The sequence below is a fragment of the Cetorhinus maximus genome, chromosome 8, assembly GCF_964194155.1.
Source record: "Cetorhinus maximus chromosome 8, sCetMax3.hap1.1, whole genome shotgun sequence".
NCBI lineage: Eukaryota > Metazoa > Chordata > Chondrichthyes > Lamniformes > Cetorhinidae > Cetorhinus > Cetorhinus maximus.
This window is the reverse complement of record NC_135886.1, coordinates 103,987,917-104,132,095: the sequence shown is the minus strand read 5'-3', so window position 1 is coordinate 104,132,095 and position 144,179 is coordinate 103,987,917. Positions and strand designations below refer to the sequence as shown.

General features: G+C 43.3%; 2 protein-coding genes across 10 annotated transcripts; both read right to left on the bottom strand.

Annotated features, from left to right (window-relative positions):
• Positions 1-32,330: 32,330 nt before the first annotated feature.
• Positions 32,331-36,195, bottom strand: LOC144683853 (type-2 angiotensin II receptor-like). The gene is made up of 2 exons (XM_078547359.1): positions 36,100-36,195; positions 32,331-34,105 (listed from the first exon to the last, which is right to left on the bottom strand). The coding sequence occupies exon 2, from the start codon at positions 34,091-34,093 to the stop codon at positions 32,933-32,935; it is 1,161 nt and encodes a 386-aa protein (XP_078403485.1). The 5' UTR covers positions 34,094-34,105; positions 36,100-36,195; the 3' UTR covers positions 32,331-32,932.
• Positions 36,196-59,284: 23,089 nt separating this feature from the next.
• On the bottom strand, positions 59,285-127,251 carry LOC144683848 (U2 snRNP-associated SURP motif-containing protein-like). 9 transcript variants are annotated; one of them, XM_078547346.1, is made up of 27 exons: positions 127,124-127,241; positions 111,286-111,385; positions 107,022-107,108; positions 103,859-103,939; positions 102,906-103,020; positions 101,784-101,908; positions 99,156-99,223; positions 98,901-99,022; positions 98,515-98,594; positions 98,237-98,402; positions 96,884-97,092; positions 91,525-91,568; positions 89,202-89,306; positions 89,043-89,109; positions 88,526-88,695; positions 81,486-81,648; positions 81,084-81,163; positions 80,902-80,989; positions 78,969-79,097; positions 76,379-76,544; positions 71,910-72,005; positions 70,479-70,542; positions 66,630-66,780; positions 63,390-63,500; positions 62,809-63,065; positions 60,060-60,224; positions 59,285-59,846 (listed from the first exon to the last, which is right to left on the bottom strand). In XM_078547346.1, the coding sequence occupies exons 4-27, from the start codon at positions 103,934-103,936 to the stop codon at positions 59,699-59,701; spliced, it is 2,967 nt and encodes a 988-aa protein (XP_078403472.1). In that variant the 5' UTR covers positions 103,937-103,939; positions 107,022-107,108; positions 111,286-111,385; positions 127,124-127,241; the 3' UTR covers positions 59,285-59,698. The 9 variants fall into 9 exon arrangements, with proteins under 9 accessions (XP_078403472.1, XP_078403473.1, XP_078403474.1 ...); XM_078547347.1 differs by having other exon boundaries at positions 127,098-127,239; XM_078547348.1 differs by lacking the exon at positions 127,124-127,241 and adding an exon at positions 109,840-110,052 and having other exon boundaries at positions 111,286-111,455.
• Positions 127,252-144,179: the final 16,928 nt, after the last annotated feature.

Sequence of the window (144,179 nt, the reverse complement as noted above, 5' to 3'; positions counted from 1 at the left end):
TGGAGGAGAGGTACAATAGAGGAGATGCATCCATGATGGCCATAATTGAGAGGACAATAGGGTGCAATCAATGGCTCTTTGAATCATTGGGAAGTCTTCAATCACTGCAAATCCTCTGGAACACTGTGCCTAGCTGTTCTCATCTGTCTTGTAATATATAAAGGTGTTGACCCTTCTGAACAGTGCGTCTGTCACAAGCTTTATGCAGCTTTGTGACACTCTATGCAGATCTCCAACAGACCCCTGGAACGAACCCAAGGCATAAAATTGAGGGCAAGTTACTTTTAGCACCGCTGGCATCAGGTGCCCACCTACACAGCTGGAAGTTATCTCGGGGCTATCATGTCACATATCGAGGTTACTGCCTCCCTTGAGAGGCGGATCCTTGTTCAGCACTGCACCTTGGTCATCTCAAGATAGCTGAATCCCACCCTGTAAGCCCTCCCAGCAGGGTATTGGCACCTTCTCCTGCCCCTTTTCCCCTGCGACACTTGCTGGCCTTCAACTTTTTCTGGTTGTGCTTCTTAGTCTTGAAGGAAGATTCCATGACACTCTCTGTGGCCACCTGACCTCCTCTCCCTTCTTGCCCTTTCTGAGGATGTTCCTCCAGCTGAAATGACAAAGCCCACTTTTAACTTCTGCTTTGCAGAGGTTTAACTTTTATTATGATGCGGCCTGCCTGTAAATGCCTCCTAACCTACATAGGAAATGAGCAGGAGGCAGTACTGCCCAGACTTTCAAATGACTTTTGAACTCCTACCTTCTTACTTCTCCATTACTTCTGAGCCTTATATCACTCGCTGGATGTAGAAAGTGAAAAATGTGCGATCTCTGCCTGCCCATTTTTCCTGTATGTTGACTGTAAAAATGAATGGGTCTCAAAATTGCTGTCAATTGACCATTTAATTGTTTCAATAGGAGACGCACTGTTCAGAAGGGTCAACACCTTTCCACATTACAAGACAGACGAGAACAGCCTGGCACAACATTCCAGAGGATTTGAAGCTATTGCAGGCTTCCCAACGATTCAAGGAGGCATTGATTGCACCCATGAGCCCAACAAGGCACCTGCTGGAGAGCAGGGGGCCTTTGTGAATCATAAGGGCTTCCATTCTCTGAATGTGGAGCTGAAGTGCGAACGCCAGCAGCAGACCTTGCAGGTTTGTGTAAGTTATCCTGGGAGTTGCCATGATTCATATTCTCCGTCACCCCCAAGTTTCAATTGATGCCGGGTGGGCTTCCGACATTTGGGCACGCCGCCTAGCACAATCTTACGATGCGGTGCAATGATGTCAGGAGCCCTCTTGACGTTATCGCACGCAATTTAAAGTGACGTCAGGAGACCTGGTCACCTGCATGCGTGATATAAAATGCTGGCCCTTGATTCACTTTTATTTCAATGCTTAATTTTTATTGTGGTGTTACTCCTTTATTCTCAAATATAGAAAGCTAAATTCTGTTTCAAATAAAATTTCCCAATTTTAATTTGTTTTACTTTCTTAGCGTTACAATTTGTGTTACTTTCTTGTAAGTGCTTGTTAAAAAGTAAGAGCCTTACAGCACATTCACTTCTTGTCATAAACCTGAGCCACACAATATCAGTAATTGATGAATTAAAATTGCTAACATTTGAAATACATGGAGGCCGGTTGAGTATGAAGAGCTCAAAGAAAATTGATTGCTGAATCTTGAAAGGGGGAAAACTAACATGAATGATTGAGTGAAGTGTGGTTGCAGAGGAATAAGGAGCCTGGAAACAGGAGAAACACCAGGTCCCATGATTTCACTCCCCGCTGGCCCCGACTAGACTTGGCTCAGTTTGGAGACATGCCACAAGTGGTGCCCCCTAGGGATCAGTCCTAGGCCCCCTGCTCTGAGCAGTGTTTATTAATCTTCGAGAGCTGCATTGAGAGAATGGCAAAATAATTTTGGGGATGACACCAAAATCTATGCAAGGGTTAAAACAAAGGAGTGCAGTCAAATGCAACAAGGTCCAGATGTGCCAGGCAAGTGGGCCAAACACTGTCAAATTACTTTAATTTAGATATATGTAGTGTCATGCATGTTGGTATGGCCACAGAGTGTATGCATTATTTGCACGGAACAATTCTGAAAGAGTTCAAGACAGACAAAAATCTAGGTATTAGTATACAAATGTAGGGAAACCATAGCTGAAGAGAAGAGGATATTAGATTGCATTAATAGAACCTTTCAATATAAATCAAAGGACACTATTTTGACACTGGTCTGACTGCATTTGGAATACTATTCCCAATTTTGGTGAATGATACTATCACCTTGTAACAGATCCAGAGGCAAAGAATGATTCCTAGTTTAAATAACTTCAGATATTCATATAAGCTCAAAGACCTCAGTCTATTTACATTTGAGCAGTGTAAACTTAAAGATGACCTAATAGAGGTCTAGAAAATAATTAAGGGCTGGACAGGATTCCTAGTGATAAATTATTCCAGTTTAAGAGATTGGGCAGGACCAGAATCACGGGTTTAAACTATGCAAGTTTAGGAACGATTTGTTCTGATGAAATGTCATCTCGACCTGAAATACAATCTCGGTCTTCTCTACCACAGATGCTGCCTGACCTGCTGACTATTTCCCGCATTTTTTGTTTTCATTTCAGTAGTTAGCTTTTGTTTTAAATTTAGGAATAAAGTGGATGTTAGGCAGTTCTTTTTCCAGAATGTAATAAGGCCTTGGAATACATTGCCAGCAGGTGTGGTGGTTACTGACTCTCCGCAGCCCTTTGAGGGGAAGCTGGAGCAGTTCTTGACTGGGGCAGAGACTGCATTATATGGAAGCATATCTCTTCAAAAATAACACACAATCCACATCATCTCCCAGGCTGGCCTGATCACCTGAGGGAGTCAGAATAAATCTCCAGAATAGTTTTTCCCGAATTGTTTTTTTTTCTGTTGTTTTGCCTCTCCCAGGAGATCACTAGGCTCAGTTTTTGAGGAAGGGAATATGTTTGGTGGTGATGCTCCAGCCATTATGGAGTGGGTCAGGCTCGATGGACCAGCTGGTCTTTAGTTGCCCATCAATTTTGTAAGCTTGTATTGTTACAAAAATGACCAGAGTAAAATAACGTGGGTCCCTTTTGATCAGGGTTAAACCAATTAGCCTCAATTTGATTGGCAGGCCATTGAGCTAATGCTATTGATGTGAGTCATAGAATTAGCAGCTTTTCTGATTTTGTTACAATCATTTGCATTTAGATAGCATTGTTGCTGTAGAAAAACATCCTAAAGTGCTTCACAACACCCTAAGGAGGAGATATTAGGCAGCATGGCCAGAATTTGTTGCCATCCCTAATTGCCCTCAAGCTGAGTGGCTTGTTAGGCTATTTGAGAGGCCAGTAATCAACCACATTGCTGTGGATCTGGAGTCACACGTTGGCCAGATAAGGACAGCAGATTTCCTTCCCTAATGGACATTAGTGAACCAGATGGGTTTTTACGACAATCGATGTTAGTTTCATGGTTACCATTAGAGACTAGTTTTCAATTCCAGAATTATTATTTGAATCCAAATTTCACCAGCTGCCCTGATGGGATTTGAACCCATGTCCCCAGAGGATTAACCTGGGCCTTTGGATTACTAATCCAGTGACCCTTTAAGAAGGGTCTTGAAAGAGATGAGAAAGTTGGAGGGATTTAGGAATTGAATTTCAGAGCATAGGGCCTAAACAGCAGAAGGCACAGCACCCCCAGTGATGCAGTAAAGACTGGGAGAATACACATTAAAGTAATGTAACCATTTCTACAGTAACTGTTGCTTCCTTTTTTGGGGGGAGGGGCGGGAGAGGGAAACTGCAAGGATAATGAATGACAAGGAAACATCTTAATGGTCATTGGTTCACTGGTAGCTATGTAACCACAACATCATAATGATAAAGTGACATCAGAGCAATTGCAATTGAGTTTTGTTATAAATATATAAAATAAAAAACTTCCAACTTATGTTAGTAAAGTGAGAAGTAGACTATAAATTGTTTGAGGAGAGTTCAATAACTGATATTAAACATAAGTAATACATACATACTATCTGGCCAACAATCAAACAATGGCACTTTGTTTCCACAGCCCACTGATGACACTTCAAAAATGTTATATACAGTTAGTATGAAAACAATGTACCTTAATATTGCTCTATAGTTGTTAAAAAAAAACTTTAAAAGTTGTTTCCCATTAATTTGGGAGGGAAAATGTCACATTCCATTATAAAATTAACAGGATTGGTGCAGAAAAGGATAGTAAGCAGCAAACAGTAAAACTCGATTTAAATTTTCTTCTGACTACATAAAGATGGATAGAAAATCAAGCGCACATTAGTCTGCTCTGAGATTTTAAAAATAAGACTCAAAAGTATTAATTCAGACCTAAATTATCCTCCCCCCAAAAAAAACAATTGGAAGATTGGTTTATTCCAATTCAGCTTATTGAAAATACAATTCAAACTACACACACTACTATTAACAATTATCAGCCTGAAAAATGGCTTTAACCAAAATGGCCATCAGTCTTAATTTGAGACTTGAGATTCCAGCAGGAACATTATAAACAAAATGATAAAAGCAAAATACTGCAGATGCTGGAAACTTGAAACAAATCTGAAGAAGAGTCATACTCTGTTTTTTTTCTCTCCACAGATACTGTTAGACCTGCTGAGTTTTTCCAGCATTTTCTGTTGTTATTATAAACACCAAATCGGTTGATTGGCAGTGTTGGATTTCGTATAGATCAGATGGTATGTTTGCTCCTGACTCTAGGACCCTGACTTCAGCAAATGAGCACAGTTCATTCTCCATTTTGAGTACGTATTCTCATGTTCCTTTTGCTTTCTATTAACTCATACTTCTGCTCTGGCTGGATTCACATCATTGCAGTCAACTCCTGCCATTGTACTACAATTCACAAAGAAAGCTAGCATCCCCACAGCACTGAGATTTCAACGCACAGGGCAATGTCCTCACTGACTCAGGAAGGAAGAGATCAGGAACACAAAGGAAGCAAACACCTTTAGAGGCAAATCAGCAAACCAGAAAACTAAACTGCTGTGGCAAGACTTAACTTCTCCCAAACAAAGAGATACCTTTGTGGCAAGAAGCTTATTTTGTCAGGAGTTTCTGTTGTCATAAGCACAGTAGGTAAACTGTTCTGTCACCCCAACATCACAGCTTACAAAAATCATGAGTTAATTAAGCAGCTATCCAACACTTGACCTTACTCTCCACCCCACCCACCCCCAAAAAAAACATCGAATCACAATTCCCTTCAGAGGAAGGCGCTTCTCAGCCTGTTCTAAAATACCTTGGGTTTAACACCGACAAGCCCGAGTTTAAGCTCAAGCTTAAAGAGAAGGGGAAAAAAACTGCAGGCCCTATAAATCTAAAATGAAAACAGAAAATGTTGGAAGTATATAGCAAGCCAGTGTCTGGCCCCGAAAAGAAAAGTATAGTGAGTGTAGTGTCACAGGGGTTGTATCCTTCATCTCCACGTAGTGGAAGTATTTGGAGGAGCTGAATGGTATAATGTGGGGACCTAACTGGATTACCACAAACTGCCTTTTTTTCCCCCTCTCGCCAGACACTGACTTGAGACCTTACTGCCTGAGTATGTCTGGCCCTGTTCGGGTTCTAGTAGTTTGATTTCTTGTGCTACAACAGAACGTGTGAGGAGTTCCACCCCCTTTCCCTCCTGTGGAAACACACTTACCTCCACCGTCTTCACCTGCCTTCGAATCAGGAAGAGGAAAAAAACTAACAAGCCCATGCCAGTTAACAGCATAACTCGGCCAGGCAAGAATTCGGGAGAACGATGGTTTTCGCCCGTTGAGTTTTGCTCGAAGACATTTGGCGAGCAGTATGGAGATTTAACCAACTCATTACTTATATTGTAAGTGAGATCCATCGCCACACTGAGCAAAGTGTACCGGTCAAGCCTGTATCGCTGGGGCAAGTAGTTAAAACACGCGGCTAGTGTTAAACGGGGTTTCAGGCACATGCAACGTCACAAGTGTTGAAACTGCACAATAATAATGTCATTAAAATAATGTAATTTGAGGTCAGGTCATTTTCATGTGCTGGCTATAAGCCTTGGTTGAAGACTCTGGCTTATACGTGTTTGTTTCATACGGTTATTGTCAATTGCTGCGATCTAATTCTAAACCACCACCTTCCCTTCTAAATGAAACTGTATTTCTCTCCAATGAGTAAGATATTTGCAAGTAATGGAAGCATTTACAATACAGAAACGCCTCCCTTTTTTAAAAAAAAATGTCAACCTTGGTCTGTTGCACCCAGACGGAATGCAGAAGGTGTGATTAACATCATCCAGAGTTTTGTGAAACCAGCAGAGAGACTGACATAGTTTAATTGTCTCTTTACTTAAGCTGGAGCGAGAGTGGCAGGTGTCTGGGTTCCCTCACCTGTCAGCAGGTGTCTGAACAAGTTAGCAAGGGACCAGTCAAAGAAAGCAACAAATGTCGCCTGCCTTTATATATCCTTTGATATCCTCGGGACATCCTAAGGTGCTTCACACCCCAATGAAATACTTTCGAAACTGTTGTAATGATATTAATCAGGTCAGCCAGCTTGTACACAGCGCGATCCCACAAACAACTCAGATTTTTTTTTAATAATGCTGGTTCAGGGATAAATATTGGTCAGGATCCTGGGGAGAACTTGCTGCTTTTCAGGGAAAAAAAACGCTGCCATTGGATAATTTCTCTCCACCTGAGAAAGAAGACAAGGTCTCAGTTTACAGTCTCGTTCAAAAATGGCATCCCTGTGTTATGGTACGGCAGGTGGTATTTGTCAGGCTGACCAAACCCCAAAGGGAAACTTGGCCAAGCTATCACAATGATTTGCAGTTTGTATTTTATTACAAGAAGGTATGAGTACTGAAGTCAGAAGTAAAGATATTCACTACCACTTTTGGAGATTTTAAATATTAAATTAAAACATTTTATTAAGAAAAGAAAACTTAAACACTCAAGATTACAGTTACACAGTTAAAGTTGGTCTTATAACATTTCCCAAAAGATTTCTACTTAGCTAGACTCACAAATAAACACCTTTTTAGACAACAGTCTCAATAAATTCTTAATCTATAAAACATCCAGTAATATTACCATAAGGCACCCACTGTTGCTATAGCGGAGGTATGTCACAAGCTTCTTTCTCCCTCTCCCCCAACAATAGGATCCTAAGGCTTGTAACAAACCCTTGCTTTCTGGAACAAGCAAGCATTTCTCTGTGGTGACTAGAAACTGCTTCTTCACAATACACTCTTCAAGATCTCACATGACCACTCATCTCATATAGCTTTCAATCTTTCCTTAAATGCATTTCTTCTCTTTCATCTTTACCCATTGTTCTTGATTGCCTTTTGAAAGTTACCTTTCCCAGAATCTAAAACCCTTCATGTTGTCTTTATGGTCACTATCTTCAAGAAAAACAAACTTAATAACTTTGCTTTATTTATTTATGATCTTTGCCAGTTGTAAAACTTCCTGTTATGTCTCTTTGAAATTCAACAGCAAAAAATTCAACTCTATCTATCTCCTAATGCAAATTCCTATTCATGCTGTATCTACGGGGATCCCACCTTAGCTCATCCATCTCCACTTCAAAATGCCTGCTTTTACACCTAACACCTTTGATGATTTAAACTTTGCAGTTTGACTGTCTTCAGTCTAATTAAATTAGTGTCCCTCCCACACACACACACAACATGCACACAGCCCCCACAAGCCAGCTTCACAGTAATATTAGAAAAAAAATAATATTCTCTTTACAACTGATGGTGCAGAAATCCCTCAGTACTGCATTGAGAATGTTATCACTCAAATCTCTGGAGTGAGACTTGAACCCACAACCTTCTGTCTCTGACTGTGCCACAGCTGACACCAGGCAGTGTATATCTGAAAATTACAAATGGGGAAAGACTATATGGGTTCCCACATCAGTGCTGAGTTAGTTGTTCCAGGAAGATATGGAAATGCTACATTTGGATTAGGGAGTGCTGTAATGAATAATAGAATGAAAGAGCACTGAATTAGATCATTTAGCCCATCATGCCTTTTTGATAGAACTATCAAGTTAGTCTCCTGCTTTACTCCTTCTCCATAGTCATGTGAATTTACCTTTTCAGGAAGTTGACTAATTCCATTTGGAAGCTTATTTTTAAATGTGCTTCCACTGCCATCCAACTGCATTCCCCTCCCCAACTTTTCAGGCAGCGCTTTGCAGATGATAATAGCTCGCTGCATTAAAAAAAAAACTTTTCTCATCTTGCCTCTGGTCCTTTTGCCAGTCACCTTAAATTTGCATCCTCTGGTTACCAACCTGGCCAAATAGTCTCTCCTTATTTACTCTATCAAAACCATTCATGATTTAGAACACCTCTATCAGTTTTCCTCAAATCTTCCCTGCTCTAAAGAAAACAACTTCAGTCCCTCCACATAGCAGAACTCTTTCACTCTTGTTTATCATTCTAGTAAATCTCTTTTGCATCTTCCCTGAGCTTTTGACAACCTTTTGTAAAGTGTGGTGCCCAGAATACTCCAAGTGGAGCCTAATCAATGTTTTCTAAAGGTTCAGCATAACTTCCTCGCTTTTGTACTCTATGCCTTTATTAATAAAACTGAGGATTCTATATGCCTTTTTAACAGACTTCAAAACCTTCAAAACTTCAGGTATAACCAGCCCCAGGTCACTCTGCTCCTGCACATATTTCGTTCAATTTGCCACTCCTCATTCTTCTTCCCAAAATGTATCATCTGCCATGTGTCTGCCTTTTTACCTGTCCAGGTATGTTATTCTGAAATCTGGTACTATTCTCCTCACTGTTAGATTCTTTCTTGAGTTTTGTGTCAGATGCAAACTTTGAAATTATACACTGTCTGCCCCAGTCCAGGTCATTAATATAGATCAAATGCAGCAGTGGTCCAAATACTGACCCCTAGGGAACATTACAGTATATTTCACTGAATTGTTACACCACATTTGGCCCATTGTGTCTGCATTGGATGTCTGAATGAGCAATTCACCTAGTGCCATTTCCCCGCCTACTCCCTGTAACCCTGCACATTCTCCCTTTTCAGATAACAGTCCCCTCTACTTTGAGAAACAACACTTCATCATTGTACTTTATTTTATGTTCCTTAGCCAATTTTGATCCCTCACTGTGCAGCTTTTTTTTAAATTCATTCTTGGGATGTGGGCATCACTGGCTAGGCCAGCATTTATTTCCCATCCCTAGTTGCCTTTGAGAAGGTGGTGATGAGCTGCCTTCTTAAACTGCTGCAGTCCATGTGGTGTGCATACACCCACAGTACTGTTAGGAAGGGAGTTCCAGGATTTTGACTCAGCAACAGTGAAGGAATGGCGATATATTTCCAAGTCAGGATGGTGAGTGGCTTGAAGGGGAACTTGCAGATGGTAGTGTTCCCATGTGACTGCTGCCCTTGTTCTTCATGGTGGTGGAGGTCACAGGTTTGGAAGGTGCTGCCACGGAATCTTGGTCAGTTATTGCAGTGCATCGTGGGGATGGAACACCCTGCTGCCACTGTGCATTAGTGGCAGAGGAATTGAGTGTTTAAGGTGGTTTATGGGGTGCTGATAAAGTGGACGGCTTTGTTCTAGATGATGTTGAGCTTCCTGAGCCTTGTTGGAGAAGTGGCAGTACTCCATCACATTCTTAACTTTTGCCTTGTAGATGGCAGACAGGCTTTGGGGAGTCAAGAGGTGGGTTACTCTCCACAGAATTCCCAGCCTCTGACCTGCTCTTGTAGCCACAATATTTAAATGGCTGGTCCAGTTCAGTATGTGGCCAATGGTAACCCCCAGGATGTTGATAGTGGGGGATTCAGCAATGTTAATTCCATTGAATGTCAAGGGGAGATCTCTTGTTGGAGATGGTCATTGCTGGCACCTGTGTGGCGTGAATGTTACTTGCCACTTATCAACCAAAGCCTGGATATTGCCCAGGTCTTGCTGCATATCAATATAGACTGCTTCAGTATCTGAGAAGTCGCAAATGGTGCTGAACATTATGCAATCTTCAGCGAACATCCCCACTTCTGACCTTATGATGGAGGAAAGGTCATTCATGAAGTATCTGAAGATGGTCTGACATCACCCTGAGGAATTCCTGTAGCAATGTCCTGGGACTGAAATGATTGGCCTCCAACAACTGCAGCCAGTTTCCTTTGTGCTAGTATGACTTCAACCAGTGGAGAGGTTTCCCCCGATTCACATTGACTTCAATTTTGTTAAGGTTCCTTGATTGCACATTCAGTCAAATGCTGTCTTGATGTCAAGTGCAGTGACTCTCACCTCACCTCTGGAATTCAGTTTGGTCCAAGGCTGTAATCAGGTCAGGAGCTGCGTGGCCCTGGCAGAAGACAAACTGAGCATCAATGAGCAGGGTTATTACTGTTGTTCGGAAATAAAGATAGTTTTAAGTAAGTTGTATTTGTGTTTGGAGGTGTTAGGAATAAGGTATATCTTTAATTTTAATTTTAATTTGTATTTCTGTATTTTATGGGTTAAAAGGGTGAAATCTGAGCTGTAGTTTCACTTTAAAAGATGCCTGCATTTTAATGAGATTTTATGACTCTTGAAGGGAAGTTAAAACAAAATAGAAAAAACCCGTGGTGTTGCCTAACAAGAGGGGTCCAGAGAGAGAGGCCCCACACACAACACAGAGAAACCGAAAGCAGTTTGAGTTCAGTTAATCTGTGTGCTCTCAGATTGAAAGACGTTGCCAGCAGAAGCAGCATAGGAGAGGGACAGATAGCAAGTCCCAAACTAAAGTTGGAAACAGAGCTAGATGAAGGAGGACAAGAGGGAGCTGCAGAAAGCAGGTTTCCCCAAAGAACAGAAGAAGCGCGATCCTTGAGAAGACCCTCTCATCAAAGGAAAAGAACAGGAATGTGGAAAGGCCCTGTTAAGTGAAGTTAAAGTAAGGAGCCAAAAAAGGCTCCAAGCTTAAAGGGGGAAAGGTGCAGGACACAGACTTGAAGCGAAATAGTCTTATGAGAAGCCAGAAGATTTAATGAGACAGCCGAAGGTCTGAAATTCTTTATTATGGGCAAGTGAAGCAATGGTATTACGTTGGCACGACTAAGCATTTAAGAGAAAGTGCGTAAAAGGCAAAGTTGGAATGCACATGGAGATCCATGGGGGAGGAACATCAGAAGCAGAATTTGAAATCCTGGAGGTGGACCCTTGCGGAAGGCATCTGAGAGAAAGCGTCATTTAGCAGAAGATTCCAAAGCGGGTTCTTCGAGAGTGGAGATTGTAAACCCTCATGTGAAAGATGGAATTCTGTGAGACCGGTTGGTCCATGGTGTGACAAGTGTCTGGGAGGAGTTGATGAGAGATCTACAGCATCTGTTTGGGGTGGCATCTGTCATTTGGTCTCAGAGTGTCATGTGCCTGACCACAGGTCACCTATTAGTTTACATGAATGGTGTACTTAATGGGAGTATTAAAGTATAAGATAAAATTTGGTAACTTGTATTATCCAAACAAATCTGTATATATGTGTAAAGGTATTGTTGTGGGTGAAGAAGTATTGTAATATAGTTCATCTTTTCTTGTTTAATAAATGTTTTGTTAAAAGTTCATCAGCTGACTCTGTTCAGTAGCCACTCTCCACGTAGCTAAACAGTAAATAAAAATTAGGATCTTTCAAGCTGAGTTCTACCCTGGGATCTGGCTTGTCCAGTAGTAACATCAGCTGGGACCATAACAAAGTGGGGGCTCGTCCAGGATTATCATTGTATGGTGAGATCTCTTGTGGGATTGGAAATCCTTGACTTTTGGTCGGAATCCTTAAAAAAATGTGTAGTTGGAGGTACTGAGGCACTGGACATAGGAATTGGAGTTGCTGTGAGGTATATAATACAGGTTGGAATTCAAATTGGCCTTGGAGGTTGCTAAAACCTTTTTACAGATGGAAGATGTAATCTTGACTGGTTTACAGAAATTAAGCAAGAGTAAGCTAACAGAATTAGACTGATAAGTTGGAGTTAGAATTACTCATAGGGGTGAGGAAAGTGGACATAGCCAAAATAATAATTTAGCATTTGAAACTGGAAGGTATACCAGAGAGACCACGTTCTCCACACGGTGAGTAAATTGAGTTAGCTAAGATCCAGTTGCGAATGAAGCAACTTGAACATAAAAAGGAACTGAAAAATCTTGAATTAGAGGAAAAAGAAAAGGAAAGAGAAGAAAAGGAAAGAGAAAGAGCATTTAAGAATCTGGAACTGGAATTTCAGGCAAGGGAGAAGGATAAAGAAAGAGAGCCAAAGGAGAGAGAGAAGGAACGAGAAAGAGAATACCAGCTTAAAAGGCTGGACTTTAAAAGAGAGGCCGCAAATGCTAAGGAAGGTTCTAATGATGAACAAACCTTCAACCCAAGGCCAAGTGGGGAGATGTGCAAGCCCTCCCAAAAGTTTGAGGAAAGGGATGTAGAGGCATTCTCTATTTCATTTGGAAAGGTAGCTAAGCAAATGAAGTGGCCAAAAGAAACCTGGACATTGCTTTTACAGTGTAGATTGGTGGGTAGAGCTCATGAGGTATAATGCATCACTGTCAAAAGAGGTTTCTGTGGATTATGATGCAGTAGATAAGGCTATTTTGAATGCATATGAGTTAGTCCCTGGGGCATATAGGCAGAAATTTTGGAATGTAAGGAAACAGCCTGGGTAGACCTAAATTGAGTTTTTGAGAGTAAAGCAAAGTAATTTTGACTGTTGTACAGGCATTAAAGGTAGAGATAATGTATGAATCCCTTAGAGAAATAATTTTGGAACAATTTAAAAATTCACTTCCTCCCATAGTTAGAACCCATGTTGAAGACCAGAGGGTCAAAATGGCTAGACAGGTAGCAGAGATGGCTGACAATTATGAACTAGTCCATAAATCCAAACTCCTTTTCCATCATTCCCATAAACCCGAGAAGGATAGAAGGTGGGAGGGTGAAAGGAAGGCAAGTAGGCAGGGAAGAGAAGGGACTATTGGGAATTTCCCCGGAAATTTCTCCTCAGATGAGAAAGGAAGGTGATGAGGGTGGAAGTGAGATTCAAAAGCCTAAGTATTCCCATTGCAACAAGGTGGGACACGTTTGGGCAGATTGTTAAAGACTAAATGGTTGATCTATTGCAGTAGTAGGAAGGCTTAAGAAATCCACAGAAAAGGTTGCGTCAGAAAAGGAAATGGTTGTTAAAACTGTAGCAATGGTACAGGGGAACCGTGTCCCCTCAGAACCAACAGGAAAGGGACATATGGTTCAGGATCATCCAGAGAATTCTTCTTTGATTACTAGTGAAGGAAGTCAGGCTATTAGAGCATCTGAATGTTTCATCTGAAAGGGAGAAGTGTTCACATATTCCTCCAACAAAATAAGTAAACATTAAAATTTTGAGGGATACAGGGGCAGATCAATCATTGATGGTGGCTGCTGATACAATTTATCTTCTGGATAGTTTTATGAAAGAAAACGAATTAATAAGAGGTATTATTGGAATTTATGAACATGTTTCTTTGTGTAAAGTCAACTTACAAAGTCACTTTGTAAATGGAATTGTTATGGTAGGCAAGTGGACAATTTTCAAAAAACCATTCAAAACCTATAGCGAAGAGTCCTTGGCCTGCTGCAATGTTCCAGTGAAACTCAACGCAAACTGGAGGAACAGCACTTCATCTTCCAACTAGGCACTTTACAGCCTTCCGGACTTAACATTGAGTTCAACAACTTCAGATCGTGAACTCTCTCCTCCATCCCCACCCCCTTTCCGATCCCCCTTTTTCCAATAATTTATAATTTTTAAAATATATTTTTCTTTTCGCACCTTCACATGGAATGAATCAAATTGGCTGAAGACTTGGCACCTGTGATACTGGGGACCTCGTGTGGAGGCCGAGATGAACCATCCATTCAGCACTTCTTGCTGATATGATTGCAAATGCTTCAGCCTGGTTTTTTTGCACTGTTATTTGTTTAATTGCCCACACTACTCACAACTGGATATGGCAGGACTGCAGAGCTTTGATCTGACCCATTGCTTGTGGGATTGCTTAGCTCTGTCAACTGCATGCTGTTTCCACTGTTAGCATGAATATAGTCCTGTGCTGTAGCTTCACCAGGTTGACACCTTGTTTTTAGGTATGCCTGGTGCTGCTCCTGGCATCTCTCCTACACTCCTTATTCAACCGAGGTTGGTCTCCTAGCTTGCTGGTAATAGAGTGAGGGATATGCTGAGCCATGAGGTTAAAGATAATGGTTGAATACAATTCTTCTGTACTAATGGCACACAGTGAGTCATAGATGCACAGTTTGAGTTACTAGATTGAGCTATGAAGTATATTTTAGCCAATTTATTGCCAGCAGGCATCATAACATGAAGCCAGGGATCTCTGTGTACTTTTGACATCCGGATTAGATGATGGCTAATTTTGCACGTTTAATGAGCAATAATTGTAATTGATTATTGTGAAACTTTTGAGAAGAAACATAGATTCAATAAGCACAAGAACTGCTGCACATGCTGTTAAAACATGGATTATTTTATTCCCTCTACTGGTATGTGTGTGTGATAGCCTTAAATGGACAAAATGCTCAATGCAATTTTCAGTACACTGTAATTCCCAGGAGACAACTGTCATAATATCTCATCCGCTCTCCATTAAGCATTAACTCTCTCAAAACTCTGCCACCTGTATCCTGTCCTCCATTAAATCCCAATTGCCAATCAGCCTATCCTCAATGGCTTACATTGGCTCCATTATATTGGCCCCAAGTGTGTTGAATATAAAAGTCTTGCCTTCCTCTATAAACTCCTCCATAATCTCACCCCACCCTATCAATCTTCTCCAACACTAAATCCCATCCTGAACTCTTCATTCTTCTGCTGCTGGCCTTATATTTATTCCTCCTCTACCCCACTTTGGTAGCAGAGCCTCCAGTTGCCTTGGGTCCATCTCTCTGGAACTCTCTCCCTGAATCTCCGTCTTTGCAAAACCTGTCAAGATTTCTGTTACTCCTCCAAATCTTCCTTTTCCAACTCAACATCCAATTGCCCCTATATCTGAAGTGCTTTGGATTTTAAAAAAATCTTTGTTAAGATGGTGTATAAATAGAAATACTTAGTTGTTACCATTTAGTAGTAGTTATCCAGGTATGGAGCCTGAAGCCTCTATAGTTGAATGAAGCAGCGGACACAGTTGGATACAAACAAAAACAGTTTATTCAGATGGAAAAAGGCAGGTTATTATACTGCAGGGCAGAGTCACAAGACAAATTGAAAAGCTGACCAATATAAACAGGTAGGAGCAATCTCACTATAAAGCTGCATGTCATAGATTACCATAGCCATACTTGTGACAATTGAATAAATTGTATTGGACAACATCGCTCTAAAGAGACCATGAATAGATTCTTGGGAGTCCCACAGAACAGCTGATTTTTGAATCTTTCTGTATTTGTTGGCTTACTAGAATGTTATTTCTGTTTCTGTACAGGATAGCAATAAAATCACATTTTGCTACAAATGCAATGTTTCCCTTTGATAATTGATACAATCTGTCCATTTACATGTAGTGGTAGAGTGGTTATGTTACTGGACTAGTAATCCAGAAGTCGGGACTAATTCTCAGGTGACTGTGAGTTCACATCCCCATCACAGCTGCTGGAAATTTTAAATTCAGATCATTGGCTATAACCTGGAATAATAAAGTATACAGAAGCGATTGTCAAATATATCTGTTTCATTAATGCCCTTTGTGGAAGGGAACTTGCTATCCTTATCCGGTCTGGCCCACATGTGACTCCAGACCCACCAGCCACTCGGTTGTCTTAAGGGCAATTAGGGATGGACAATAAATGCTGGCCCTGTCACTGACACTCATGCCATGTGAATGAATGAAAAGGTAACAACCCTGCATCTGTTGCTATTTGCCAGAATTCCCCAAACAAAGATTTGAAAATCACTGTCCTGTATAATCAGGGGGTATGATTGAATAACCTCCAAAAATAAACACCTTCCACATGAGATGTGTGCACCTGCTTCAAGAATCTTTGCAATTGTTTCAACTGGTTCTGGTCCATTGATGATACCCTGCAATAAACAGCAATCTTGACTGGTTTCTCCTTGTTTGTGAACTCCAGGATTGTGTTAACAAATCCCCATCAAGAATAGTTCATGATATTTATATTAGGAGCGCTGCACAGTGCAGCTGGCTACTTTTATAGCACAAGTGAGCTGATCTTGCTGGTATTGCTCCCGGCTATTCTTGTACCTGGACTGGACGTGCGCCTGGAATTTCCGCCTGGGATTCTCCTGATCTCACAACATAAATGTGATGGAACCCTCGGAGAAAGGGCACAAACTGCAAAAAGTGAAAGTTTCTTAATGGTGGGGTACCCCATGCAAATTCTCCCTCATAATGCTTCACTGTTAAAATTGAGCTATGTCAAACCCAGCCTGTCCCTTTAATGACATGGCTCCCAGTGGGGAAGAGATTATTCAAAGGCTAAGTGCTGACAAAAGCTTCTATCGACAGAAATCTGCTCAGAAATCCACAGTTACTGTTGTTGGGCAGGCTGTCACTACAGTCAACATCAAAATGACTAGCCTTCTTCCTATTTCTTTGAAGCGTGGCAAAAGAAGTGTGACACAAGACTTTAGATAGATACAGAGGGCGGAATTTTCCATGCCTGCTGGTGTCAGGTGTCATGGTGGGTGTGAGCGGACAATATGGTGGGAAGGCCAAAAATCGGGGTTTGATGCCTTCATGAAACACGTTTGCAATCATCCACTCTACCCATCAATGGTGGGCCATGTTTCCCACCACCGGATGTCAGGAATTTCATTGTAATACATCTGCATATCATTATAAGCCCAGCTCACCAGAATCAACCAACCCCCCCACCCACCCCCCGCAGTGGATCATCCAAGCACCATGCCAACGTGTTTCCACAGCAGCATTTATAAGGCGAGCTTCACTTCGAGGGGAACTCGGAGACGAGTGCCCAGTGCTCACGAGGGTAGCCTGTTGGACCTCAAGGTTGAGGTGCCTCACATTCAGGGCACAGGCAAGTCGTATTTTCCTAGCTGACTGACAGAGCAGTGCCGGGGCGAGGGCTGCCCTGTGGTTGATGGTAGTGCACAAGCAGATGCAGGGTGGGGGCGGGTTGGGGGGAGGGAAGTGGCCACGCATTAGGGAAACCTTGTATAAAGTGACCATTCCTCAGCAGCTGAGACAGTTCGGGTGCAGCCACATTGACAAGCTTGGACTCGGGCCTCTAGCTTATCTGCCCACTCAAATGACGCAGAAGCATGAAAGTGCCACCAAGTGCTCCAGAGCTTTTCACCCCTCAGACACAGACTGCAAACTAATGAGCGTTTTAGTGGACTGCAGAACAGTTGGATGACTGGGCACATTGTACAATCTCCTTGCTAAAGCTGGCCGTGGAGCAGTCACTGGTGGAGGTGCTCACAGCCCCTTGGCAATGTCAGCATCCCGGTTTGGACCAGTCTCCCCCATGGTTCAAGCTAACAGTGCAGCCTTGCAGTGCGGGTTAGGAGAATGTCTGCACCTGAGCTGAGAGCACAGCATGCAGTCCAATGAGCAAAGCTGCCACCAATTGGTTGGGTGGAGTGGGGCGGAGGTGGGTGGGGTTTCGGACAGCCATGCAGCGCACTAATCTCTGGCCATCCAAGTGGTGGCCAGCACTCTCTGGGCTGCATTAAGGGGCCTTCAGACTTAACCAAGACAGGTTCTTAGAAGCGAACCCATGCATCTGTCTCTTTCATCCTGCAGGGAAGTACAACAGGAGCATGGAGACTGGTGATCTAGCTGTATGCCTCATGGCTTACAGAGCACAGAGACAAAGAAGAAGAGAGCAACAGAGGCACCTAGCTGTGCAGAAAGAGGAGCAGCAATGTCAGAAAGAAGGGGCAGATGGGGCTCCCGCTCTTGCTGCTGAAGAACCCCGGTGATCTGTCGCTGGTCGGCGCCTAGCTAGACCCAGGGTCTATAGACACTGCCTTTCATTCCTGCAGATGACCAAGAACCAGTATCATCGAAGACTGTGCATGTCTAGAGAACTGGTCGGTTACATCTGCCAACTACTGCAGGATTTAGTGCCACAGGGACATGGAGGTCATCCACTGCCAGTGGCCATGAAAGTGACCACGGTGCTCAATTTTTACACCAGTGGGTCCTCTCAGGGCTCCACTGAGAATGTAGGAGTCATGGACACTCCCTTGGGACCATACACAGACCTGCAGGATGTATTTGTGGTGGTCACACACCAGCTGAACATTCAGCGAGTGGAAGCCCTTGTGGTTGATGTAATTGACTGCTCGTGTTATACAGTAATAGAGTTATACAGCACAGAAACAGGCCCTTCAGCCCATCATGTCCATGCCGACCATCAAGCACCAATCTATTCTAATCCCATTTTCCAGCATTTGGCCCGTAGCCCTGTATGTTGTGGCATTTCAAGTGTTCATTTAAATACTTCTTAAATGTTGTGAGGGTTCCTGCCTCTACCACCCCCCTCAGGCACTGTGTTCCAGATTCCAACCACCCTCTGGGTGAAAACATTTTCCTCAAATTCCCTCTAAACCTCCTGCCCCTTAACTTAAATCTATGTCCCCTGGTTATTGACACCTCCGCTAAGGGGAAAAGTTTCTTCTTATCTACCCTATCTATGCCCCTCATAATTTTGTATACCTCTATCAGGTCCCCCCTCAGCCTTCTTTGCTCTAAGGAAAACAACCCTAGCCTATCCAGTCTCTCTTCATAGCTCCAGCCCAGGGAACATCCTGGTGAATCTCCTCTGCACCCTTTCCAGTGCAATCACATCCTTCCTATAGTGTGGCGGCCAGAACTGTACACAGTACTCCAGCTGTGGCCGAACTAGCGTTTTATACAGCTCCAACATAACCTCCCTGTTCTTATATTCTATGCCTCAGCTATTGAAGGCCCATATGCCTTCTTAACCACCTTATCTACCTGTGCTGCTGCCTTCTGGGATCTATGGACATGTACACCAAGGCCCCTCTGATCCTCTGTACTTCCTAGGGTCCTACCATTCATTCTGTATTCCCTTGCCATGTTAGTCCTCCAAAAATGCATCACCTCACATGTTTCAGGATTAAATTCCATTTGCCACTGCTCTGCCCATCTGACCAGCCTATCTATATTGTCCTGTAATCTAAGGCTTTCCTCCTCACTATTTATGACAGCACCAACTTTCGTGTCATCTGCGAACTTACTATTCATACCTCCTATATTCACATCTAAACCATTAATGTACAATACAAATAGCAAGGGTCCCAATCCCTGTGGTACACCACTCGTCACAGGCTTCCAATCGCAAAAACAGCCTTTGACCATCACCCTCTGCCTCCTGCCACTAAGCCAATTTTGGATCCCATTTGCCAAATTGCCCTGGGCTCTTACATTTTTTATCATTCTCCCATACGGTACCTTATCAAAAGCCTTACTGAAGTCCATGTAGACTACATCAACTGCACTACCCTCATCTACACAACTAGTCACCTCCTCGAAAAATTCAATCAAATTTGTTAGACTTGATCTCCCCCTGATAAAGCCATGCTGACTATCCCTGATTAATCCTGTCCCAAACTTTTTCCAATAGTTTCCCTACCACAGATGTTAGACTCACTGGCCTGTAATTACCTGGTTTATCCACAGAGATCTGAGCGCCCTGTCAGATATCACAAGCTTCCACACACAAATGCATCCATGAGGTCACAGGCGCCATCTTTGCGAAGGCACACAGCTTTGTGCATTTGGCCCAGGATCAGGAAAGCCAGGAAGTAAGAGCACTAGGAATCGCCCAGATCTCCGGTTTCCCACAGGCACAGGATGCCATAGACTGCACTCACATGGCAGTCAGATCTCCGTGGCAATAAGTAGTCAACTACATCAACCGCAAGGGCTTTTTAAAAAATTCATTCATGGGATGTGGGTGTCGCTGGCTAGGCCAGCATTTATTGCCCATCCCTAATTGCCCTCATTCAGAGGGTATTTTTAAAAGTCAACCACATTGCTGGGGGTCTGGAGTCACATATAAGCCAGACCAGTTAAGGGCAGCAGATTTCATTCCCTAAAGGGCATTAGTGAAGCAGATGGCTTTTTATGACAATCAACAATAGTTTCAAGGTCAACGTCAGACTTTTAATTCCAGATTTTTATCAAATTCAAATTTCACCATCTGCCATGGTGGGATTTGAACCTGCGATCCCCAGAGTATTACCCTGGATCTCTGTCTAGTCCAGTGACAATACCACTATGCCACCACTTCCACTCACTAAATGTTCAGCTGGTGTGTGACCACCACAAACGCATCTTGCAGGTCTGCGCACAGTTCCTAGGAAGTGTCCACAACTCCTACATTCTCAGTCGGTCTCAGATCCCTGATGTCTTCCAGGATCCACAGACGCTGCAGGGTTGGCTCCTCGGGGACAAAGGCTACCCACAGAGGACGCGGCTGATAACACACATGCGACGGCCTCAGACTGCAGCAGGGAGGAGGTACAACGAAGCTCATGCTGCAATTCTCACCCTGGTGGAACAAACCATCGGGATGTTGTAAATGAAGTTCTGGTGCCTGGACCAGTCAGTCCATAGAGGGTATCATGCATCATTGTCACCTTTTTGTAAATTCATTTATGGGATGTGGGTGTCGCTGGCTGGGCCAGCACTTATTGCCCATCCCTAACTGCCCTCAAGAAGGTGGTGGTGAGCCGCCACCTTGAATCGCTGCAGTCCATGTGGTGTAGGTACACCCACAGTGCTGTTAGGGAGGGAGTTCCAGGATTTTGACCCAGCAACAGTGAAGGAACAGTGATATATTTCCAAGTCAGGATGGTGAGTGACTTGGAGGGGATCTTCCAGGTGGTGGCGTTCCCATGTATCTGCTGCCCTTGTCCTTCTAGATGGTAGTGGTCGTGGGTTAGGAAGGTGCTGCCTAAGGAGCCTTGGTGAGTTCCTGCAGTGCATCTTGTAGATGGTACACACTGCTGCCACTGTTTGTCAGTGGTGGAGGGAGTGAATGTTTGTGGAAGGGGTGCCAATCAAGTGGGCTGTTTTGTCCTGGGTGGTGTGAAGCTTCTTGAGTGTTGTGGGAGCTGCGCTCATCTAGGCAAGTGGGGAGTATTCCATCACACTCCTGACTTGTGCCTTGTAGACGGTGGACAGGCTTTGAGGAGTCAGGAGGTGAGTTACTTGTCGCAGGATTCCTAGCCTCTGACCTGCCCTTGTAGCCACAGTATTTATATGGCTAGTCCAGTTCAGTTTCTGGTGAATGGTAATCCCCAGGATATTGATAGTGGGGGATTCAGCGATGGTAATGACATTGAATGTAAGGGGACGATGGTTAGATTCTCTCCTACAACCTGGCGCTGCAATGGGGAGCTGGCTGAGGAGGAGATGGAGGAGCCGCAAGTCTTCTCCGATGAGGAGGACATTGAAGGGGATGAGGGTGGGAGGTCCTCAAAGGCGAGGACGCTAGTGATGAAACCATCACACTAGCTAGATGAGGCAGGTGCGCTCGGGAGGCCCTCACAGCTACTAGATTTGTGGAGAATGATGACAACATGCAGTGAGGTAACCCCATAGATCCTCACGTTGCATCTGTGAACATTTGACTCCAGACTGGCTTTTGGCAGCACAAATACCCTCTGTGATATGGCTCCTGTCATGGGGATGTAGCGGAGGCCCTAATAGTCACTCGGTTGCAGGAGGATATGACGACATGCAGTGAGGACACACCAGAGATCTTCACACAGCCTTTGTGAATGTCTGACTCCTGTCTGGCTGAGGGCAGCTCACTTGCACTCTGTGATCAGGATCATATCATGGAGACACAGACGTGAAACTTAAAATGCACCTGATCCTTTGTCAGCCTTCAGCACCTGTCCCCTTCAGGAGCACAGCGTCACCAGTTACAGATGCTGAAGAGATGGGGGACCAACCCCACCTCAAAGGTGCTGAGAACACAGAGAGAATGATGGAAATCTGTGACGCCTGCCCACGACATTCTGGCAGCAATGACAAGCACCATTGAGGTGCAGACATCACTAATATGTCCAGTGACTGTGAAGCCGGACCATCACTTTGGTCTGAAGGTTACACAGAGCATAGGGAAGAGGCCCTGGACTGAGACACCTGCCTTTATCTTGTGCAGGAACCAAGGTTTCACATCTCAGTGAACATTGCTCATCAGAACAAGGAGCCATAGGCAGGGAGACATTCTTGGGAGTTTATTTATAGTCGTGAATATTATGTACAAGTGATTAACACCCGTGCCCAAGCTGTGCAACTCCATCTTCTTGACATTACAAAGCTTTATCTCCGGGTGTGATGTCCAGTAGAGGCAAAGGTGGGAAAGGTCTCGGTAAAGGGGGTGCGAAACGGCACCGGAAAGTCCTCCGAGATAATATCCAGGGAATCACTAAACCTGCCATTCGCTGCCTTGCTCGTCGTGGGGGCGTTAAGCGCATCTCCGGCCTCATTTACGAGGAAACTCGCGGGGTTCTCAAGGTTTTCTTGGAAAATATAATCTGAGACTCGGTCACCAACACGGAACACGATAAACGCAAGACTGTTACCGCCATGGATGTGGTCTATGCCCTGAAACGCCAAGGCCGAACTCTGTATGGGTTCGGTGGTTGAGAACTTAACAAAAACATTTCCATCTTCTTAACAAGCTCGTTGGAATCGTTGTTGCTTCAGTTGGTTCCAGACACTGAGGAGAGGAGGTTGTTGCTACTGCTGCTGCTCCTGCTGTTGCTGCTCCTGTGTCCTTTGGACTCTACTTTCATTGCCTGGGGGAGTTGGAGTTTGGATGGCCTCTTTTGGTGAGGCCAAAGGAGGGAAGGAGAGAGAAGGAGAGGAAGAACTGCTGCTGCTGTTGGTGGTGTTGCTGCTGCTACAGGACAGGAAGGCCAGGAGGCCAGGACTGAGAACTATAACATCCTAGGTGGGTGTCTGGACTTTCTATTTGTTCAGGTGGGGGCTGCTAAGGACTGTGTTTTGTTGGGGGCGAGCAGAAGATTGCCCTCAGGACTTGGGGAAGAAAAGGGGTGTGTGTGGGTTAAAACCATTTTGCTGCCACCCCTCCCCCGCTCAGCCTTTTACCAGTGGCCATCGTTGGCTGGTGAAGACATCGCCCTCCCCCTACCGGAAGATCATCAAGGCCCCCAAACACCGTCCATTTTCCACCCAGAGACACCCACCTAGACTTTCCCCTTCCCCTCCTGTGCCTCCCTGTCCTCTACCCCCTCTCCCTCCTCCCCTCTCCTCTACATATATCTAAAAGGGGGAGGTTATTTCCACCTTTCTCCCCCTCTCCCCTCTCCAGGGAAATCTTTATTTTAAAAAAAAATAATAATAATAATAATATATATATATATTTTTTAAAAATCATGGCCAATCCGCCTCGGGGTGGGTGTGGCTCGGGCCCAAAGGCCAGCTCACCATTGCCTGTGGCCGGGCCCTCGAGGGCAAATATGGAGGTGGTTTTGTCACCGGTGGCAGGGCCTCCTAAAAAAACCTATGCGGGGGTGGCTGCTTCTGCGGCTCCTGCTGCTCCCGCAGCCATGTCACCATTCCGCCTCCTCACGAGGGCCCTAGGGGTAAAGAGCTACACTCACCCCGACATGACAATCGAGGCCTGCGTAAAGGCTATGGCTGGGGTCGTCGGCCCCTCGGCTATAGTCGCGGGCTCGAGAATGTACGGAAAGGCCATATTCTTCCTGAGGTCCGAGCGGGCGGTGCACCTCACCCTGTGGGCGGGACCTTTCTGGCAGTGGACCCTCTTGAGGCCACTGCCCAGAGGATTATTATTTCCAACGTCCCGCCCTTTCTACTGAGTGAGCTCCTCCTCCCCCACCTCTGTAAACTGGGGGAGGTCAGGTCGGGGGTAGCACTGATCCCGCTCGGCCTCAAGGACGCGGCCCTCCGCCACATGTACTCCTTCCGGCGCCAGGTATTCATCCGCTTGGCCTGGGAGGAGTGCCTGGAGGGGGCCTTTTCCATAAATCATGAGGGGACCGCCTACCGGGTGTTTTGGACCGCGGAGGGCGTGCGGTGCCAGGGCTTGTAAGGAGGCGGGGCATGTGAGGAAGAACTGCCCCGTCCTCCAAGGCCGCCAGCACCACTCAAGCGGCCGCGGCTGGCACCGCCCCTCCCCCCCCCCGCCACTACTCCATCTCCCTCCCCGCAAGGGGAGGCGTCGCTGGCAGCCACTGCCATCTCGGCTGTCGGTGAGGTGGGGGAGAGCCCCCGCGCCGTAAGAAGGCGCGGAGGAAGACCCGCAACCTGGGGGCGACCCCTGAGACTCCCCAGACCCCCTGAACTCCCCAAACCACCCAGGATCCCCAAACCCCTGCAGACACCGGCTCGGGGGAAATATTAACATCCGGCCCCGGCGTCGTCCCTGCGCGGGCTCCCGGGGCCGGCGGGGGCGAGACTCGTGACCCTGAGCCGGTAGAACAACCCAAACCCCAGAGGGTGGGACATCCAGGAAGGCTGGATGAGGTGGAGGAGGCCTCACACATGGAGGTCTCCCTAGCCCCCAGCCTCCCTTCGAAAGAGACGTCACCCCTCGGAGGGGGAAGAGGAGGGGGAGGGTGACGCCCAAGCTGAAGAGGTTGGGTGTGTCCCCTCCCCCGATGAAGAGGTGGTGGCGTCTCCGCCTAATAAAACATTGATCTGCCCTCTGGGGGAGACCCAAGTACCTACCCCCACACCCATTGTTCCACCCATCAACCTGCTGCGGTCCCCTGAGCAGGGCCCCTCGGGGGTCGCTGAAGGCACCTCCCTTGAGGGGGTGCCCATCTTAGACACACTAAATACCCCCGAGGTATCCTCTGGCTCGTCGGGGGACTGCGGCACCCCCAAATTTAAAAAATTAACTGGGTCATTGGGTGGCGGTGGTGAAGAAGGCCTTCCCGCTCCCTCCTTTCCGTTTTCAGGCCCTACAGCAATACCTTTACGTTTAGCCCCCTCCGAGATGGTGTGCCCTGGCCACGTATTTCTTCCGCCAGGTGCACGGCCTGAATTATGACACGCAGCTCCTGTTTATAGACCTGAGGGGCCTCGGTGGCTCCTTGCAGGCGTTGCCCGTCTTTTACCAAGACCTGATCAAAGTCTGGAATGTGCTCGCCTCGCGTCGCAGCTCTCCCTGTCAGGAGTAGCGGCTATCGTCAGAGAGCTGCTGCTCAGGAATCCACCCCTCCGTCCTTTTCAGTGGCTGGCGGAGAGGAGGGCTGTGGCTGCTGGGGTGACCAGGATCGGGGACGTGCTGGGTGGCGGAGGACTGGGCTGGATGCTCCCGCAGGAGTTGTCGCGTCGCGCGTCTGTGAGTGTCCGGCTCGCAGCCGATGCCATCGAGACCTAAGGACGGTCGTGCTCAGACCCAACGTAATTTTAGGTCTTGAGGTGGCCCAGGTGCGCGGTGGTCTTCCGGCTGAACGTTCCCCTGTTCAGATGGAATTCCACATTGGCCCCAAGCCCTCCCTCGGGTGCCGGTGCCCCGCAATATGAGCCGCCTCGGGGACATGCCCTCCGTGTCAATTGGCACGGCGCGGAGGAGTTTCCTGTACGGACTGCTGCTGCACACCTTCCATTTTCTCGCCCTCGTCCGCCGCCCGGACACACCCTGGCGTGCCTTGTTGCCGTCCGGCGGCGGAGGTACCCATTGGGAGGCCCTCTACGGAGGTATCCTCCCGCTTTCTATCGGGGACCTGGGGTGGAGGGTGTTGCATGCAGCAGTCCCCTACAACCAGAGAACGTGTAGGTTCACAGACTCCCAGGACACTTGCCCTTTTTGTGGTCTTGTGGAGTCCGTGGACCACGCTTATATAGGGTGTGGTAGGCTGCACTCCCTTTTCAGTTATTTGAAAAACCTTTTATTACTGTTTTGTTTGCACTTCAGTCCCACGCTCTTGATCTATGGACACCCAGTGTGGAGGGGGGCCAGGAAGGAGGAGGACCTCCTCGTGAACATGCTCCTGGGCCTGGCCAAGTTGGCCATTAACAGGTCCAGGCAGCGGGCGATTGAGGGGGTCATCCCGCCGACTGTTTGGCCCTCTTCCGTGGCTACGTTCGTGGCCGGGTATCCCTGGAGAGGGAGCACGCGGTGTCTGCCGGCACCCTCGAGGCCTTCCGTGCCCAGTGGGCACCGCGGGAACTGGGGTGTTTTATCGACCCCCTTATATCACATTTTGGTTTGATGTTTGTAAGTTTCCTTTAAACTTTGTCCTTGTTTTTACAGCTGACCTGACTTAGGGGCTGTGTTTGTTTTATCCCTTACTTTGTTCATTTAGTTTAATTGGTTGACTCCCAAAAGAGTTACATCTTCTTAACCTTCCTAACCCTGCTGCCACATCTTGGTACTGCCCCGACATCCACAGTGGAGATGGAGGCAGCCTGCTGACTGCTGTGTCCTGTCTGTGATGACCTTTATGGGCATCCTCTGGAAGGCCAAGACCTGGTGGGTCCCAGCCTCCTTTCGGGGTCCTGCTGTATGGCAGTGACACCCTCCTCGGCCTGTGGGGATGGAGCTGCTGGGGTCACAGGAAGAGGGGAGTTGGATGGGCCGGACACACTCGGAGTGGATTGGACCGGGAATGTGCACCTGCTGATCCTCCTCCCTATGGGTGCCCGAGGGGCCCCAGGCTGAATCCTTGAGGAGAGGGGGTAGCTGGAGAGAGTTCGAGCTGTCCAGCACCCTTCTCGCTTACACACTTGGAGGCCAACTATGGCGTCAGCGATGGAGTTGAGACAGTGCAGCAGTGGAGGAGCGACGTCCTGGACCAAGGTCTCCATGGCGGCCTCTATCTTTCCAGTGTTGCCCTCGGTGTCTTGGCGTGCCAACGCGCAGGAGCCTGAAGGCAGACAGACTCCTCCATCATGTCTTGCAATCTGAGGAGTGCAGCGGACATCCCTTCCTGATGTTCCCGAGATTGCCTTTGCAGCTCCAGCAACTGTGACATGACCGAGTCCAGAGGCTCATCATCTGACTCAGACTCAGCAAATTTCTGGCCTCCAGCAGTGCTCCGAGTGCCGGACACCTGGGAAGTCCCTGCGTCTGCCTGCTGTGGATCAGACAGTGCGATGTGCTCACCAGATTGTGACCCTGAGGCTACTTTAGAATTAGGTCCCACCAATGTGGGTGTCTGTGCTGGTGGAGGGTGTGGTTGAGCACTGTGACAGGTCTTGAATTGGAGTTTCAGCAGATTTGTCTTCCGAGGTGTCTTCAGGGCTTGAGTCGAGGACTCCCTTGGCAGTTCACTGGGACACATTGCACTGGGGCATGTTTGACTGGGACACATTGCACTGGGACATGTTACACTGGGAAACAGACAGGTGTCCAGCACCCAGAGGACTGCTGGAGGCCAGAAATTTGCTGAGTGCAGGTCAAATGAGGAGCCCCTGGACTCGGTCATGCCTCAGTTGCTGGAGCCTCAAAGGCAAGCTCGGGAACATCAGGAATGGATGTCTGCTGCACGCCTGGGACCACAGCCTAGGTGTGCCTATGAAAGCAAGGGGAGATAATTAGTGCATGGCAGTGGCCTGTGAAACAGGACACATCACTCACAGCATTGCCATCTGATGGATGTTGCACTGCTGGATCCTCACTTGGTAGGTCACCGCTGACCTCACCATCAGCACAGCAACGGCTGGTTGTATGAGAGTCCGTGAGGACCTTGATTTCAGTCATTCCTCCATTGGTCTGTGATCTCTCCCTGTTGTGTGTCAGCTTGTCCTGTATGAATAGAGATGGAGAGAGTATAAGCAGAATGCCTGCCGGGCCAGATGATAAGTATGCCTGGCATGTGAGGGTGATGAGTGGTACCATGGATGGGATGACGACAATGAAATAAAAACAGAAAATGCTGGAAAAACTAAGCAGGCCTGAAAGCATCTGTTGAGAGAGAAACAGAGTTAACTTTTCGAGTCCATAAGACTGTCCTTTAGATGTACCTGGCATTTTATTTCAGATTTCCAGCATCCGCAGTGTTTTGCATTTATGAGGACAATGAAGGTGTGTGTGAGAGAATGAATGGCGATGTCCCTTGAACCGGCAGTGAGTGAGGGCCCTGTGGATGTGTGATGGGTTTGAGAGTGTGTGAGTTGAGAGTGATTTACCCTGACGGAACGGAGGGGATCATTCATCCTCTTTCGGCACTGGGAGGCTGTCCTCTTTTGCAGGGCATTGGCACTGACCACCACTGCCACCGCCTCCCAAGCTAGACTGGTGATGTTGTTGTCCATCCTGCACCAGAGTGGGGGTAGAGGCGTGAGGAAGCAGCAAGGTGATGGCATGGCGGGCGAATGACAGCCCGCCCGCCCTCAAAACGGCGTGTTTCCCGAGAATGCATGATTAATGAAGCAGGATTGAGATGATATGGAGTGAAAAGCTGCCTCTGCAGACGGTGGGTAAAACGTTCTTTTTCCTGCCCACTACCGTACTTAGTACAAATCTGGGATGATTCCGCCCAGAGATTGACACAGAAAGACAGACAGACATATTTAAAAAGAGATAGAGATAAACTGAGTGAGAGATTGTAGTAGAGATGGAGAGAGAAATGAAGAGATAAAGAGATAGAGATGGAGAGAGTAACACAGATGGAGAGAGGGAGAGAGAGTACAGCGTAACCCACTTTCAAACAATGAGCGGAAGTTTTAACTTTGGCAGGGATGTAAAATAGACAAAATTGGATGGTCACCCACTGTACACCAGGTCTGGATGTTCCTTTGCATTAAAGGGAAATGGAATGAGGTATCTCACAGGCAGCTGATCGGGTATCACCCATTCTATAGTTCCACTGAAGTTGAAAGTAGCAGATATTATTTCTACAAATCATTGGTTGCAAACTAAGGTGCAACGGTCAAAATAAACTGTATGTTAAATATTTTAAACCAACATGTTGCAAACTATGATTTCCAGTCACAATTATTTACGATCAGACTTTTGGATCTCGTTCCTGTATCACATTCACTTGCCAAGTCATTGTGATCGTGGTATTTATAGGGAAACCAAGCCGAAGCTATCATTTCTTTACTTGAGGTTTAGGCAGCGTTTCCCAAACTGTGGGTGGGGTCACAAGCCGAGATTTTGGGGTCAGGGGCTCTGAAGCAGTGCTACTGCAGAAATAGGCCTGTAAAAAGTAAGTGTTTTTTTTTTGTCGATACCCTGCCTTTTCATCAACTAGCCCAGCTCATTTGCCAACACCAACACTAAGCCATATCCTAGGGATTAAGATAACAAGCTTGCTACCTCTTCTGTCATTGTAAAGGCCAAAGCTTGTGCAAATACACATATGGAATTTTTTAAAAAGTATATATTCATGCTTTCTATAAGTTTTAGGAACCATAATATTTTTGCAGGGGAAGACTATATATCACACCGATATTTTATGTTGTGTATAACTAAAACCTATCATGGTATCAACCATAAAATCTTGTTGTGTGTGTAATTTGCAGTCATGTGTATCAAATTTCCTTTACATGCAGAAATGGAACTTCAAGGTTTCATGTAGCTAAGCATTGTAGCGAGTTATAAAAAGAATTATAAAGAGTTTCTTATGCATGAGTCTAAGTTACGGTGAAGATTTTACACTATCAAATTTTAGTTGAGGTTATTGGAAATATTTAGCTGCTTCAAGTGCTCTGCATAATAATTGTCTGCATAATGATTGTGTAAGCTGCCTGTCTGAAGCCTCCCATCACCTGTGCACCCCATCCCACGCCCCACCCCCCAAATTTTCACTCTGGGGTCACAGGTCACATGAATTCTGAGGCTTTAAATGGGGCCACACCAGGAAAAAGTTTGCAAATACTGGTTTAGGGTGAAGGGGGCTGGCTATGCTCGCAAGAAATAGTTTCATTGATAAGTTGCTGCCGAAACAACTGCTGCCCTTCTTCTGAACAGTGATACTCTCTGAGTGTATTAATAGCTCCATCTAGTGGAAACTTCTATTCTTACGCTTTATTTCTCTATGAATATTAAATCTGGTTTAAAGTGAGATTTTGGCACATAAAACAAGAGCAGGTGTGAGAGGTTTCTAATCATTATCCCTGGCCATAACACTTTAACCCCAATTAGAGCTGCTAAATACAAAATTAATGAAGAAAGACTTGCATTTATGGGGTGCCTTTTATGACCTCAGGAAGTCCCACAGCACTCTACAGCCAAGGAAGTACTTCTTGCCATGTCAGAATCGAACAGAGGTGTCTTCTTGTACCTCTATGACATAGACCCTTGCCAAAGCTGCCCCTTGTAACTTAATCGATTGCTCACAGGTTATTTTCACCTACACTGCTGGACAGTGATCTGACAGAGTGGATTGATCAGCTGTTGTAACACTCATCCGATTTTCATCCCATGAGACCGATCAGGTGAAAATGGGATGGGTTCTATAATGAGCGGCTGATCCAGGGTTGCTGGCTAGGTGTCAAAATTTTCCCCCATATATCTTAACAGTTTGTCCCAGAGGGCAGTGAGCCTGTGAAAATAAATGATGCCTGGCATCCAAGCTAACTCTCTACCAATAGATTTAAAACTCTGGCCTCTAGTCCTACAATTCTGATTTATTTCAAATACCCATCGAACTTAAGTCTAACCATCATTTTAAAATCTCAGTCATATTCCCTGTAATCCTGTTTCTGCAAAGTAATCGTCCCTAATTCTTGGGGCTTAGCTTTAAAACTAAGAGCTCTAAGGTGTGGTGTCTTCCGGGTTGCCTTCCTCCCCAGAACCCAAATGTCCTCAACTGCTTGGATTAAAATTCAAAGCAATACTCCAAGTGTGAACATAAGTGATATATGGCCCAAACACAGTTTCCTTCTATCTATATTCAACTTAATTTTGCGCAAGGCAACCTAAAATACTTTGGCACGACAACTGCAACAAGCGATTGGCTATTAGCCCAAGTCTCTTTCCTGACCTATGTGTTTGACACTTCATGACCGAGAGCTTCCAGTCAGTGGCAACGCTGGGTGCATTTCTGCTGCTTGCAAAGGTTTTACTGACCCACTCTGCTGCACACTTCTTCCGAGATCTTCAAATCTCCACTGGCAGAGAAATGGGCAGCGCTGTGCCTCTCATCCAAGTCCAACAAATCATAATAGAATCAGAGGAAGGAGGAGGCACCAGCTGCCATATTCAGATAGGTTTTTAAAGGTCCAGTCTTTTAGTGAATGAGTGCGGGTTAGTGAATGGGTGAGTAGATGAATGAGTGAATGGGTGAGGTGGGTAGGTGGGTGAGGTAGGTAGGCAGGGAGATGAGTTGACTGAATGGGTAGTTGGGTGAGGTGGGTGAGTGGGTAGCTCGTCAGGGAACACCTGACTGGACCAGGGGGATAATCAGGTCGGGGGCGTATCCGGGTCAGATTGGCAGGTAGTCGGGCGGTTGGGGTGTTGTTGGGTCAAGTCAGGGAGTAGTCAGGTGTTCGGGGTGGGGGGTAGTCAGGTCAGGTCGAGGGGGTTGGTTAATTCGGGTCAGAAGGTAGTCGGGGGTAGTTGGGTGGTTGGGGGATAGTCAGGTCAGGGAGGGTAGTCGAGTCAAGTTGGTGGGTATTCCGGTGATCTGGGGTAATCAGGTCAGGGGGTAGTTGGGGGACCAGTTGGGTGGTCGGGAAGTAGTCGGGTGGTCGGGATGTAGTCATGTGGAGTTACCCAGCTGACAGATCAGGTATTAAACTATCTAACATTTCCAGGAAAAGTATGTGGGTTAAGTCCCACCTATCTGGGCCAAGTCTATACCCTGAGCTCAGGGTTGGAAACATTCATGGAGGGTCCCAGGCAGCAGGGAGTCAACCCGTCAGAAGATTAAATCTCCCGGGAAATTCCCACGTATGTCTGTGCATCAGGACTTCCACAAGACCCTGACGAGCATCTCCCGATGTGCATCCCATCTCTGACGAGCCACAGATAGGAAGATTTGGACCAATGTGTTCACATTAAAATGACATTTATCACTAACTTGTCTAAATTGGCCTGCAGCCAATGAAATACTAAACCCAATTTTTGTAGCATCCATAAGTTTAAGAATGGCTCTATTTGAGATCTTTTCTAGATCATTAACAAAATTGTTGAACAGCAATGGTCCCAATATGGAACTTTAAGGAACTCCACTTGTTAGTTACTATGTTCCAAGCAACAACCTTCTGCTCACGTGATTTCAAAGGTTAAATAATTTGCAGCATTAAGAGGTGAATCCAGGCAAAAAATCAGTGAAACTTAACCTGAGGAAGTGAAAGCTTTTATATAAACCTGTCTTCCTTCCTTGTGCAGTTATTAAACTCTAATTGCCCTCATCTTCTTCCTCTGTTTACTTAACACTGATTAAACTTTAATACTGCAAGGAAACATGTTTCTCCTCAGTAACAGAATAATATTCCATGTATTACATAATGCACCAGAACATACATTGTTAGCAAATTGATACTGTCCGTTACAGAGAAAAAGGAAACTTCAAACAGAGGAACATCTTACAGAAATACATAAAATCAGTGAAAACAAAAGGCTCAACGCGTATGGGCCATGATGCTGGGAATTCAGCTGCAACACAAACTTGGTGGTTGAACATTTCCTGAAAATTCCCAGTTATCATCTAAATCATCTATTATTCCATAGAAAAGTTTATAATTTTAAGCAACCTTTAAAGACAAGTTTATAATTATCATGATGCTGTATTTCCAATATAGGTAGAGGCCTTAGATTTTAACATCAGCTGCACACTTTCTTGGCACCTTTACACCTATAGAAATTAAAGATTAAAATGCCATGGTTATCAATAGAAACTTAGCTGGGAGGCAATACTGGCTTCTCTGAATCTATTTAATGCCTCATAAATTATTAAGATCAATACACCCTGTATCACAGTTCTTGTGAGAAGGGTTGCTGATTCTGGTTGATGAGCTTCTCCGGCTGTAGAGTCTGGATGGCCCTCTATGAGCCTTGTCGCATAGCTGTACTTGAAAGTGATCTCCCAAAAAGCAATAAATAAAAGGGTTGATGCAGCTATTTGCAAAACCGAGGCAACTGGCGATCGGCATTGCAGTTTTGATCACAGTGATAGTTTGACAATCAGTGATGAAATTCAGCCTTGACAATGCATCCATAAACGTTAATACATGAAATGGCAACCAGCAGATGAAAAAAGCCAGCACGACTGCAATCACCATCCACAATGCCTTGTCTCGTTTACATTTATTTTTTTCTGGTACTTCTATTCTCATCAGATGATAGGCAACAAAACCATAGCACGTGCCTATTACTGTGAAGGGAATGATGAAGCCCAGAGTATTTTCCATCAAAGACATGGCCGCAGACCAATGATTGGCATTACTTGGGGGGTAAACCATTTCACACAACGTGTTTCCCATCTTCTCAATATAATGGGCACTTTGAAAGTAGATGGCTGGAAAGGTTGCAACCAAAGCCAAACTCCATACAAGGATTATGACGCAGTGAACGTGGCATAGAGCTCTCTTCGACTGAGATCCAAAAGGGTGCAGAATTACCATGTAAAAATCAATACTCATGCACATAATGAAATATATACTGGCATACAGATTGAGAGACACAAGAGAGCTGCATATTTTACACATCACTGACCCAAAATGCCAACTGTACCCAGTAGCACTATAGACTGCCCAAATTGGGAGAGTGGATAAGAAAACCAGGTCAGCAATTGCTAAGTTGATGATGTATATGTTAGCAACAGTTTTCAAATGACTGCGATGACAAAGGAAGGCGATTACCACACTGTTCCCAATGTATCCCAAGATAAAGATGACACTGTAGACAGCTGGGATGAAATTGGAAATATATTGGGATGGTGCAAAAAAGTTGCATGGTTGGTCAGACCTGTTATGTAGGGAAGGTGTAATAAACTGTGAATAAGATGTATCATCAACAATTTCTGTACTATAGTCAGTAGAGGGGGTAGAAACTATTTGGTCCATCTCTGTTGAGGCAAGGTCTTGGCTGATAGTGTTTTCCATTGGTCGTTGAACCTGTGAAACATTTAAACCCACACTCTTAATACAAGGAGCAAAGATTTAAAACATCTCAGCTCTGTACTCATGTTCTCATTTACAAAAACACATCTAGATGATATCTGGATTTGCAGTGAGCTATGCTCATTAAACAATGCTTAAAATATTATGTGGCTCCAGTAACCTGTTTGTGAAAAGCACTTGATCCAACTAAGAATGAAACTCTAGCGAGGAGGTAGACACAAGTACAAATGTGCTGTTCCAGTTTATGTTTGCATCTTTTTCACTGAAATATTTGAGGACAGGAACTTTACTCCTGAGCTGCTACAAGAAGCAGCAACATGACTTGTTGATGGATCATGGGTTGATTTTCTGATTCATGAAAATATTATTTTGGGGTTTCCTGCATGTTTAATTAAGTTGAGTGAGATGCTCAACTTAAACATAATCAGTTTATCAGAAACAAACCCCAGGGCTTTGAGCGGAGATGGGAGGGCACTTCATCTGCAGTTCTCAATGCAGTGTGTGAGAAGCGGGCACGTTAGAATTACATTGTTGGCTGCATATCTTACTGAGATCAGCAATGGACGAGCTCTCCTCCCTGTACAGACAATATTTAATGCCATGAGCATGTTGACACTATGAAGTTTGAAAAACCTGCTTTATCCAAATCAGTGTTGGCTGTCCTTGATTGTCCCAGGCTCTTCTAAATTCCCACTCATTTTATCTTGAATTATGAATTTTAAGAGTTTTCCCACAACTAACATTAGACTGACTGATCTGTAATGGCCCAGTTTATTCTTCACTCCTTTCTTTAACGGAGGCTTTACATTGATCACTCTATAGCACAGTGTGTATCTTTAAGGAGGTTTAGAGTAGTGGTCCTGAACCTTTATCCCCTCTCTGACTCCTCTCAACAGCTGACAGGGCAGCCAACATGATTTATCCTCTTTGATTTCTTTCCTTTCAGTTGTTCCATGAGCTGCTCCAGTATATGTATGTTCTCACTCCCACCAGTACCTTGTAAGAACCAATGCCAAGTTTTTATTAAATATCTGCACTTTACCATAATCTCCCTCCATCATCCCTACACGGTCATGTTCTTTCACTTTTTATTTGATGATAAAAGCCTTTATTATTTCCTTTTATATTATCTGCTGGCCCTTGTTCACATTCTGTTTTGGCTCTATGAATTTCTGTTTCTTCACCCCGCAACACCGCTTTATATTTCTCAACATTGGTATTACGCATTCTACTTAATGTTCATGTATTCTGTCTTTGAATTGCAGCTCCAGTAAACTTGCACCACTTTGATCTACAATCACATTTAAAAAGCAATGCCAAATTGCAAGGGTTGTCATCGAGGCTACTCATCTGCTTTTCCAGGGGAAAAGGAAAGGACAGGTAAAAAAAAGATCCCGCAAACTCCAAATATAAAACACAAATGATTCTGAAATCCCATGTAATAGAAACACCATTTATCACAATCTAATATACTTAATTATAAATGAACAGACTTGCGGAATGACACTTCCAGAGAATCAGTTAAAATCGTGCAATCCCATGTAACAGAAAGGGAATTAGAGTCACCATAAAACATGAGCTCAGCTCAATATCCAATTACTTTAAAGACCCAACTAAGATTCATTCAGGATACCTTCATTACTCTGTTTCTCTCTGCAGATGCTGCCTGGCCTGTTGAGTGCTTCCAGCAAACTCTGTTTTTATTACCTCCGTATAATTGTTCAAATGAAGCCAGACCATCGTCAGATTCGCTCTCAAAATATTGACCCTCATTTTTGTTTGTACGTTATATATTTTGGTAAAGGCATTCAACATGACCGATAATATTAGGTTAATGGCCGATTTGAAATATGAAATTCCAGATATTTATTTTCATTATTCTATTTGTCTCAAATCTGTTGCCTAACAACTTTATGTTAAATGCCCCAACAAGATCACTTCCAAAATCAGAACTGTTTTAAAAATCTAAACATGTTACTTAAGCTTACCAGTAACCGGGAGCTCGGGTGAGAGTCGAAGTTTTGTTCTGGATTTGGTCGCAGAATCTGAGTCCAGCGTCTTTGTGTTGTCCTTTATATTCTCACAGCAGAAATCACATGGTGTCCAGATGGAATTTTACAAAGCATGAGACAGAAACTTTGGCAGCACTTATTTTGACAGTAAAAATAACTTAGTCATTCTGTTCCTCCTGGCGCCTTCCCTAGTGACAAGAGAAGAGTTTAGAACTTCCAAAAAAAACAATGCAGCATGTAAACACATTTAAGATAAATCCCAGCACATTGGCACAGTCATCCTATTCCATTTCAAAGCTTCTCATATGTAACTCATAGTAATTGTTCATGTTTCAATATCCCACGATATATTTCACTATCCAAAGTAAAGATATAACAGCTTTTGGTCGCTAGTGAACAACTCAGGCAGGTTACATTTGTTTATTACTACATTGAAAGAAATTACAGTTAGTGTTGCACTGTTTCCTGATATACCCATCCCACACATACTCCAGTCTGTAGTTAGGTAGTTAGCTAAGCTTAACAGTATTAAATAGTAATTCTACTGAATAGAAAAAAAAAACTTGCATTTATATGGGAAACACAGCAGTAATGTTCAGCTCATTATGCAAATGACCGGATCATCCTGTCTATAATACTACAGCAAAGATACAAGGTCATTCAGCCCATCAGGCTTCTCCTGGATTTTTTCTCCATGGGCCACCTAGTCTAAATTTTACTCTGTTGCCTACTCCTCTCACACAATATTCTTCTTTAAGAAACTATCTATTAAACCACTTCAACAATGTTTTGTGACATAGGGCAGAATTGTCCCAGATTTCCACTAAGTGCGGTAACAGGTGGGGGAAAAAGTCATTTTAGCTGCCATTGCACATCCACAGGGCTCTCACTCACTGCCAGTTCAAGGGACATCACCATTCACTCTCTCACACACACACACCTTCATCTGCCCTGCAGATTGTGTCCTCATCCCGTCCATGGCACCACTCACCACCCACACATGCCAGACATCCTTCTCATTGGAAAAACTCAGCAGATCTGGCAGCATCTGTGGAAAGGAGCACAGTTAACGTTTCGAGTCCGCATGACTCTTCAACAGTCCTGTTCTGTTGAAGAGTCATGTGGACTGGAAACGTTAACTGTGCTCCTTTCCACAGATGCTGCCAGACCTGCTGAGTTTTTCCCGGTATTTTTGTTTTTGTTTTCGATTTCCAGCATCCGCAGTTTTTTGCTTTTATCCTTCTCATTGGGCCTGACAGACGTCCTGATTACACTTTTCATCTGTATTCATGCAGGACAAGCTGGCACACAACAAGAGGGAGAGGTCACTGACCGGTGGTGGAATGCCCGACATCAAGGTCCTCACAGACTTTGAAAACAGAGCCATCTAACTGGCCAGCAATGATCTGGACTGTTCCTGTGCTGATGGTGAAATCGGCGGTGATCATCTGTCAGACAACCATGCTGTGTGAGTTCCCCTGTTCCGCATTCCCTGCCATGCACTAATTTTCTCTCTTTGCTTTCACAGGCACATCTGGGAAGCAGCCGAGAGGGTCCATAAGCCAAGTCCTCGGCCCAAGCCTTGAAGGCACCTCGGAAGAAGAATCTGATGACAATTGAAGTCCTGTCACGATGCTCACCTGCACCCTCCACCAGTGCAGAGCAACACACCTTGGTGGGAGCTAGTTCTAGAGTAGCCTTGGGGTCACAATCTGGTGAGCACATCGCACTGTCTGATGCACAGCAGGCAGCGGCAGGGTCTTCCCAGGTTTCCAGCATTCAGAGAACTGCTGGAAGCCAGAAATTTGCTGAGTCTGAGTCAGATGACGAACCTCTGGACTCGGTCATACCTCAGTTGCAAAGACAAAGCTCGGGAACATCAGAAAGGGATGTCCACTGCACATTGCAGATTGCAAGGCATAATGGAGGAGTCTGTCCACCTTCAGTCCGAGGTGATAGCACCGGCATGCCAATGCACCAACACTGGTAGGATGGCAGCCGCCAAGGTCCCCTGGTCCAGGACATCGGTCCAGCACTGCTGTGTGGGCTGAACTCCATTGCTGGCCTCCAACAATGTCAATGCAAGAGGGTGAGGGCCGGTTTGATCTCACTCCAACTTCCCCCTCTCCAAAAGAAGTCAGCCAGAGGCTATCGGGCACCCATAGGGAGGAGGACTAGCAGGTGGGGCCATCCACCCAGGTGACTGCGGGAGTGACCGGCCCATCTGAATCCCCTCCTGTGACCCCAGCAGCTCCAGCTCCACAGGCCAACAAGGGTGCGACTGCCACACAGCAGGACCCCAAAAGCAAGTCAGGGCCCTCCAGGTCTCAGCCCTCCAGAGATTGACCACCAAAATCATCACAGACAGAGCATAGCAGTCAGCAGGCTGCCTCCACCTCCGCTGTGGAGGTTGGGCAGACTTAGGAAGGTTCAGAAGATGTGGAATTCATTACAGCCTGTGGAATTCGTTACCAGAGAAAGTAGTTGAGACCAAAACATTGTATGTTTTCAAGAAAGAGTTAGATATAGCCCTTGGGGCGAAAGGGATCAATGGGTATAGGGAAAAGTGAGAGCAGGCTATTGAGTTGGATGATCAGCCATGATCATAATAAATGGCGGAGCAGGCTCGAAGGGCCAAATGGCTTACTCCTGTTCCTAGTTTCTATGTAGTTGCACAGCCTGGGCATGGGTGTTCATCGCTTGTACATAATGTTCATTATTGTAAATAAACTCCCAAGAATGTCTCCCTGCCTATGGCTCCTTGTTATGATGAGCAGTGTTTGTGTCACTCAGATGTGAAACCTTGGTTTCTGCTCAAGATAAAGGCAGGTGTCTCAGTCCAGTGCCTCTTCTGTGCTCTGTGCAACCTTCAGACCAAAGGGATGGTTCAGCTTCACACTCACTGGACAGTGAGTTAGTGATGCCTGCACCTCAGTGGTGCTTGTCATTGCTGCCGGAATGTCATGGGCAGATGTCACAGAGTTCTGTCATTCTCTCTGTGTGCTCTCAGCACCTTTGTGGTGGGGCTGGTCCCGTCTCTTCAACCTATGTGACCAGTGATGCTGTGCTCCTGAAGAGGTCAGGTGCTGAAGGGTGACAAAGGGTCAGGTGCATTTGAAGTTTCACGGCTGCATCTCTATGATATGACCCTGATCACAGAGTGCAGGCGAACTGCCCTCAGCCAGACATTCACAGAGCCAATTTGAAGATCGATGGAGAGTCATCACTGCATGTCACCATCATCCTCCTTGAATCGAGCAACTATTAGGGCCTCTGCTGCAGTCTCCATGACATGAGCTTGAGTACTGAGGGTATGTGTGCTGCAATCAGCCACATAGGAGCCAAATGTTCACAGATACAAAGTGAGGATGTCAGGACTGTCCTCACTGCATCTTGCCATCATCCTCCACAAATCTTGCAGTTATGAGGGCCCCCCGAGCCTGCCTCCTCATCTGGCCAGTGCGATGGCCACATTGCTGGCACCTTCACCTTGGAGAACCTCATCATCGTCATCCCCTTTGACATCCTCCTCATTGGAGGAGACATGCAGCTCATCCATCTCCTCCTCAGCCAGGTCCTCCCCGCATTGCAGCACCAGGTTGTGTAGCGCGCAGCAAGCTACAATAATGTGCGACACCCTCGGTGGGCTGTATTTCAGTGTGCCACCAGACCTATTGAGGCACCGGAACCTCATTTTCAATATGCCTATCATTTGCTCCACCAAAGTCCAGGTCGCAGCATGAGCCTCATTCTTTCATCGCTCTGCTGCAGTCTGAGGCCGCCGCACGGGCATCATCATCCACGTCCTCTGTGGGTAGCCCTTGTCCCTGAGGAGCCAACCCTGCAATCTCTCTGGACCCTGGAAGATGTCAGGGATCTGAGACCTGCTAAGGATGTAGGAGTCGTGGACGCTTCCTGGGATTCGTGCACAGACCTATAGGATGCAATTGTGGTGATTGTGCGTGTGGAAGCCGTTGCGGTTGATGTAGTTGACTGCATGTTGCCACAGAGATCTAAACACCATGTGAGTGCAATCAATGGCACCCTGCACCTGTGGAAAACCAAAGATCTGCGCAAATCCCAGTGCTCTTGTGTCCCGGCTTTCCGGATCCCAGGCGAAATGCACAAAATTCTGTGCCTTTGCAAAGATGGTGTCCATGACCTCCTGGATGAACTTGAGGATGAAGGCTTGTGAGATCCTGCACAGGTCACCTGTGGAGCCCTGGAAGGAACCACTGGCATAAAAATTGAGCATCACAGTCACTTTCACGGCCACTGGCAGTGGAAGACCTCGTGGTGCCAAATCCTGCAGCCGTTGGCATATGTGACTGATCAGTTCCCTAGACATGCAGAGTCTTTGGCGAAACTGGTTCTCAGTCATCTGCAGGAATGACAAGTGCCGTCAATAGACCCTGGGTCTGGCAAAGTGCCTACGAGCAACAACTGTCTGTGGATCCTCAGCTGCATGCGCAACAGGCCCTGCCCACCCTTCATCTTGAGGCAGGTGTTTCTCCCTTTGCCGAGCCAGGCACCTCCGCTGCGCTCTTCTTCTTCCGCTCTGCTCTTCTTCTTCCGCTCTGCTCTTTGTGAGCCATGAGGCCTAATGCTCTGGGGACCTGGGTTCGAATCCCGCCAAAGCAGATGGTGGAATTTGATTTCAATAAAAATCTGGAATTAAAAGTCTAATAATGATCATGAAACCATTGTGGATTGTTGTAAAAATCCATCTGGTTCACTGATGTCCTTTAGGGAAGGAAATCTGTCATCCTTACCTGGTCTGGTCAACATGTGACTCCAGACCTACAGCAATGTGGTTGACCCTTAAATGCCCTCTGAAATGGCCTAGCTAGCCCTTCAATTGCATCAACCACTACAAAGTCACCAAAAAGGAATGAAACTGGACGGACCACCCAACATCGACCTAGGCATTGGAAACAACAACGGCAAACTCAGCCCTGTCGACCCTGCAAAGTCCTCCTTACTAACATCTGGGGGCTAGTGTCAAAATTGGGAGAACTGTCTCACAGGCTGGTCAAACAACAGCTTGACATAGTCATCCTGCAGAATCATAACTTACAGATAATGTCCCAGACACCACCATCACTATCTTTGGATATGTATTGTCCCACCGGCAGGACAGACGCAGCAGAAGTGGTTGCACAGTGGTATTCAGTTGGAAGGGAGTTGCCTTGGGAGTCCTCAACATCGACTCCTGACTCCATGAAGTCTCATTACATTAGGTGAAACATGGGCAAGGGAACCTCCTGCTGATTACCACGTACCACCCTCCCTCAGCTGATGAATCAGTGCTCCTCCACTTGGAGGAAGCACTGAGGGTGGCAAGGGCACAGAATGTACTCTTGGTGGGGGACTTCAATGTCCATCACCAAGAGTGGCTCAGTAGCACCACTACTGACTGAGCTGGCCGAGTCCTAAAGGACATGACTGCTAGACTGGATCTGCGGCAGGTGGTGAGAGAATCAACAAGAGGGAAAAACATACTCGACCACATCCTCACCAACCTGCCTGCCACAAGTGCATCTGTCCATGACAGTATCGGTAGGAGTGACCACCGCACAGTCGTTGTGGAGGTGAACTCCCGCCTTAACATTGAGGATACCCTCCATCACGTTATGTGACACGACCACCGTGCTAAATGGGATAGATTTCGAACAGATCTAGCAACTCAAGACTGGGCATCCATGAGGCGCTGTGGGCCATCAGCAGCAGCAGCAGAATTGTACTCGAACACAATCTGTTACCTCACGGCCTGGCATATCCCCCACTCTACCATTACCATCAAGCCAAAGGATCAACCCTGGTTCATTGAAGGGTGCAGGAAGGCATGCCAGGAGCAGCACCGGGCATACCTAAAAATGAGGTGGCAACCTGGTGAAGCTATAACATAGGACTACTTGCATGTCCAACAGCATAAACAGCAAGTGATACACAGAGCTAAGCAATCCCACAACTAATGGATCAGATCTAAGCTCTGCAGTCCCGCCACATCCAGTTGTGAATGGTGGTGGACAATTAAACAACTCACTGGTGGAGGAGGCTCCACAAATATCCCCATCCCAATGATGGGGGACCCCTGCATGTCAGTGCAAAAGATAAGGCTGAAGCATTTGAAACAATCTTCAGTCAGAAGTGCCAATTGGATGATCCATCTCGGCCTCCTCCAGAAGTCACCAGCATCATAGATGCCAGGTCTTCAGCCAGTCTCAAGAAGGGTCATGCTTCTCAAAATGTTAACTCTGTTTCTCTCTCCACAGATGCTGCAAGACCTGCTGAGTTTTTCCAGAATCTTCTGTTTTGCCAGGAGCAGCACCAGGCACACCTAAAAATGAGGTGTCAACATGGTAAAGCTATAACACTGGACTACTTGCATGCCAAACAGCATAACAGATGCCAGTCTTCAGCCAATTCGATTCACTCCACGTGATGTCAAGAAACGGCTGAAGGCACTGGATACTGCAAAGGCAATGGGCCCTGACAATATTCTGGCAATAGTACTGAAGACTTGTGCTCCAGAACGTGCCACGCCCTTAGCCAAGCTGTTCTAGTACACCTACAGCACAGGCATCTACCCATCTATGTGGAAAATTTCCCAGGTATGTCCTGTACACAAAAAGCAGGACGAGTCTAACCCGGCCAATTAACCGCCCCATCAGTCTACCCTCCATCATCAGTAAAGTATGGAAGGGGACGTCAACAGTGCTATCAAGCAGCACCTTCTTAGCAATAAACTGCTCACTGATGCTCAGTTTGGGTTGCGCCAGAGCCACTCAGCTTCTAATCTCATTACAGCCTTGGTTCAAACGTGGACAAAAAGACTGAACTCCAGAGGTGAGGTGAGAGTGACTGCCCTTGACATCAAGGCAGCATTTGATCAAGTGTGGCATCAAGGAGCCTTAGCAAAACTGGAGTCAATGGGAATCAGGGGAAAACTCTCCACTGGTTGGAGTCATACCTAGCACAAAGGAAGATGGTTGTGGTTGTTGGAAGTCAATCATCTGAGTTCCAGGACTTCACTGCAGGAGTTCCTCAGGGTAGTGTCCTTGGCCCAAGCATCTTCAGCTGCTTCATCAATGACCTTCCTTCCGTCATAAGGTCAGAAGTGGAGATGTTCGCTGATAATTGCACAATGTTCAGCACCATTTACGACTCGCCAGATACTGAAGCAGTCCATGTCCAAATGCAGCAAGACCTGGACAATATCCAGGCTTGGGCTGACAAGTGGCAAGTAACATGTGCACCACACAAGTGCCAGGCAATGACCATCTCAAGCAACAGAGAATCTAACCATCGCCCCTTGATGTTCAATGATGTTACCATCACTGCATACCCCACTATCAACATCCTTGGGGTTACCATTGACCAGAAACTGAACTGGACTAGCAATATAAATACTGTGGCTAGAAGAGCACGCCAGAGGCTGGGACTCCTGCGATGAATGACTCACCTCCTGACCCCCTAAAGCCTGACTAACATCTACAAAGCACAAGTCAGGAGTGTGATGGAATACTCTCCACTTGCCTGGATTAGTGCAGCTCCAACAACACCCCAGACACTTGACACCACCCAGGAGAAAGCAGCCCACTTGATTGGCACCACATCCTCAAACATTCACTCCCTCTACCACCGCTGCACAGTGGCAGCAGTGTGTACCATCTACAAGATAAACTGCAGGACCTCACCAAGCCTCCTTAGACTTCACCTTGAAAATCCATGACAGCTACCACCTAGAAGGAAAGGGCAGCAGACACATGGGAACACCACCAACTGGCCACATCCCATGAATGAAAAAAAAGGTTGATCTGCTGATTCCTTTACCCAAGTTTTAAAACACGTCTGTCACACTTCAGGTGTCACACTCAGTTGCACATGTCATACAAGTAAGAGTACATAAAATTACAGGAAATAAGATTATTTCACAATGGTTATCTCTGACTTTGGGGATGTTCCAGAAAATTACAAGTTCTACAGAGCAACTTTTCCAACAACAGAAAATACCCTTCATTTATCCTCACGATTTGCCTAAGGCGCTATTTGACATCAGGCTGTGCCTATCTAAAGCACTTTGATTTGGCAGCTTTGGAGGGAAAGTCTAATTTATTCTCATATCCACCTTAGCAGCATACATTGCGCACTACATGGGTAAACACCATTAGAGATCAATTCATTCATTACAGAAAGATTGAGCTGGTCTACAGCTGAGTGTTTACACTTCAAAACAAAAACAAAATTACCTGGGAAAAACTCAGCAGGTCTGGCAACATCGGCAGAGAAGAAAAGAGTTGACGTTTCGAGTCCTCACGACCCTTTTGTTTTTATCTATATGTTTACATTTCAAGTCTAGTTTGAAGATATGGGAACCAGTTCCAATTTAGAAAGAGAAAAGCAGCCAAAAAAACTGTGTGGGGTTCATGCAAAGTTGATACAATGCATGGGAAAAGCTTAATTCAGGCAAAATTCCAGAAAGTACAGTATGCTGCCTTCATATGTAATAGCTGGTTATTTTTATATTGAATAAAAATATAATAATTCTGCTTGAGAAAGGCCACATTTTACCTCAGTCAAAACCTGCCTTGGCATAATCCAAGCCAACAAACTCAATCAAATGCGGGAAAGAGGGGTTCCATAGCGGGAAAGAGGGGTTCCATTTCGTGGGGCACTGGCATCAGTATTGGAACAGGAGGGGTCTGTACTGTTGGGACGGTCTCCACCTGAACTGATCTGGGACCAATGTTCTCGCGAAAAGGGTAAATAGGGTGGTCAACAGGACTTTAACCTAGAAAGTGAGGGGGGAAGGGAAGGGTAAAGCTCCAAGAAGTATAACTAATGGGAAACAAAGCAGTAGGTTAGCGTGTGGGGGCTGGATTCAACTTCATGGAAAATTATGAAAAAACTGAAAAGAAAGGAGAGCCCAGGAGAGGCTATTAAAGTCTCCAGAACACAAAATAGGACAGAGTGTTTGGAAAGGGCTAGGAATCTAACTTCAAGCACATCAGATAAAGGGACGACAATGAGAAAGGGGACGGGAAATACAGGATTGAAGGTGTTGTATCTAAATGCACGCAGTATACGAAATAAGGTAAATGAGCTTGTGGCGCAGTTTGAAATTGACAGGTATGATGTGGTGGGCATTACGGAGACATGGCTGCAAGGGGATCAGAACTGGGAGATAAATATCCAAGGATATACATCCTATCGAAAAGATAGGCAGGTTGGCAGAGGGGGTGGGGTTGCTTTGTTAGTAAGAAATGAAATTAAATCGATAGCAAGAAATGATGTCGGGTCAGATGATGTAGAATCTGTGTGGGTAGAGTTGAGGAACCGCAAAGGTAAAGAAAACCATAATGGGAGTTATGTACAGGCCTCCGAACAGTAGTCAGGATGTGGGGCACAAGATACACCAGGAGATAGAAAAGGTGCGTAAGAAAGGCAAGGTTACAGTGATCATGGGAGATTTCAATATGCAGGTAGACTGGGAAAATCAAGTTGGTAGTGGATCCCAAGAAAAGGAATTTGTGGAATGTCTACGAGATGGCTTTTTGGAGCAGCTTGTGGTGGAGCCCACTAGGGAACGGGCAATTCTAGATTTAGTGATGTGTAATGAGGCAGATTTGATAAGGGAGCTTAAGGTGAAGGTACCCTTAGGAGGAAGTGACCATAATATGAGAGAATTTACCCTGCAATTTAAGAGGAAAAAGCTGGAATCAGATGTAACGGTATTACAGTTGAATAAAGGCAACTACAGAGGCATGAGGGAGGAGCTGGCCAGAATTGACTGGGAGATGAACCTAGCAGGAAAGACAGTGGAACAGCAATGGCAGGAGTTTCTGGGAGTAATTTGAGAGACACAGCAAAAATTCACCCCTAGGAAGAAGAAGCATACTAAAGGGAGAACGAGGCAACCATGGCTGACAAGGGAAGTCAGGGACAGCATAAAAGCTAAAGAGAAAGTATACAATGCGGCGAAGAGCAGTGGGAAACCAAGGGATTGGGAAGCCTACAAAGACCAACAGAGGACAACTAAAAAAGAAATGAGGGAGAAGATTAAATATGAGGGTAAACTAGCCAGTAATATAAAAGAAGATTGCAAGAGATTTTTTAGATATATAAAGGGTAAGAGAGAGGCAAAAGTGGACATTGGGCCGCTGGAAAATGACGCTGGAGAAGTAGTAGTGGGGAACAAAGAAATGGCGGAGGAACTGAATAGGAACGTTGCGTCTGTCTTCACAGTGGAAGACACGAGTGACATCCCCAAAGTTCTAGAGAGTCGGGGGGCAGAGGTGAGTATGATATCCATTACCAAGGAGAAGGTGCTAGGAAAACAGAAAGGTCTGAAGGTGGATAAATCACCTGGACCAGATGGATTACACCCCAGAGTCCTGAAGGAAATAGCTAAAGAGATAGTGGAGGCGTTAGTGGCGATCTTTCAGGAATCACTGGAGTCAGGGAGGGTCCCAGAGGACTGGAAAATTGCTAATGTAACCCCCCTGTTTAATTAGGGAATGAGGCAAAAGACGGGAAATTACAGGCCGTTTAGCCTGACCTCCGTCGTTGGTAAGATTTTAGAGTCCATTATTAAGGATGAGATTTCAGAATACTTGGAAGTGCATGGTAAAATCGAGCAAAGTCAGCATGATTTCATCAAGGGGAGGTCATGCCTGACAAATCTGTTAGAATTCTTTGAGGAGGTAACGAGTAGGTTAGACAAAGGAGAGCCAATGGATGTTATCTACTTGGACTTCCAGAAGGCCTTTGACAAGGTGCCGCACAGGAGGCTGCTCAGTAAGATAAGAGCCCATGGTGTTAGAGGCAAGGTACTAGCATGGATAGAAGATTGGCTGTCTGGCAGGAGGCAGAGAGTGGGGATGAGGGGGTCCTTCTCAGGATGGCGGCCGGTGACTAGTGGAGTTCCGCAGGGGTCAGTGTTGGGACTACAACTTTTCACTGTATACATTAATGATCTAGATGAAGGAACTGAGGGCATCCTGGCTAAGTTTGCAGATGATACAAAGATAGGTGGAGGGACAGGTAGTATTGAGGAGGCGGGGAGGCTGCAGAAGGATTTGGACAGGTTAGGAGAATGGGCAAAGTAGTGGCAGATGGAATACAACGTGGGGAAGTGTGAGGTCATGCACTTTGGTAGGAAGAATAGAGGCATAGACTATTTTCTAAACGGGGAGAGAATTCAGAAATCTGGAGTGCAAAGGGACTTGGGAGTGCTCGTCCAGGATTCTCTTAAGGTTAACTTGCAGGTTGAGTCGGTAGTTAGGAAGGCAAATGCAATGTTGGTATTTATTTCAAGAGGACTAGAATATAAAAGCAGGGATGTGCTGCTGAGGCTTTATAAGGCTCTGGTCAGACCACATTTAGAATATTGTGAGCAATTGTGGGCCGTGTATCTCAGGAAGGATGTGCTGGGCCTGGACAGGGTCCAGAGGAGGTTCACGAGAATGATCCCCGGAATGAAAGGCTTAACATATGAGGAACGTTTGAGGACTCTGGGTTTATACTCGATGGAGTTTAGAAGGATGAGGGGGGATCTGATTGAAACTTACAGAATACTGAAAGGCCTGGATAGAGCGGACTTGGGGAAGATGTTTCCATTAGTAGGAGAGACTAGGACCCGAGGGCACAGCCTCAGAGTAAAGGAAAGACCTTTTAGAACAGAGATGAGAAGAAACTTCTTTAGCCAGAGAGTGGTGAATCTATGGAATTCATTGCCACAGAAGGCTGTGGAGACCAGGTCATTGAGTGTATTTAAGACCGAGATAGATAGGTTCTTGATTGGTAAGGGGATCAAAGGTTACAGGGAGAAGGCGGGAGAATGGGGTTGAGAAACTTATCAGCCATGATTGAATGGTGGAGCAGACTCGATGGGCCGAATGGCCTAATTTCTGTTCCTATGTCTTATGGTCTTATGGTCTTAAATGCCCGCTGAAATAATGAAGAGTTTACTTTAAGAGGGCAACACACTTACAGTCCTCACTTGTTTTAATTTGGTGCAATGATGTAAGCATTTTTTGGATCAACAAGTTTCCCATTTTCCCACAGTCTTCACTAGTAGTCGATTGGCATTTGCACTCTCTCTCATGGAAGTTTCGATTAACCACTTATGTAACATATACACAAAACTGTGTCCCTCACAGCCCCAGGCTAAAGCTTCAGAGGAACTCAAGAGGTTTGTTCCCCAGGGATGCAGTGTGCATGCCCACCAGCATGTGGACACACCCTAGCACTCATGAACTAAACTCCCAGCTATGGGCGAATCGCTCTACTGCCTTGTGGATGCCGTGGCAGAGTTGAAGGTTAAGGAAGTAAACCCTGACAAAAATATCTAGAGTGGAGGCCAAAGGCTAAATTGTCATCTTTCTGGCAACAACTGCAACCAAGCTGGTGCCAAACGTAGTGCTGTGCATTCCTTTGGACTCAACCAGGGAGGTCGAGAGGGGGACCCCGACACTAGGGCAGCCCAAGGTCTCCATTAGTTTTGCCCAGGTTTGTGCCCTGAAGAGGACACTCCAGTTTTGCTGCAGGACATTAATACAACACAGGAGACAGCAGTTACGGGTGATTAGCCCAAATTGATTGCCATAGAGAACAGGTGCTACAGGCTGTCTCCAACTGTGGGAGGGGATATCATGTCTCACTAGTCAGCCAGCCCCTACCTCAAGTCAGGAAGCCCCTGACTAGTAAAATGCTGACTGCCATGGGTCCATCTGCTTCAGTGAGTTCTTGGAACTTAGAGTCTCTGCTCAATAAGTGGATCCAATCCATCGCACAAGGCAACTAAATGAAAAGAAAATTTCTGCTTCTCAGCCCACTGCCTTCCTCTGCAGCAAATGCAGCAGAGACTGCCATGCCAGAGTGGGGCTCCTGCGCCACATCAGGTGATGCTGAACAGAGTTGACCACCACCACGCTAGCCATCATCTTATGAGACGGAAGGTTGCCATCACATGAATATTACAGCCTTAAAGTTATATATTAAATTTTTGAATGTTCAGTGAACATTCCGCTGGTGTTCAGTGTCAAGAAGCAATTCAAAGTGAATCTTCACTCCCTATGTGACCTTCGACCCACAATATTTAGTGATGTAGCATTGCTCTTGTTACAGCCATTACTTCACTGGAAACAGCACGAGCTCCCTCATGCTCTCCTTCAGGTAATAGGATAGCCACCATTATACCTCTTCTGGTGTTGTCCCTCTCTTGGTAAAATCTGCTCTCATCACCCTTCTCCTCAAAAACCAACTTTTGACCTCATCGTCTTTGCAAACTATAGTCTCATCTCCAATGTCCCTTTCCTCTCCAAAGACCTTGAATGTGCTGTTGCCCAAATCTGGTCCATCGATCCTAGAGCTCCAAGTTTGAATCCCTCCAATCAGATTTCTGCCCCTACCACAGTACCGGAAGAGCTCATATCAAAGTCACAAATCACATCATATGTGACTGTGACAAAAGGCAAACTTTCCCTCCTCATCCTTCTCGATCTGTCTGCAACTTTTGACAAGATTGACCACACCATCCTCCTCCAACATCTCTCCACTGTCAAACAACTAGGTGGATCTGCTCTCACCTGGTTCCATTCTTATCCATCTAATCATAGCCACAGTATTATTTGCTCCCACACCCCTGGTATCCCCAGGGATATATCTGGCCCCTTCCTATTTCTCATCTACATGCTGCCCCTTGGTAATATCTTACAGAAGCAGTGTGAGTTTTCATGTGTATGCTGACAACACCCAGCTCTGGCTCATCACTACCTCTCATAACTCCTCCATTGTTGCTAAACTACAAGACTGCTTATCCGACATCCAGTACTGGAAGAGCAGAAATTTCCTCCAATTAAATATTAGGAAGACTGAAGCCGTTCTTTCAGTCTCCGCTCCAAACTCTGTGGCCTAGTTATCGACTCCATCCATCTCCCTGGTAACTGTCTGAGATTAGGCCTGTCTGTTCACAACAAGCTTCTAACCTCATATTCATGGCAATACTTAGACTGCCTATTTCCACCTCCATAATATCATCCAGCTCATCTGCTGCTGAAACCTCATCCACGCCTTTATCTCTAGACTCAACTATTCCAATGCACTCCTGGCTGGTCTCCCATATTTTACCTTCTGTAAATCTGAGGTCATTCAAAACTCTGTTGTTCATGTCTTAACTCGCACCAGGTCCCGTTCACCTATCACCCTTGTGTGCACTGAATTCTATTGGCTCCTGATCGACCAAAGTCTTAATTTTAAAGTTATCTTCCTTGTTTTCAAATCGCTCCATGGCCTCCCCCCTCCCTATCTCCATAATCTCCTCCAAGCCCACAACCCTCCAAGGTATCTACGCTCCTATAATTCTGGCCTCTTGAGCATCCCCAGTTTTAATCACTTGACCACTGGTGGCCATGCCTTCTGTTGCCTAGGCCCTAAGCTGTGGAACTCCATCCCTTCACCTCTCAGTCTCTACCAACTTTCTTCCTTTAATACATTCCTTAAAACCTACTTTTGTGACCAAGCTTTTAGTCATCTGTTCTATTATCGCCTTCTGTGGCTCAAGTTTTATAATGATCCTTTGAAGTGCTTTGGGACATTTTATTCTGTAAAGGTGCAATATAAATAGACGTTGATGTTGTATTAACAGGCTGAGATATTCAGTCAGATTTATTGAAAGTAGAAATTAAGCAGTAGCAGAAAGTCAGTATGGTGGATTTTACATTAATGAGGTTCTTGTGTACAGCAATAGTTTAGAAGAAATTAAACTTCACTGATTTTCCCAAATAACATTAAGTATAGATCAGCACCTGTAATATGATTTATACGCTCAGAAAAAAGGAGAACATGGCTACTCTTGCAGCTTCTGGCTACATTTCAGCCAGCCTCCCCCTCAGAAATAAGTCTCAAGTCCTTTTTTTAACCTTGACGTTTGGCATAATTGAATGGAAGTCGACGAGATGTCTTACATAAATGCTAACTGTCAGATTTGGTCTTGGCTATGGTTGAATGCGTAGCACTCTTGCCCCAGAGTCAGAAGGTTGAGAGTTCAAATTCTACTCCAGCAATGCAAGCACAAAATCTAAGTTGACACTTAAGTATAGCACTAAGGGAGTGCTGAGATGTTAGATGAGGCACTAAACTGAGGCCCCAGAGGTGATGGTCAATATTTCATTCAGGCAGGTCCTTGGCTCGACTGTCTGCTGATGCTTCATCTGCTGCCTTTTCTTGGCTGTTTTTTTTGTCAGTGGTGGTTTGCCATTGCCTTCCACTCTCAGGGGCAAGGCAAGGAGGCAGGTCCCGAGTGCACCTCAGCAGGAACAGAAATCGAATCTGCGCTGTTGGCATTATTCTGAACCACATTAGTCATCTAGCCAACTGAGCTAACCAGCCCCACTCGGATCAATATTTATCCCTCAATTATGATCAAAGCGGATTACCATGTTATTGTTACATTGCAGTTTGTCGGGGCTTGCTGTGTGCTAAATAGCTGCTGTGTTACCTACACTGCAACAACAAATACATTGTAAAAGTATTTAATTGCTGTAAAGCACTTCGGCACATTGTGAAAGGTGCTTATATATGTAAACTTTTCTTTATAATGGAGGTGAACTCACCAGTTCTTTTACCAACTGCATTATGGATTCTTATACTCATAGCTGAGAGGGCCTCAGTTTACCATTTCATCCAAAAGACAGCACATCTGACAGTGTAGCACTTGCCCAGCACTGTACTGAAGTGTCAAAACCTAGATTGTATGCTCAAATCTTTGAAGTTGAGCTTGAACTCATGACGTCCTGGCTCAGAGCCAATGTTCTACCACTGAGGCAAAGCTGATATCCAAGGAAATAATTCAATTAATACAAAAATTGGCACAAAAGCTCATGGCGCTCTGCGTATCAAAAAAACACAGTAGTCTCAAGATTTTGGTATTCACCTGTTATGAAAGAAAATTGGCTTCTACATTTATCTGCAAAACAAAGAAGACTACAACTTAACATGATTCATTGGCTGTAAAATATTTCAGGACATCTTGAGATCTGAAAGTCAGTATAAAAGCAAACATTTTCTTTTTCTCTTGATGTACATTGCAACATATCCATGCTTTTCATATCACACTAGATGCTGTGCCATGGGACTATAACTAATTCTCTTGTATTCAGCAAAATAAATATTTATCTTTTTTTAGCTTGGGAAAGTTTGTGGAAAAGCTTTTTAAAATATTATATAAAGAGCCTCAACATACTGGTATAAAAATACTGAATGAAAAACTGAGACACAAAATGAGACACCAGAGACTTCTGCAGCAACAATGCGAAGACCTGATCCAGATTCTGCAGCATGAACTCATAGATTCATCATCTGTTAAGGGGATATCTCAATACAGCATTATTTAAAACAGTGAATACATCAGGGATGTATTGGAGACTTTTGTTTTGAAAAGAAGCGTGAATTTGAAGCAATTTAAATGCAGGTTAGCTTAAGCATCCGCTCAGTTGCTGACTGGAATAACTGTTTTTGCAGCTTTCAGCAGCTAGTTACCTCACCTGACTCTTCAACTATCTAGCTGAGACAGTTGGATGTTAAATAGGAGAATCCTCCTTGGTGCCCTGGTCAACATTTATCCTTCAAACTACATCGAAAAAAAACTTCATTATCTCATTGTTGATGTTTGTGCACAAGGTCACGTGGAAGCCAATTGTGTAGATTGGCTACCATGCTTCCTCTGTTGCAACACTAAACACACTTTAAAAATACATTGGCTGCAAAGGACTTTGGGGGTGTCCTGAGGCTCTAAAAGGTGATACATAAATGCAAATTATTTCGTTCTAAGTTTTAAATAGCTGGTACGTGCTATACCAATACTTTACAATCACTCATGGGAACACAAAGGAGCGTGCTTTGAAAATGGTGTTCCCAAATGATGTGTCAGTGTTCTGACACCTCTGGCGTGCTGGAATTTTCAAAAGGAGGTGGGTAAGCGGGTGGGGACAGGTGGGGTTGGTATGGGAAAATTGAGTCATGAACCTACTTGCCTCCAATTACTAGCCTGCTAAGGTCCTTGAGGAGCTTGTTAATAGGCTGGGGAAGGCAAGAAGATGATTTTCAATTTGCAAATCATCAAACCTGAACAGTCTAGTGCACATTAGTGTATCTCTCACTCTTCAAAGTGGAAAGTGCAAAGTATGGCTCAAACATTATTCGGCAAAAAAAGTCACTCAACTGAACAATACCAAAAAATCCTGAAAAATTATTGAGCAGTTAGGGAAACCATGAATAAGCAGCAAGTATAAAAATTAACAAATGGCAGCATTCAATAAAACAACTAGTGAGGTGGAAAACAGGAAACAATTAAATAACTTAAATAATCTATACAATTGTTCTTGGTGAAGATTCCCTTTTCATTCCACCTAATAGGTCAGAGTAAACGCAAGTGACAATCGCATCAAAAATGCAGTTCTGTGTAAACTTACCCAGAAGAGTAGAAATATTAGAAAAACATTTCCTTCAATCAGGTCTACCTTGTCTATGGCCTGAAGCTTAAACTCTGCTTCAGTGTCAAAAGTGAGAATTTTCACCTAAGCCTTATTGCTACCAGTTACCAGGAACAAATTCTGTATGTGAAAAGAATGCATCACCAGGGGAGGCTATCTTGAGCTTGTCCCAGTAGAACTATAACACCCAGGGTACAGCATCTCTGGCCCTGAAAAAAGATTTTCTATTTGTGGAATGTCAAATTTCTCCTCTACATGATAGACATTCTAGTTTCTTTAAATTCTTTTTGAAGTTTATGATCTTTCAGCTTCTACTTTAATCCCATGTGAATGCCCCAATCCTTACTTTGCTCTCTGTAAAGTTATATAATGTAAATGATAAAACCTGCTTACCTCTTATTTGCTGTCTGAGAGAATCCTTCAATGTGATTGGCTGCTTAGCTTGTTTGATATCACTATTGCTGGATACTGGATAACTGGTGCCAGAATGAAACTAATGTTGAGAAAGATAAAATCCACAGCAGAGTTCACTAGGAGCAGAATTTTATGGTCCTGCTGAATTCAATGGACTTTTGAATGGCTCACCACATTTTACGACCCTGCCCCCACTGCAACAGGGCCATAAAATTCCGCCCTAGGTCTTTGTGGGCTAATTTACTCAAGGCGAGGGCTGACCGTAAAACTTGGATTTTTATGCGTCACTGAATTCCAACAGATGCAAGCTTTACTTAAAACCTTAAAGCTGAAAGAGGCAGAGGTCAGCTTCCTGGGTGTCTGGTAGACGCACCTTTTAAATAATGAAGACAGAATGATCCTATCTACAAAGCACCCAGTTAAGCTGCTTCCATTTTTAGTAAACATGCATTCAACCGCATAACATGTGCATGTGTGAGAGACCAGACTACAAAATTATAAAGGCACAGGACATTATTCTTGCTTCATGGGATGGGAGGGAGAAAGAACTTCTTGACATTTTCCAAACAGTTAATTCTGTTGATGAATTGATCTTTTTTGTCGAGTTAGTATCCGAGGTTCAGGTACATGAAGCATTTGATGAACATTATTCTTTCATGCAGGGTCTTTGTTCTGTGAATTAACTGTTCACAGCAATTATTTAACCTGGAATAGATGTAGTCTCTGGAAATTTGAAATATTAGGAGAAGTTTTGGGATAATTGATTATCAGCCAAGTACACATACCTGGAGTCGAAACAGGCTTCTGCTTAACATAAAGATAAGCCCTGTCAGTAACAGGATAGACAAAAATCAGAACGAAAAGATATTGTAAAATCAGTAATCAATTTTCACAGACTTAAATAAGTTGAGACAAAAAAGTCAGAATTTAATAACTTCAGAAATAAATTTCAAAGTACAAAATTATAACTAGCATCAACTTGGGGTGGGGGAGAAATTAGTTGTCATGTTGAATCTTAATCTCATGTGCCAAGTGAACTGTTACTTATGCAGAAAAATAACTGAGGTACAATCTTTGTAGTAAGTCACAACTAAAATTAGTAGGGGAAAACATGACATCTATGGTTGATGATCTCAAAGGGACAATATTCCAGTGCTGGTCAATTGGCCCATGCACATTACATAAATCAGTACAATCTCTTAACATGGTTGCAAGCTAGGATTCAAATTGACTCTAGAGAACCTCACAACACAATCCAGCACTGGTTGGACTGCTGATTATTGCCCAGGCCCCTCTAAAGTCTCTCCACTTTGTAAACAGGACATTCAGCCTAAAAATATACCAGGTCAGAGTGAAGAATATCCCCATGATATAATTGACATTCAAATGTTCAAAAACAGACAAGAATTGGGCTAGCACTAGAAGAGAATTTTAAAAGTTACTTACTCTCTTGCAACACTTAATGATGCATAAATTAACTTTTCCCTCAAAAAAGTGGCTTGGAGCTATAGACAGAAAATTAAAGTTAAAACAGGAAAACAATTTTTTGTACAGGCTAGGAACTGCCAATGGGTCCAGGTATGACTGCAAAGGAGCAGATGCTGCCAAAAAAAACTTCCTGGATGTGGCACCACATTGACTTTCACTTATAATTACTGTCATCAGAACAACAATCCTAAAATTCTGAAGTGAGGGGTTAACAAAGAGAGTAAATACAAATATGTAAATATTTGTGAATGAGATAGTAACATTTCTTTGTGATAATTCAGCTTAATACACTGCTTTGCTTATAGATGCAGCAATCCAGCGCAGTATGAAGATATTAATTTTTTTTAAAAAAGCATTCCTTTTAAAATAGACCCTGATGAACTGAGAGATGGTTGTCGAGGAGTCACCTGACTTTTGCAACTTCAAAAGCCTAGCAAGCTTTCTGGAAAGTTCCAAATTGTATTGTAATGGGCAAGGGTCTCCCTTGAACGGACATGCCTAAATACTTCTGTAGAATTTCACACCTGCTGTTGTCGAGGCTTACTCCAAAAACAGGGACAATAAACTCTCAGACTCTGAGCGCCAACAATGAAGGGCTAAAGATCACTATCTACCTTCTATTGTATATCAATGGTGTTTGACCATGTGATTGAAACTCCATGATGAAAGACTGCCTTCCATTCTGCATCGATGGCCATTGTATCATGTGATCTAAAATTCCCTCATTTTGAAATCATTTATCCAAAATCTGAGATCGGACAGTGTGTAGAACACGAGCGACAACATTGCAGCTGCCAAAGAAAGGCTGTGCCATCTTGCCTTTTCAAAGACCTAGTGTCTTTTAAAAAGCTCCTCCAATCTGTTTTGAACAGCTCCAAGTTCACCTGTAAGAAATTGAACTTCCACTTACAACAGCCATCAAGGCTTGTCTACACCACCTTTCGAAGCTATCTTTACTTCTAAGGAACCCTCCAGATAATCTGAGTTTGACCCCAGCCATCTGAATTTACCAGAACTTCCAATTCCAGAGTGAGAAAAGCTTCCTCCTTCACTAGACTCCCAAAGACACATGAACTGTTAATTATTCTGTTTGGTTTTAATACTTGTAGAAGTGCACTACCTTTTTTAATTGTACCTTTTTTGGGTGTGAGATGTGTGATTTACATAGCATTAGACCTTTCTGGGGTGTGTGAGAGAATAAATAATAATCCTTGTTTAAATCCATGAAAGTCCACTGCTGGTGACTTAAATTGATCGCACATAAACGGGAGTTTGGGAACACACATCAGCCTTATCAAAATTAAACTGCACTGATTATGGACAAAAGGGAATTAGGTGTTTCAGTCTCTCTCTCTCAACTCCCTGTCCATAACGCTTGTTTGCATTATATAAAACGATAAAAGCATGTCCTAACAGGCAGTGAAAAGATGCATGTTAAGTGAAAGGTCAGGATGCTTACATCATGTATTTACATAATTATAACTTTGAAATTGACAAATTCTAACATGACAAATAAGGTCTACTGTAACATCAGCGGTAGATTACAATGGGAAAACATCAGTTCAATTTCTCACTCTAAGCTGCCACTGCAGTTGTGCTGATATAAAAAGGGAAAGAAAGAATGGAGACATTCCCTGGCAGTATCCTCATGAGAAAAGGCTACCTGCCTTTCTTTTGGTCATAAGTGGCACATACCCAAGGCCAGGGAGAGAAATCATGGGCCCTGGTGCTTCTCCTGTTTCCAGGCCTTTTATTTCCCCTTATCCCCCCATCCCCTTTAACCCTATTCCTCACATCCTTTGAGTGGCCAGAATTGGGAACCATAGTCACAGTGCAGTCTGTTTTATGTAGGTTTAGCAAAACTTCTTGGATTTTGTATTCTGTGCCTCTTATTTATAAAGCCCAGGTTTCAGTATGATGATACACTTTACAACCACGGCTTTGTCAGAAAATTACACAACTTGGTCATTCATATTATGCAAACAGCTCTGCTTCTTTGGGCCTGGCCCTACACGATACCTGGACAGCAACATCCAAAAGACTTGAGCCTCACAAGCAATGCAAACAACAATCCCATGTACAAATGAGGATATCTTGAATTAATAGTGACATGTTCTATTGGCACATGACTCTTGGTTTCACTTCCAAGTTTAAAAATGGCAAAATCTTCCAGAATTCGCAGCAGCCAATTCACCTGCAATAATGTGCTAATTCTATCCACACAACTGTGCTTTAACAGAAAAAACACATTTTGCAATGAGTGATCAATATTTTCTCATTTAAATTGAAACTAACCACACTGACAAACGCCAGCATGGAGCACATAATAGGAGAGCAAAGTACTTCTGATTCTGGAAATATGAAATATAAACAGAAATGCTCAGCAGGCCTGGCAGCATCTGTGGAGAGAAAAACAGAGCCAACATTTTAAGTCCACTCTGTACAGATGCTGTCAGATGAGCTGAGCATTTCCAACACTTTTGGTTTCTATTGGAGCAAAAATAACCCTTTTTGCCAGCCATCCAAAAAACAATCAGACTTCCTGAGCCTTTCATTCCTCTTTAGCAAGAAAGCCAGCAACAGTTGCCTGGGATCTGGTTTGGCACAATATTAAACATGAATTTCAGAAAAAAATTGAAGAAAACACGCTGAGCAAAAAAAAAAATCAATGTCAAAGCAATAAATTGAAATTTTACAAAATGAGTAATTAATAAAAAACGGCCATTAAAGTGCCAAGCAAAGCTAATAAAACCCTTTTTTGCCTTTTCACTTGAGATAGAGAGAGGCAGACAAGGCCCTAAGTGCTGGTCAACTGGGAAGGGGGAGGGGACCAGAGCCGAGCTAAGGAGTTTGGTTAAATACCAACATTGCCTTCACACTGGTGGCACACACTCCAAGCTGGTCTTGGCAAAATTCATACAAAATCAGGGGTCAGAAGCAGGTTGCCTTTCAGCCTGAGCTTTTCCCAGCTGTGTGTGGGGATAGGATTTTGGGGTGGCGGGCATGAGGTGTGTGCACGCGTGTGCGGATGAGAGAGCGAGCGAGAGCGACATACCCCCATACCAAGCATTCTCTTGTCAGTGTGTATCAGGGTTCTCACAAAGACAGACACCCCCTCACTCACTCCCCACCGAGACCGGGTGGTTTGAAGACTAATATTGCTGAGGAAGAGTTTGGGACAGCTGTGAAGGTAGCAAAACACACTTCCTCTCTGCCCTATCACTTCAGCTGCCTGGGTCTCGCCGCTGTTGCAACCGCTGCTCCTCCTAGCCTCCCTGGCCTGCTCTGTCATCTTGGTGTGAAAGCAACTCCTGTAGTTCGTGAGCAGGATGGTGCCTGCACAAGAGGGTGAGCGTGCGGCCAAGGGCAGACTACATCAGCCAGAATGGACTCTGGCTGTCAAAACAAATGGCCTCACATACTCGGGTTCTTGCTCCAGGGCATTCAGATCTGGAGTGCTGGAACTTTGCTCCAGAGCAGAGAGCCCATTGCACAGTTGTATGCTTGCACACGGAAGCGTGAGGTGGCCAATTGAGAGAGCGGCGGTGCTACCTGTACAAGTAAAGGCAAAAGCTGCCTGGACTCCCCCCGAAGACACAGGCTTTGATGTTTGTACCTTGTGCACCCCCTTTCCCAGGCCTTGCCCACACCCTCACAGAAAGCTGGCCAGGAAAAGCAATTACTCACTGTGATAAAACTATTTGGATCCATTTAAGTCAAAAAGATTTTATTCTTTAATACAGAAAATAATCAACATCATCAAGAAAGGAGCCACAAAACTTTATTTAAATGTTGCGATAATTACAGAAACTGAACAGAGATGCTTATGGGTCACAAAACAAAACAAAAATACTGGCCCTGCAGCTCTTCATCGGTGTAAATAAAAACCACAACACTTGTACTGAAGCAAAAGCAAAACTAGGCAGGGGTGCAGAAGTGAATTCTTTACATTGACAAGAACAACAATTACACAGATTACTTCTAACTGATCACCATTTTCAGATCTGAATCACATTCCCATTTTAAACATGAGTTGCAGTTATCCAAATACAAAAGCAAATATTTATTCCATCTATAAAACAAATGGAAGAGAGTAACAAAGGGGCAAAACAAAGTACAAAAAAATGCTGCATCATCCTTTATGTACACAATAGCGCAAAAGCAAACCTAATGGATTGTCAGCGTTTGCTCTTCTTTGACTTTTTGTGAGATCGGTGAGGAGTTCTTGAGCGTGACCTCGATCGCCTTGATTTCTTCGGAGAACTCGAACGAGAATGCTTCAACTTTTTAGGTGATTTAGATCTAGACCAAGACCTACCAAAAAAACTGGGATAAATAAATGCAAGCATAAACCTTTTCAACAGAATATTCAACTTGAAATTAGAATCCTGTATATTGATGGATCAATTTGAAAACAATTTTGGTGTAGATTTCCACTCCAGCCTACATGCTAAGAAATTATACATACTTCATGGTAGTTCATCCAACCAATTGGATAATGCGCCTTTTTATATTTTCTTCATTGATAAATGTACCCACCTTTTTTTTCGTTTGCTGCTCTGTCTTGGGGAATCTTTATATGCAGGGGATGGAGACCTGGACAAGGTATTTTCTTTTAGCTGGGACCTCTCAGACCAAGGCGACACAGATATTTCACATCTGATGCTTCTCGAGGGACTTGGGGAGCTTGTACACCTCCTTTTTCTGAAACAATGCAAACATCAAGTATTTCCAAATAGACTAGTTGGGCATGGCTAAACTTGTTTTTCTAAAGGCTATGAAACATATGCGCATGTTCAACAATGCTTTCTTTTCTACGAACAAGATGAATTTGAATTAAGACAAACCATTATGTTATTGCCTGAGCTGTGAAGATGCTTCCTGGGCTAATGCTTCCCCATTCACCCTGTTTTTATTGAAAATCTTAAATGTTTGGTTTAAACTAAGAGTCAAAAAGTTCTGAGCCACAAACTACTAATATATGACTTCACCAACGGAACAATGTCCGTGTTATACACTCTATTCAAGTGCAGGTCACATCTGTACAGACCGGGCACAACGGAGATAGGATATTTGCTGTGGCTATCACTGGAAGTCTTGATCAGAAGTTGCATTCTTCAACTGAGATAAAGGAGAGCTTCTTCTACCCAAAGTGTAAGGATCTACCTAATTCAGTCTTCCCCAGTCTCGATGCAACTAGTGGGACAAACACCTCTCCTGCCAATGGCAGTTATTGATTCTGATAGTCACATATTTAATATATTAACTTTATGCTTACCAGAAACTAAATTGAGACTGCCCAACTTTCTTCACAGAACAACCATACAACAGAAACAGGAGCAAACTTTCATCCTATTCATTCTAAATCCCAGATCCGGTTCCACATGTGAAAGAATGGTGCTCCATGTTAGTGAGAGATTCACACTTAAAAACCTAAATTCTGTATGTTAAGTTGCATTATGAAAATTGAGATGTCCACACTGACATGTTTAGTGCAAGGCAAAGCCTCGTAAGAATTGAAATCCAGACTGACTGAAATCTCATGGCAGCAGCTAAACAGGAATAGGGATTGCAGGAATAGGGTTAAACGTAAAAGCAAAAAACTGCGGATGCTGGAAATCCAAAACAAAAATAAAAATACCTGGAAAAACTCAGCAGGTCTGGCAACATCTGCGGAGAGGAACACAGTTAACGTTTCGAGTCCGTATGACTCTTAAACAGAACTAAGTAAAAATAGAAGAGGTGAAATATAAGCTGGTTTAAGGGGGGGTAGAGCTGGATAGAGGGCCAGTGACAGGTGGAGATAGCCAAAAGATGTCATAGACAAAAGGACAAAGAGGTGTTGAAGGTGGTGATATTATCTAAGGAATGTGCTAAATAAGGGTAGAAAGCAGGACAAGCAAGGTACAGATAGCCCTAGTGGGGGTGGGGTGAAGGGAAGGGATTGAAATAGGCTAAAAGGTAGAGATAAAACAATGAAATACATTTAAAAATAATGGAAATAGGTGGGAAAAGAAAAATCTATATAAATTATTGGGGAAAAAAAGGGGGGGATCGGAAAGGGGGTGGGGATGGAGGAGAGAGTTCATGATCTAAAATTGTTGAACTCAATATTCAGTCCGGAAGGCTGTAAAGTGCCTAGTCGGAAGATGAGGTGCTGTTCCTCCAGTTTGCGTTGAGCTTCACTGGAACAATGCAGCAGGCCAAGGACAGACATGTGGGCATGAGAGCAGGGTGGAGTGTTGAAATGGCAAGCGACAGGGAGGTCTGGGTAATGCTTGTGGACAGACTGAAGGTATTCTGCAAAGCGGGACCGCTTTGCAGAATACCTTCAGTCTGTCCACAAGCATTACCCAGACCTCCCTGTCGCTTGCCATTTCAACACTCCACCCTGCTCTCATGCCCACATGTCTGTCCTTGGCCTGCTGCATTGTTCCAGTGAAGCTCAACGCAAACTGGAGGAACAGCACCTCATCTTCCGACTAGGCACTTTACAGCCTTCCGGACTGAATATTGAGTTCAACAATTTTAGATCATGAACTCTCTCCTCCATCCCCACCCCCTTTCCGATCCCCCCCTTTTTTTCCCCAATAATTTATATAGATTTTTCTTTTCCCACCTATTTCCATTATTTTTAAATGTATTTCATTGTTTTATCTCTACCTTTTAGCCTATTTCAATCCCTTCCCTTCACCCCACCCCCACTAGGGCTATCTGTACCTTGCTTGTCCTGCTTTCTACCCTTATTTAGCACATTCCTTAGATAATATCACCACCTTCAACACCTCTTTGTCCTTTTGTTTATGACATCTTTTGACTATCTCCACCTATCACTGGCCCTCTATCCAGCTCTATCCCACCCCCCCCACCTAAACCAGCTTATATTTCACCTCTTTTCTATTTTTACTTAGTTCTGTTGAAGAGTCATACGGACTCGAAACGTTAACTGTGTTCCTCTCCGCAGATGCTGCCAGACCTGCTGAGCTTTTCCAGGTATTTTTATTTTTGTTTAGGGTTAAACGTACATCTTTTTCATGCATCTTGCTCCATGGGCCAAAAAGTAAGAGCACCACAAAACTTTCTTGATCATTTGACTAAAGTTCTGTGAAAAATTGCGGTGTGGAAACAAAAGGGCCATTTGTAGAACGCTGTTGCAGGATTCTGAGCAGCATGTGAAATTTGACGGGAAGTGAGATGATTTGTGAATGATTTCAATTCCAGTTAAGTTTCAGACATCACCAGAATTCCAATGGTTTCTTCCATTTTACTACTCCCTATATTTGCTCACCTGGATGGTGACAAAGAATTCCCTTTTTCCTTGTGTTTCTCTTTAGTCCGTGCTCGATCCTTACTGCGTTCTTTTTCCTTGTTCTTCATCTTATTCTTGTCTTTTTCTTTGATCTTGACTTTATCTCTGTCTCTGTCTTTGCTCCGTTCTTCAGTTCTCTCTTTTTCCTTTTTATCTTTCTCTTTGCTTATATCTTTTATTCTCTCAGGATCACCTACTTCTTTTTCTAATTCTTTATCCTGATCTTTTTCCTTTTCCTACAGAAAAAGAAAGGCTTATTTTGGCCTCATGTTTATGTAAGTATTTAGGCTTTGTATAAAATGTAAACATTAAATTGCAATAACATTTTCTTTTCCGGTTACCAAATTTTATATTAATACAATCATGCAATGCTTGATAGTTAAAAAAAATAGTGAATGGGCAAGAACAATTGCTTTGATACATTGTCTCTGCCCTCCATCCTCATGTCATTTACACTTCCTCATACCTTTACGATGTTACAATTGATTTACTGTGCAGAAAGCCAGTTGTTGATTCTGCTCAACCTCAGGAAACCAGCCAACTACAGTTAACTGTCTTACCTTTTGTAATAGTTTACTTCTATAATGCTCAACCTGTTGTTGAAAAGTCATTCCCGATTTCTTAGTCCTTTTACCCGATTCCAATTCATCTTGAAATTTCATTACTTTTAGCTAACAAGAAAGAAATGGAAAGCTTCAATTTAAAACAAAGTTGTCATTTAAAAAGAGGAAAACAAGTATGTTTATGGATAAAGCAGATTTTTTTTATATGGTGAAACTGGAAAATGTTGGTGGTCAGAAGAATTGAGGTATCCTTATACATGAATCAAAGTAAGTTAACCTGCAGATACAGCAAATAATCAGAAAGGTAAACGGTATGTCAGTCTTTATTATAAAAGGACTGGAGTAAAAGAGGTAAGAAGTCTTACTACAATTATACAGGACCTTGGTGAGACCACACCTGGGGTACTGTGTAGAGTTCTGGTCTCATTACCCTATTAAGGGTATATACGCCTTAGAGGGAGTGCAACAAAGATTCACTAGACTAATTCCTGGACGAGGGGATTGTCCCATGAGGAGAGATAGAGTAGAATATGCCTATATTCACTGGAACTTAGAAGAATGAGAGTTTGATCTAACTGAAAAATGTAAACCTCTTAAGGATATTGATAGGGTAGGCGCTGGGAGAATGTTTCCCTTGACTGAGAGTTCAGAACTAGGGAACACAGTCTCAGAAGGGGTTTAGCCATGTAGGACTGAGATGAGGAGAAATTTCTTCACTTATGGGTTGTGAATCTTTGGAATTCTCTACCCCAGAGGGTTATAGATGCTCAGTCACTGGTGTATATTCAAGAGCAACATCACACAGTCAACATGATTTCACGAAAGGAAAATTATGTTTGACAAAGTTAGAGTTTTTTTTGAGGATGTAACTAGTAGGGTAGATAATGGGGAACTAGTAAATGTAGTATACTTTGATTTCCAAAAGGCATTTGATAAGGTGTCACACAAAAGGTTAATATGCAAGCTAAGGGCTCATGGAATTGGGAGGTAATATTAGCATGGACAGAGGATTTGTTAATGGAAAGGAAGCAAAGTGTAGGGGTAAGTGTGGCATTTTCAAGTTGACAGGCTGTGACTTGTGGAACGCTGCAAGGGTCAGTGCTGGGGCCTCTGTAATTTACAATCTATATTAATGCTTAAATGGAGAGAGAGTGGTGTATCTAAGTTTGCTGATGATTCAAAGCTCGGTGGGAATTTAAGCTGCGGGGAGGACAAAGGGAGATTGCAAAGAGATATAGACAGGTTAAGTGAGTGGGCAACAAGGTGGCAGATGGAATATAATGTGGGGAAGTATGAGGTTATTCACTTTGGCCATCCGAATAGAAAAGCAGAATATATTTTAAATGTAAAACTTGTAAGTGTTGATATTCAGAGGGACTTGGGTTTACTCGTACAAGGAATACAAAGTTAGCATGCAGTACAGCAAGCAATTAGGAAGGCATATGGCATGTCAGCCTTTATTGCAACAGGATTGGACTACAAGAATAAGGAAGCCTTGCTACAATTGTACAGGACTTGGGTGAGACCACACCTATACTATTGTAAGCAATTTTGGTGTCCATATTTAAGGAAGGATATACTTGCCTTGGAGGGGGTACAGCAAAGGTTCACCAGATTGGTTCCTGGGATGAGAGGGTTGTCCTGTGATGAGAGGCCTCAGTTAACTGGGCCTATATGCTCTGGAGTTTAGAAAAATGAGAGGCGATCTCATTGAAAAATACAAGATTCTGAACTCAAGACACAGAGATTGTTCCCTCGGCTGGAGAATCAATAACAAGGGAACACAGTCTCAGGGTAAAGGGCTCATCATTTAGGACTGAGATGAAGAGAAATTTCTTCACTCAAAGTGTTGTGCATCTTTGGAATCCTTTACTTCTGAGGGTTGCTCCATCGTTTAGTATATTTAAGGCTGAGATAGACAGATTTTTGGTCTCTCAGGGAATTAAGGGGTATGAGGAGCAGGTGAGAAAGTGAAGTTGAAGCCAAAGATCAGCATGATCGTGTTGAATGGCAGTGTTGGCTCAAGAGGTCACATGGTCTACTGCTCCTATTCTGTATGTTGCATGATTAATTTTTCAATACTAAGAGAATTAAGGAATGTGCTGATCATGCGGGAAGGTGGAGTTCAGGTAGATTGGCCATGATCTTATTGGATGGTAGAACAGGTACAAAGGGTCAAAAGGCCTATTCCTGCTCCTATTTCTTTTGTGCTTATTATGTTCTCTCTTCAATATTCTCAACTGGGTAAAATCACACTTTGAAAAATTATTGTAACATTCCAATTTCGTTATACTGCATCATCAATGTAATTCCTCATGAAATATAATCAAACAGGATGCGTTATCCAGAGCACCTGGTTCAAACATGTTAATAGGCCTTACATTAGCATGGTGTGGCCAGAGAGCTGCAGTACGAGACACCCAGAGAAATCCACGCCCCCTTACTTCTCTCCTCCACCACCAAATCTGCTACAAAGTCTCCTTCATTTGGTCACCCAATGAGGTTAGTCCATAAAATATTGTTCCTTCCTCCTGCTCTTTTACAGCATGATATATTCCAAGATGCACCTAGGAGCCAGAGCTACAGGGCCAGTTCACAGTATGTGAAGAGCTAGGAAAGCCATGATTACAGGAGCATCTTCCAAGTTGCTCACTGTCTTAGTAAGAGGAAGCAAATGTTGTATCATAGACACACGTGGTAGAAAGAATGGGAGACATCAAACAGGAAAGATGGATAACAAAATTGATAAGATGGTTTCCTATTCCTTATTTAAAAAGCTGTCTTTTCTTTCTATGCCACCAAAAATGCACAGTGGTATTGCTAAATAATGCCGTTAACAATAGATGGTATTTCAACACTGGGCTAGCTACAACACATCTGTATGCAGTTCAGAACAGTAAACAATTGTCCCACTTCAAAGCATGTTTTCTACTTCTGCAACAGTTAAAACTATTTGACAATTCAGCAGAATACTCTTGCCTTTTAATTACTGAAATATTAGTTTCTATATTCAGGCACCTTCACAGTCTTTGCATCTCTCCATCCATTAATTCTATACCTATATAAGAGACAGCTTTAAAAAAACAAGATGACAAGCCATGAAAGACAGCACTGCAATTAATAAACTGATTCTTCAAATGAACTGCACATATTCAAATGACTTTTTTTTCAATGATTTGCTGCAAAAAAGCATCTATTAAAACACTCGAGATTTAGCACAAACACAGTCAATACTACCTCAATTTCTCGTAGCTTGGCACGTTTCTCTTCAGACATTTCTAACATTTTTTGAGATTTTGAATCACAGGGCTCTTCCTTCTGTCCTAATGACTCTTCAGACTCAATACCATCATCTTCCTCCTCCTCAGATTCCTCCTTTATTTCTTCCCTGCACACGAGAAACACTCAAGAGTTAACTGCTTTATGAATGTTAATTGCTACAATGCGCAGAACTGTGTTTAGGCATAAGTGTACATAGCTCCAAAAATCTGCAAAGTTACACCTATTAACATTAGACTGGCCACATTGATGTGCATATTTTCTAAGGTACTGATTAGCACACACTACAAACTTAAAATGCTGTAATCAAGAAAGGCTGTATGGATTAGTGTACTGTTCAACTGATAGGGTTAAAACACAATGTAATTCACATGGATGGCAAGAACCAAGATTTGGAGCATACAGCAACAGAAGACAATTTTCTCTCAAGTGCATCAGTCTAAATAGCTGTAACCAGTTACGCTTTCTTTTACCATCTGCAGTTAAACTAAATTTTCAGTTGCAAACCTTAAGCAAAGTTAGATGACTTGTTTTGCTGGGTCTTCATTCAATAAAAGAAACCTGCACAGATCACAGGACATAGAAGCCAAATGGGAAAATTACAAATGATGCAGCCACCTGAAGATTTTGACCATTTGCATTATCTAATATGGCCTTGCCCAGTCCATCCCCCACCTCCTCGCATTCATTGTATGCAAATGTTTCCTTTGCATGTTTTTCAGTTCCCTCTTTAAACCACAGAAATCAATTAATAATATTTGAAATGTTATAATATAACTAAGTAACTGCAAAGAAGCATGTCCACTTCTGAAGAACGGGAGGGATGAACTGATCAGAAGGATCCTGGCATGTGAACAAGCTTCCTTTCTATGAAGACCCTAACTACACAAGAAACCTAACATTGGTCTTCTTTATTGCATCTCCTACAAAGTACAGAGGTCTGAACTAGCAATCATTTAAAAGGAACTTGATCTAAGCAAAAGGCCTACACAGTAAGAGTGGACATGCCAAATCACAGACCAGTCTTGGATATCAAATCCAAACAATAGCATGTGGTGAAAGTAAGATCACTGTCTAAAGGCCTTTCAGCCATTGTACACCGAGGAGCTGGAAACCGGTTAAAACTACTCAGTCTGTATGTTTGACATATAACGAATCTTGTAATTATTAATTGTAATTGTAAATGTGGTGAGGGCAGTATTGGAAGAAACTGATGTGGCATTAACCTCGTGTGATGTCAACTTTGAACTACGATGTAATGTATTTTTATAAATTTTACGAATAAAGTATATATTTGGAAACAAACCAATAGCACGTGCTGAAGGTATGTGAAATAAAACATCTCTCCAAGAGGTTTCATCAGGTGCTCTTATACTTCTACATCTTGGGCTAATTACATCAAGTGAAATCCTGACTTTTGATGAGGATTTCTTATCCAGGAGTGACAACAATGGAGAATACATTGAACAACTATTCTGCTTCCATGTTTAAAAACACTGGTGATAATGGTACGACCCCATGAGTCAAAAAGCTGCCCTAGTGGTACCATTAGGATTATTTCTGTTCCAGTAAGATAATATGTTAATTTGTCAGATATTAAATGCTCAAGGTTATGCAGTAATAAATAGAAAGCGGAATCATTTCTAGTTGTATCTGAAATTTACTGCAACCTGGAGAAAGAATTACTGCTTGGGCAGCCAGCCATAATAAGAGTTTCCCTGCCTAGGATATTTCAAATGAGACCAATGGTATCATGTCTACAACTTCCATGAAAATAATTTTATATCCTTAGAATATCTACGTTTGAAATAATTATGTACATTTTATGGGAAATTAAATTCCGATCCCAATAAAAATCACTTGAACTAGGCAAGTCCCTATACTACCCAGGAAACTGAAAATATTCCCAAATGAATCTTTTGGAAAATGAATTAAATTGTGCACTTCAGAGTTTGATTTCAGATTCAACATATGCTGGGAAGAACTCCACAAATAACTCAGCACAGATGTCTGGATGAACACCAGAGAACAATTTTTCTTCCACTTAACATTTTAGGCCTTTCTTAATGGAAAGCTGCCTGTAAACCAGTAGTATTTATATTAAGAGTAATAAATCTATGGCTGGAACTCTATACCAAACAATCAAGAACAAGTTTGTCAGAAGAAATCTGTCAAAACTTATGAGCTAAACAGACTGCTGTATTTAAAGTAGTTGAGCTATCACATTGTCCATCTAGCTTCCATATAAAAGGGTCCATCACAAGTAGTTAATGTCGCAGACAATTACAAAACAGAGTAACATCTTAAACTTTTTTCAAGAACTTTATTCAATTATTGCAGATCTGCAATAAGAAGGAAACATCACAAAGTTTGGAACAATGAGAGTCAGGAATAAAATTCTTTCCTTTCTTGACCTGCTAGAATATCCTTTCTGGTCCAAGCGAAGTAGACTGGTGAATGGCTGACAAAGCGTCAGTACAGAGTCCCCACATGCACCGTTTATCTGAATCAGCCAGTCCGAAATCAAAACAGAAGTGCTTTAGCAGCTCTCCAATTCAAACAACTGAGATTCTCATTCTTGAGGCACAAAATAACTGCAATAGGTCCAGCCACTAAGCAGACAAATAGCACCCTCTAATCAGAGCTTAAATGAATGGTCAAAAAGCCTACTGGCATCAAAGTGGATTTTCAAGCATCCTGGCTTGCAGCACTGCAGAGACTGAGGCAAATAGGCTGGTGTACCAGATCATCAGCACGACCTCAATAGTAGAACTGCACACCTAAAACTAGGTGATTTGCTGTAGCTTACAGTGAATGAGCTGTACAAGGTTGGCACCAACAATGCAACATCCAAGGCAAGCTAAAGGCTGGCAGGACTTTATCCCAGCAGAAAGCATCGGCCCTCACTAGTTTTCCAAGTCCAAAAGGTGGTGTAAGCAGCAAGGAATGTACCCTTTAGAAGGGATGATTCTGCCACTCCCAGGACTGTGAAAATAAACAACCAAAAAAAATCACCCTAATTTGGTATGACTCAACTATAGACTCCGCAAAGGTTTTCAGCCTTCTGAGCTTAACTATCAGGGATACTGAGTTGATTTAACTCCAAACATGCTGAAAGCTCCAGGATAGAGATTCCTTAACTCTTATCAAAACTGATTCTACATCATGCTTTTTCAAGCTAAGGTAATCTCACACCACTGTACTGTTATCCTTAATTAACGGCGCTACCCCACCACCTTTCCTAGCTTCCCATCTTTGCAAAATGTCAAAAGTCCTTCAATGTTCAGGTCCCAGCCTTGTTGGAGATGGTCACTGCCAGGCACTTGCATGGTGCGAATGTGACTTGCCACTTATCAATTAACCCTGAATGTTGTTCAGGTCCTGCTGCATATAGACATGGACTACTTCAATGCCCGAAGAGTCACAAATCGCACTGAACATTGTGCAATCATCAACCAACATCCTCACTTCTGACCTTATTATGGAAGGATTAGTGCCATGGATTTCTTCATTTTGTTGCTTTGCTTATATTAATTTTGGTGAGCCCCTGTCTTTGATTCACCATTACTTTTTTTGGGATATCAAACATGCTGATCTCTTCCTCTACCGTAAATACTGACACAAGGTAATTATTGATTGCAGTTGTGAAGGAAACAAATTTATTCATCCTAAACGATCGAAAGGTCATGTAAATTTGCATTCACAGGCACCTACTACTTTGCTCTTGAGTAACGTGGTACAGCGCACTAACAGTCTTAAAGAAAGATGGTTATTAGCCCACAATAAAGGTAGTTCAAAGCAACTCACTTAATCTCAATCTTCTCTACTGATCCTGGGTGGTCAAGAAGATCCCATTTTGACATGGTAATTGCTGCAAAATTAAAATTTATATCTCAACACTTCATTAGCAAAAACAGAATTGTTGACTGAAAGTATTAAATGCCTCAGATAGTTATTGGGAACGTAGCAATGTGTGTACTTTAAATCATTAGAAAAAAAAACATATGAGAGCTGCAAGATATAATAGCAATTTTTCCTCAGTTATCTATCCAGCACATTGGCCAGGATTGTCAGGTAGCGGCGGTCCCATTCACAAGCCAGAAAATTACAGGCAACCCTGACTCAGCTGTTTCAGGGAGCTCCAACTGTACTTTACGTCCATCAGGCAGCTAATGAATTGCAGTCTGGGCTCCCATCCCTTTAAGGGTTGAAATCCTGTCTCAAAAAGCTACCAGTCTGAGAGCTGACAGCTCTTCAGTCCCAGCAGCATTACAGGAGCAGTGGCCACTGCTGACATTGCACCCAGTTGGGAGAAGCAGCATGGATGCCACACTCGGAACAAGGCAAGTGGAGTCAGGGGTCGCCAGGGCCAGTCACAGAGGCCCTAACAAGGGGAGAGAGTTGCTGTCACATGGGTGGTGATTGCCACTGGAGAGGCAACCAGCAGGACCCCCATCTTGAGCTCGTAGGGAGACCACCTGGGTGTAACACGCTGTTTCACCACACGGCGAGAGCCCAAGATGGCATGGAGAGACCCTTAATTGTCCAGTTAATTGTCTCAATTTACCCCTGGGCAGAAGAGCCATCTGCCTCCTTCCCTACCACTGGCAAAATGCAACGGGGGCAGGAAGGGAATATGAAACACCACCCCTCTTTCCTTCCTCTCAATCTTTTGACCATATTCCCCACTGCCTCCTATCCCACTCCATATGGCACCGCAAAATCCCAGCCATTAAGTGGCAAAGGCCACTTATGCCATGCCATTGGATCTCTGGCTACAGACTTCCATTTGCACATCAATTTCATCTTTTCTAAGCTGAAGATTAATTTGTTTTTATGACCCAATTTATTTTCATGCATTTTTTAAACTTATAAAGTAGTCTCAGCCACATTTTCATACAACTGATAATGCACTTATGCAGCTTTTTGGTTAAAAACTATACTATCCCCTGTTGCTTAATTACAAAATCTCCTTGAGCAATTAGCTTTGCACCATCTACAAACTTCAAAATTTGAGAATATCTTTAAGTTATTCAATAAGGTGTTTAGGATTACTTAAAATACACCTACTTATATTGGGATCTTAAAATAAATACTTAGCTGGGAATTTTATTCAAAAACCTAAATTTCTGATCAGACAATAGATAATCGAAATATTAACAAATACCTGAATTAGTTCGAAATAGTGCATAATGTAATGTAGTGAGTATAAAAATTAAAGTCAATTGAAATTCATACCATGAGATTCCAACTCAGATTCATCCACAGTTTCCCACTTTGAAGGCGCAATCTTTAACAGTGGTTCTTCCCTTTTAATAAGCACCAGTTCCTCCACTAAGAAACAAAACAAAATACATACATATTCTTCAAACTGCCACAAATAGATTAACATTGATTTATACTAAAGGCAATTTTAAAAAAATTCATTTTTACAGGATGTGGGCATCACTTGCTAGGCCAGCATTTATTGTCCATTCTTAATTGCTCTCGAGAAGATGGTCATAAGCTGCCTTCTTGAACCGCTGCAGTCCACGTGGTGTAGGTACACCTACAATGCTGTGAGGAAAATAGTTCCAGGATTTTGACCCAGCAACAGCGAAGGAACGGCAATATATTTCCAAGTCAGGATGGTGAGTGGCTTGAAGGGGAACTTCCAAGTGGTGGTGTTCCCAAGTATCTGCTGCCCTTGTCTTTCTAGGGGGTAGTGGTTGTGGGTTTGGAAGGTGCTCCAAGGAGCCTTGGTGATTTTCTGCAGTGCATCTTGTAGATGGGACACATGCTGCCACTGTTTATCAGGGAGTGAATGTTTGTGGATGGGGTGCCAATCAAGCCGGCTGCTTTGTCCTGGGTGGTGTCAGGCTTCTTGAGTGTCGTTAGAGCTGCATTCATCCAGGCAAGAGGAGAACATTCCATCACACTCCTGACTTGTGCCTTGTAGATGGTGGACAGTCAGGAGTAAGTTACTCGCCACAGGATTCCTAGCCTCTGGCCTGCTCTTGTAGCTGCAGAATTTATATGGCTAATCCAGTTCAGCTTCTAGTCAATGGTAACCCCCTGGGATGTTCACAGTGGGGGATTCAGCGATAGTAATGCCAATGAATGTCATGGGGCGATGGTTTAGATTCTCTTTTGTTGGAGTTGGTCATTGCCTGACACTTGTGTGGCATGAATGTTACTTGCCACTTGTCAGCCTAAGCCTAGATATTGTCCAGGTCTTGCTGCATTTGGACATGGACTGCTTCAGCATCTGAGTCATCGCAGATGGTGCTGAACATTGTGCAATCATCCCCACTTCTGACCTTACGATGGAAGGAAGGTCATTGATGAAGCAGCTGAAGATGGTTGAGCCTAGAACACTACCCTGAGGAGCTCATCCAGTCATGTCCTGGAACTGAGGTGATTGACCTTCAAAAACCATAACCATCTTCCTTTGTGCTGGGTATGACTCCAACCAGCGGAAAGCTTTCCCCTGATTCCACTGACTTCAGTTTTGCTAGGGCTCCTTGAGGGCAAGAGCAGTCACTCTCACCTCACTTCTGGAGTTTAGCTCTTTTGTCCATGTTTGAACCAAGACTGTAATGCGGTCAGAGGCTGAGTAGCGGAACCCAAACTTGAGCGTCAGTGAGCAGGTTATTGCTAAGCAAGGGCCACTTGAAAGCATTGTCGATGACCCTTTCCATTACTTTACTGATGAGAGAGCAGACTGATGGGGTGGTAATTGGCAGGTTGAATTCACCATGCTTTTTGTGTACAGACATACCTGGGCGATTTTCCACGTTGCCAGGTAGATCCCAGTGTTGTAGCTGTACTGGAACAACATGGTTAGGGGCACAGCAAGTTCTGGAGCACACATCTTCAGTACTATTGCCGGAGTATTGCCAGGGCCCATAGCCTTTGCAGTATCCAGTGCCTTCAGCTGTTTCTTGATATCACGTGGAGTGAATCGAATTGGCTGAAGATTGCCATCTGTGATGCTGGGGGCTTCCAGAGGAGGCCAAGATGAATCATCCATTTCGACACTTCTGGCTGAAGATTGTAGCAAGTGCTTCAGTCTCACATTTTGCACTGATGTGCTGGGTTCTTTCATCATTGAGGTTGGGGAGACTTTTGGAGCCTCCTCCTCCTCCTCCAGTGAGTTGTTTAATTGCCCACCACCATTCAGGACTGGATGCGGCAGGGTTGCAGAGCATAGATCTGATCCGTTGGTTGTGGAACCGTTCTGCCTATCACTTGCTGCTTATGATGTTTGGCATGCAAGTAGTCCTGTGTTGTAGCTTCACCAGGTTGACACCTCATTTTTAGGTATGCCTGGTGCTGCTCTGGACATGCCCTCCTGCACTCTTCATTGGACCAAGGTTGATGCCCTGGCTTGGTGATAATGGTAGAATGGGGGATATGCCAGGCCATGAGGTTACAGATTGTGGCCAAGTACAATTCTGCTGCTGATGGTCCACAGCGCCTCATGGATGCCCTGCCTTGAGCTGCTCGATCTGTTTGAAATCCTTCCTATTCAGCACGGTGGTAGTGCCAAACAACACAATGGAGGGTATTATCAATTTGAAAGCGGGACTTCGTCTCCTACCAATACCGCCATGGTCAGATGCATTTGCGGCAGGCAGGTTGAGAGGATGAGGTCAAGCATCTTTTTCCCTCTTGCTAGTTCCCTCACCACCTGCTGCAGGCCCAGTCTCGCAGCTATGTCCTTTAGGACTCAGCCAGCTCGGTCTGAGGTAATGCTAGCAATCCACTCTAGGTGATGGACAGTGAAGTCCCCCACCCAGAGTACCTTCTGCGACCCTCAGTGCTTCCTCCAAGTGGAGGCAGTACGTGGTAATCAGCAGGAGGTTTCCTTGTCCATGTTTGACTTCATGGGGTCCGGAGTCGATGTTGAGGGCTCTCAGGGCAATTCCATCTCAACAGTATATCACTGTGCCGCCACCTCTGCTGGTTCTGTCCTGTTGGTGGGACAGGACATACCCAGAGATAGTGGTGGCGGTGGTGTCTGGGACATGATCTGTAAAGTATGATTCCATGAGTATGACTATGTCAGGCTGTTGCTTGACCAGTCTGAGACAGCTCTCCCAATTTTAGCACAAAGCCTCAGCCGCAGAGTCGACAGGGCTAGGCTTGCCTGTGTCGTTTCAGGTGCCTAAGTCAATGCTACTTTTTATTGACTTTTTAGCAGCCTGACACAACTGAGTGGCTTGCTAGGCCATTTCAGAGGGCATGAGCCAACCACCTTGCAGTAGATCAGATGGGTTTTTACGACAATGGTTTCATGGTCATCATTAGGCTTTTAATTCTAGATTTTTACTGAATTCAAATTCAATGGTGGGATTCGAATCCGGGTCCCCAGAACATTACCAGTCCAGTGACAGTACCACTATGCCACCGCCTCCCCCCTCCCACTAAGGGGCTGTCATGATGTGAATTATCATGAAGTTTTTCTCTGGCATTCGTGACTAAATTGGTAGCACTCTCGCCTGAGTCAGAAGGTTCTGGGTTCAAGTCCCACTCCAGGACTACAACTCAAAAATCAAAGTTGACACTCCAGTACAATACTGAAGGAGTGCTACACTGACAGAGATACTTTCTGTCGGATAAGGTCCTATCTGTCCTCTCAAATCTCTCAAATGGACGTAAAAGATCCCATGGTACTCTTTCAAATAAGGGCAAAGGAGTTATCTCGGTGTCCTGATCAATATTTATCCCTCAATCAACATCACAAAGATCGTTTATCTGGTCAATATCGCATTGCTGTTTGTGGGAGCTTGCTGTGCGCAAACTGGCTTCCTATATTACAACAGTGACTGCACTTCAAAAGTTCTTCATTGGCTGTCACACACTTGGGAATTACATAAATTTAAGTCTTTTGCTCTCTTTCTGTGTCTTATATCCCTTTTGGCACTTGCCCTGGTGGCCTATTATCTTCTGGTTACCTCATTCCTATCTGTGGGACATTGTTGTGTATATATTGCCTGTGATGCTTCCTACATTACAATAGTGGCTACGCTTCAAAAGTACTTAAAATACTTTATAGCCAATCGAGATGACCCAAGAAAGGTGCTACCTAAATACAAGTTATTTCTTTATTGAAAGCCAGCAACCAGAAATGAAGTCAACTTTCGAATGAGAGTATGTATGCTCCTATAATTTGGAATGACAGAAAATGAGCTAGAATATAAGGTGGGTCCCACAGGACAAACTCCAATATTACTGAACCTTCCCTTTATGAAGCTGATCAATAACATAGAGGACAGCAAATGTCCCTGAATACAAAAATGTGCACAGGTTTAGTTTCTATTTGAACTTGGCTAAGCATAAAAGCAGTTCAAAAGAAATAAGGTGTTTTTCTTAAAAGAGTGAGAAAATTCCAAACAAGTTTCTTACATCAACATATACTACCTGTGAGGAATCTTGAAACTTCAGTAGTAACATACCTTAGAAACATCCCTTCACTAAAATAAACTGACACAATGGCTACAAGTGCTGCTTAGTTCACGCATACAAATTAACTTAAAACAAACCTTAGGTTTTAAGTATAATAGATCACCGTGCTTTGAAAAAAAAACTTTTCATCTTAAATTCAAATGTTTCCAACACTGGGTTAAAAAATAAATTACCACCGCTACCCTCAAAATTAAATCTGCAATTGCTAGTCTCTTGCCACTGTAAATCAGCTTTGTTAATGTTGTTAATGTGCTTACTTGGCATTCCATCAAGGTCATCCTCGACTAATTTCAAAGGAATCCCATCAATATCATCTAAAGGTGCTCCGTCTAGTGGAATTCCATCAATTGGCAATCCATCGACATCATCTAATGGAGCAACTTGGTCACTGTCAATCGGTGTACCATCCACATCGTCAATTACCTGAATAAATATACAATATAGGAACACAAGGAGCAGTTAATTAAAATGTAATACTTTTACATCACACACAAATATCCTAGGTGGTGCTTACAAATAAGTCAGCAGGTACATTATTTTAGGAGAACTAGGGAGGTGGTGGCAACGATCGATTCTTCAAATGCAAATTAGATAGATTTTATTCAGAAAATAACATTTTAGGATCCAATGGTAATTTGAGGCCAGAGATATAATGAGTATGCTTAGGAGGAACAGGTGACTTTGTACCTACGGTTGCCAAAGCTTTTCAGTATTGGGGCAGAGCTTCCTTCTGGCATGTCTGAGTCGGCTGCAGACTACTGACAGCCACTAATTTATGCAAAAGTGAAATTGTGTTTATATTAAAATATAATGGGAAATTTAATGGTATTTTCCAGGTGAAATTATGTAATTTCTACATTCATGGACATTTTAAAATCAGTGGCTTTAACTATAACAGGTGTATTTACTTAATTAGTTTTGTTTGTTTGCTTTGTTTAAAAGCTCAGGCTTAGGATCTGATAGTAAGAATAAATTACTGGTTGATTAAAGGTTACAAGCATTTAATAGATTCATGTGGCTTGGTAATATTGGGAGGCTGGTTAAAGGTTCCGGGAACTATGGAAGGAGGCTGTTGGGAGTGGTAACAGTACAGAAGTGTTGGGGAGTGAGGGGTCCCAGTGTCTAGGGGCTGCATCTTCTGGTCGGCGAGCGGGGGGGGGTGGGGTCCACTCGCCGATATGTAAAATGACGCAGGGTCCTGACGTCACCCCGCGTCATTTAGATTTTCAGGGTGGCTTGGCTGCGCGCCTGCCGACCTGTCAATGGCCACTTAAGGCCATTAATAAAGTAATTGAATCAATGGACCTGCCCCTCCAACCTTAAGATTGACAGACAGGCCGGGAGCCCAGGCGGGCTTCCGAGAAAACATGAACCCTCATCCACAGGCAGGATGAGGTTTCATGAGGGTATTAAAATTTGTATTAAACGTCTAAATAAAAGAAATTGACATGTCCCAGCTCATGTGACAGTGGCACATGAGGGGACATGTCAGTAATTTTTTTTCTAATCTTTATTCAATGTTTCAAACTTGAGCCGATCTCCCTGAGGGAGCACTTTGCCTCAGGGGGGTCTGCGTGCACTTCTGCGCGCATGCATGAAAGAGCGCACTCCCGGCGCAGAGAATCCCCCCCCACCTGCACAGGAACGCTCCCTGGCGGACGTCACGCTGGGCAGACCTTAATTGGCCTGCCCAGGTAAAATGGCAGCACGCACCCCCCCTCCCTCCGATCGGGAACCTGCCCGCCCTTGCACAACCCCCTCCAACAGGGGGGGGGGAATCTTGCCCTAGAAATACAGGTATGGTGATGGTGGGGTGCCAGAGTGTGTGGGAGGTTAATCTGGGTGCAGAATCAAGATGATGATGATGACAGGGCACAGGAGCATTGGGGAAGGGATTGTTGGATGTGAGACTACTTGATTGGTATTTCGACTGATTAGGAACAGTGAAATTGGAGTTTCAGGGTTTGGCAATGATTGTGTGGTGTGTTAGGGATCTGGGGGTAATGAGGGATGGATAGTGGGGTTTAGGAGTAGCAGACAGGATAACCTAGTGGAGTATGCTACCGTCTGTGACTATTGATAAGGTGGCAGGGTTATGAATGGTTACATAATGAAGAACTGCAGAGAAAGTGAGAGAGTTTGTGACAATTTCATACATGGCAATTCAAGTTGTGGCAGTTGCACATCAAGTCCAACGCTCTATTACTCGAAAACTACATCACGAAACCAGGAAATAGAACTGAAAGACTTAAATTGAAATTAGTAGAAATTAAATTTGGGATGAGTCAGGAAATGCTCCTTTGCTCAACTGCCATTAAGGTAATAGAGGTAAAAATGCTGGAACATTGCAAATACAAATAATGTCACAGTGGGAGAGAATGTAATAAAAGGAAGAGCTTTAGTGAGTCAAATGGCAGTTTCCCATAAATTACTTATTTTATGTTCCAAACTTTCATTTTGGTTGGTTTTCCAGTATTTTCTTTTACTAACAATCTTGCCTAGCTTTTCCCATCACAGAAACCACAACAACAAAGTCAAACTATCAAGCTATCAACATCTTACTTCACAGTCACTTGCAAAAAGAATCGCCCACTCAGTGCTGACTAGCTGATCACAGCTGAGGCTCAAGTGTTACAATTGCTTTCAGTGTCCCAGGGTACAATATTGGGCTTAGCTGTTGTGCCACAGCATCAACGACCATTAACTAAAGTTATACCTAAAGAGCCATTGCTTGTGAGAGCAGCTAACATCTCCAGAACTGAGAAAGCAAATTCAAACAACAAAAGCCAAGAAAAGTTTCATTCGCTGTCTAATACCATTAAAGAGTTAAGTAATATTAATACATACTACAGGTCTTTCTGATAAATCGTCATCCAGTTTCATTAGTCCAAGGAATATATTCTGCAGCCTAATAAGGAATGGTTCCGGATACACAGCCCAGTCTTCCCATGCTCTAAAACACGTCATTATCCTTTGCTAACAGAAACAAAGTAAAGCACAATTATCATTTTAAAATATGTCATGAGACAAAAGCAAAATCAGTTGATGTCAAACATTTTAATTCCGAGCATTGTTAAGTATGCATACAGAAAACACACAAGTTAAAGTTCATCTGTACAGAGACAAGTACTATATAAAGCACCAGATGTCTTGATAAACAGCATGCAACACAGACCTTCGGTGTACAATTATTGTAGGATAAGTAAACCAACTTAAAGGAAAATTAGAAATTCAGCAAGAAAAAGCAACAATTGCTATTCTTACCAAAGGAAACAAGCCACTGAAGGCTATTAAAAATCGATACTATGTCATAAATGCACCATAAATTGAACAATTGTGGCAAATTAAATCCCACACATAATGAACAATGCCAATGTTTGAAAGTAGGGCAGATGGCAGAGAATTAATGCATGGTTATTCCATCTCAAACCTGGACATGAATCCAACCAAGCAATTAAAACCGCTGTTCATCAGATAGCTCTGTTAATAAAATCTGCTTGTAACTGGGATATATAGATCAGATGGGGTCAGTTTCGCAGTCTGTGCACTTAGTCTAACGCAGCCAAGCAAAGGGGATGCTACAAATGGTCCTGGCACTGCTAGGCTACAAAATTCAATCAAGGTTCCTGCTCTGTGTCTCTCCTCAGCGTTGTCAAGTCCATGCATTTGGAACAAGGCTAGAGCTCATCCATGATATCACCCATTGTCAAATAACCTCTCAATGTTCACTGCTTAGGTTCATGCATAAAAGAACTCGTGAGTTATCAGAGGATAATCAGTAGTTATGGAACTGGGTGTTAGCTGGAGTCAAAACTACCAGGAATGCAGGCAGCTCAAAATTGGTGAAAAGGCGGGTTTAAAAAAAAAATTCCTGTTCATATTTAAAGTTCTCAAGTAAAATCAATTTGTGGACTGTTAACCCAGTTTCTAACAGCTCATGAAGCTGCTGCCTTGGCACTAGTCTTGCTTTTAAGATAACCATGTTGACGTGGAAACTTGAAAAAGATCAAATATTGGTACAATAATCTTATATGGTTGGGGTGAAGCAGATTAGAGAAATCTTAATTCAGCATCCAGCATGTGCTATTCCTAATCTCAAAGTGCTCAATCCTGACAATATATCGCAAGCAGTTCTTGGCTGAGTGCCAAGAACAACAAGAATATATAAACCTAAGCAGCAATCAGATCTCAACAGTGAAAATTAGGTACACACAATAATGAAATCTAAACAGGTAACAAAGCAAAGCTACTGAGATTTCATGTAATGGTCCTATACTGCATGACAAGTGGTCTCAGTGAAAGAAAGCCTGGAAAGGACGACCATATTTTCCATAATGTACTCCTCAATTTACAGGGCAAAATATTCATGAAATTTCCTTTCAGTTTGTTTATGAAGTTCTTTTGGAGACACTCTATTGGAAGATCCTTCCCTATTTGGCCACTCCAGGGGTGTCTATTTCTCGGAACATCCTTGTTCTGGGGCAAAAGGCAGTACGATAAAACTGGTCCAACAGCTGCAGCTGAGCATGCCTGCCTCAGAAATTGAGCTCCAAGGCCATCCTGCTCTCAGGGTAATTTAAAATCAAGTTGTTGCCACGTTCCGTGAAATTTAAATTACGGGAGCCATAGAGCAAATTGAAGACAGCAAGAAAATCATTTTTTTCTAAAACAGATAAATTTAGGCAAAATTTTGTTCTACAAAAAAAGGGTAATGCTTTGTACAATGAGAATAATGCCCTGTACTTTCATTCAACTATAAACTCTTTGTTCAAAAACATACCTTGAACTGCTCTGCCTGAAGTCTCGCTTGAATCACTTTATGGGCCTCATGCATATCAGTAAATATTTGAGGAAGCCTGGTTTCAAAACTGTTAAAAGGAATAAAACACTCATCAAATTTCACAAGCTTTGCCTTTCCAGAAATAAATTTAAGAGTTTTATACCAAAAAGGGTGAAACTTACTATTTCCTATAATAAGATGCATTGGCTACTTTAGCACAGGAATTATACAGAATATCAGACACCAAGTATAATCTTGCTATCTACAATGAAAAGTAAATAGAAAGCATTAGTCTCAGCCTTTGGCTTTCAAAAACAGTCTCCTAATATCAGCAGTTTCTAAGTAACAAGTGCAAGTGTCAATGTTAAATTTGAGCAATGTCCCAAATTATTAACCTAATATATAAAATTATATATTAAGCTTGGTGGGGGGGCTTTAAAAATAGCATAAAACACTATTAAACCCGACAAGATTTCACATTACACAGTTGATGGTAAACGATATCTGCACTAAACAATGACCAAACGTTTACATCTGTGATACTTTAACATGTGTACAGACAACTTTAACTTTTGCAAGTTTACCTTTTTCTGCAGTGGAGTTTGTAAAATAGACAATGATTCTGCAATGCAATCCACTATTTCCTCAGCAGCCTCTGCATTATTCAAACAGAAGACCATAGCGTCACCTATATCATTTCGATGAGGTGCCAAGCCTCTCAAGATATTCTCCAATTTATCTCGTTGCCTGCAAGTTTTATAGTGTGTTAGTTATATATTACAACTTGTACATTAACACATCTATAGCCCAAATTGAAATTTAACAAAAAAATACCAAATGCTCAGAATTGTCCTTTCCAAACAATTTTCTTTAATGCAGTCTTTGCATCAAATAAATTCCTGGTTCTGTATCACAAAATCTACAATAATAATGCCTAGCCTGCTACTCTGTCAGCAAAAGGAAAAAGGATTTGGCTTTAAATGGTCAAAAACTGGAACAATGATATAAATATAGCAATGGCCAGGATATTTTACATTTCAGGAAACGATGTTCAAGCTGCATTAAATGACAACCTTTACTGTTTCAAGGGGATTTAACCTCAGAATTATCATCATTGGGCACTAATATTTTTGTTATTTCACTGCTAAATTTTCAAGATGGTAGGGAATTTTGACTGAGCACAAGAACTTTGAACTGACATGAGCTAAAACATGTATTTTACTGAAAAAATAACGGCATCTGAATGATTCAGGCGGTTATTAATATGCAAATCCGCCAGCAAGTTGTGGTGAGGATATAATACTGCTTAAATTGCAAATCTCCACAAGTTCCTGGCTCATTTGCATCACTGTTGTTAGTGTGACGAAAATGATACCTTGCACTTATCTGCCCTGTGAAAGTTGCTGTATTTTCACTTTAATTGCCCATTAAACTCACCAGAGAAAGCCAAGTCATCAGCATAAGTACACTTTTACAGGTGTGATAATTATTAATGACTGCCAATCAACCTCTCATGGCCAGAAAGTAAACAATTATAAGTATGGTGTAAATCTTACTTTTCCTTTGTCACTTTTTTCTCACTTAATCCAATCTTCCTTTTCCTTATCAAAGATTACTACACAAGATAAGAGCACATGGTGTAGGGGGTAACACATTAGCATGGATAAAGATTGGTTGGCTAACAGGAAGCAGAAAGTAGGGATAAATGGGTCTTTTTTGGGTTGACAAGCTGTTACTAGTGTAGTGCCACAGGGAGTAGTGCTGGAGACTCAACCATTTACAATCTATATCAACGATTTGGATGAAGGGGGTAAACATAGCTAGATTTGCCGATGACACCAAGATAGGTAGAAAAATAAGCTGTCAAAAGGAGGCACATCTGCAAATGGATATAGATAGGTTAAGTGAGTGGCAGATGGAGTATAATGTGGGTAAATGCAAACTTGTCCACTTTGGCAAGAAGAATAGAAAGGCAGTACACTATTTAAATGGAGAAAGATTGCAGAACTTGATGGTACAGAGGGATCTAGGTGTCCTGGTACATGAACCACAAATTTAGAAGGCAGAAGCAAGTGATTAGAAAGGCAAGTGGAATGCTGGCTTTTACTGCAAGAAGAACGGAACATAAAAGTAGGGAAGTTTTGGTGAGACCACATCTGGAGTAGTGTGTAGTTTTGGTCTCCCTATTTAAAAAAATATATAATTGCCTTTGAAGCAGATCAGAGAAAGAGCACTGGAATGAAGGGGTTGTCTTATGAAGGAAGGTTGAACAGGTTATGCCTATACCTATTTGAGTTTAGAAGAATAAGAGGTGATCTTATTGAAACATATAAGATCCTGAGGGGACTTGATAGGGTGGATACCTATAGGCTGTTTCTCCTTGTGGGGAAAGACTAAAACTAGGGGACATAGCTTAAAAATCAGAGGTCTCCCTTTTAAGACAGAGATTAAAGGATTTTTTTTCTCCCAAAGGGTCATTAGTGTGTGGGATTCTCTTCTCCAGAAAGTAGTGGAGGCTGGTTCTTTGAATTTATTCAGGCTGAGTTAGACAGATTTTTGTTAGGCAAGGGATTCAAGGGATATGGGGGGCAGACTTGAAAGTGGAGCTGAGACCACAACCAGATTAGCCATGATCTGACTGAATGGTGGGGCAGGCTTGAAGAACCAAATGACCTACTCCTGCTCTTATGTTCCTTAATAATTTCTCTTCGTGTCTGAGTTGACATTGAATTCATCTGCTCTATTCTGTCTAGTAAACACAAAGAGGTGGCTGAAACACACAATGTCTTCAAGAGCTTTATAAAAATAACATATGTATCCTAAATTTAGACATCAAATAGGGCACATTTCTGCTGTGTGAATGAGGTGTATATCAAACATTTAAAAAAATTTGATTTTTGTTTTACTTGTCATCGTTACTTGGTGATGAAAAAAGTTTGAATTGAGATGGCACAGCCTATTATAATAGCTTGAACAGCCCAAAAGAATGCTTGGATCAGTCTTAAGCAACTATGCTGAATTCCACTTTTCCTTAGAGATGCCACTTCACAGAAGCCTGCAAAGTCAATAGCACACCAGTAAGTGCAAATCACTCTTTCATTGAAACTGACAGATGTCTGTTTGAAAATATGAGTTAATAGAGCCAAATATTCTCTCTTACACTTCCTGCTATAAGAGAAGAAATATGCTGATGTTTTGCCTGTGATAGGTGTATCATTCCAAATGCACTGTTGAATATAGTTTCCAGTTCCCACAACGACTGTTTATCCTGTGAGTTGAAAAGGCATAATTATCTGGACAATGCCAGGTTCAATCACAACTGGAGCAGTGACAAAGGTGCTATGGTGGGTCTCTGCACTCCGGTGTTAGGAAGAAGAAAATGATCCAAAATGATCCAACTCCCAATTGCCAACCAGTGACTTCAGTTGGAAGCAAATATGAGGGAAAACGGAGTAAAGACAGGAATTGGTTCAGTTCTGATAATCTCTATGGACAAGCAGTCTACTTCTCCACCGATGCTGCCAGACCTGCTGAGTTTTTCCAGGTAATTCTGTTTTTGTTACTAACATAACTGTCCAGGTACACACATCAACATTAGTGCCTTTGCAAAGTATTACCAGTTAGTTGACACCTATGAGACTGAACTCCAGCAAAAAGTCATGGGCATGGAGGTTTGCCTCGTTCGAGGAGCTATCAAAAAATGTGCCCAGAATGAACTCAGCACTGAGCTGGATTTGATGATGTGGAGTTATCACCAAGTTTCTGTGCAAACTCATTAGCATAAACCCAAACACAAAATCTACCATGAATCAATGCGATCTCTCCCTCTTTTCAAGTACCATGCCCTCAGGGGGCTTTAATGACGATGGACTTCCATCTTCCCCTGGAATGGGAGGGTTGTCTTATGAGGAAAGGTTGGACAGGCTGGCTTGCAACTGCTGGAGTTTAGAAGAGACAGAGGTGACTTGATTGAAACATATATGATCCTGAGGGGTCTTGACAGGGTGGATGTGGAAAGGATGTTTCCTCTTCTGGGAGAATCTAGAAGTAGGGGGTCGCTGTTTAAAAGTAAGGGGTTGCCCATTTGTGAAAGGGTTGAGGAGAAATTTTTTTCTCTGAGGGTAATGAATCTTTGGAACTTGTTTCCTTGAAAGGCGGTGGGGGCAGAGTCTTTGAATATTTTTAAAGCAGAGCTAGGCAGATTCTTGATAAGCAAGGGGGTAAAAGGTTATCAGGAGTCAGTGGGAAATGTGGAGTTGAAGTTACAATCAGATCAGCCATGATCTTATTGAATGGCAGGGCAGGCTCAAGGGGGCCAAGTGGCCTACTCTGCTCCTAATTCGTATGTTAATCCTATCTCGAGACATGGATCTTCATCGTTGGTGGTACATTCATTCAATTTTCGAGGATCTTTAAAAAGATCATTCATTGTCTACCTCGATCTCTTTTACCATTGATCTTTCCCATCAGCGTCAGGCTTTATAAATCATAAGCTCTTGTTACATGCCCAAAAGGTTCCAACTGCTTTTTCCTGACCTTGGTCAGCAGCGTTCTTTTGGTCTCAGATTCTGCTCGCACCCCTTCACTGGTAGTGTGACTTGCCCAAGATATGTTCATTATTCGCTTTAAAGACCACAACTTTGCAGCCTCAATTCTTCTCTACATTGCTTCACTGATCATCCAATACTCGCTGCCATATGTCAAAATTGACATGACATTGTATTCCAGCTTAAGTTTTGTGGCTAATTTTACATCAATCAAACTTTTTCGGTTTTTGAAACGAATGCTTGGCCATTCCAATCCTTTCGTCTTATTTCTTGTTGCACTTTCCATCCAATGTTAACATGCTTCCTAAGTAACAAAATTTGTCTACCAGTTTGATCTTTTCATTCTTTAGTGTGATCTTGCTCGAGAATACGGGCTCAGTCATTATGTAAAGAAGCAGGGTTAATTCGTAATGTCATAGTAAAAGATCCACAAGGAAACAAGAGATCATAATACCCTTGAATTTCATGTTAAGTTTGAAAGTGACATACTCCAGTCACAAACAAGAATCTTAAACTTAAAGAAAGCCAACTACATAGGTGAAGGGAGAACTGCCTAAGGCTAACTAGGTAAACAGGCTAAAATTTATGGAGTTAAACGAACAGTGGAAAATATTTAAAGAAACAATTCAAAATGTTCAACAAAAATACATTCCATTGAAAAACAGAAACTCAGCAAGACAGACCCAACCATGGTTCATTCAGTAAGTTAAGCAAAATAATAGATTAAAAGAAGAGGCTTACAATATTGCAAATTTGCAAAGTCCAAGGATTGGGAGTGTTTTGGAAACCAGCAAAGGGCCACCAAAAAAATTGATAAAAAGGGGAAAAACTAGAATATGAGAGTAAACTATCCAGAAATAGAAAATCAAGTTGTAAGAGCTTTCATAAATATATTAAAAAGGAAGAGAGTAGCTAAAGTAAAGGTTGGTCCCTTAGAAGCAAAGGCTCGAGGATGAAGAACTACAGGGTGGATAATTCGCATGCTACCGCTACTCCTCCTTGCAGGCAGCCTCCTAAATATTCACCCCTTAGCGACTCCAATCTGTTGCCACTTTAAGGGATTGCCTCTCTGCAGCACAGTTATGAGTTGCCCCTTTAAATTGTGGGGACAGTACTCTGGGTTCTGAATTTCCTGCCTGAGCTTCCAACCCTCAGAATGTCAGCTCAAAAACATCTCCAAGATCAATCGAGTGCCTGTGACTCAGTCTTCTGGAAGTTCAAATGACTCTACACAGTGAGTCAAGGGAGCCACATATAAGTCGCAGTTTTCACTGAAAGCATGAGACACTATGGGCCAAGTGCTGGAAAATGGGATTAGAGTAGATAGGGGCTTGATGACCATCGTGGACACGATGGTTCAAAGGGCCTCTTTCCATGCTGTAAAACTCTATGAAAGAGGAAATGGCAGAGGCACTGAACAAATATTTTGTGTCTGTCCTCACAGTAGAAGATACAAGCTGCATACCTGAAATAGGTGGTAACCTAAGGGCTAAAAAGTGAGAAATAAGGAAATTAATATCAGTAGAGAAAAAGTATTGGAGAAACTTAAGAGGCTAAAATCCAACAAATTCCCAGGGCCTGATGACCTAGACTGTAGGGTTCTAAAAAAGATAACTGCAGAGGCAGCGGATGCACTAGCCATAATTTTCCAAAATTCCTTAGATTCTGAAACAGTACCATCAGATTGGAAGTTGGCAAATGTTACACCGCTTTGCAAGAGAAGGCAGAGGATTACAGGCTAGTTAGCCTAACAGTTGTTGGGAAAATGCTGGAATATGTTATTAAGGAAGTCTTAACAATGCACTTGGAAAAGCATAGTATGATTAAAGTAAGTCAACATGATTTTACTAAAGGGAAATCCTGTTTAACATATTTATTAGAGATCTTTGAGGATGTAACTAATAGGGTAGATAATGGGGAAACCAACAGATGTAGGATATCTGGATTTCTAAAAGGCATTTGGTAAGGTGCCACATAAAAGGTTAATGAGCAAGATAAGGGCTCATGGAATTGTGAGTGATACATTAGCATGGATAGAGGATTGATTAACAAAAAGAAAGCAGAGAGTGGGCATAATCAAGGTTTTCTTCAAGTTGGCAGGCAGTGAATAGTGGAGTGTCGCAATGATCAGTACTGGAGCCTCAGCTACTTACAATCTATATTAATAACTTAGATGAAAATGCAGAGAGTAATGTATCTAAGTCTGCTGGTGATACCAAGCTTTGTGTAAAGGTAAGCTGTGGGGAGAACACAGAGAGGCTAAAGGGATATAGCCAAGTTAGTGAGTGGGCAACAAGATGGCAAATGGAGTATAATGTAGGGAAGTTTGAAGTTATTCATTTTGGTTGTAAGGCTGTGAAACCTGTAAATGCTGATGTTCAAAGAGTCTTGGGTGCCCTCATACAAGGAATGCAGAAAGTTAGCATGCAGGTGCAGCAAGCAATTGGGAAGGCAAATGGCATGTTGGCCTTTATTGCAAGCGGATTCGAGTACAAGAATACAGAAGTCTTGTTACAATTGTACAGGGTTTTGGTGAGACCACATCTGGAATAGTGCGTGCAGTTTTGGTCTCCACATTTAAGAAAGGATATACCTGCATTGGAGGCGGTACAGAGAAGGTTCACTAAATTGGTCCTTGGGATGTACAGGTTGTCCTATGAGAATCTGAGTAAAGTGAACTTATATTCTCTCAAGTTTAGAAGAATAAGAAGCGATCTCATTGAAACCTACAAAATTCTGAAAGGGCTTGACAGGGTAGACACAGAGATTGTTTTTGCCAGTCAGAGAATATAAACCATGGGGGCACAGTCTCAGGATAAGGGGTTGATCACTTTGTGATTTTTTTTTATGCCATTTCATTCATATGACATTTGGGGATTCCTGAAGGCACTTCCATACTAGTTATTTAGAGATCCCTGCAGGCAATTGATTCCTACAGCAGTTATATACGAGAGATTCCTGCAGGTAGTTCTAGAATAGTTATTCAGGTCTCTACAGTAGTTATATACTTTATACTTAGAAATCCCTGCAGGCAGTAAGTCAGATATTCACCACCTTATAAAAACAGTAGCACTCACTCATCCTTCAGTTGCCCTTTCTTCACTGGCTCCTCTTGTTCAACAGGTACTTCTATTTCTCCATCCTCTGGCATGGCGTGCAAATAGGGATTCATAGGTGGAGGATGCCACACTGAACCACACTTAAATATTCGGAAATCCTCTGTTCGCCATTTAGTTGGAGAATCACCCTAAGTGCACAGAAACAGCACAAGCAATTTGGATTTCAAAACCCTATCTTGGATTAGATTTCTCAGACAATGAAGTAATTGGGCAGCACTTAAGGAAATTTTGAACAAATTAAATAATTTATCTTCCAGCATTGGTAGTTTTATATTTAAATATGACAATAGGATATAAAAACAGTAAGTAGCACAACAGCAGTGAGAATGTACTATTTTTCCTAGATATAGCATCTTCAGCTGAAGATTAAGACACAGCAAATTAAGTTAACCAATTGTTAACCAGGCACACCAACACCAAAGCAAAAGCTATTAAAAGGAACTAATTAATTGAAATATTTGTAACTTTAATTTACCTGCAGAATAGAAAATAGTTTCCATCTATAGTATACATGTGCCGGGTTCTTGTTCTCAAATAGGAATCTGGCAAAGGAGTTATGAAAAGAATCATCACACCATTTTACTACACGAATAAAAAATTTGATTAAAACCATAAATATAACATTAACTTTTACCTAAACTGGGGATTATTAATTTCTCGATTCATAATTAAAGCTTCAAAAACTGGTCCCTCACGCACCACAAATTCGATCATTCGATGAATTAGACACAATAGGTTCCTAACAGAATAAAAGAAAATTAAACATTGTTCAAAAATACCCAGTTAAGCATATCTTAAATAGTGAGGAATTACAGAAGTGCTTTCAAAAGTGAAGGCCATTATAGCATTTGAATCAACAGAAATAAGACAAGAGAAGTTGATGCTGTCCCCTTTCTCAGTGAATCCACAATCTCAAAGCAATTGGTGCAGTGTTTCAAGATACATAAAGCAGATCTCCAATCCAACAGAAAACTTGCACGACTACAACCACCTACATTTTTACTGCATTACTTACTACTATCAGCTACTACAGGCAATATTTTTGCAATTGCATTTAGAAGTTCAAACTTTAAAAAAAATTTTGTTTGAATTTTGTACTCTTCAGTGTCAAGGATGTTGCTGTTGGCGAATGGAACATTTTTCCATTTTAGGAACCCAAAGCATCAAACACAGATAAGAATAGGAAAAGTTAGATGTGGAGTAAAGCTCCCTCTACTCTGCTCCAACGATGGGTCTCAGCCCCAACCTCGAAAGAGCACCCCTATTAGACGAATATGATTTTTTCCATTTCCCGCTTGAGTAAGACTGTCAGTTTTCTGTTCTAGTCCCACGTTCACTGGGAAATATAGTGATACTGCCCAAATATATTTTAATTGTATCTTGATTATGGCTAATAAACAGGTGAGGCTGGGCCAGATTTCAATTCAGGTTTCTTAAGGAGAAAGGCTAGTTCTAACCCACTGCACCGTCCAATCGCCCTCCCCACTCCCGATAAGTAAAAGCTAGCTATTTTTACTGCATACTTGTACATTACCAAGGTTTTGGATGGTACATTTTCCTACAGTTATGCTTATTTTCACTTTATATTAAAACTGAAAAAACAGAAATGGTACTGTGCACAAAATTCAGGAATAATGACAAATATTAATACCAAATTAGAATTCATAGTTCAATATTTTAACCTTTTAAAGCCACAATATACAGTAGGACTTTCCTTGGCACTAAGTTAGCTTGTAGAGGTGTAACTACAAACAAGTGATGTGCAATATTTGAAAGCATTAATACATTTGTGCACCGGAAGCCTCAATTTAGCCAGTCCTTTACGATACTTGCTGCTAAATGTATCAACTTCAACAACAATTTGTTTTACAACAGTTGCAAGTCATGAGACACATGATGTGCTTCGAGGAACATACAGGAAATGAATGGATCGATGCTCTGAAATTGAAGTTCACTAATTTTGATTGCATTTTAATTCTGGTGCATGCAGTTGTGACAAAATATTCCACTAGTGTACTAGATGTTCTTGGTGTTTTATGGATGTATATTGCAGCTTTAAAATACAACCTAACATCCACAAGGTTTTTAGAATTTGTTACAACAAAATAACAATATCTGAAAATAACAAAACAATGTAATAAGTTGGGTTCACAAATCCATTGCAGCTGGTATACATAAGTATAGAAGCTATTTGTAGTGTAAGTATTACCTGAAAGTACCAAGTGTCCATAATTCATGTGGCCGAGTTGATTACTAATAGTAAAAACTACCAAAGAGTGAAGAGCTAACAGGCTCAAACCGTGGTTCGCATCCTTGTTATCCCACGAAGCCCTGGACATTCGCACGGAACAGTGAAAACCAGCACCGGGCTCCACTCAGTTCAGCGTCCTGAGGCATCAGCAAGCCGCCACTTCAGTCCCCTGTTCCTCTGGTCCGTTCATTGTGCTGTGACTAAGGCACACTCTATCCACGAATCTATTTATTTGGGGTTTTTAAGCTATTACGTACCAAGAGTCCCCATTCCTCTGAGCAAGACATCACAGCATAAGCTCAACCAAGTTCATTACTAAGCAACAGCGAAGTATATATCAACACTTCAACTACATTTTAGTAACAAAGCGCAAAAAAACTCTGCCAAAATTAGTTTGTAAAATCCTCCACAAACTTCTAGCTCTAGTTAATTAAGAATTGTTTCAATATAGATGTAACAGTTAACTCTAAATAGTCTGTCAGTTTATTTTAAGCCACTTCTAGGACTAAATATTGATAAGTCTACTTTCAGATCACGAATTAATGGAATATTTCTAGAACTATATGGTTGCTCGCAGAAATGGGGCCCATCCTTTAAGGCACGTAAGCACATGTGGAAAAAAATCCTTTGGTCTACTAAAAGTCTTGTCGCAAATAGGCTGCTTAGTCGTAGTAGCAGTAGTAGTAAGAATGAACTGAAAGTGTACCTTTCTGTTGGGATAACCACTTTGACTACGGCTTCGGACAGAGTCTGCACATGAAGTCACATCAAATAGTAAAAATATAAAGAATGTGAGTATTTGCTGGTGAAACACTGCAGGACATACAGCATCAAGAACAAAACAAAAGCAACAGTTGGTATTTTAATGCTATGCCTAGCTGGTGTTTAATCTGAAAACAAAGAACCTACAAAAACAGACAAAGCACTAAATACTTGAAAGCAGCTTACTCACCAGGGCATTTGGTCTAACACACAAAATCTATACATCTGGATTATGATATAAGTTTGCTCTCCCTTGATTTTTCTGTAACCTGCACTACTGTAGTGGGCACTACTAGGTTCAATCATCAGTTGCTGGGTCTCGGTGCAGAAACACTCTAAAGTATCACTACATGGTTGAATGTAGAGTATCACAAAATGCAAAATATAATAATTTTGGTGTTGTGGGGACCAGAAAGTCTAAAAAAAACTTAGTTTAAAGCACAAGTTCGGTTTTAACTTGCATTAAAGCAACAGCATATTGTAGATGTCATTATTAACAGTATCCCGCAGTACTGAGGTTACCTTGTTATTTTACAACATCTCAAGACTTTGGAGGTGGGTAATAACATGTCTGCACTCCAGAACAAAGCAAAAATAAATAAATAAAAAAATAAGTCCACTGCAACAATGGTATATCATGACTACCTATTACTGGGACATAATGAGCTGAAACACTTGGTTCTGGAAGTTCTGTACATTATACGTTTGGCTGAATCTGTTACTGAATTAATAGTGCAGCAGATGGCCAAGATTAGCATCAATTAAAAAGGCTGGAACTGAGAAAAAGTTGTGCCTCTTACATGTGGGAATGAATCTTAATTTTACGAATTGTAAACAAACATTTATACTACATAATTAACATATTAGAATATAGTTAAATTCTACATATAGCGCAAAAGTTCATCAGTAAAAATACAGACTTCAATTTTGACAGTAAGGAAATTTGAAGTTTTTTTAAAAAATGGTTTGGGCTTTCAGTTAGCATCTGAGAAGATACTTATGAATAGGTTGTGATCATTGTGATTTCAAATTGTTGGCTGATTCCCTATTTTGAAAAACTAATGTTCTTGAGGTCCCACTCACAAATCGGTGTTTCATTTTGGAGGCTGATTAGGGTGCTGGTTCCTCCAGGGAGTGCAGACAGAGCCAAGCTTCTGGCACCACAAGCAGCCTGTTTGTACAGGAGGGGAGGAAGAGAGGAAGAGCAATAGTAATAGGGGATTCTATAGTCAGGGGAACAGATAGGAGCTACTGTGGCCGTCAACATGACTCCAGGATGGTGTATTGCCTCCCTGGTGTCAGGGTCTGGGATGTCACTGAACGGCTGCAGGGCATCCTGAAGGGGGAGGGTGATAAGGCAGAGGTCATGGTACATGTTGGTACCAATGACATAGGTGGAAAGAGGGATGAGGTCTTGCATCAATAATTCAAGGAGTTAGGCAGTAGACTAAAAAGCAGGACCCCTCAGGTTGTAATCTCTGGATTACTCCCAGTGCCACGTGCTAGCGAGCTCAGAAACAGGAGATTAGTGCAGATGAATACATGGCTTAAGAGTTGGTGCAGGAGGTTTTAGATTCCTGGATCACTGGGACTGTTTCTGGGGAAGGTGGGACCTGTACAAGCGGGATGGTCTACATCTGAACCAGATCAGGACTAACATCCTTGCAGGTGGGTTTGCTAGTGCTGTTGGGAGGAGTTTAAGCTAATTCGGCAGGGGGAGGGACACAGAATGTTAGCAGAGTAGGGACACATCATAATACAGTAAAACAATCAAGTCAGAGGGAGTACAGCTGCATTAAGTTTCATGGGACTAAGGCAAGGCTGGATGGCCTCTACTTTAGTGCCAAGAGTATTACAGGTAAAACGGATAAGTTAAGGGTGAGGATTGACAGGTGGAATTGTGATATAGTAGCCATCGCAGAGACGTGGTTGAGGGAGGGGCAGGACTGGCAACTCAACATTCCGGGATATTGAATCTTCAGGCGAGACAGGGGAGGGGGTAAAAGAGGAGGAGGCATTGCATTATTAGTTAAGGAGTCAGTTATGGCAGTAAGGAGAGTTGATATCTTGGGAGGGGGCATCGAATGAAGCTTTGCGGGTAGAGTTTAGGAATAGAAAAGGGGCAGCCACATTGTTAGTTGTTTATTATAGACCCCCAGATAGTCAGCGGGAAATTGAGGAGCAAATATGTGCACAATTCGCGGAGGTGTGTAAAAAAAATAACAAGAGGGTAATTATATTAGGTGATTTCAACTTTCCCAACATTAATTAGAATAGATCTAGTGTTAAGGGCTTGGATGGGGTGAATTTCTTGAAATGTGTACAGGAGAACTTTTTAGGTCAATGTGTAGAGGGTCCAATAAGGGACGGCGCAGTGCTGGACCTAATTCTGGGGAATGAAGCCGGACAGGTGCCTGAAATGGTGGTGGGGGAGCATTTTAGTGACAGCGACCACAACATGGTACAATTTAAGCTTGTTATGGACAAAGAAATAGACAAGCTGTAAAAAAATGTTTTGGATTGGGGAAGAGTGGAATTTAGTAAAATAAGGCAGGATCTGGCCAAGGTAGACTGGAAACAGCTACTTGTGGGGAAATCTACAGAAGAGCAACTGGGGGTGTTCAAAAAGGAAATGGGGAGGGGACAGGCTCAACATGTTCCCTCTAGGGTGATAGGAAGGAGTAACAAGCCCAGAGAACCATGGATGACCAGAGATATTCAGGATACGATGAGAAGGAAAAGAGAGGCTTTTAGCAGGTACAAGGGGAGCAAATCAGCGGAAGCATTAGTGGAGTACAGAAAGTGCAGGGTGGAGCTTAAGAAAGCAATTTGGAGAGCAAAGAGGGGATATGAGAAAGCTCTGGCTGGTAAAAGTAGGGAAAATCCCAAGGTATTCGATAAGTATATCAATGGGAAGAGGATAACCAGGGAAAGAGTAGGGCCCATTAGGGACCATGGGGGTAATCTATGGGTGGAGCCAGAGGACATCGGTAGAGTGTTGAACGAATACTTCACATCCGTCTTCAACCAAGAGAATGAGGATGAAGGTATGGAACTCAGGGAGAGAGACCTCGAGGTTCTTGAGCAAATTGATATAGGGAGTGACAAGAGATTGGAGGTGTTGGCAAGCTTAAAAGTGGACAAATGTCCAGGTCCGGATGATTTGTGTCCCAGACTGCTGAGGGAGGCAAGGGAGGAGATCGCAGGGGCTCTGACCCAAATTTTTAATTCCTCTCTGGCCACAGGGGAGGTGCCAGAGGACTGGAGAACAGCTAATGTGGTTCCGCTATTTAAGAAGGGTTGCAGAGATAAGCCAGGGAACTACAGGCCAGTGAGTCTCACGTCAGTGGTAGGGAAACTATTGGAGAAAATTCTGAAGGAGAGAATCTATCTCCACTTGGAGAGGCAAAGTTTGATCAGGGATAGTCAGCATGGCTTTGTCAGAGGGAGGTCATGCCTAACAAATTTGACTGAATTTTTGAGGAGGTGACCAGGTGTGTATATGAGGGTAGTGCAGTTGATGTAGATTATATGGATTTCAGCAAAGCCTTTGACAAGGTCCCACATGGGAGACTTATAAAGAAGGCAAATGCACATGGGATACAGGGTAATTTGATAAGGTGGATTCAAAATTGGCTTAGTTGTAGGAGACAGAGGGTGATGACAGAAGGCTGCTTTAGTGACTGGAAGCCCGTGTCCAGTGGCGTACCACAGGGATCTGTGCTGTGTCCCCTATTATTCGTCATTTATATAAACGACATAGATGACGATGTGGGGGGGGGTAGGATTAGTAATTTGCGGATGACATAAAGATTGGCCAGGTGGTTAACAGTGAGGTTGAGTGTCTTGGGCTACAGAAAGATATAGATGGGGTGGTCAAATGGGCAGATAAGTGGCAGATGGAATTTAACCCTGAAAAGTGAGAGGTGATACACTTTGGAAGGAGTAATTTGACAAGGAAGTATTTAATGAACGGCATGACACTAGGAAGTTCTGAGGAACAAAGGGACCTTGGCGTGTTTGTCCATAGATCTCTGAAGGCGGAGGGGCATGTTAGTGGGGTGGTGAAAAAGGCATATGGGACACTTGCCTTTATCAATCGAGGCATAGATTACAAAAGTAGGGAGTTCATGTTGGAATTGTATAGAACCTTGGTGAGGCCACAGCTGGAGTACTGTGTGCAGTTCTGGTCGCCACATTATAGGAAGGATGTGATTGCACTGGAGGGGGTGCAGAGGAGATTCACCAGGATGTTGCCTGGGATGAAACATTTAAGTTATGAAAAGAGGTTGGATAGACTTGGGTTGTTTTCGTTGGGGCAGAGAAGACTGAGGGGCGACCTGATCAAGGTGTACAAGATTATCAGGGGCATGGACAGGGTGGATAGGGAGCAGCTGTTCCCCTTAGTTGAAGGGTCAGTCACGAGGTGATACAAGTTCAAGGTGAGGGGCAGGAGGTTTAGGGGAGGATGTGAGGAAAAACTTTTTTACCCAGAGGGTGGTGACAGTCTGGAATGCGCTACCTGGGAAGGTGGTGGAGGCGGGTTTCCTCACATCCTTTAAAAAGTACCTGGATGAGCACTTGGCATGTCATAACATTCAAGGCTATGGGCCAAGTGCTGGTAAATGGGATTAGGTAGGTAGGTCAGGTGTTTCTCACGTGTCAGTGCAGGCTTGATGGGCTGAAGGGCCTCTACTGCACTGTGTGATTCTGTGATTATGAAGGACTAAAAGAATGCAGAGCACATCTGAAATGTTTCATTCCTACTATTTGCATATCAAAATGGACACCTCGTCAATTTTTTTATAACCAAGAGTTCCAATTCTGCTTAAACTGGCTACTAAGTGGCTCTGCCTTTAAAAGACCACAAAAACAAAGTGCTATAGTTCCATGCATTCCAGCTTGCTCGGGAAAAAAAAAAGTACATAATAAATATAAAATAAAAATTAAAAATAATAAAAATAAAGTTATTCTTAGCCAGGTCATCATTCCATACTAGAAGTGTCAAATTTGGGTTGAATTGAATTGTTAACAAGGTCCCAAACACACTTGCGCAAAACCAGTTCCAGGCTGATTTTATACACTCTTTGACATCTCATGGTGACAAGATGTTACTTGCAAGAGCCTCAAAATGTATGCATAACCTCACTACTATCTACAAAAGAAATTTAAAGAACGAGCAATGGAAGTCAACCTTCAAACATTTAAGCGAAGACTCACAACACTAGGCCTACAGCAAGTTTTATATTCACATTTAATTTTTGATTCTCTAGCATGCACAGAAATCATTCACATCTTTTTACCTTCTCAAATTCCTCCTTGGATTTTGATGGTGGCAGTGGCATATCAGGATTCCTTAGTCTCGCTCTAGGCTGTGCATTAAAAGGTAAACCCGATGGAGGAGGAGGAAGAGTCAATTCCATCATAGCTGGTGGAATGTATATAGGGTATGGAGGGGTGGGCACTGCCTTCCCCCAACCCAGCTTCATTTCATAACCCATTATAAATTTCCCTGTAAACATGACACCACACCTGATCTTTAGCACAGCGGATAATTTGGTAGCCCTTTTAAGTATTAGTCAATAAATTAATTAAAAACATATCAACAGAAAAAGCACCATAAGTGCTCAAAAGAACACAATTTCAAATTACATTACATTGAAAAAGTTGCATCTAGATAGTTTTTTGCAATTTGTTAATGTTTAATTATTTTAAGACATCATAAATATATATACTAAATCTTTACTCAACTAAAACAATGGTCCAGGAACTGAAAAATAATAGTGAGTTCATGGTGTCCCCATTATTTGTGCTGAAAAAGCCCACCTATTTGCAGCAAGGAAGAGAAATGCCATGAGTTATGGATCGCCACAAATTGTTGGACGATTTGCGGCACTCCACCATTAGCCTCACAAAATCAGGAACTCACCATGAGTGACAAGAAATCGTTGGATTTGTGCCATAAATATAAGTGAATTGCACAGATGTTAAGGGCTGGTCTTTCATGTTTAAGGGCCCCAATAATAGCGTAATTTATGGCCGAGGTGAAACGCAAAAAAATGGAATAATTGAAACCGTAAAGTCTCAATCTTGCAGGTATTGTTGAGCTTTTTTGCCTTCCATATCACTTTTTTCTCTTTTTACCCTGTCTTAATCAAATCTTTCTTTCCCCCACTATTTCTTTTTATGTATCTAATTCACCCTAATTCATTCTCTGCCGTTCCTCCTGTTTCTTGATCCCCTCCCCATAAACTTGGTTAGTGAAATATGACCATTGGGCCTATTGGTCTTGAGGCCTGGTGACTCCCCACACTGTCATCAATTCGCAATTGCAAAAATAAGGCCAGAAAGGTGAGGAAAAAAATACAATCCACAACACTCACCACAAGGCACCGTTCCACCAATTTCTGGGCAATAATTTATCTACTTTAACTTGTCAAATTCAAAAAAGTACTCTCTCTGAAGCTTGAAATTAAACTAATACGAGCTAGACACAAAATTTAAATTAAACTGGGTTTTTGTCAACTGCTGCTTATCATGATATAGCCTTGAAGTTAATGGCAGGTTTGCAAGAGATGACCAATATTACCCAAAGTCAGATAATATGCCTGACTACCACATCCTGCAATCTAACACCTCTACTTTGATTTACTTACCATTAAGAGATTTAAGGGCTTTATCCGCATGTTTTCTGTTCATGAAGGCAACAAAACCACAGTTCCGAAGTCTAGCTCGCTCTTCCTCTGTTCTAGGCCACATGATTTTTACGCTTGCCAAAGGGCCAAACTTGCCAAATTCCTTGCAAAGCATCTCTTCATCCATCTAAAAGTACAGAAAAATCTGTTATTGATAAACTGTCCCATTAAAAAATTAAGGCACCCCAAGTATCAAGAATACTAAAATATGACAAGCTACAATAAAAACTTGAAGATACCTGTGGGTTTATGTTTCCGACATACAAGTTTGTAGTATGAGGGTCCCCTGAATCATATGATCCTGGAGTATCATCAAGCACTAGATACAATGTAAAAATAATGAATTTATCAGAAATTTGTATTTTTGCCATGCATAAATAATTGCTCTCTCTGTGTAATCTCAAGTATATCTCACTTCTAATGCCCTTCGTGTGAACTAGGCATGTATATCAGATATATTGCACGAGTTAAAAAAAGTAAAGTAGAGCAAAAGATTTTAATATCTAGAGTACAAATCTGTACAAACTAGCAAGGGATTAATAAAATCACTTTGCTTTCCAATTAATCGTTCAATGTGCACTTCGAACAGTTTATTGTGAATCAAAATGGTGAAATGAATGCTTACAGACACGTCTGTTTATCTGCTGTTCCAGTTCGGCAGGCATGGGTTCAAATCTACTTGGTCTCAAGTTTCCTTCTTTACTCTTTTTTTTATTTTTATGTCTCTCTTCACGCTCTTCCTGAATCCTGTAGGAACATTAAAAAGACATCATCCTAAATTATGCACCATAAGTACTCAATTCTATTTTTATAAGAAACCCCATTTCTACATTAATTTAAGAAACTGGGATCTATATTATGCACTTTGCAGTACACTTACTGTTTGAGCTCCTCTTTGAATATTTCCAGATTACTCTTCTTTTTTTCATCTTTGACTTTTTTGATAGCCTATTTTTGGTGAAAGGAGGGGAAAAGGTTACCCTTTACAGAACAATTATGCTAAAACACACTCAAACCCCCATTGCAAAATTTTTTGCCAAAAGCACTTTAAGCCATTAGTTAACTGGTATTCCCAATTAGAAACAAGCTTTAAGAAATTCCAACATATTTCCATAATTCTGACCTTGAAATGCATAATTTCTTTCGAGTTCAACAGCCATATAATTATGCATTGGTGGAAGCTTAACCTTTTGCTTACAAACGTGCAGAGTTTAGGTCATTGACTGCTCTGAAAGTTGATATTCTTGATATACTTTCAACATATTTTCCCATCTACTTCTGTTTTAAAAAGGTGCAGAATTGTTTCTGCCACCTTACAGGAAATGGTTAAAGCTTCATGCAACTTCCCACCTTCAGAACTCCTCTATTCCAGCTCTCAACCTTCCCATAAAACTGTTATTGCTGATGTCAACAATGGATCTCTCAGCAAATCAACCCATAAACCATATGAGAAATGGAACCAATGCTTGGTCTTGAATCCTGACTGAGAAGTATCAATGTTAAAAAACCTCAAAGTAAGATAAACACAACGTACACCAAAACAAAGGCATCAACTAAAAAAAACCTTTCATAGAAGCTGACAAGTTGATTTCTTGCACAGGAACACAGTTTGTTTGGTGAGTTGCAAACAATCGTATGATGAGGGCAGTGTGGTCAAAGTACTGTTTACTTTTAAAATACTTTCAGATAAATGAGCAAACCGAATGCTTGAATTTCTTTTTAAAATACTGGAAATTCTCTATCAGGATGTCACTGGCGAGCTTCAATATTATCTCAAACTAAATTGAAGGTATACATGTTTTGAAAAATCAGGTGCAGTGGCAACATCTAAAATAGTTAGGAGATTGACCTTTCTTTAAACACAATCTAATCTCAAATCCCTTTAGGGAGTTGCTTTTAATTTAGCAAGGGCCCCTCATCCAGCCCTCACTTCCTATAAGTTTCATCCTCTTCTTGGTCATAAGGGTTCCTACATTCCTCCAGTATCTCAGCCTAGTAACCAATCTCCACTTGTAAGCCAAGGTAATGGGCTCCTGCAGACTATTTAAATGTAAAGGCATCAAAGCCAAGGCTGATCCTGTGCTCACCAACTATCTGTATACAAACATCTATGGTAAGAATAACTGGGCAGCCACGAGGACGACTAATTTTCTTGTCCCTTTGTAGATCAACTATAGAACATCGGTGGGCATAAAAGTTTTAAAATTCAGATACTAGATTTTTGACACAGTGAGCTGAATTTTTAAACTGCTGCAGAGGGACTGGAGCCAATGAGCCCGCAATTTCTTGTCATGTATACCAGTCTCCTGCCTCTGGGCTGCTTTTGATCCGGGAGAATTGGGGTGGAGCAGGAGGAGTGACGGTGCACCCGCAAATGGCAGCCTATGAGGACCTGGAATTTTCCAGTCAGCATTCAGACAAGGGACTGAGGACGCCCCCACCACAGCTGCGGCTGCTGGAGTCCATTGGGAGGTTACCTATCCATTATGATCATCTGGTAGCTCTGGCCTTTTTTACTGCAAAAAGTGTTTAAAATCGCTTCAGAGGCTGCCTCCAACTTGAGGCATCCCTTCTCTCACTCCTACCTGCATTGGTAGCTCCCAGCTCCGACAGTGGGGCTGCCAACTTGAGAGTCCAGCTTCGGGTACCCGCCCCTCCAACATTAACTGAATGGGGCTCCCAGGGGTGGCCATTTAATTGATCACTTCCTCAAAAATCACCCTCTGGGCCCTCTATTTAAAGACTGAGTTCAGCATTTTGAATCACTCCAACCACCCTCCTTCCTTCCCCTGCAAAATGTTCATTTCCTTGTCCACTATTCCATCGCCCTGCTTGAACAATGAACCAGGCTTCACAACCTCATCGCCTTTTTTGACCTATGCTAAATTTTTAATATATCCTCTACATCATAAAGACCACCCATTTCCACCACCATAACATGGCCCATCTCAGCCCCTAACTCAACTTAGCCTATTGAAAGGTTCACTTTTGTTACCTACAGGCCTGACTATTCTTCCATAAACTTGGGCTCATCCATAACTCTCGTGCCTGTATCCTAATGTGTACCAAGTCTCGGTCACCTACAACCCTTCGATCACTGACCTACATAGGCTCCCGTTTGAAAATGTCTTTAATTTAAAATATGTTCAAAACCCTTCATAGGCTCACAGAACTCTATCCCTGCAACCTTCTCCAGCCCTACAATCCTCAGATATCAATGTGTTTCACCAACACTGGACTATTGTGCATCCACTGCTCCCTTCATCCCACCACTGGATGCTGAGATTTCATCCAAGTAATCGCCAAGCTCTGGAATTCCGTCCCTATAGGCCCCTGCCTCTCTTTTTAAATGCCACCACTTTGACCAAGCTTTTAGCCACTCCTCTAAATATCTTTTCCTTTGGTCTGGTGTCGCTCTTTGACTGCTTACAATTCTGTGAAGGACCATCACATAAATTACAACAGCCCACTTCATATGGGTAATTATAAATTATATATCCTTACGTACAGGTTTCTTCGCTTCAGAAGGTGCAGCTGGTGTAGAAGGTACTTCTTGACGTGACGTTTTTATTTCACCAAACCGAGCTTTAGGCTTATACAGTTTAGTCCTCCGTTCATCTCTTTCCTTCTCATCTGAAAAATGAACCCAAAAGAGAACAATTACCAAAGGAGTGTAATATCCAAAAGCAAAATACTGATGCTAGAAACCTGAAATAAAAACAGAAAATGCCGGCAGTGCTCTGCAGGTCAGGCAGCATCTGTAGGGAGAGAAACAGAGCTAACATCTGATGAAGGGTCATCAACCTGAAATGTTAACTCGGCTTCTCTCTCCACAAATGCATCCTGACCTTAAGTTTAACTACCAAACTCCTAAAGTGACATTCGGGTCTAATGCTGTAGCTATCATTAAAGCTGGGATGTGCCTTTAGAGTGGTGCTCCTGGGCAGCAATAGTTGCACCAACTCTTGGCACATGACTCCCTAATCTGGGAGAAACAGCTCAGAACATGCACACTTAAAATGCATGGAGAGTCTTGTTAAACTGATCGCTAGCTTCTAGAAGAAAATTTTGCTAGAAGACAACCAAAAACGCATTAGGCTTTTGAATAACAAGAAATTTACAGGTGGTCTCTGTCTGGCAAGAAAGAATCAATCTCTAGAAGGCTAAAGTAATTTATAATTATTATTGTAGTATAGTCAGCATTCAAAACTCATAGCTATTTATGGTGATATCAGACGAAGGGGCTTGCAAATATAATATCTTAAAAACTGGCAATTACAAAATAAACATGCATCGTTGGAATGAACATATATAAAATGGTTATAAGCAAGGAAGTGTATTACATTACTTTCGTCACTAGAAACCTTACAAAGCAGTACATGTTTCTTTACTGTTACTGATATGCCTGCTACAAGAGATAATGCTCAGTTATCATGCAAAATTACAGGTAAAACTAATATTCATTATTAGAATTAATAGCACAAAGACAAATAGAATACATTCGTTATAGGATCTTCAAAGTCTTGACAATTGTCTCTAACTCACTATTTAAATATTCATATATAGTTACATTTTTAAATAACACTACATTTTGGCACATACAATGTGAAGTACAATTTTTAAAAATTACCTTTAGCTGCATTGACAATGCCACCTCTTACAAAAGTTTTTACATTGCCTGTACCACCCGAGTCAAAGGAGGCTAAAAATTCTTCATAGATTTCAGCTGCTTTTAGTTCCTCTTCCTGTAAAAAAAGTAGTTTATATTTTTGCGACTATTATTGACGCATCTCAAAGCAAGAAATAAATCAATAAGTGAAACAGCTTTCTAACTGGAACTCAGAATTAAAGCTGCTATGCTTTACTATTGCTCTAAACAACTTGTGGAACTGAAAAGATACCTACTGCTGAGAGACAAATACCATTCCTCATATTGCTCCATAAAGTAATGCGTTTGAAGCAAAAACATATTAGTGGCACTCTATTTGTCCACTCACTTCACAAATTTCGTTCTTTATGCAATTTTGAGCATCCACAACAAAGCGCTGGTGCTGAAGCTTTTCTTTACACTGAGTTTACAGACAAAGTATTTCAATTGCTCTTTGAATCACAAGGATGCACACCATAAAGTTTTACTTGATCAAACTTGTTTTCCATTTGGAAAATGCTAAATATTGCTTCTACAGTTTAAAGCTGAATTACAGCACAAAAACAGCACTTAAAACTTTATCAAGCACAGGACTTTTGGCAGATTATGGAAACAATATTTTGAAAATTATCCCTTGATTTGCAATGATTTACACAAATCACATTTTAGCTCACATATGCCATATTTGTTTTTCCTCAATATTAAATGTAATAAATGCCTCCATATTTCCCTCACCTACAAATTCAAGCTCAATGTTTTTTTCTAGATAAAACTCAACATTAGTTATTGTAACATTAATTCAAAAAGCAATCCAAATTATATGCACAAAGCCACTAAATTTCAGAGCACATTAGATTCAAATTTCGATGCACCTCAATTCCCAGCAGACAGACAGAATCCACAAAACATTATCAAATGGAAACAGAAACACAAACCTTCTTTCTTAGTTCCTCTTGCCCCTTTTTGCTTAAGGTCCTTTTTGAAGCTAAGCTCTTCAGTTTGCTTTCTGCCATTTTCTGCCGATAAATGAAAGTATAATTTAACCTGGTTCACACTTGGTTTAACTCCAGGCCAGCAAAAAGCTAAACCAGGTAGATCATCGGGTGCTCCAATTCAGTGTCCACTGAGGTCACACTTTGGCACAGCTAAAGAAAGGCTGCAAAATAGCTCTGCCTAAAATATTATAGTTGCCCACTTTTAAGACATCAAGCTTGCAGGGAAGAGAATTGTGGAGAAGAGGTTGAAAGATTGCAAACTAAAAATTTCCAATGCAAGTTTTTAACCATCCAAGGAACAAAACACTCAGATTAACATTTTTTTTCAGTGCTACACCACTTTATTGCAGTTATAGGAAAAGCTCAGTCTGCAGTCCTGATAGACAGATGGCGAATTGTTCATTTTGTGAACAGGACAGGCATGATGAGCTGGATGGTCTTGCTCCATGGTGCATAATTCTAGGTACACAGAATTCTTAAGTAACATATTGTGTTAATCATTACTATTTGTCCCATAGTGTTTATACTTGTCCTTGGCACAAAAGCTATGACTGAATACACTTCAAGGCTGATCCTTGGCATGACCATACTTTCCCTAGAAGACCAAAATGGAGGCCTGCACTTACAAGGAAAGGTTTCAAAAGAACTTATTTATTAAAAAGTACTTATATTGATCATTAAATTAAAAAAGAACAGTTACCAATAAATTTGCAGATTTGTTTTCTGGTTAATTGATAGGTTAACAGAAAAAAATCCTCCCAAATTTGAGAAAATGTGTTTTTGTGTTTTCTTACCAAAATTCAGGACTGGAGATGTGCATGCATTTGATCCATGACATTTGCACACACGTTGCATACTGAGCATGCCTGCTGACATCACCTTTGCCTCTGCACTCAAGTTGTGGCAGAAAAAGAGACAAAGGATGTGCAATCTGGATCTTTCTAGTGGTCTGAATCATCAGATAAGGTCACAGTCATAGACGTCTACAGCACAGAAAAAGGCCCTTTGGCCCACCAAGTCTGCACCGGTCAAACAAGTACCTATTCTAATCCCATTTTCCAGCACTAGGCCCATAGCCTTGTATGCCATGGCATTGCAAGTGCACATCCAAATTCTTCTCAAATGTTATGAGGGTTTCTGCCTGTACCACACTTTCAGGCAGTGAGTTCCAAATTCCCACCACCCTCTGGGTGAAAAAAGTTTTCCTCACATCCCCTCTTAACCTCCTGCCCCTTACCTTAAATCTATGCCCCCTGGTTGTTGATCCTTCTACCAAGGGGAAAAGTTCCTTCCTGTCTACCCTAACTATTGCCCCTCATAATTTCATACACCTCAATCATGTCTCCCCTCAATCTCCTCTGCTCCAGGGAAAATAACCCCAGTCTATTCAATCTCTCCTCAAAATTAAAACTTTCCAGCCCAGGCAACATCCTGGTAAATCTCTGCACTCTCTCTGGTGCAATCACATCCTTCCTATAATGCAGATTCCAGAACTACATGCAATACTCCAGCTGTGGCCTAACCAACGTTTTATACAGTTCCAGCAAAACTTCCCTGCTCTTATATTCTATGCCTCGGCTAATAAAGGAAGTATCCCATAAGCCTTCTTGACCACCTTATCTACCTGTTCCGCTACCTTAAGGGACCGGTGGACATGCACACCAAGGTCCCTCTGATCCTCGGTACTTCCCAGGGTCCAACCATTCATCGTGTATTCCCGTGCCCTGCCCAAGTGCATCAGCTCACACTTATTCAGATTAAATTCCATTTGCTATTGATCAGCCCATCTGACCAGCCTGTCTATATCCTCCTGTAACCTAAGGCTATCCTCCTCACTATTTGCTACCCCACCAATTTTCGTGTCATCTGTAAACTTACTGATCAACCCTCCTATATTCAAGTCTAAATCGTTTGTATATACTACAAACAGCAAGGGGCCCAACACCGATCCCTGGGGAACCCCACTGGACACAGGCATCCAGTCACAAAAACACCCCTCAACCATCACCCTCTGCTCCTGCCACTCAGCCAATTCTGGATTGAATTTGCCAAATTACCTTGGACTCTTACCTTCATTATCAGTCTCCCAGGCGGGACCTTATCAAAAGCCTTGCTAAAGTCCAAGTAGACTACGTCAAATGCATTGCCCTCCTTTACACACCTGGTCACCTATTCAAAAAATTCAATCAAATTGGTCAGACATGACCTCCCCTTAACAAAACCATGCTGACTGTCTTTGATTAATCCCTGTCTCTCCAAGTGTAGATTAATTCTCTCCATCAGAATTGTTTCCAATAGTTTCCCCATCACTGAGGTTAGCCTGACTGGCCTGTAGTTCCCTGGCTTATCCCTTCCTCTCTTCTTGAATAATGGTACCACATTGGCTGTCCTCCAGTCCTCTGGCACCTCACCTGTGGCCAGGAGAGGTACTTTATATCCACTCAAAGTCATCAGATACTGCAATCTTCAGCCTTTCATTCCCAGCTAGGCAGGCAGCAATAATAGCTGTGAACTACTACAGATATACTGATAACCCTCTGAAGGTTGAGATAATTAATCAAAGGCCAACTCTGGCCAGACTCCAAAGGATTATTTATGAAAAGCCAAGTTTGCAACTTTTCCCCTGGGTATAATCGCAAATGTATTTGTTACTGCACCAGCATGGTCATGAGCAAGTCTCTGGAGACAACAAAAAACAGGTCCTTTTAGATTTAATTTAAAAAATACACCATCTACAGGCTCACGACACCTTCGCAAGGGCAATTAGGGGTGAGCAACAAATGCTGGCCTTGACAGTGATACACACATCCCATGAAAGAATTAAAAAAAACTGATGGAATGTCCCATGTTATACCCGTGAACTGCACAAATAAGCTTCACTATACATTTTTCGTCAAAAAAAAAGGTTTCTTCATTAAACATTGCTGAAATGGAAGAAGCAAAGTAAAAACTTTACCAATTTCCCTGAGTGTACCTGGATTTTGGAGTTTGGTGAATTTCTCCTATTTTAAACTAAAAAATAAAACCTGACAATAAAATTACATAAATGATTTTTAAGGGTGTTCTCATGCTGTTGAACAACAAAATGCAATGAGTTCCTTACCTTGGCAGTGTTCTAAAGACGGCCAATGATTTCAGTCCCAAACACCTCGCATCAGGGAGGATCACTTGGGTAATCCAGGTACACAATCTATTGAATAGCAATAGGAGACTGAAATCAGTGTGCTTGTTCACTCTTACTGCTCAAAATACCCTAGACACAGACCAAGAAATAAATTGCCATATTGCCATAGTATATATTTTATATATTGTTTTAAAAAATCAATAGTAAAATGGGTTCAGTGTAGTACTAAGGTATGCTAAATTGTTGCCACTGTCCTTCGGTTGTTAAATGAAAGCTCTGCATGATAGTTAAATTGACTTGTTCGAGTTTGATCTAGGATCCTATGCCATTGGTGAAGGACAAGCTCTCTTGGCCAACATTACCTCAATCAAAGGATTAATTTTGCCTCATGAGTCATCCTTCTGTGCCATAATGACAATTGTTTACAGGACTTAACTGTGCACAGATTGGCTGCCACATTTCACCAAGCAATACCGGTTTCACTTCAAAAAGTAATTCTTATATTCTGGATCTATTCTGAATCTATCCCATTTAGCATGGTGGTAGTGCCACACAACACACTGGAGAGTATTTTTAGTGTGGAGACAGAACTTTGTTGGTGCCACAAGATATACCTAGGGATGGTGATGGTGGTTTTTGGGGCATTGGCTGTAAGGTATGATTTGGTTTGTATGATTAAATCAGGCTGTTGATTGACCCAATTTTAGGACAACTCTCCCAATTTTGGCACTAGCCCCCTGATGTTAGTAAGAACAAGTCTGCAGGGTCAACAAGGTTGTGTGTGCCACTGTTGGTTCCAATGCCTAGTCCAATTCTGTGTGTGAAGTGCTTTGGGGCATTTCTAAGATATTAAGATGCTATGTAAGTGCAGGCCTTTTAATTATTTTATATTCTTTCCTCTTGTCCTAGTATATTTATATCTAGGTCAATGTCCGGAGTATCTTAACAGACTCAATAGTAACTTTCAATGGAAATTAGATACACAAGAGGAAAGACTTCAAGAGGAAAGACTTACACAGCTACAGGAAAAGAGCAAAGGAGTGGGATTAATTGGATAGCTCTTTCAGAAAGCCAGCACAGGCATAATGGGTTTGTGTTCTATGATTCGAAAACTTTTCAAATAGTGAATAGGCTGTGAGATTAGGCTATGATCAGCACGAAAAACAACTGGTGACCTTGATGTTGGGTTGCTGTCGCCATACTGGCAGCCCTAAATGAACTTTTACTAAATCATATTTTCAACTGCACAATGTACAAGGGTAAATAATGTCAGTGTTTTTTTTTGACTGTGCTCTTGAAGCTGAGGAATGTTTTTGTTCAGCATATAAATACTTTGCCATTTGGGTATTGAATCTCAACTTAAGGCTCCCACTCTGAGTGACAATAGCCTGCCATCTACTCCAATCTTGCATATATGGCAAATCTACATTGGCAAGACTGCTTATCCTCCAAAGATGTGGCTTGCTGAACATGCATTTGATTTGGAAAAATAATGATATTAACCAGTTAGCTTTCTCAGCTTATAGAGCTGAGAAAGGAGCACAGCTGAGCATGAATACAACCAAATTGATCATTTCAGTGGGACAGCAATGGAAATTGCAAGCAACTCTAAAAATATAGTCTACAATGTGTTATTTATTTGTTCAGTGTATGGGTGTCCCTGGCTAGGACATTTATTGCTTGTCCCTAATTGCCCTTGAGGTGGTGGTAGTGAGCCACCTTCTTGAACTGCTGCAGTCCACGTGGGTACACCCACAGTGCTGTTAGGAAGGGAGTTCCAGGATTTTGACCTAATGACAGTGAAGGAACATCGATATTGCTCCAAGTCAGGATGGTGAGTGACCTGGGTTGAACTTGTAGGTTGTGGTGTTCCTATGCATCTGCTGCCCTTCTTCTAGGTGATAAGAGGTTGCTGGTTTGGAAGGTGCTAAAAAGGAGCCTTGGTGAGTTGCTGCAGTGCAACTTGTAGATGGTAAACACTGCTGCCACTGTGTATCAGTGATGGAGGGAGTGAATGTTTAAGGTGGTGAATGCAGTGCCAATCAAGCAGACTGCTTTGTCCTGGATGGTGTCAAGCTTCTTGAATCTTGGTGGAGCTGCACTCATCCAGGCAAGTGGACAGTATTCCATCACACTCCTGGCTTGTGTCTTATAGATGGTGGACAGGCTATGGGAAGTCAAAAGGTGAGTTACCCTCCACAGGATTCCTACCCTCTGACCTGCTCTTGTAGCCACAGCATTTATATGGCTAGACCAGTTCAGTTTCTGGTCAGTGGTAACCCCCAGGGTGTTGATAGTGGGGGATTCAGCGATGGCAATGCTATTGAATGTCATGGGGCGATGGTTAGATTCTCTCTTTTTGGAGATGGTCATTGCCTGGCACTTGTGCGGCACAAATGTTAATTGCCACTTACCTGCCCAAGCCTGAATATTGTCCAGGTCTTGCTTCATATGGACATGGACTGCTTCAGTATCTGGCTAGTCATGAATTGTGCTGAACATTGCGTAATCAGCAGCAAACATCCCCATTTTTGACCTTATAATGGTAGGAAGATCATTAATGAAACAGCTGAAGATGATTGGGCCTAGGATACTATCCTGAGAAACTCCTGCAACGATGTCCTGGGATTGAGGACAACTGACCTCCAACAACTACAATCATCTTCCTTTGTGTTAGGTATGACTCTCAACCAGTGGACAGCTTTCCCCCCAATTCCCATTGACTTCAGCTGTCCTCCTTGATGCCACACTCAGTCAAATGCTGCCTTGATGTCAAGGGTGATCGCTCTCACCTCACCTCTTGAGTTCAGCTCTTTTGTCCATGTTTAGACAAAGATAAACTTTTGGGCTGGATCTTGCTCCAGTAGGGCATTGGGCAGGGTGCGATGTTTCAGACCTTTTCCTGCAACTCAATATCTTTTAGCACCCCAGCTTGCTGGAAGTGGCACTGCGAGGACAACAGGGCACCCAAGCTTCGCCTTGGTGAACAGCAAGGCCAACAGTCCATTTCCTTAACATTAGATTTAATTGAGAAATAAACAGATGAATAACTGAGATGCAAGGGAGAATTAGTCAAATTGGGTATAGAAAGAGAAATAAAGAGGGAAAGAAAGATTGGATTAAAAAGTTATATTTAAAATTTAACAGTTTAAAATCTTCAACAATTTACGATCTGAAGGAATGATGCTCCACAGTTTGAATTGTTCATTTTCTGGGTCAGAGAGGTGGCCAGCAGTCATGGTCACATCATTTGAAAAGTTATTACGCTATAAAACTACTAGACCTAACTTTCTGCAGCAAGTTTCATGAGCAATTGATGTGCAAATAGGAAATTCTTTAAAATAATGGCAAGGCTAAGAACGAGTTGTTGTTTGTGTGAAGCAAACAGCAAAGCAGCATAAATCATCCTATTGAGTTCTGCAAACTTGTAACTCTCACTGCATCTCTTCTTCCCCTGAATTTGCTGCCCTATTTGTACATTAATAACAACATGCACATTTACATGCCGTTATTTTTCAGCAAGTGTCACTCCGTTATTACTAGTTTCTGACTGACAATAACTGGGGCTACCTAAGCAATAGCCTGTGTTTGCATTAACTTGTAATCCACTACATATGTTGTTTGATCAGCTAAGCTTACAGTACTGTTTAAAAGCTTACATCAGTAGCTTTTAACTTATGAGTGCGCATTTTCAGTTAGCACCAGTTGAAATTTATTTTAAATAGAAGCAATTAAGGGTTAACGTAAACAGACAGTCTACATCAGTGATGTAAGATCACATGACAAGAGTACACTGAGAGATAGTTCTATGTGAAGCTTGATGCTAAGCCTTATCCTGTACATATTTAGAAGAATGTTTAATAAAAGTTAAAGCTTACCAACAGCCCTTCCTCCAGCAGTTTCTGTCACAGAATCACAGTGCAAAAGAGGCCCTTCGGCCCATCGAGTTTGCACCGACACATGAGAAACACCTGACCTACCTACCTAATCCCATTTACCAGCACTTGGCCCATAGCCTTGAATGTTATGACGTGCCAAGTGCTCAATCCTAATCAAGGACAACCTAAGCTAAGACTCACAACAGCTATAACAGATGGTGACAGCGGTAAAGACAATGGAAAAAGCACCGAGTAAACAGCCCAGCAAGCAAAACAACTGCAAGGAAAGGACAGTGTGGGAACAAATGCCAACAAAACTCAAACGCTAGAGAGAAGAAAAACCATGGAGAAAATTTTACCCTTACCAGAATGCTTTTAACAGCTAGAAGGATCAAGCCAAGGAGTGGCAGAATTGGTGTTGTCAGGTGACCGGATACAGAACCGCTTCTGGGCTAGCAGAGAAGCCTGGCAAGGAACAAGAACCCTTCTTTATGCCATAGGCAGTAGTGCAGGTGACGTGATGGTCAGACAGGGCATAATTGAAGAAATGGCAACATACGAAGATGTTATAAAACTTTTTGATACATATTTCAACCTTAGAAAGAACACAATCATAGAAAGGTGAAAATCCAAAGATTGGGAGGGAGCACAGATTCCTTCATTAATGATTCCTATCAACTAGCTAAGAATGCATTGTTGTGGGAGTCTTAGATGAGGCTCTCTCAGATTTTCTACAGCCAAGGAAGAATTTAACGCTATCTCAGGCTGTGTAGTTAACAAGGCAGGCAGAAGTGAGAAAGTAAAATCATGTATTTATTTGAGGCGACAGCGAAATTTCGTGGAGAAAAACAACTGACAAGAGTGCAGTTTGTAGGACGCAGAAGTAGCAGCATACCTACTCAAAAGCAGCGAAAAGGCAAAAAGGGTGCAGGGTGCTCGCTGTGGTGAGAAAAGGCTACATCTGCGTGAAGAATGCCTCACCAAAAATGCAGAGTGCCATTCCTTGAACAGGAGAGGACATTTTACAGCTGCATGCCACAGCAAAAAGCCCCTAACACAGAAATTTGAGAAACCAATTAAAGCTGTAACATTCAAGAAACTTTTTTATATGGGATGTGGGCTGCACTCGCTAGGCCAGCATTTATTGCCCAACCCTAAGTGCCCTTGTTCAGTGGGCATTTAAGAGTTAACCACATTGCTGTGGGTCTGGAGTCACATGTAGCCCAGACAAGGTAAGGACGGCAGATTTCCTTCCCTAAAGGTTATTAGTGAACCAGGTGGGTTTTTGCAACAATCGGCAACGGTTTCATTGACATTATTAGACTTTTAATTCCAGATTTTTGAGTTCAAATTTCCCCATCTGCTGTGGTGGGATTCGAACCCAGGTCCCCAGAGCATTACCCTGGGTCTCTTGAGAATACCAGTAACAATACCACTATGCCACCGCCTCCCCATAACTGAAGATGTAAAAGGCAATGAAGACGTAAAAGACATGGGTGAAATTACAGGATCTAATGGGAACTATTGGAGCGCAGACATTGTGGTCAATGCACACAAAACAAATTTGAGATTAGACACTGGAGCAGGGGCTTCAGTTCTTTCAGACATAGAACAGTGGATAAAGCAAGACTACCTCCAGCCAACGACCATACAACTCCATGGTCCAGGAGGCATTCAACTGAAGGTCAAGTGACAGACAGTTCAGCGCAACACTACAGTACAAAGGAAAAGAAATCACAGAAACTTTGTACGTGCTCCAAAACCATGAATGTTCATCATTATTTGGCTAGAAAGCTTGCGCAGATGTACAACTCATCTATAAAGTGGACGAACTGGGGAACCAAGACAAACCAAAAGAATTTAGGACAGAATTTCCAAACTTATTTAGGGGTTCTGAGAAGCTGAAAACAGCCTATCACATCACACTGAGACCAGATGCCAAACCAGTGTGCTTGTTCATCCCAAGGAAAGTTCCACACCCACCTTTACAGAAGGTGAAGGAAGAATTGGGTAAATGCTGCATCAGGGAGTAATCTCACCTGTAATGAAACCTACAAGTTGGTGTTCAGGCATGGTTCCAATATTGAAACCAAATGGCTCACTGCAAATCCATGTTGACCTCACACAGTTAAACATAGCTGTAGAAAGGGAGGTCCACCCAATGGCAACTGTGGGTGAGAGTCTGGAAAAGCTAGCAAAAAGTACCATTTTTACCAGACTAGATGCAAGCAGTGGCTTTTGGCAAGCTACCTTTGGACAAGGAATCTAAATTATTGACAATATTCATCACACTGCTTAGGAGATATTGCTTCAATCGACTACCCTTTGGTATTATATCAGCACCAGAGATTTTACAGAGGACAATAATGGGCATTTTACAAGGATTAGAAGGGGTCACCCACCACATGGATGACAACCTGTCCACAAGTTCACTACATCAGAGCATGATGCCAGAGTGGGAACGATGTTGCAATGCTTGCAAGAAGCAGGACTAACTCATAACAATAAATGTGAGTTCTTGCCACCAACCATTAACTTACTGGGACACGCCATTCTTGCATCAGAGCTAAATCTCAAAAAAGCCAAGGCAAACAAAAATTTTCCACTATCCCGCAATGTCACAGAGCTTTAGCACTTCATGGGAATGGTCAATCAAATAGGAAAATTCTTACCTAACTTGGCACATGTAAATAAATCACCTCGACAACTGCTTAGACAATCGACAAATTTCATTCAAAAGGAAAGAGATGCTCATTTCACCAGACACAATGGCTCACTATGATCCAGAACTGCCTATGATAGTTGCCACAGATGCATCATCGACTGGACTAGGAGTAGTACTCTTTCAAATTCAGAGAGACAGCAAACACAGACCAGTGTACTACACATTTCGATCATTGACTGAAACGGAGCAAAGGCGTGGTGTATTTGAAAAAGAAGCACTGGCAGCCACATGGGTTTGTGAGGTGCTTGCCAACTATGTTTTAGGTCTAAAGTTTACTTTTGAGACAGACCACAAGCCTTTGGTTATAATTTTAAATGCTAAAGAATTAGCAAACATGCCACCAGAGTCCAGAGATTTCACTTGAGATTGATGAGATTTGATGCAACCGAGTATGTCCAAGGAAAACAAGACGTTTTATCACACATTCCTGCTGACAAGCCTGAACAAAAGGACATATATTTTGTTGAAGATGTGGAGTCCTATACCTCATTAGCCACAAAATTTCTAGCTGCAACAACAGAAAAACTAAATGAAATTCAAAAGGGATTATAAGCAAATGAAGAATGTGCTCAAATTCAGGAATATTGCAAAGGATGGCCAGGACACATTCCAAATAATCTTATCCTGATGCAACACTTCGAGCAACGAAGACGACCTGAACAGTGAGCTGGTAGTCTCTGATGATTCACATACCACTCTACTGAGTTCGAGAGAGAACATGGAGAACTTGAATCCTATACATCCTCCGAGAGAGCGAAGAACAAGGTCAGGGTGACTGGTGAAACCAACACAACTGTGAACCAAGGATGAAAGCAGAAACTTCAGGGGATGATGTAGAATAATGTAAATAATGTATCTGTTGGAGTCGGGGGCTTAGGGAAGATGTAGTTTAACGGGTTAGTGTAAATAGACAGTCTACACCATCAGGGATGTAAGATCACATGACAGTCAGGTGAAGCCTCGTACTAAGCCTTATCCTGTATATAGTTAGAATGTTTAACAAAAGTTGTTTACCAACAGTCTTGCCTCCAGCATTCTCTATCAATCCTAATCAAGGCCAACTAAGCTAAGACCCACACCAATAATAACAGAATATTTATTTTCATTTGAAAAATATATTGAAGAATAGCTTAAATGTGGTAACATACTGACTGGAACTACTGTGCTTAATTGAAATTTAAGGAAAATCATCCACTTTGAGGGTGTTCACATATTCTTTCCAAGGAGCAATATATAACACATACAGCCATGCTGCATAATTTATTCATTCCCAACCCCATTTGATCCTAAGCCACCTCCATATTCTCTCCATCACAAAGATAGCCAACTTCCATCTCTATAACGCTGTGCTCGTCTTAACACATCTGCTGCTGAAACCTCAACCATACCTTTGTTATCTCTAGATTCCATAATTCCACAGCTCAACTGCTCAGCATCACATCCACTGCCTCTCAACTTTCACTGAGCCAAAATTCTAGTTGCTGTATCTTATCTAGTGCCAGGTCCCACTCGCCCATTATTACTAACCTGGCCATCCTGACCTACATTCACTTCAGGTCCCCCAATTCCTCAGACTTAAAATTCTCATCCAGTGTCTGAATTCCTTCATGGCTTCATTATTCCGTCCCCAGTCTCTTCCAGTGCTAAAACCGCATATATCAAACTCTTCACCCTTCTAATTTGGGCCTTTTGTGTATTCCCCTTCTCTTTGACCCAGCAGTGATGACCACACGTACCTTCAACCATCTAGGTCCCACACTCTTGGTTCCCGAAACTGTGCATCCTTTAACACCCACCTTAAACCCATTTGTTTGGCAATCTTTTGGATACCATCCTAACATCCTCTTTGACTTAATGTCCATTTTTTGTATGGGAAATGCCTGAGGCATGTTTCAATTTGTTTATTGCTGATATCCCTGTGTCAGTTTTGGGATGTTAGTGGCTTTGCATGTGTGCTAACAAATGTCACATCATTTGGCAGGTTCAACTTGGCATTATCAGACAGTGGTCTGGGTCAGCTTTACAGGAACTGCAGTTTGATGCTAAAACAGCAGTTTGATGCTATAAAAATCTTTGCAATCAATATAGACAGTAAGTGACTAAATGCTACAGTTACAAGATTTATTTTTAAAAGTCAAATGCCATACTGTATTAAGACCTTTCCAGCTCACTAACCACATGCCCTTTGCACCTCACCTGTGGCTATTATTCATGCACGAAGCTCAACATTGAGTACGAGAAGACTGGTCAATCATGGATAGCATAATAATCAAGCCCAAGCCAGATGGCCCAGGAACAAAACTACTGTACTGCTACTAAGCCGTACAGAACATTCCAACACAATATACTGGGTAGTGAAAAGCAGTGGAAAAACTGAACTTTCCCAATTCCTACTACTGAAGAAGCCAACTACAGCAGCTGTACTATAGATCTAATTTGTTAAAAGTAAACCATGTTTGATTGAGTTACTCAATGAAATAATAGAGAGGGTTGGAGGATAGCGGGGTTAATGTATATATGGACTTTCAAAAGGCGTTAGATAAATTATGAAATAATAGCCTTGTGAGCAAAATTGATGCCCCTGTGAAATTGGCTAATGGACAGAAAGCAGAGAAGCAGCTGTTTTTCAGTCTAGAGGGCAGTATACAGTATTGTCATGCAGGGGTCAGTGCTGGCGTCATTATGCTTTCTGATATATAATAAAGAGCCAGGTTTGGTATAAATCACTGGTCAGGCCCCAACTGCAGTACTGTGCAATTCTGGGGACCAGCAAGGATGCCAAGCTCTTAGAGAGGTTGCAGAAGACTAGAAAGGTACAAGGGGTAAAAGACTTCAGTTACATGGAGAAAGAGAAGTTTGGATTGTTTGCTTTCAAAAAGTTTAAGAGGAGATTTCATACAGGTTTTCAAAATCATGAACAGTTTTGATAGGGTAAATAAGGAATAACTTTTCAGGGGCAGAGGGTCAGCAACTAGAGGACACAGATTTAAGGAACTGTCAAAAGAACCAAAGGTGACATGAGGAAAACTATTTACAATCTGGAATACATTGTCTGGAGGAGCATAGTCAATAATAACTTGCAAGTGATAAATACTTGGATTGGGAAAATTTGCAAGGCTACAGAGAAAGGGACTAATTGGATAGCTCTACCAAAGAGCCATTACAGACACAATGTGACAAACAGCCACTTCCTGTGTTGTATCATTTTATGATTCTATACCAATGAAAATTGTGAAAAGAGATCAGTCTAACTCTAGCCTTAAGAGCATAAGAAATAGGAGTGGGTGGTCAATAAACGCTTCAAGCCTGGTTCACTATTGAATAAAATCATGGGCAATCTTCTGGGGAGGTGGTGGCATAGTATATTGTCACTGGGCTAGTAATCCAGAAACCCAGGGTAATGCTTTGGGGACCGAAGTTCGAATCCCACCATGGCAGATGGTGAAATTGAATTAAATTAAAATCTGGAATTAAAATTCTAATGATGACCATGAAACCATTGTCATAAAAACCCATCTGGTTCGCTAATGTCCTTAATAGGCCATCATTAACTGGTCTGGCCAATGTTCGACTCAAGACCCAATGTGGTTGACTCAAGCGCCCTCAAGCCACTCAGTTGAATCAAAACGCTAAAAAGTCTCAAAGGAATGAAACGAGAGGGACCACCCGGCATCGACATGAGCACCGGTAACGACAGCCCTCCTTACGAACATATGGGGCTTTGTGCCAAAATTGGGAAAGCTGTCTCACAGACTAGTCAAGTAACACCCTGACATAGTCATACTCACGGAATCATAACATACAGACAATGTACCAGACACCACCATCCCTAGGTATGTCCTGTCCCACCAACAGAGGTGGCAGCACAGTGGTATACATTTAGGAGTTGCCCTGTGAGTCCTCAACATCAACTCCAGACCCCATGAAGTCCCACGGCATCAGGTCAAACATGGGCAAGGAAACTTCCTGCTGATTACCACATACTGCCCTCTCTCAGCAGATGAGTCAGTACTCCTTCATGTTGAACACCACTTGGAGGAAGCACTGAGGGTGGCAAGGGTGCAGAATATACTCTGTGTGGGGGCTTCACTGTCCATCACCAAGAGTGGCTCGGTAGCACTGCTACAGACCAAGCTGGTGGAGTCCTAAAGGACTGGGTCTGTGGCAGGTGGTAAGGGAACCAACAAGAGGGAAAAAGTACTTGACCTCAGCCTTACCAACCTGCCTGCCGCAGATGCATCTGTCTATGACAGTATCAGTAGGAGTGACCACCACACAGTCCTTGTGGAGATGAAGTCCCATCTTCACATTGAGGATACCCTCCATCATGTTGTGTGGCACTACCACCGTGCCAAATGGGATAGATTTCAAACAGATCTAGCAACTCAAGACTAGGCATCCATGAGGTGCTGTGGGTCATCAGCGGCAGCAGAATTGTACTCAACCACAATCTGTAACGTCATGGCCTGGCATATTCCCCACTCTACCATTACCACCAACCCAAGTTCAATGAAGAGTGCAGGAAGGCATGCCAGGAGCAGCACCTGGAATACCTAAAAATGAGGTGTCAACGAAGTGAAGCTACAACACAGGGCTACTTGCCTGCCAAACAGCATAAGCAACAAGTGATAGGCAGAGCTAAGTGATTCCACAACCAACAGGTCGGATCAGAGCTCTCCAGTCCTGCCACATCCAGTTGTGAATGGTGGTCGACAATTAAACAACTCACTGGAGGAGGAGGCTCCACAAATATCCCCATCCTCAATGATGGGGGAGCCCAGCACATCAGTGCAAAAGATAAGGCTGAAGCACTTGCTCCAATCTTCAGCCAGAAATGGTAAGGGTAGCACATCTCTGCCTCATCCAGAGATCCCCAGCATCACAGATGCCAGTCTTCAGCCAATTCAATTCACTCCATGTGATATCAAGAAACGGCTGAAGGCACTGACAATATTCCAGCAATAGTACTGAAGACTTGTGCTCCAGAACTTGCCATGCCCCTGGCTAAGCTGTTCCAGTAGAGCTACAACACTAGCATCTACCCAGCAATGTGGAAAATTGTCCGGTTCTGTCCCATACACAATAAAGCCAGACAAATCCAATCCAGCCAATTACAGCCCCATTAGTCTACTCTCCATCATCAATAAAGTGATGGAAGGGGTCATCAATAGTGCTATCAAGCAGCACTTGCTTAGCAACAAACTGCTCACTGACGCCGAGTTTGGGTTACGCCAGGACCACTCAACTCCTGACCTCATTACAGCCTTGGTTCAAACATGGACAAAGGAGCTGAACTCCAGAGATGAAGTGAGAGTGACTGCCCTTGACACCAAGGCAGCATTTGACCGAGTGTGGCATCAAGGAGCCCTAGCAAGTCTGGAGTCAATGGGAATCAGTAGGAAAACTCTCCACTGGTTGGAATCATACCTAGCACAAAGGAAGATGGTTGTGGTTGTTGGAAGTCAGTCATCTCAGCTCCAGGACATCACTGCAGGAGTTCCTCAGGGTAGTGTCCTAGGTCCAACCATCTTCAGCTGCTTCAGCAATGACCTTCCTTCCATCATAAGGTCAGATGGTCGCACAATGTTCAGCATCATTCGCGACTCCTCAGAAAATGAAGCAGTCCATGTCCAAATGCAGCAAGACCTGGACAACATCCAGGCTTGGATTGACAAGTGACAAATAACATTCGCGCCACACAAGTGCCGGGCAATGACCATCTCCAACAAGAGAGAATCTAACCATCGCCGCATGACATTCAATGGCATTACCATCACTGAATCCCCACTATCAACATCCTGGGGGTTACCACTGACCAGAAACTGAACTGGACAGCCATATAAATACTGTGGTTACAAGAGCAGGTCAGAGCCTAGGAATCCTGCAGCGAGTAACTCACCTCCTGACTCCCCAAAGCCTGTCCACCATCTACAAAGCATAGGTGATGAAATACTCTCCCCTAGCCTGGATGAGTGCAGCTCCAATAACACTCAAGAAGCTTGACACCATCCAGGACAAAGCAACCCACTTGACAAACATTCACTCCCTCCACCACCAACACACAGCAGCAGCAGTGCGTACCGTCTACAAGATGCACTGCAGAAACTCTCCAAGACTCCTTCGACAGCACCTTCCAAACCCATTCCCACCACTATCTAGAAGGGCAAGGGTAGCAGATACATGAGAACACCACCACCTGGGAGTTCCCCGCCAAGTCTCTCACCATCCTGACTTGGAAATATATCGCCGTCCCTTCACTGTCGCTAGGTCAAAATCCTGGCACTCCCTCCCTAACAGCACTGCGGGTGTACCTATGCCATATGGACTGCAGTGGTTCAAGAAGGCAGCTCACCACCACCTTCTCTAGGGCAACTGGAGATGGGCAATAAATACTGGCCTAGCCAGCGAAGCCCACATGCCTTGAATGAATAAAAACTCCACTTTCTCACCTGCTCCCCATATCCCTCGATTACCTCTAGCCCCAAAATAACCTATCAATCGCAGTCTTGAATATACTCAATGACCAAGCTTCCACAACCCTCTGGTGTAGAGGTTCACAACTCGAAAAGAAATTTCTCCTCTTCTTAATCCTAAATGGCCAACCCCCAACCTGAGACAATGCTCCCTAATTCTCCACGCTCTTGCCCCTCAGAATCTTGTATAATTTGTTAAGGTCACCTCCCTTTCTTATAAACCTCAGAGAGTACAGACCCATTCTACTCAATGTTTCCTCATAGAACAGATTTCTCACCCATTGAGTGAACCTTTGTTTCACCCCCTCCAAGGTTTTGATAGAAGGGATAGAGAGAATGTTTCCCCAAGGGGGAAAGAGCATAAACAGAGACCATCAATATAGGACAGTCACCTAGAAATCAAATAGGGAATTCAGAAGAAAGGTCTAGACCCAAAAGGTGGCGAGAATGTGGAACTTGCTACCACAGGGACTGGTTGAAGGGAATGGTATCGAAGCATTTAAGGAGAAGCTAGACAAGTATATGAGGGAGAAGGGAATTGAGAGTTACGCTGAAAGTTTTAGATGAGGAAAGATGAGAGGAGGCTCGGGTGGCATATAAACATCAGTGTGGACTGGTTTCACTCAACTCATTCCTGGCATGAAGGGCTTATCTTATGAAGAAAGGTTGACCAGATTGGCCCATACCCAGTAGAGTTTACAAGAATGAGAGGTGATCTTATTGAAACATAGAAGATCCTGAGGGGAATTGACAGGGTGGATACCAGGAGGATGTTTCCTCAGGTGGAAGAGTATGAACTATGGGACTCTCTTTTAAGATGCAGATGAGAAGAATTTTTTCTCTCAGAGTCTTTAGTCTGTGGAATTCTCTTCCCCAGAAAGCAGTAGAGGCTGGGTCACTGAACGTACTCAAGACTGAGTTAGATAGATTTCTGATAGACAAAGGAGTCAAGATTATGGTGGGCAAACAGGAAGGTGAAGTTGTGACCACAACCAGGTCAGCCACAATCTTATTGAATGATGGAGCAGTTTTGAAGGGCCGAATGGCCTTCTCTTGCTTCTAAGTCTTACATTCCCATGTTCTGGCTCTTGAACTCCAACTCCTTTGCAATAAAGGCCAACATTCCATTTACCTTCCTAATTATTTGCTGTACCTGCATGTTAACATTCTGTTTTGTGTACAAGGACACTTAATCTCTGAACATTTAATAGTTTCTCGTCATTTAAAAAAACATTCTGCCTTTCTACTCTTCCTACTGAAATGAATAACCTAATTTTTCCCCACATTATACTCTGTCGCCTTCTTGCCCACTGACTTAGCATGTTTATAGTACACCTACCGAATCATCAGAAAACTTGGTTACGTTACACTTGGTCCCTTCCTCTCAGTTATTAACATAGATTGTAAACAGCTGAAGCCTAAGTGCTGTTCTTTGTGATACCCGCACTTGTAAAAGTCTACCAACTTGAAAATGACCCTTTTATTCTTATTCTCTGTTTCTATTCTTTAGTTGTCTAAAACAGGCTGGGAAAATAGATTAAGGGGAAGTCAGTGGATGAGCATTGGCAGACATTTAAGCAGATATTTCATAACGCTCAGCAAAAATTTATCCCAGGCAAAAAGAAGGATTTGATGAGAAGGATGAACCACCCCTGGTCAACAAAGGTGTTCAAGGAGAGTATCTAATCAAAAACTAAGGCATACAAAGCGATGAAAACTAGAGGCAGGCCAGGGGATTGGGAATTTTTTTTTGGAACCAGCAGTGGGTGACTAAAAAATAAAGGGGGAAAAAATTTAAGAAAGTAAATTGGCAAGAAATATAAAAACAAACAGCAAGAGCTTCTATGGGTATATAAAAAGAGTGTGGCAAAAGTGAGCGTGACCCTTGGAGGATGCGAATGGAGAATTGATAACAGGGAGCAGGGAGATGGTAGATAATTTAAACCAATATCGGTCTTTACAGTAAAGGACACTATAAACACCCCACAGCTATCAGATAAGCAAGGAGCTAATAGGAGGAAATATCTTGTAACAGTCTCTATCACGAGAGACAAAGTATTTGACAAACTAATGGGACTAAAGGCAGACAAGTCGCCAGGACCTGATGGCCTTACATCCAAGGGTTTTAAAGTGGCTGCAGAGATAGTGGAGGCATTGGTTGAAATATTCCAGAACTCACTGGATTGAGGGAAGCTCCAAAGAATTAGAAAACGCTAATGTGACGCCCCAGTTCAAGAAGGGAGGGAGACAAAAAGCAGGAAACTGTAGGCCAGTCAGCCTAGCATCTGTCATTGGGAAAATGCTGGAGTCCATCATTAAGGAAGAAATAGCAGAATATTTAGAAAAGCTTAACGCAATCAGAGTCAACATGGTTTTGTGAAAGGGAAATCATGTTTGACAAATTTGCTGGAGTTCTTTGAAGATAGAACAAGCAGAGTTGATAAAGGAGAACCGGTAGATGTAGTGTATTTGGATTTCTAGAAGGCGTTCGATAAGGTGTCACATAAAAGGTTACTGCACAAGAAAAGAGCTCACAGTATTGGGGGTAATGTATTAGCACAGATTGAGGATTGGTTAACACACAGGAGACAGAGAGTCAGGATTAATGGATCTTATTCAGGTTGGAAAGACGTAACTAGTGGAGTGCCACAAGAATCAGTCCTAGGACCTCAATAATTTACTATCTAATGACTTGGAGGAGGGGGCAGAGTGTAATGTAACCAAGTTTGCCGACGATACAAAAGTAGGTGGGAGGGCATGTTGTGATGAGGACATAAGGAATCTGCAAGGGGATACAGACAGGTTGAGTGAGTGGGCAAAAATGTGGCAGATGGAGTTTAATGTCATGCACTTTGGTAGGAAGAATCAAAAGGCAAGCTATTATTTAAATGGAGAACGACTCCAAAAAAGTGCATGAAACACAAAAAGTTAGCATGTTGGTGCAGCAAATAAATGGAATTTTGGCCTGTATTGCTACTGTATTGTATTGGTTGGAGTTTATTTTAAAAAATTTAAAATTAGGGAAGTCTTGTTACAACTGTGCAGGTGAGGCCACACCTTTTTTTAAATATTCATTTAAGGAATGTGGGCGACGCTGGCTAAGCCAGCATTTATTGCCCATCCCTAATTGCCCTTGAGTCAACCACATTGTTGTGGGTCACATGTAGGCCCAGACCAGGTAGGGACAGCAGATGTCCTACAGGAGGGTGAACCAGGTAGGTTTTTATGACATTGGTTTCATGGTCCTCATTAGACTTTTAATTCCAGGTTTTTATTGAATTCATTGGTAGGATTTGAACCCAGATCCCCAGAGCATTACCCTGGGTCTCTGGATTACCAGTCCAGTCCAATACCGCTTTGCCACCACTTCCCCATAGAGGCATAGAGGACCTGGAGTTCTGTATACCGTCTTGGTCACCGTATTTAAGAAAGGGTATATTGGCGTTGGAGGCAGTTCAAAGAGATTCACTGGGCTGATTCTTGGGATGAAGGGGTTGACTAATCAACAATGGCTAAACAGGTTAGGCCGTTATTCAATAGAGTTTACAAGAATGAGGGGTGATCTTATTGAAACATACAAGATTCTGAGGGGGCTTGACAGAATTCTGAGGGGGCTTGACAGAGTAAATGTTGAGAAGGTGTTTGTGGGGGAATCTCGAACTAGGGGACATAGCTACAGGATAAGGGGACACTCATTTAAAACTGAAATGCGAAGGAATTTCTTCTCTCAGAGGGTAGTGAATGTCTGGAATTCTCTACCCCAGAGAGTTGTGGAGGCTAGATCACTGAAAATATTTAAAGAGGAGGGAGATAGATTTTTAAAATATTGGGGAGTTGAGGGCTATGAGGAGCTGACATGAAAGAGGAGTGAGGCCTGGGGCAGATCAGCCATGATCTTATTGAATGGCAGGGCAGGCCTGAGGGGTCGAATGGCCTACTCGTGCACCAAGATAGATAGGTTCTTGATTGGTAAGGAGATCAAAGGTTACGGGGAGAAGGCGGGAGAATGGGGTTGAGAAACTTATCAGCCATGATTGAATGGCAGAGCAGACTCGATGGGCCGCATGGCCTAATTTCTGCTCCTATGTCTTATGCTTCTTATATTCTTATGTACCCAATTTTTAACCCTTGCCAATGTATTACCCCCAATCCCGTGAACCCTTATCTTCTGTGACATTCTTTCATGAGACACCTTGTCCAATGTCTTTCGAAAATCCAAATATACCATATCCCTTTTATCTACGCTGCTAGTTACATCCTCAAAAAAACTGATTTATCAAACACAACTCTCTCATAAAACCATGTTGACTCTGCCTAATTATGTCATGATTTTCTAAGTGCCCTGTTACCATTTTCTTAAAAATAAATTCCAACATTTTCTCCAGGACTAGCACCAGGTTAACTGGCCTATAGTTTGCTGGTTGCTCTCTCCTTCCTTTCTTGAACAGATGTGCTACTTTCAAATCACTGGGACTGTTCAAGAATCTAAGGATTTTGGAAGATCACAAGCAATGCACCCACTATCTCTGCAGCCACTTTAGAGCCCTAGGATGTAGGCTTGACAGTCCAGGAAACATATCAGCTTTTAGCCCCATTGCTTTGTCCAGTACTTTTTCTTTATTAATAATTATTTTTAAGTTCCTCACTAGACCCCAATTCCCCAATATTTCTATGTTTTTTATATCTTCTACTGTGAAGACAGCTACAAAATAACTGTTTAACATGTCTGCAATTTCTTTATCCCCGATAATTTCTCCCGTCTCAGCCTCAGTATCACCCACATTTACTTCTGTTACTCTCTTTTTAGTTACTTCTAGAAACTCTTACAATCTGGTTTTAAATTTCTTGGTAGTTTCCTCTCTTGTTCTCCATCTATCAGTTTTTTGGTCATCCTTTGGTTTAGAACTCTTTCAATCCTCATGTTTTCCACTGTTCTTGGAAACATTATAAGCCTCTTCTATTTCTCTAATACCCTGTTTAGTTAGCCACAGGTGGATCATTTTTCCCTGAGATTTTCTTTCTCAATGGAGTGTATACCCATTGAAAATTATGAAATGTCTTTAAATCTTCACTTATTGAAAATCACTAAATACCTAAAGAGAACGTATAAGCAATCTGCAGGGTATGATACAGGATTCCAGTATCGCCAACAAACTTAGATACAACTTGATTAGTCCCATGATACCCCAAACAATTTAATCTCAAAGATCTTATGGCACAGAATTGCACCACCATAAAACTCTGTCATCCAAAACCTTAGCTATCTGAGACTGAAGTCATACAAACATGTTAAAGGCACGAAGTCATATCTGTTTCATTTGAGTCTGTTTCACTGCCAGGAAATGATCAAAATAAAATTCCTACAACACCAAGCTATCTCTGGAAAAGAAAAGCGTAGGCAAGCTGACAAATGCATCTATCTATAATCCCATTGGGGTTTTCAATAAGGTAGCACCATGCAGGCTCACACATCTTGAGCTGATTTGGTGCTGCAAGAGATCATTCATGCTTTGCATACTGCTGATGCCAGCATCAACCACTAACTGGCACTGCGGTGGTTGGGGGGGGGGGGGGAGAGATGGGAGTCGGGGGGGGCGAGATGGGGGTCGGGGGGGGCGAGATGGGGGTGGGGGGGGGCGAGATGGGGGTGGGGGGGGGGCGAGATGGGGGTGGGGGGGGCGAGATGGGGGTGGGGGGGGCGAGATGGGGGTGGGGGGGCGAGATGGGGGTGGGGGGGGCGAGATGGGGGTGGGGGGGGCGAGATGGGGGTGGGGGGGGCTAGATGGGGGTCGAGGGGGCGAGATGGGGGTCGAGGGGGCGAGATGGGGGGCGAGATGGGGGTCGGCGGGGGGGGCGAGATGGGGGTCGGCGGGGGGGCGAGATGGGGGTCGGCGAGATGGGGGTTGGTGGCAGGGGGAGGGGGTTGGCGGCAGGGGGAGGGGGTCGGCGGGAGGGTCGGCGGGAGGGGGTCGGCGGGAGGGGGTCGGGGGGAGGGGGTCGGGGGACAGCGGGAGGGGGTGAGGGGGGTCAGCGGGGAGGGGGGTCAGCGGGAGGGGGGTGAGGGGGGTCAGCGGGGAGGGGGTCAGCGGGAGGGGGGTCAGCGGGAGGGGGGGTGAGGGGGGTCAACGGGAGGGGGGTGAGGGGGGTCAACGGGAGGGGGGTGAGGGGGGTCAACGGGAGGGGGGTGAGGGGGGTCAACGGGAGGGGGGTGAGGGGGGTCAACGGGAGGGGGGTGAGGGGGGTCAACGGGAGGGGGGTGAGGGGGGTCAATGGGAGGGGGTGAGGGGGGTCAATGGGAGGGGGTGAGGGGGGTCAATGGGAGGGGGGTGAGGGGGGTCAACGGGGGAGGGGGTGAGGGGGGTCAATGGGAGGGGGGTGAGGGGGGTCAACGGGAGAGGGGGTGAGGGGGGTCAGCGGGAGGGGGGGGGGTCAGCGGGAGGGGGGGTGAGGGGAGACAGCGGGAGGGGGGATGGGGGGCCAGTGGGAGGGGGGGCCAGCGCGAGGGGGAGGTCAGTGGGTGGTGGGGGCGGAGGGCGAGGTGGGTGGTGGGGGCGGAGGGCGAGGTGGGTGGTGGGGGCGGAGGGCGAGGTGGGTGGTGGGGGCGGAGGGCGAGGTGGGTGGTGGGGGCGGAGGGCGAGGTGGGTGGTGGGGGCGGAGGGCGAGGTCAGTGGGTGGGGGGGCGTGAGGAGCGCCGGGAGGAGGGGGGGAGCGCCGGGAGGAGAGGGGGAGCGCCGCGAGGGGAGGGGAGTGAGGTGAAAAGGGTTGTTATTGAGTCAGTAGTTTTCTTGACTGTTTCCCCCAGGGCTCCCGATCGCCCACCTGCCGCCCAGGCGCTCGCAGTGGCGGCGCGGCCCGGCCTCGGCACACGGGCCTCCGGGGAGTCCTAATGGTATCCGCTCACTTTTCCTGCGTCAGGAAAGGCTCAGACACGGGTCCAGGCCTGAGCGGCAACCGATCCTAGCCCGACCGGGCCGCTCACCCCCACTGCACCACACGGGGCCTCACCCTTCCTCGGTCTCCAAGAAGCCGCTGTGAAGTCTCTGGGTAAATGCCGATGGCGGCGCTGCTCCCGCTCGGGCCTCAGGATCCGACTACCCAGCCGCGCGCTCGGTCGCCTCACTGCGCCTGCGCCTCCCCCGCCGCCAGCGCGCATGCGCGGCCACCTTTGCGTACGCCATCTTGCAGCTTGACAAGTCGAACAGCCAAGTCCCGGCGTTGTGTGTTGTTTTGGTTGGATTGATTCAAAAATTTGGTGAGCGCTCTGATCCGGGTGGCCGCAGTCTCGTAATGGCAAAATCCATCTGGGGAGGAGGTGTGATGTATTTGTACGGAGAGTACTGATCCTTTTGAGTGAAGACCACTATTTTTGAGGGAAGTCAAAACTTGGAGGCTCGACTGTTGGATCATTCACTTCATCGCTGTGGGCAATTCTGGTATTGTAGTATGGGGGAAAACAAAAACAAAAATACCTGGAAAAACTCAGCAGGTCTGGCAGCATCTGTGGAGAGGAGCACAGCTAACGTTTACAGTCCGAATGGCCCTTCAACAGAACTTTTTGCTTTTATCTTGTATTATGAGGGTATCTAGCATAGCGAAGGTTAATGTCTAACTGGGAAACAGTGCTGCCCATAGTGTGATGTAAAGACACACATGATCTGAGAGGAGGGTCAGTTATCAACTAGACAGAGACCTGCATGATAGCCAGCGTGGAGTTAGCTCATAGCTTGGGCTATACCCTGTGTATATGTACATAGTTACGTGTAATCAATAAACACTTAATGTTCAACCTCTTTGTGTGACCTACTGAACACACAACATGGTGGCAGCTAATGGAAAATCCCAGAACCTCAGCAAAGCTGGAGCAGAAATTCAGAAGCTGGAACATTAAAGGAGCAGCACTCTGATCTGGCCGAAAGCACCTGAAGTGAAGACACAGAAGGATCACCTCAGAGAAGCTCCATTGCAGAATTTAAAGCAGAAAGGCAATAGAAAAAAACTCCACTGTGCAGCTGGGGACTCCACAAGATCTTGTGAAGGTCCATTGTGAATGCCCACAGAGTGCAAAGTCAAAGGACCTAGCAGCAGTGAGCAAAAACTTCTGTCTAAGCCAGGACTAGTTTAAAATGCTTCAGCGCTGTATAAAAGTCAAATCAGCCAGGAAGAGACCCAACCGTGCTCTTTGGGTGAGGAAAGGGATCTTACATTCTCTTTTTGGAATGCGGACATCTCACTAAACGGTTACCTCACCAACTTCAAATTGGACACGGAAGCCAGTGTTACATTCCTCTTGGAAAAAGAACCGTAACTAAGAGACTTCTGGCTACAAATGACAGACACACACACCACTCTACGGGCCTGGAGGAATCTGATTTTCGGTCATAAGCATGATCCTTGGACCACTAAGGTATGGCGATAAGCAGATATTTGAAGTCATCAACCAAAACCAATCTTTTTCTCTCTTGAGCAGAGATGCCTGTGTTGCCCTTAACGTTCTTAAAATGGCAGAAGACGTCAAGACAACTACACAGATCCGCAAGTTCCCGAGAGGCCCACCAGTAAAGAGACTCTCGACTTGGACTTCAGCTCTGAGTTGTCTCCAATTTTCACAGAACCAGTTTGTCCAATTTTTGCAGGCAGCAGAAGCTCCTCTTTGGTCAGACCAGCTAAACCTTCAGATAATTACCACTGTTCCTTGAGTGGAAGACAGACAGGAAAATGACCAGCAACGGAAGAATGAGCCCCAACCCCAAGTTCCAATGGTTGCTGTCACAATACTTGTCAACACCACGACACAGACACTGCAGCCTCCAGCCAACATGCAAAGCTAAAAAACAATGCAGGAGCAAGGAACTAGTGACCATCAACTCGGCAGAGCACATCTCATAGAGGCACAGAGACACGAGGAAGAACAAAGTGTCATGATAAAATCCAAACTGCAAGGTGAGCCCACTGATGAGGAACATTCAAACGAGAGGGAAAGACACCTTCAACTGCCTCAAAGATCACAGCGGACCACACGGAAAAACTGTGTTCGTACCACAAATGAACAGAGTGAACACTCTGCGGAAAGAACAGTACAAGCGCTGGTCCCCAAGCAGTGCAGGTAGGGAGTTGACAAAGAGAAGTTCAATTCCACGGTGCAGAAGAAGCATGTCAGAAGAATACAACCTAGTGCTAGAAACACAGACTACAATTTAAACTCCAAATCAACAAAGGTTGCCCAAGTCAACCGAGCCTACCACTCCTCCGAATGTAACCAGAATGAGATCTGGAAGAATCATCAAGCCTCCAAACCATCTGAATTTATAAAGTCAGAGACATGAAGGAGAGAGAAGAGGTAGCACGATTGTAATGTAAATACGTTGGGTAAAGACTTGGGGGTGTAGTATGAAGGTATCTGATATAGTAAAGTAAACATGGGACTGGGAAACAGTACCACCTACAGTGTGATGTAAAGAGACACATAATCTAAGATTAGGGTCAGTTGTGGACTGGTCAGAGACCTCTGTACAAGCAAGCATGGAGTTAGCACATAGTTTGGGCTATACCCTGTATATATGTACATAGTTATGTGTTATCAATAAACACTTAAAGTTCAACCATACAAAACTCAAAACCTTTGCAAGACCCACCGAACATGATACAACTATCAGCCCAGAGGTTGTGGCATTTGTCCTTTTTGTCAAAATCCACATCACTCAAAGCATTGGCACAGTTCAGGAAAGGTTTGCATGATTTGAGTCATATACTCAGTAGGTTCTGGAGGTCTTCATGGATGAGCAGTTCTGAGTTGGCTTCAATGTGGTCAAACTCTTTCATTCTTTGAATAATGCCACATCATCCAAAAAGGTATTCTGGAACTCAGAAAATGCTATCATCAATAATGTAGCACTCAGTACTGCGCTGAGACATCAACCTGCATTATGTGCTCAAACTTCTGAAGTGGGATTGAAAGTACACTAATTTCAGATTGGCGAATCATTCATATATGTTTCAAAACTTGTTTTTATCTAAAGAAAAGTGGAAAAATATTGAACATTTGTCAGTCATTGGTAGTAGCACTTTTGTCTTTCAGTCAAAAGATCGCAAATTCAAGCTTTGCTCCAGAGTCCTGAACCCGTTATCCGGACTGACACTCAAAGCCTAGAATTTCCTGTCTTGTTTTGGAATAACCATAGTGTAAGAATAGCAATGCATAACTTTTCACAAGAAAATACACATAATTAATTTATGCAAATTTTGCACTGATACATTGTGCGAACTTGCTCCATCGGTTTCACCACTTCTAAGACTACCACCGAAACTCTCCGAACCCTCGCTTGCATTGCTCTACTTTTTATGTAAAAGACTGGTTCTTACAAGTTTCCTGTATTTAGTTAATAATGCGATGGATGCCTAGACCTACGCTCATATTGCCTGATATTAGCATAACAGATTTCTGTAGCGATTTTCTTTGCAATTTTACTTCTGTTACTTACTGAGACTGGCACTATAACCAAAGTGCTCTCAGTTAGTGTCAACTTAGATGTCGCTTCCGGGCATGTGATCCAGAAAAGTTGAGGCTTTTAGTTTCACATTGCATAATCAGAGATGCTGGAATTAACATGAGATTTTCTTTTATTATTCATTCATGGGATGTGAGCTTCACTGTCTGGGCCAGCATTTATTGCCCGTCCCTAGTTGCCCTTGAGAAGGTGGTGGTGAGCTGCCGTTTTGAGCCACTGCAGTCCATGTGCTGTAGGTACACCCACAGTGCTATTAGGGAGGGAGTTCCAGGATTTTGACCCAGCGGCAATGAAGGAACAGTGATATATTTCCAAGTCAGGATGGTGAGTAACTTGGAGGGGAACTTCCAGGTGGTGGTGTTCCCATCTATCTGCTGCCCTTGGCCTTCTAGGTGGTTGTGGGTTTGGAAGGTGCTGTTGAAGGAGTCTTGGTGAATTCCTGTGTTGCATCTTGTAAATCGTACACACTGCTGCTCCTGTGTGTCGGTGGTGGTAGTGAATATTTGTGGATGTGATGCCAATCAAGCGGGCTGCCTTGTCCTGGATGGTGTCAAGCTTCTTGAGTGTAGTGGGAGATGCACTCATCCAGGCAAATGTAGAGTATTCCATCATACTCCTGACTTGTGCCTTGTAGATGGTGGACAGGCTTTTGGAAGTCAGGTGGTGAGCTATTCGTTGCACGATTTTAGCCTCCGACCTGCTCTTGTAGCCACAGTATTTATATGGCTATTCCAGTTCAGTTCCTGGTCAATGGCAACCCCCAGGATGTTGATAGTGGGGTATTCAGTGATGAGAATGCCAGTTGAACATCAAAGGGTAAAAGTTGGATTCTCTCTTGTTGGACATGGTCATTGCCTGACACTTGTGCGGCTCAAATGTAACTTGCCAGTTGTCAGCCCAAGCCTGGATATTGTCCAGGTCTTGCTGCATTTTCACATGGACTGCTTCAGTATCTGAGCAGTCAAGAATGGTGCTGAACATTGTGCAATCATCGGCAAACATTCCCACTTCTGACCTTATGGAAGAAAGGTCATTGATGAAACAGCTGAAGATGGTTGGGCTGAAGACACAACCCTGAGGAACTCCTGCAGTGACGTCCTGGAGCTGAGATGACTGACCTCCAACAACGACATCCATCTTCCTTTGTGCTAGGTATGACTCCAACCAGCGGAGAGTTTTCACCTGATTTCCATTGGCTCCAGTTTTGCTAGGGCTCCTTGATGCCACACTCGGTCAAATGCTGCCTTGGTGTCAAGGGCAGTCACTCTCACCTCACCTTGGGAGTTCAGCTCTTCTGTCCATGTTTGAACCAAGGCTATAATGAGGTCAGGAGCTGAGTACAAATCTAAGAGTAAATCAGCAAATGCTAGAGGTTACAAAAATAATAAAAGGATAATCTGAATGCACGTAGCATTCAAAACAAAACAGATGAACTGAGAGTGCAAATAGAAATAAATAAGTACAATATGTTAGCCATTACAGAGACATGGCTGCAGGATGACATAAACTGGTACCTGAATGTTGAAGGGTTTGTGGTTTGTGGCATTAGGAAGGACAGGAAGCTGGGAAAAAATGGAGGCGTGGCTCTGTTAATTAATGATGGTGTTAGCACATTAGAGAGGGATGACCTAAGTTCAGGAAACCAGGATGTAGAAACGGTTTGGGTAGAGATGAGAAATGATAAAAGCAAGAAGCAGGTTGTGGGAGTGGTGAACAGGCACCATAACCATACAGTAGGACGGGATATAAAGGAAGAATGGGAGCTTTTCAGGAATGTACAGCAATAATCATGGGGGATTTTAATCTGCATATAGACTAGGAAAATCAGATGAGCAAAGTTAGCCCAGATGAGGAATTCATAGAATGTTTTTGGGATAGTTTCTTGGAACAGCACGTTCTGGCACCAATCAGAGAGCAGGCTATATTAGACCTGGTATTGTGTAACGAGATAGGATTAATTAATGACCTCATAGTGAATGCACCCCTAGGTAGCAGCGATCATAATATGCTTTTTTACATTCAGTTTGAAGGAGAGAAGAGTGGGCCCAACACTATTATTTTAACCCTAAATAAGGACAATTATGAGGGTATGAAAGAACAGCTAGCTAAAGTGAACTGGCAAAAGTGAATTCACCAAGGCTCCTCAGACATCACCTACTAAACCCACGGCCACTGCCATCTAGAAGAAGGGCAGTGGACACATGGAAACACCACCACCTGGAAGTTCCCCTCCAAATGACTCGCCATCCTGACTTGGAAATACATCGCCGTACCTTCACTGTCGTTGAGTCAAAATCCTGGAATTCCCTCCCTAACAGCACTGTGGCTGTACCTACACCACAGGGACGGCAGTGGTTCAAGAAGGCAGCTCACCACCACCTTCTCAAGGGCAACTAGGGAGGGCAATAAATAATGGCCCAGCCAGCAAAGCCGACTTCCCGTGAATGAATTTTTTAAAAATTAGGTTAAGGGATAGTTCAATAGAGATGCAGTGGCAGACATTTAAGGGGATATTTCAGAACACACAGGATACATTCCAACGAGAAAGAAAAATTCCAAAGGGAGGCCCCACCATCAGTAGTTACCTAAACAAGTTAAAGATAGTTTCCAACTTAAAGAAAAAACAAATAATTGCGCAAAGATGGGTAGCAGATCAGAAGGATATGGATATGAAAAACTGCAAAGAATGACCAAAAGATTGATAGGGAAGGAGAAATTAAGAGTATGAGAGAAAGCTAGCTAGAAATATAAAGACAGATCGGAAGAGTTTCTACAGATATTTAAAAAAGAGTTAACAAAGTGAGGGTTGGCCCTATAGAAAGTGAATCTGGGGAATTAATAATGGAAAATAATGAGATGGCAGATGAATTGAACCGGTATTTCTCATTAGGCTTCACTATCGAGGATGCAAGTAACACCTCAGAAATAGCCATAAATCAGGAAATGGAAGAGAGGGAGGAACTCGGGGAAAATTACAATCACCAGAGAAATGGTACCAAGAAAATTGTTGGAGCTGCAGGCTGACAATGGACTGATGGACTTCATCGTAGGATCTTAAAATAAGTGGCTAGCGAGATAGTTGATGCATGGGTTTTAATTTCCAAAATTTCCCAGATTCAGGGAAAGTTCCATCAGATTGGAAAATAGCGAATGTAACTCCTTTATTCAAAAAGGGAGGGAGACAGAAAGCAGGAAATTACAGGCCAGTTAGCTTAATATCTATGAAGGGAAAAGTGTTAGAAGCTATTATTAAAGATGTTATAGTGGGGCACTTGGAAAAACTCCGGGTAATCAGGTAGAGTCATCACGTGAAAGGGTTTTGTGAAAGGGAGGTCATGGCCAGGATTTTACGGCCCTTCCTGTCCAGCCGGATATTACAGTCCTGCCGAACTGAATGGAGATTTAAATAGCTCACCGCATCCACCAGGGGGAGAAACACTGCAGCAGGACTGTAAAATCCTGGTCCATGTTCAACCAATTTATTGGAGTTCTTGGAGTAACTGCGGCGAGTAACTCACCTCCTGATTCCCCAAAGCCTGTCCATCATCTACAAGGTACAAGTCAGGAGTGTGATGGAATATTCTCCACTTGCTTGGATGAGTGTAGCCCCAACAACACTCAAGAAACTTGACACCATCCAGAACAAAGCAGACCACTTGATTGGCAACACAAAAACAGAATTACCTGGAAAAACTCAGCAGGTCTGGCAGCATCGGTGGAGAAGAAAAGAGTCGACGTTTCGAGTCCTCACGACCCTTCAACAGAACTTGATTGGCACCCCATTCACAAGCATTCACTCCGCCCACCACCAGTGCACCGCGGCAGCAGTGTGTACCATCTACAAAATGCACTGTAGGAACTCACCAATGGTCCTTAGACAGCACCTTCAAAACCCACAACCACTACCATCTAAAAGGACAAGGGCAGCAGACAGGTAGGAAAACCACCACCTGGAAGTTCACCTCCAATCCACTCACCATCCTGACTTGGAAATATATTGCAGTTCCTTCGCTGTTGCGGGGTCAAAATCCTGGAACTCCCTCCGTAACAGCACTGTGGGTGTACCTACACCACACTGACTGCAGCAGTTCAAGAAGTCAGCTCACCACTACCTTCTCAAGGGCAATTGAGAATGGGCAATAATTGTTGACCTAGCCAGCAATGCCCACATCCCATGAATGAATTTTTAAAAAAATATGTTGTGGACAAAGAGGAACCGGTGGGTGTACTCTATTTAGATTTCCACAAAGAATTTTATAAGGTGCACATCAAAGGTTATTGCGAAAAATTAAAGTTTGTCATGTAGGAGGTAACATATTGACATGGATAGTAGATTGGCTAGCTAAGAGGAAACAGAGAGTAGGCATAAATGGGTCTTCTTTCCGGTTGGCAAAATGTAACGAGTGGTGTCACAGGGATTAGTACTGGGGGCTCAAGTTTTTACAATTTGCATAAATGGCTTGGATGAAAGGACTGAAGGTATGTTTGCTAAATTTGCTGATGACACAAAGATAGGTAGGATAGTAAGATGTGAAGAGGACACAAGGAGACTACAAAGGACTATAATGTAGGAAAGTATGAAATTGTCCATTTTGGCAGGAAAATTTTTTTAAAAAGCATCTTATCTAAATGGTGAGAGATTGCAGAACTCTGATTTGCAGAGGGATCCAAGGATCTTGGTGCATGACTCACAAAAAACTAGCATGCAGGTACAGCAAGTAGTTAGGAAAGCTAATAGAATGTTATCATTTATTGTGAGAGGGATTGAATACAAAGTAGGGAGGTTGTGCTTCAGAATTACAGGGCACTGGTTAGACCACATCTGGAGTACGATGTACAGCATTGGTCTCCTTATTTAAGGAAGCAGTTCAGAGAAGGTTTACTAAACTAATACCTGGATTGAGCAGGTTATCTTATGAAGGAAGGTTGGACAGGCTAGGCTTATATGTGCTGGAGTTTAGAAGAGTAAGAGGCGACTTGATTGAAGGATACAACATCCTGAGGGCTCTTGACAGGGTCAATGTGGAGAGGATGTTTCCTCTTGTGGGAGAATCTAGAACTAGGGGCCACTGATAAAAAAATTAGGGGTTGCCCAATTAGGACAGAGACGAGGAGAAATTTTTCTCTTAGAGGGTAGTGCGTCTTTGGAACTCTCTTCCTGAAAAGACGATGGAAGAAGATTCTTTGAATATTTTTATGGCAGAGGTAGATAGATTCTTGATAAGAAAAGAGGTGAAAGGTTATCGGGAGTAGGCGGGAATGTGGAGTTGAGGTTACAATCAGATCAGCCATGATCTCATTGAATGGTGAAGCAGGCTCGAAGGGCCAAGTGGCCTACTTCTGCTCCTAACTCGTGTTCATATGTTGGTTCGTATATAAGGAGACATTCCATTAGTCTCAACAAAGATATATTTCATTGAGAAAGGAAGACTCTACGAAAAGAGTGCATCATCCATGGCTAACTAAGGAAGTGAAGGAAGGTGTCAAGTTGAAAGAAAAGATGCTGCAAAGATGAGTGGTTGAACACAAGATTGGAAAAGGTGAAAGACAGGGATAGGTGCTGGGGCCTCAACTATTTACGATCTACATTAATGACTTGGATGAACGAACCAACAGATTTGTTTCTAAGAACAATTTATTTGGATCCCGCAGCAAACCCAAAAGCTGTGCACTGACTTGAAAATAGCATTTGGGAACAGACAAGCCCCTTGGAATAAACTCCTTAAAGGGCTTAAGAGCCATTAATTGCAGCCAGCATGTTCTCCGCTTCCTTCCCCCACTGGCTCGTTCAAAATTCGAAACTGTCTCAGATGCATTGGGATCACGAGACTTTTCATAGGGTGATGGCACCCAGTCCCAACCCGTGGCCCTTTGAAAATCCCAATCATAATGTCTCCAATGCCTCAAGTAAAACATGACCTGTATCTGATACTGAAGACTCCTGACTTTGGCATTATGAGGACAAAGGTAGTCCAGGTCTATTGTGACGTATTCCCAGGCCAAGGAACAGGAGGAACAAGAACCAAAAAGAGGTGCGGCCCAGAGAGAGATTAGACAACGACTGCAACTGCAAAGCATTCCATTGGTGGCAAAGACTGAACGGACGCAACTCCAATAGGAGGAACTTGTGTTGTAAAGTGTGTCATGGGGGCCAGATGACTAGCATATGGTTCAGAATAACACCGAAAGCTCGAGCTCAATTTCCATTCCAGCTGAGGTAGACTTGGAACCTGCCTCTAAACCCTGCCTGAGAGTGGAAGGCAATGGCAAACCACCACGTCCAAAAACTGTCAAGATAATTGCTCAGGATGAAGCATCAGTAGACAATGAGCCAAGGACTGGCCTTTCTGAGGATGTTGAAGCTGGAATGCCATTTTCCCTATTGGATTAAAATCCATTTTTATGCAGAACAGAGCTTGGATTGTCATAGCAAACTATTTCCCATCCTCTCAAGAAGAGAGAAGAATTTTCAAATCACGTCGGGGGCAGGACCAGAGGTGACAGAGCCGGAAAACGGCATGCCGGTTTGGCAACACCTTCACACCTCCAGCTCATTTTGTAAGAAACAGGTTCAAGAAGCGGGGGGAGTGGGGGAGTGATGGCTACCTGCCAACAGCAGTGGGAAGCCTATTAAGACCAATAGTTTGAGGCTCACTCCAGCATCATTTTAAACCTACCAAACCCCACCGCCACCCCACCCCATCCCCTCACTACCCACACAACTGACAAACTGAGATGGTCACAGTTGTTCCCGCAAGTTGCCCTTGTGGAGGGTACCCCCTACAACAAAGAATAGCAGTGACCAACTTTTGTTTTGAAAAAAGTGTGCTGTTTCTCTCCTACACACATTGGCACCTCTTAGCTTTAACAATGGGAACTGCTGCTCTCTCAGCGCTACAGGCCCTCCAATGTCAGGGACCCACTCACCGTCCTTAAGTCGACAGTGAACACACCGCCACTGATTGGCCCTCTCCTTCAAAATGGCACCATGTGTTTGATGCTGATGTGGTGTGGCACCAGAACCCGGAAATGCTCCTGCTATCAAGGCCCCAACCCCAAAATGAAAATTCAGCCCGAGGTGTCTGCCAGAAAACTGACTCTAGGTGTAACAAGCTTTAGATAGTGCAATGGTTGTGGCGATGGCAGAGTCGTATTGTCGCTGGACTAGTAATCCAGAGACCCTGGGTTTGAATCCCGCCACGGCAGAATTCAATAAGAATCTGGAATTAAAAGTCTAATGATGACCATGGAACCACTGTTGTAGAAACTCATCTGGTTTACAAATGCCCTTTAGGGAAGGAAATATGTCGTCCTTACCTGGTCTGACCTACCTATGACTCCAAACCCACAGCAATGTGGTTGACTCTTTAATACCCCCTGAAATGGCCTAGCAAGCCACTCAGTTGTGTCAAACCACTACAAAGTCACAAAAAAGGAATGAAACCAGACGGATTGACCTAGACACCGGAAACGACAACGGCAATCTCAGCCCTGTCAATTCCTACTAACATCTTGGGGTGAGTGCCAAAATTGGGAGAGCTGTCTCACAGACTAGTCAAGCAACAGCCTAATATGGTCATCTTCACGGAAACATACCTTACAGATAATGTCCCATACTGACGAAGGGTCATACGGACTTAAAACATCAACTGTATCCCTCTCCGCAGATGCTGTCAGACCTGCTGAGTTTTTCCAGGTATTTTTGTTTTTGTACCACCATCACAATCCCTGGGTATGCCCTGTTCCACCAGAGGTGGCGGCACAGAGGTGTACAGTCAGGAGGGAGTTGCCCTGGGAGTCCTCAACATCAACTCTGGACCACATGAAGTCTCATGGCACCAAGTCAAACATGGGCAAGGAAACCTCCTGCTGATTATTGCATACCACCCTCCCTCAGCTGATGAATCAGTACTCCTCCATGTTGAACACCACTTGGAGGAAGCACTGAGGGCGGCAAGGGCGCAGAATGTACTCTGGGTGGGGGTGAGAACATACTCAACTTTTATTACCAAGAGTGGCTTGTTAGCACCACTACTGACCGAGCTGACCAAGTCCTAAAGGACAAAGCTGCTAGACTGGGTCTGCGGCTGGTGGTGAGGGAACCAGCAATAGGGAAAAACATACTTGACCTCATCCTCACCAAACTGCCTGCCAGAGATGCATCTGTCCATGACAGCATCAATAGGAATGACCACAGTACAGTCGTTGAGGAGATGAAGTCCCGCCTTCACATTGAGGATACCCTTCATCGTGTTGCGTGGCACTACCACCGTGCTAAATGGGATAGATTTCGAACAGATATAGCAACTCAAGACTGGGCATCCATGAGGCGCTGTGGGCCATCAGCAGCAGCAGAATTGTACACAAACACAATCAGTAACCTCATGGCCTGGCATATCCCCCAATCTACCATTAACATCAAGCCAGGGGATCAATGAAGAGTGCAGGAGAGCATGCCAGGTGCAGCACCAGGCATACCTAAAAATGAGGCGTCAACCTGGTGAAGCTATAACATAGGACTACTTGCATGCCAAACAGCATAAGCAGCAAGTGATAGACAGTACTAAGCCATCCCACAACCGATGGATCAGATCTGAGCTCTGCAGTCCTGCCACATCCAGTCATGAATGATGAACAATTGAACAACTCACTGGAGGAGGAGGCTCCATAAATATCCCCATCCTTAATGATGGAGGAGCCCAGCACATCAGTGCAAAAGATAAGGCAATTGCTATAATCTTCAGCCAGAAGTGCCAAGTGGATGATCCACCTCGGCATCCTCCGGAGGCCCCCAGCATCACAGATGCCAGTCTTCAGCCAATTCGTTTCATTCCATGTGAAATCAAGAAACGACTGAAGGCACTGGATACTGCAAAGGCTATGGGCCCTGACAATATTCCGGCAATTGTACTGAAGACTTGTACTCAAGAACTTTCCGAGCCCCCATCCAAGTGTTCCAGTAGAGCTACAACACTGGCATCTACCCGTCTATGTGGAAAATTGCCCAGGTATGTCCTGTACACAAAAAGCAGGACAAATCCAACCCAGTCAATTACTGCCCCATCATTCTACTCTCGATCATCAGTAAAGTGTTGGAAGGGGTCATCAACAGTGCTATCAAGCAGCACCTGCTTAGCAATAACCTGTTCACTGACGTCCAGTTTGGGTTCCACCAGGGCCACTCAGCTCCTGACCTCATTACAGCCTTGGTTCAAACATGTACAAAACAGCTGAACTCCCTAGGTAAGGTGAGAGTGACTGCCCTTGACAACAAGGCAGCATTTAACCGAGTGGGGCATCAAGGGGCCCTAGCAAACCTGGAGTCAATGGGAATCGTGGGGAAAGCTCTCCGCTGGTTCGAGTCATACCGAGCACAAAGGAAGATGGTTGTGGTTGTTGGAGGTCAGTCATCTCAGTTCCAGGACATCACTGCAGGAGTTCCTCAGGGTAGTGTCCTCGGTCCAACCATCTTCAGCTACTTCATCAATGACTTTCCTTCCATCATAAGGTCAGAAGTGGGGGTGTTTGATGATGATTGCACAATGTTCAGCACCATTCGCGACTCCTCAGATACTGAAGCAGTCCATGTTCAAATGCAGCAAGACCTGGACAATATCCAGGCTTGGGCTGACAAGTGGCAAGTAACTGTCACGCCACACAAGTGTCAGACAATGACCATCTCCAACAAGAGAGAATCCAACCATCGCCCCTTGATGTTCAAAAACATTACCATTGCTGTATCCCCCATTATCCCCCACCAGAAACTGAACTGGAATAGCCAGATAAATACTGTGGCTACAAGAGCAGGTCAGAGGCTAGGAATCGTGCAATGAGTAACTAACCTCCTGACCCCCCCAAAGCCTATCCAACATCTACAAGGCACAAGTCAGGAGTATGATGGAATATTCCCCACTTGCCTGGATGAATGCAGCTCCCACAGCGCTCAAGAAGCTTGACACCATCGAAGAAAAGAAACTCACTTGATTGGCACCACATCCACAAACATTCACTCCCTCCACCACCGATGCACAGAAGCAGCAGTGTGAACCATCTACAAGATGCACTGCGGGAATTCAACAAGGCTCCTTCAACAGCACCTTCTAAGCCCATGACCACTACCATCGAGAAGGACAAGAGCAGCAGATATATGGGAACACCACCACCTGGAAGTTCCCCTCCAAGTCACTCACCAACCTGACTTGGGAATATATCGTGTTCCTTCATTGCCGCTGGGTCAAAACCTGGAACTTCCTCTCTAACAGCACTGTGGGTGTACCTACACCACATGGACTGCAGCAGTTCAAGAAGGCAGCTCACCACCACCTTCTCAACTAGGGATGGGCAATAAATGCTGGCCCAGCCAGCAAAGCCCACATCCCGTGAATGAATTTAATAAATAAATAAATGCTGGCCTAGCCAGCGACATTCAAATTCCATGAGAGAATTAGAACAAAATCTGCTCAAATGACTTTCCCCTGAGATTTCCAAATCAAATTCAAATTAGCATTTTGCAAATTATTACTAAAAGATTCAGCTCCAAAACAAGAAAGACCAATCAAGTATGCATCTGAATCTTTACATGTAATGACATTTTTCCAGACAGCAGTTGATCCACAGTTTAGGTAATGCTTTAAACCATGGGTTTTCATACAGGGCTTCTTGAACCCTAGAAAGTCTGTCAGGGGAAGGGAAGCTGAGGGTTACAATTTATATTAATAAATTAAACTTTGGAATTAAAAATTCCAAACTTGCAGACACCACCAAATTGGGGGTGGGGGAACAGTCAATACTGAGGAGGACTGCAACAAGTTACAAGCAAAATCGGCATTTAATTGGCAAATGAATTACAATGCAACTAAATGAGAGGTATTATATTTTGGTAAGCCAAGTATTACATGGAAAATAAATAGCTAACTTGGGTAGAGGAGTAAAGTGATCTGGGTATACAAATACTCGAATCGCTAAATGTAGCAATGCATGTTGAAAATGCCATAACACAGCAAACTATTCACTAGGGTTTATTTCTAGAAGGCTAGAAAAATAGAGGTGTGCTAAACTTGTTATCAAACCTTGGTTAAACCACATTTGGAGTAATGTGTACAATTCTGGGCACCATATTATGAAATGGATATATTATGAAATGGATATAAAGGTCTTGAAAACAAGATTTACAAGGATGATACCAGAATGCAAGGTTACAGCTATTGGAAAGGATGGACGGGCTGCATCTCTTCTCTCTTGAAATGAGAAGGCTGAAAGGTTACCTAATGGAGGTCTTCAGAATTATGAAAGGTCCTGATAGACACAGAGTGTATGTTTACACTTGCAGAAAAGAGCAAAACTTGAGGCAGAAATGAGTAGAATCATGATTTAACCAGCCAGAAATATGAGCAGAGATTACTTTTCCCTGCATCTTTGCTTCTTGGGGGCTTCGGAATACCTCAGTACAAGGGCAGGCCGAGTCAGCAAAGCAGGCGGTCTCCGCAGCCGGGATCTTTCTGGAGGAGAGGAACAACAGGATTTTATGGGTGGCTGAGTGTCTGCCGATAGACTGTGTCTATCCAGTATTGGAGAGCTTCCTAAAACTCTGCATTTTGCCTCATTTTCATTCCCAATACCTGATACAGGAAATGTTTTGGAGCACATCAACACATTATGTATCCATTAGTGTATCTGTACCGCAGAAGGAGCATGAAGACCCAAGATTCTTTCTCTATTTCTCTATGTCCATTCGATGTTTATTCCATTTTTCAGCTGTGATGTTGGTGCTGTACTGTAGTGACACAAGTTTGTGGTATTGCTGATGTAATTTGCTTTTTTTCCTTTGGTTATGCATAAGCAATTGTACCCGCAGTGAATTTCCAGAAGCACAATAGAAGTGTATCGAGTATTGATGGAGTATAATGCACATGATGTGCATTTTTAAAAATGGGCAAATACTGGTAATTTCTGTTGCAAGATGGCTAGTTTTAATTTAGTGTTATAATGAATGGGAAAAGATATCACTTCATTATTGTAACAACTCAGTTGTGATGTCACCAATATTATACAATGGGTCACCATTACAATGTTCTCATAATAGTGGGTAGATGTGACATCACGTTTCTTCAATGTTACAGTGGATTGGATGTGACATCACTACGATAATATAAAGGATCAGGTATGACAACATTCAATGGTGACGATTCTCCATTGGGAATATGCAAGTATATCCCCCTTCTCAGATCGCCCACATAAAATGGTGTGTGAGGCTTCACTTTTGAACAGGGGAATGTTCTTAACTTCAGGTCTCTGGCCCTGCTGAAGCACTGAAACTGCCCAAATCAACATCATAAATGACTTCCTCTATCACTATGACCATGGTGCACCATTCCTCCTTGGGCTCAGTCGACCACACCATCCTCCTCCAATGCCTCTCTGCTTTCCAACTCAGTTGGACCACCCTCGCTTATTTTCAAATATTTACTCTCTCAACCGTAGCCAGAGCATCTCCAGCAGCAGCCTCTCTTACCCAGATTATATATTTATGTAATTTTAAATAGCTTGGTTAAGAAATCAAATGACTCCAACTGCTGCTTCTAAAAACGTCAGGAATAAAATCCAAATACTGCATTACCTCAGCTTGAAATCCTACCTCTGCACACCTTTCAACTTTCCCAGTCCCAGTTGACTACTCCTGGGGCGGGGGGGGGGTGCACGGAGGGTCTTGGAATTACACTGGGGTAATTAGATATATTATCAACACAGGCAGGATATACTGAATAGACATAGCCATTGTGATTATGATATTCATGGTGCTGTTCTACCTCAGGCACATCAATGATCAGTTAACTCTTTTCATTTCTTCTTGTGAAGCTGAAACCAGAGTGGGAAATCAAGTAAAATCAGTATACATACAACTAATGTGAAGGGGTGACTTGCACTGATAAACTTGAGGCAACTCAGTGATCACACTTTCAACTATTTGTGAGATAATCAAACTAACGTGTCAGAAACAAAAAAAGTTGAGAAAGAAGTATTGATGAGAACTGGGTACAGTTCCTATGGGCGGGATTTTCTGCACCTGCCCACCACTGCGATCTTCCGGTCCTGCTGCAAGTCAATGGACTTCTGACTGGTCCCACCCGCGACGGGGCCGGAAAATCCCAGTCTATATATTTTCAAGTCAATAAACTGCACATTTGACTACTTTGGGACATCAGGCATTAAAACATATGTAACAGTTTGCATATGCTTTGGTGTTTGTTGCTTAAGATTCTGGGGCTTGTACCCTGGACTGGTGGGTAGGTGTGGTGGTGGAAGAGGGGCTGATTACTGTAGTATAAGGGTTACTGGCATAGCAAGGGTTGATGTGGGACTGGGAAACAGTACTTCCCACTTTGTGATGTAAAGAGACACATGACCTGAGATGAGAGTCGGTTGTGGAGTGGACAGAGACCTGTCCAGAGAAGTATAGAGTTAGCTCATACCTTGGCCTTTACCCTGTGTTACGGGTTATCAATAAGCAGTTAATGTTCAACCATACAAGACTCAGAACCTCTTCATGAGATCTACTA

Bases quoted from the DNA above. Each gene is read 5' to 3' on its own strand.
- LOC144683853 (XM_078547359.1), bottom strand. From the start codon at position 34,093: ATGGAAAACACTATCAGCCAAGACCTTGCCTCAACAGAGATGGACCAA.
- LOC144683848 (XM_078547349.1), bottom strand. From the start codon at position 103,936: ATGGCAGAAAGCAAACTGAAGAGCTTAGCTTCAAAAAGGACCTTAAGC. The intron at 99,023-99,155 runs GTAAGTGTACTG...ATGTTCCTACAG, and splicing joins TTCAAAGAGGAGCTCAAACA to GATTCAGGAAGAGCGTGAAG. The intron at 63,066-63,389 runs GTAAGACAGTTA...CTTTTTCTGTAG, and splicing joins GAAGTAAACTATTACAAAAG to GAAAAGGAAAAAGATCAGGA.